Below are 129,827 nucleotides of genomic sequence, written 5' to 3' on the forward strand. Positions count from 1 at the left end.
ATAAGTGGAATTGCTATATCATTATGGTAGTTCTGTTTAATTTATTAAGGAAGTTCCAAGTTGTTTTCCACAATGGCTACATCATTTTATGTTCCCACAAACATAATGTATGAGGGCTCCCTATTTCTCCACATCCTTACCAACATTTGTTGATTACTGATTATAGCCATCCTAATTCTGTGAAATGGTACTTGCGCTTTTGAGTTGCATTTCCCTAATTATGATGCTGATGATTCTTTCATGTGCATATTTGCCATTGTGCATATTTGCAACATTGTTGTGCAGCTATCACCATCATCCATTTCCCGAATTCCTTCCATCTTGCACAATCAAAATTCAATACCCATTAAACCATAACTCCTCATTTCCTACTCTCCTACTCCTTGGCAATCACTATTCTTCCTATCTCTATAGATTTGTTTACTCTAGATACCTCATATAAATGGAATCATGTAATTTTTGTACTTCTTATGACTAGTTATCTCACTTAGCATAATATCCTCAAGGTTCCTCCATGTTGTAGCCTGTGTCAGAATTTCCTTCCTTTTTAAGGCAGAACAATATTGCATGTGTGTGCATGTGTGTACTACATTGTGTTTGTCCATTCATCTGCTGATGGAAACTTGAATTGCTTTCATCTTTTGGCTATTGTAAATATTGATGCTATGAACATGGGTGTACAAATATATACTTTACTGTCTGGTTTCAATTCTTTTGCTTGCTCATATGGTAATTTGATTATTTTTTTAAAAACACCATACTGTTTTACATAGCAGCTGTACCATTTTACATTCCCAACAAGAGTGTCCAAGAATTCCAATTTCTCCACATCCTTGTCTGCACTTGCTATTTTGTTTTTGGGTTTTTTAAAAAAATAATAGCCATCCTACTGGGTGATCTCTCACCCAGTGAGATTATTATTAGGCAAATGATTTTGACGTTCATTTGCCTAATAATTAATGATATTGAGCATTTTTCATATGCTAATTGGCCATTTATATATATATCTTCTTTGGAGAAATGTCTTCTCAAGAACTTTACTCATTTTTTATTCAGTTTGTTTGGTTTTCTTTATGTAGTTATAGAAGTTCTGTATATATTCTGATTTGTAACCCCTTACCGGTTGTATGATTGGAAATAGTTTCTCCCTTTCTGTGGGTTACACTTTCACTTGATTGTGTTTTCTGATGCACAAAATTTTAAATTTTGATATAGTCCAATTTATCTATTTTTTTCTTTTGTTGACTGTAGTTGTTGTAAGTCTGGTCTATTTTGAGTTAATATTTTATTATGGCATAAGACAGGGTTTCAAATTCATTCTTTTTCATGTGCCTAGCTAATTGTCTGTTTCATTTGTTGAAAAGATTGTTCTTTTCCCATTGAAATGTCTTGGTGTTTTTGTAGAAAACCAATTAACCATAAAAGGAAGGGTTTATTTCTGAACTCTAAATTCTAGTCCATTGATTTGTGTATAAATCTTTATGTCAATACCACACTGTCTCGATTATAATGGTCTTTAATAAGTTTTGAAATGTGTAAGTGTGAGTTCTCAACTTGGTTCTCTGCCAAGATTTTTTTTCCTATTTCAGGTTCTTTGTATTTCCATAGTAATTTTACAAAATCTTGTCAGTTTCTGAAAAAAATGGTAGCTGAGATTTTGATGAAAATTTCATTGAATCTGTACATTGCCTTGAGGATTATGACCATCTTAACAATTTTAAGTCTTCTAATATATGAACATGATATGTTCCCATTTATTCAGATTTGCTTTAATTTCTTTCAGTGATGTTCTGTGTTTTTCAATGAATGAGTTGTAAATTTATTTTGTTAAATTTATTCTTAAATATTTTATTATCTTTTGAATGGATAAATGGAATCATTTACTTAATTTTATTTTAAGTTTGCTCACTGCTACAGCAGAGCTAAGAGCGGAGTCAGACATGGGGCTCAATGTCATGACTCTGAGATCATGATGACCCCAGCTGAAACAAGAGTCAGTTGCTCAACCAACTGCGCCACCCAGGCACCCCTCTAAGAAGTTTTTAGATTGCTAATTCAATCTCTTTATTTGTTACAGATCTATTCAGATTTTCTTCTTTAGTCAGTCAGTAGTTTTTGTCTTTTTAGTAATTCATCAATTTCATCTAGGTTATATAATTTGTTGACCAACAGTTGCTCATAGTATTCCTTTATAATCCTTTTTATTTCTATAAGGTCAGTAGTAATGCCTCCTCTTTCATTCCTGATTTTTTAGGAGCCTACGTTTTCTATCATAACTTTAGTTAAACTTACAAAAACTTTGTTAGTCTTTTCAAAGAAACAAACTTTTCACGTTCCTGGCTGGTTCAGTCAAAGGGGCATGCAACTTGACCTCAGGGTCACAGGTTTAAGCCCCATGTTGGGTGTAGAAATTGCTTAAAAATTAAAAAATATATATATCTAAAGAAAAAGGAAAAAGATAAACAACTCTTGGTTTCAAATATAGCCATATATGGCTAAAGTTGCCCCTAAGCACTGCTTTAGCTTCATCTCTTGGGAGCTGGTGTGTTGTGTTTTCCTTTGTTTATCTAGAAATTCTTCCTAATTTTCTTTTTTATTTCATCTTTGACCCACTGATTATTTACAAGTATGTTGCTTAAGTTCCCCATATTTGTGAATTTTCCAGATTCCTTTCTGTTACTCTTTTCTAATTTTGTTCCATTGTGATCATAGAACATAGTTGAATGATTTTAGTACTTTTAAATTTATCAAGGCTGTTTTATGGAATAACGTATATTGTCTCTTAGAGAATGTTCCATATGCACTTGAGAATGGGAATTCTGGTATTTGGAGTGGGATGTTTTATAGATGTGTATTAAGTCTAGTGGTTTATGTGGTAATGAAGTCCTCTAATTCCTTGTTGATCATCTGCCTAGTTGTCCTATCACTGAAAATGGAGTACTGAAGTATCCTACAATTACTGAATTGTCTGTATTTCTTTTTAGTTCTGTCCATTTTGGCATTATGTGTTTTGGGACTCAATTCTCAGGTGCTGTGCTAATAATTATTGTATCTTCTTGATAAGTAAAAGGTCCTTTTTTATTATTGATAACAGGATACATAAAATATGTAAATTTACACACAGACATGTCACTATTTGTAATTTTGACAAAAACCTTTTAAATTTTTATTAGAATAAAAATTCTAATAAGTTCATTTTATGAGATTCCCATCAAAAAGGAAAAAAATATGTGGTGAGTTTGCAATACTTTGTACCACATTACCAAGCACGTTCTCCAGGGGAATAACTTCCTTTTTGATTAGGTATTAATGAAAATGGAAAATTTGACTTATAATTTTACATGTCAGATAAGAAGAAAAGTTCTCTAAAAACTAGCTTCTACCTCAAAATAGTTAAGACCCCATTTCTCCTCTACTGCACATTCTTTGGGTATTGGGGTTATAGGACACTATCAGAGAATTTTCTCTGCCAACAGGCCATTTGTTTGATATTTCCTCTGTTCCTGGCCTCTTGTGTCATAATACTAGGTGAGTTGTCACAGCAGGCAGAAGGAGTATTCCTAGGACTTAGCTACACTCAAAAATGACTGAAAATTTCATAACTGTATTTCACTAGACCACAGCTCATTGAATTTTCAATTCAACTTTCTATTAACCAGATTCCAAAAAAGGATCATGTCTATGAAATAATGCCACCCCAAAAACGAAGGTCAGAATGACCAAGAGAAAGTCAGAGTGGAAAAGGATAGTAGTCTTATCTAGTGTTGTTAAATTATCTTTCTTTTGATGATTTTACAAAAAGAGATGAGACATATACACATTGCTAGGGTCTTCCGGGATCTTGGAAGGAGACCTGCACAAAAGTGAGGGACCTGAAATTTACATTTAGGTAGCTTGTTATACATCCACCTCTGGTCCCAACTCAAGAAGCTTTGTTTTTTTGTTTTTTGTTTTTTTAAGATTTGATTTATTTATTTGACAGACAGAGATCACAGGTATGCAGAGAGGCAGCCAGAGAGAGAAGAAGGGAAGCAGGCTCCCTGCAGACCAGAAAGCCTCACGTGGGCCTCGATCCCAGGACCCTGAGATCATGACCTGAGCCGAAGGCAGAGGCTTTAACCCACTGAGCCACCCAGGTGCCCCCAAGAAGCTTTGTAATAATAGCTGTCATTAGGCATAAGAGTCATTCCATTGCTGAATGTTAGTGCTCTTCAAACCATCACCAGAAACACTCTTTTCTTACACACTCATTTGGTTAACTACACTCACCAAGCACCCACTATATGCTATTGTTCTGTACTCAGCCCTGGACATGCAATGATGTGCAAGATATACATGCTGTTTCCATTCAAAGAGCTGAGAGTCAAAGGCAATACTTGTCCCTCCCCAGTTAGAACACTTCAGTTTGCCATTAGCCATCTGCCTTCTTAGTCCTTGTCCCGCCGTGACGAATTCTTTAGGCTACTTTCAGGCTAAGCCTGGCCTGGATCACCATACCTCAGCTCAGCTCACAGGACCCACACGGCTTCCCATCACACTGGACTGTAGGGTCAGATTCCTTATCCTCAGTTACAAGGCTCCTATTGCACTCCCCTGAAAGACTCAGTGAGCTCATTTCACTGTGTTCCCTATCCCATTACCCCCGTTCAGCTCATGAGAACTACCTTCTGCCATTTGCCCTTTCCATCCAGATACTCTTCTTTTGGATCTTCATTACCTCACTTACAGAATTACCTCACTCTGTGCAGAATGCTCCTCACACTGGGGAACTACTTTACTCAAAGCCGCCCATAGCATGCCCAAAGCCTCCCTGGATCAAGTGCGATAGTCTATCTGCATCCCTTGCCATACACTTTGGGGAAAAATTATAGCCTCGCTTTCCACATAAAATCAAATTACTAATTATCATTTAATCCTCACCAGGAGTATGATACATTGTATTTAGTAATCATTTTTTTAATACGTGGTTTTAGGTAATAACTTTCTATGCTTATTTTCAGCTAAGAAATCATTCTTTTCTAAGTGGAATTTAGGAGGAAAAAGACTTACAAACGATGAAATCTGGTCATGTTCATACACAACAGTAATCTTTATTGTATGATTCAGGGCTAGAGTTCATTGAGGTGGTGGTTGGCTGGCTTAGTTAGGTTGTCTCCCCAAATTAGCTTTGCTTTCCAATCCAGATGTAGAAGTGTGAAATGGTCACCAGCCAAATGCAGAAGGACACACAAGCTGGCTGCAAAACATGGTGACCTAGCTAGCGGAAAGATGAAACTCGACACAGACCTGGGGATGTGCTCACACTCCACGCCGGGTGTTTAAGAATCTGGTAAGAAGGACCTTTAAGCCTTGAGGGGAAATGGCGAACTTGAAAATGTCTTAGTTGAAAGGTGCAAAAGGCTCAGGCCAGACTTCTTTGGGAAGGCGGTCTCCGTCCTTGAGGATTACATAGAGTAAATCTATTATCATTACCACAGCCTGCTAATGATAATCGGGGCGCGTGTAGACTGAGCCAAAATTAATTATACGCAAATCAAATATTCCAAGTGCATAAACAGTCTCTGTGAATCGATGAGACATGTGTGGCCCGAGGATGAGGGGATAACAGGTGTATGGCCGTTGTTTTCTCAGGGCTGGTCACATGAAAGGAGAAAGCAATGATGCGTGCAGCTGTATTTATATCCTGTATTCAATCATGGAAAATGCAGCATTCAATTTCATTGTCCACCCATTGAAAGTAAGTCTGGAATAATTCTTTTAGGAACCTCACAAGTTACCGGGACAGAATTTAGCCCTTAATTATTCAGCTCTGTTGGCTTTTAAAATGTAATCCTGGTTAGTAAATAAAGTGCTTAGAAGAAATCTGTGAAGTGGAGGTAGGTAAGACATATATATTTTGTGAGAGTCTCTTAGAAATAGTGGCACCATCCCATCTGAGCAGGCACAATGCCTCTCTTAACAGATGGCTGGGAGAGAAGGCAGCCAAAAGACCATGTATGAACAACAAATGTGCTTGCTAAGGGCGGGAGTCCAAGTGGCGAATGTCGAAATTGTTTTCCATCCTAAGCTTGCCGGCCTGTGGCAAAGGGAGTGGGGAGTCAGTTGACTTTCGTACATTAAAGTAAAATGATCAAACAGCTCCCATGACTGTAGGGAAGGAGACCAGCAGACTTGGGAGTGGCAGTGTTTTGAACATGGCATTACAAATGCTTATCGTCCTTGTATCCTAACGTGGAAATTCCTCTTTGTATCTGTTAGCACCATATTTTATCTGGTTTTCATTTATATAAGCTAAACCATGGGTGTCACATATACACAGGCAATTTGGCATCTCTAGAGATGAAAAGTATTTCCACTAAAGGGATTGAGTACAAAATTACTTTGCTCAAAAAGAGATTATTTATAGGAGGTGAGCTGTTTTTGAGGGTTTCTCCCTTTCTTATTGTGCTCTAAGCAACTTTCCACCAAGTAAATTTGGGTATAACTAGTTTAGTATCTTCTGTCTTGTGCAAGTGCTATAAAGACGTAGTGAAAAATCTTAAGTTTTGTTTGCATAAGTCAAGACCTCTGGAGTATAAAAGTGCAATTTATGTGAATTTTAAGGCTATGTTGTTGAATGATAATTTTTACATGAATGGGAATTTTTCAGTATAGTCTATGGATGGAAGCAAAATTGTAATACAAACACCATTTTTTGAAGTCCAGCATCAATGGGTGAAGGGTGTGTAGTTTGCATTTGTGTATGTATGAGGATGGGTGCTATATGCAAATGGCTATCTATGTACCTTTATTTATTTTCAGTATTCACCCAAAATGGTACCAAAACGTGACAAAAGATGGAGCAAACAGATAGAAGTACAGTCTCGATTATATTATCGTTGGGTTCCACTCATGTTACATACAGTGCGGAGAAAAAGACATTTAAAAAATATCAAGCACTTTCATGTTTTTTAAATAAATGAGACTCTTTACATAAAACAGGACTTAGTTACTGGCTCAAGAATTCTCCCATCTGCTGAATCTAAATAACGCAGCAGACACTTGTTGGTTATCCTAAGATAGTGAAACAGTTTTGTGAAATACTTTCACAGGAAGTCTTTCTTGCTCTTATTGCCACATTTTGTCCTTTGAGATTTTACGACTGAAATCACTCATACTGACAACTTGTGTTACTTAAAAATATTTGATATAATTTACCCAATCCAGGGATATTTTCTCAAACTGTTATCAAAACCTAAATGTTATTTATTATGGTAACATTTTTGAGTTGCTCATCTCTGGCTTAAGATAATGTTGCTTTAAAACTATACAGTTTAAAACGACCTCTTGGTCATTGCTGAAATTGCTAACTTCTGTTCAGAATCTAGATTAAGTTTAAATTTTTAGTTACCTTAAATTTTATAGAGCTATAAAATAGAGTTAAAGCTTACATAGTTCTGGAATAAGAATAGTATTTTTTATAAAAGTAGAATATATAATTTAAAATATTGAAAAAATCTGTTTAATACAATGAGACATCAATGACCATAGTTTGAATTAATTATTGAGCTAGTGCTGCCCCCTACTGACACTATTAGGAAACTTGATTTACTTGTTCATTACGGTCATTACCTAGCAAAAGCCAGTTAATATAGGCTCAACTTCTCAACCTTGCTTGCAAATTAGAATCACTTGGGAAGCTTTTTAAATAATCCCCATTCCCACCCCCCAAAAAATACTCTTATTTATTCCATATGGCCTGACATCAGTCACTTCTGTAAGTTCCCCTGAAATTAGAATAGGTATCATATTAAGAAATGCTACTTAAGGCACGGAGATCAAGTAGTCACAGTTGTACCCCTGCCCCGGCAGCATTTAACACAGCCATGAACACCAGTCTCTGTCACCTGTTCTCCACTGTCAGTTTCAGAGACGTACTTTCCGGTCCCCAAATTTCCTGATTAACGATCGGCCAGGTCAGCGCACATGCACAGCAGTATATACAAACATACAGGCAGAGACACATGCACATTCACAATGGCAGAAGCTGGCTTATCCTTCTGCTTCCTCTGCACCTCGTTTCTTACTGTGAACTTCCAACCAAAACTCAGCTTTACCAGTAAAACTCACAAGGCTCTAAAACGGATACCTATCGGTCCTACTCGGAAGAAGAGGGAACCAATATAAGAGGATGGTATTGAAATTAAAAGCAGGACGGCCTGTTTTTATCTTGAGGTAAAAAGTGTGTGTCCACTTCCGTGTGTGCATTTTTGTGTCTGTGTGTGTCTGTGTTTCCTGTTTTCTTCATTGGAATGTGATTCCAAGAAAAAAAGGGGTTTCTGTTTTAGGAAAATACTTGGCACACAGTTGTCATTTAAGAAGCATTGTTTTAGGGGCGCCTGGGTAGCTCAGTGGGTTTTGCTGTTGCCTTCGGCTGGGGTCATGATCTCAGGGTCCTGGGATCGAGTCCCGCATTGGGCTCTCTGCTCAGCAGGGAGCCTGCTTCCCTCTCTCTCTCTCTCTCTGCCTGCCTCTCTGTCTACTTGTGATTTCTCTCTGTCAAATAAATAAATAAAATCTTTTTTTAAAAAGGAAGTATTGTTTTACAGACAAAAAAAATGAATGCATGACTGAATAGGCTTACAAATGAGACTGGGTGAGAGAGAGTTGGATTATAAATAAATGTTCAAGGTTGTACAAGAAGGAAGAGGGAAACCCAAGTTGAAGGAAAGAAAACACCAACTAAAAGATTGAAAATACATATTGCAGTTTGAAGAAAATGACAGAATGAAAAGGACAAATTTTTAATTAATTTGTGGAAATCTGTGAATTCTGTCAAAACCCAACTATTCTAAGACTAGCCTTAGAGGTTATTTAAGAATGCATGGCTAGGCACAAAACTAATGGGTCACCCCTGGAGGATTCCAGAGGACCACTCATTATTTTGATAACTGGCATAAGAGAGAAATATTCAGTCATTTGTCTTGCCTTTCTTATCCAAACTTTATCACGAGGTAATAAAATACTAATATACTTCTGTAGAACTATTCCAATTAATAAATGCGTAAGAAGTCATTGAATTAAAATATCATTATTTTTCTACCCACAATGAATGAATGGTTTAGGCAGAGTGTTGAAAGTCGGCAACAGGACAAAAGGAGTGATAATCAGATATTAGATGCCTCTAGACAGAAGAACACACCATACCTATGAAGCAGTCTTGCTAAAAAGAATTGAGCCTAAATCTGCTGAATTCTAGGTCAAAATAGCAATTTTGTTTCCCAAAAATGGAGTATTTTTTTTACCACAGTTACAACAATATACAGAAATATAGAGAAACAGAAGCACCCCCAAACTTACTAAACTATACCACAGAGATGCAATCAACAAAATCCTATCCTAATGGAAGGATATTCTATAGGACAAAAACCTGGTTTCATAAAAAAATAAATTGTAAAAAAAAAAAGTAGAGTCCATAGAGGAATCTATACATTAAAATCTCTTAAAAACCATATCAACCAAGCACAGTGAGCATAGTATTTGAAACCTAATTGCAATAAACTGTAAAAAAAATTAAAGACATTTATAGGCAATTGGGATTTGAACACTTACTGGATACTTGTTTTTAAGGAGGTATTACTTTTTAAGTGTAATAATGATATAGTTAAATTTTAAAAAGTCTTCATCTTTTGAAATAAATACTGGAATATTTGTGGCTGAAATAATATATATGAAAGTTACTTGAAAATAGTACAACTGAAGAAAGCTAATGGGGGTGTAGACAGTTTGGATTGGCCCTGACTGTTGAAGTTGGATTGTGAGTATCTGGAAGGGAGTACTATCTTTTAATTTTAATTTAATTATCCATTATAATATTTAAAAAAATTATCTCCTGAAAACAGTGCTGCCTCATGAGAACAGGAGAGATTGGGGAAGGATTTTCACCCCAAACTATTTTAGAAATGGAGAACAAAGAAAGTAGAAAGAGGGAAATATTTTTAATAGATTATATTGTGTCCACAGTGAACTATTTATTCTCACTGTTTTTCTCTGGTTTAAATAATGTAATATTGTCATTTCAGCTTGCATGCCAAGAGCATTTTCATTTGCACAGAGGGAGAAAGAAGCACTCTCCGTGCTGGGGGTTCATGGGAAAGAAAAAGGAGAGAAGGAGTTGCATAAGTGTGGCGTCACTAGCACGTGGGGAACATTGATTCTTTCTTCCCTGGAATATTTTTATATTGTTGCTCTTTAGAAGGTGTTTTTATTGGGGGCCTTTAATTTTTTCTTTCCGGTGGAAAATAACTCAGGCAGTTGCGCTTTTTCGTTCTAACCCATAACATGAACTGTCAGCAAGAGGTCAGGAGGTCCAGCTCTCCCCACCGGCTCAAAATGCCATTTTGTACCTCGGAGCAGGAGCTTGGTTCCTAGAGGACCTGATACAATGACCGAGCTGGAATTTAGACATCTGGTCACCTACTTGGGTGTTTCCAGCAGGGGGAGCAGTGAGCACGGATTTGCAGACCCAGGAAAAGGATGAGGTTCTTTGGGTAGGAGAGAGGGCACTTAGACACCCTGTTCTTTTAAGGGCGGTTTCCTGCTTCACCTCAATTTTGCAGACCATGGAGCTCCTGGTTGGTAAATGAGTAGCCACAAGCACATTCTATTCAGTCTTTACTGCACAGCCATATAAGATTCTTGTGCTAATGGGGAGGCAGGGGTCATAAATCCAAGATTCTCTCTTTGTGTGTGATTTTAATTCTTCCTCGGAGCTAGAAGAAACTTCAGTTCTCCCCCTTTATTTATTAAGTCTCCCATACTCTTTCCATTTCCTCAAAGCCCCGCCAACAGTGAGGCAGGAGCTTATTTTTGTACTGCTCACTTTAGGTTAAGGACAGAGGCTCAGATGGGAAATATGCCCTGTTGTGTCCAACCAGGTGTCCCTTTATAGGCCCCGGTGATAAAGACTGAGGATACAAACCTTGCCCAGAGAAGCCCGAGGACAAGTGGGACAGCTGCTTCTTCATTCACAGTGAGTCAGCAAAGGTGAAGCCATAACGAGTGCTTTCTGTGCAGAGCTGTGGGACAATTAGCTCCGGTGGACAGGCGGAGACACTTGGCACCTTTTCCACTCTCTGCCTTTGAAAATGAACCAAGCCACAGAAAGAAAGGCTTAAAGGGAACGTGAGAGCAGCTGGTCCACTTTGGCCTCACCGTAACACTCTAAGAACACACCAGCCCAGCTCTGTCAAATCCTCATTCTATAAAAAGCAAGAGAGACCGGCACCAGCTTAGCTGCTTCCGTGACAATGCATGTGGTTTAACTCCTGGGCATCAGCGGCCTCCTTCGTTGGCGGTTCTTCCCACAGAGCCCAGGGAGAAGAGAGCTCGAGACACTGGGTCCCATTAACATCATTTTGCTGTTGTTGTTTAGGGCCATGAGAATTAGTCTTCATAATGTCTCTTGCAGAAAGAACTTTTCCTCTTGCATCAGAAAATCTGTATTCTAGATTAGTGCTGGTCAGACTTTGGTGCACCTAGGAATCACTTGGAGATCTTGCTGGATTGTGGTTCTGGAGGAGGGTCCAACCTGCCCTCTCAGTGTGTAGTCCACAGGCCAGCCCCATGGCACCCTCTCAGGGCTTGTTAGAAATGCGAAAGTGAAGATGCGCAACCATTTTTTTCCTTCTGTATGTTCAAAGATCTCTGATGCTGACATGCTGCTGCTGATAATGATAACAATAATGATAATAATAATAATTTAAAAGTAGCTCTCATTGGGTGCTTATTGCATGCTAGCACTATATACATATTCACTCTAAAGCAAATAACCCTGTCTTTATTTCACATATGAAAAACCAGAGAAACTAGACCTGGGATGCCTGAATGGCTCAATCTATTGAAACTTTCTATCTTGGTTTCCACTCAGGTGGTGATCTCAGGGTCAAGGGATCCAGCCCTGAGTTGGGCACCAAGCTCAACACAGAGTCTGCTTGAGATTCTCTCTCCCCCTGCCCTTCCGCACCCCCTTGCACCCACGTGCGAATTTCTCACAAATAAATAAACAAATCTTAAAAACAAAAATAACTAGAGCTCAAGGAGGATAACTAATTTCTTCAAAGTCACGTGGCTGGTAAGTGCCCCCATCCAAGTTTATCAGTGTCAAAGCTAGAGCTGTCTTACTGCTCCATGTCGCCGTCACTGAGATCCTTTACACGCACGCCTCCCCACTGACCCCGTTGAGATTCCCTGACTGCTTGCTTCCCCAGCCTCACCCATTGCTTGATCGTCCCACCATTTTTTCCCCTCACACTTTGTTTGTCTACAGCATCTTCCCATGACCTTGTGCAACACAGCTGGTTAAAGTGGGACAATTTAAGTTTTGGGTGGAGTATGGTACAGTAACAAGAGTAGATTGGGAGTTTGTGCAGCAGACCTCTTTCTCTTTTCTTCTCTTCCTTTCCTCTTTTTCTCCTCCTTTCTTCATTTCTCCTTCTTTCTATTCATCTCATTCTTCTGCCCTTCCCTTACCCTGCCTCTCTTCTCATTAAATATGTGCCCAGCATTGTGGGTACAGTAGGAATCAGGTATAAGAGATCCGTGTCTTCACAAAGCTCTGAGCCCAGTGGGGAAGGCAGGCATTGTCCTGGGCTGGATGAAGAAGCATAAGACACTATGGGCTCAGTTCATAAGCTGACCTGACTGAGTTTGGGTCTCACATGTAGAAAAGGTAGGTCCTGATTAAGCTACCAGGAAGTTGTGACAAGTCATTCAATTTCTCTAAGGCCTTGTTTTTTTGTTTTTAATTGTAAACATTGTGCATGTGTTTGTGATGGAGTTGAATTTAACAGTCCTTTTAACCCTTGAAGTTCTAATATTCTATACAAAAGCTTTACCGCAAAACAGATGCATTGTTCATTATACATAAAAACTGTGTTTTTCATTCATATATAAGAATTCAATTAATATACAGCATTATAAGGAGAAATACGCATGCTTGTAGTTTAGAACTCTTGAGCTCTCATGAGAGAAGTTACTATGACCCAAGATAATCTCCCCTTTAAGTTCAGAAATTTTATTATTTTTATTTTAGAGAGAGAGGGAGAGTGTGTAAGTAGAAGGGCAGAGGAGGAGGAGAGAGAGAGAGTATCTCAAACGGACTCCCTGCTGAGCACAGAGCCCAACTCCGGGGCTTGATCTAACAACGTTGAGATCATGAACTGAGCTGAAACCAAGAGTCAGAGGCTCAACAGACTGGGCCACCCAGGAACCCCTAGAAATGTTTTGACACCACAGTTCTCTAAGTAGTGCCATTTTCCCTTCCTTCCCAATTATATGACTAGAATGTAATCACCTGTCTCGTGAGGATAGCAGTCAAATACAATAGTAGAGTTACATCTCTGAAACTTGAATTATAAATAAAAGTTATTCTTAAGGACTCCCTCCTCAGTGTTAACTTAAATCATTTTTTTACATAATAACATCAGTTATGCATGTCAAGCCACAATACTAGATATAAAAGTTAATAAATAAAATGAAATTTCAAATCATATATAAAGAAAATTACAAAACCAACGTGATTCATGGTAACATTTAATTTAATGCAACAGATGGTTTTGTTTTGCTGAAACCTAGTGTCTAGTTGAAACATGAAACGATGCTGCTGCTGGGCTGTGGGTTCTTGTCCTCAGCCACTGCTCAGTGCAGTGTGAAGACTCGGTTTCCCCATGCTTTTTGGACTTTGATCTACTGTGATACGGTCATTTATAAAGCACTCACATCTTTTGGCCCTCACTTGGCATGAACGAGTCATTTAGGTCTTTTATTCTTCTCTCTTTAAGACATAAATCATGGTATCATATACATAAAATCAGCCGTAGGTACCAAAATCCAAAGGCAATTAGACGGTCTTCTTTAGAAAGTGAGCATCCAGATGACTCAGAAAAATTTCCTATTCTATTTGAAAGATATTTATAAAATCATATAATTTTATTATATATAATATATATTTAAAATTTCATTTATGTGTAGTTTCATATATGTATACATCATACATATAATTATATGTATGATGTATAATTTATATAATTATGTTTATAGATGGATAATTTTTATATTTAATACATGTATGGTTTTATATACAAGAACATAAATATTGTGTATTATAAAGATATAACTTACATATGTATAACTTATGATATATGTATATTATTATGTCTATATGTATATATTGAATGTATTTATAATATGTTATGATTTTATGTATGTAAATATGAATATGAAAATATATATACATTTCCTATTTACACATTCATATAAAATAGAGAGCTTGCTAATATTGGAAGCCATGTCTGAAATTGCCAGTGTGAAAATAAGCAGCCATAGAAAGCACTGAAAGATGTTAGTCAGTGAGTGATTCATAAAAGCCAATATGAAGAGTGAGATCAAATTTACCAATTTTATCTTTGGAGAAATTAGACAAACAAGGACCATGAAGATAGATTTCTGTTGAAATGATTTGCTATATTTTCTGGGTAGGGAAGGCCTTTTTTTTTTTTTTCTGAAATCATTTGCTTCCTAACTTTTTTGGCAATGACACATCCCTTCATTGTAAGATGGGAACGCAGTGTAGTTTCTTTGAAGAAGCATCATCACTGCTTTAAAGAGTTTGAAGCCTACTCTGAGTTGTTCCAGTTAAGCCTGATGGTTCAGTCGCATCCTGGTGAAGCTTTTTTGTTTTTTTTTTTTAAAGATTTCATTTATTTATTTGACACACAGAGAGAGATCACAAGTAGGCAGAGAGGCAGGCAGAGAGAGGGGGGAGCAGGCTCTCTGCTGAGCAGAGAGCCCAATGCAGGGCTCGATCCCAGGACCCTGAGATCATGACCTGAGCCGAAGGCAGAGGCTTTAATCCACTGAGCCACCCAGGCACCCCCCACCCCCGGTGAAGCTTTAAAACCTGGATAACCCATAGGATTTGCACCAAACCTAGCACTGATTCCTAGTGCACCACTGCCAAGCCTAAATTACATCCTTTCGCTGGGTCCTGGGATCCTGACTGGCAAAGCAGAACCCCTTTAGCAACCTCACAGGATTGCGGTAGGATTCAGTGAGAGGATATATGGTATTAATGTCTCTACATGGAGCAGCAACTCAAAAGAGTTTAGGCAGCCCTCCTCTCCACCATTGGTCAGCCTCTTCAGGAGAAATGTCACTGAGACAAAGTTCAATCCAGAATCCTTTTACTTCAAACTTGAGATGAGATCAACCAACTGGTACCTGCAGAAACCAAAAGATATATTCACATTCTTCAATTATTCCCTCACAAAATCTCCAAGTGTTTACACCTCTGTTTTCTCAAGAGAGGGGGGCAGGTTTCACAGCAACCCTGTGAGCTGTGATTCCTCCAGGACCCATGGCGGGGAGTGAGAGCGCAATGAGAACCCCATGGTCCCCACACCTGGAACATAGCCCAGGTGGAGAAGTACTATGGTCAGGATTTCCATTACACATTCTCTCTGCTCTTGGATTCAATGAAGCACAAGCCAGCAGGAAGAACTTGAGCTCACCTCTTTCAGAGGTGCACATAGCCCTGCTCTTTCCTCCCAGTGACTTTTTGATCCCCTGTCCAAACTCAGTTTCCTTTGCTGTGTCCCAGCCAAGCCTGTGACCTTCCATGTGATTACTTTCTCCTCTTGGGGACCATAATGGTTTTTTATTGCTACCCCTTAGAAGTTTAAAGTACTGTCCTGACAATGCTGTTATAATTTCCTTACCATGTGGAGATATTATTCCTATCCAAACTCAGCCTCAGCCCAACTTCTGAGATTTCTAAGAGGAGGTATGCCCTCTGACTTCTTCTGAGACACTCTTCTACCCTACGTCTGGCTTTTTAGTTATTTTGTCAGTGTCCTCTCAGGTTTATACTTCAAGAACAATCCTGAGTTCCTGCTCACAGCTCAGTCCAGTTTGTGGCTTCTAATGAGGTGCACTGGGTTAGGACCAGGTTTTCCTGTTGACACCATGGCTCCAACTCAGTTGTACAGGTAAGTGCAAGGCAGTGGACAGAACACCCCATGGAAAGCCCTGTGTCTACGGTTGTAGTCCCAGTTCTGTTGTTGATACTGACAAGGGGACCTTCTTAGGCCCCATTTCTCATCTGTCAATGAGGAGAGCTTGAGCAGGCCGAGGTCAAGGGTTCTCCTCCCTCAGCACATGCAAAAACCATCCCAGCAGTTGGTAAAAATTGTAAATTTACCAGATCCAGATCGTCATGTTTTTAAGTAAGCACTAAAAAGTCAGGTTAAAAATTAGCCATTGACATCAACAGATGAATGGATAAAGAAGATGTGGTATATATACACAATGGAATACTATACAGCCATCAAAAGAAACGAAATCTTGCCATTTGTGACAACATGGATGGAACTAGAGCGTATCATGCTTACCGAAATAAGTCAAGCAGAGAAAGACAACTATCATATGATCTCCCTGATATGAGGAAGTGGTGATGCAACATGGGGGCTTAAGTGGGTAGGAGAAGAATCAATGAAACAAGATGAGATTGGGAGGGAGACAAACCATAAGTGACTCTTAATCTCACGAAACAAACTGAGGGTTGCTGGAGAGAGGGGGGTTGGGAGAAGGGGGGTAGGGTTATGGACATTGGGGAGGGTATGTGCTTTGGTGAGTGCTGTGAAGTGTGTAAACCTGGCGATTCTCAGACCTGTACCCCTGGGGATAAAAATATATGTTTATAAACAATAAAAAATTTTAAAAAATTAGCCATTGAACTTCATCTTGATAAATACTGGATCTGTAAGATTATATCTGTGGCTGTATTGGAGCTCTCACCTTCTGGTCCAAGTTCAAGTAGTCTCAGGTTTCCCATCTGAACACCTCAATGTTTCTGCCCCTCCCTCACCCCACCCACCACCACGTTCCTTCCACCTAGGGAAAATCTTTCCAGAGGCTTTCTGAAATGTGATTACCCTTTCAGTTCTGGTGATTTTCTTAGCTGACCTAAGTCAAGAATTATATTAAGAAGGTCAGCTTAATAATTATATTAAGAATTATATTAAGAAGGTAAATTATATTAATTTACAGGTGGGAATGGCTACTCCACAGTACTTAGTGCTTGACGGAGTAGATTTCCACATATTTTTTGTTAAATGAATTGCCAATTTAATGAATTGAACCATGATGAGAGGGAGAGCTGGTTTAAAAAAAAGAAAAAGAAGGAAAAATTTTAATCAATGTTGATGTCTATCTAGGGATATTTTGGAAATTAAAATTAAATAAAGATCTTCAGATATAGGGTAGGAGACAATTTGAAGTTGAGGATTCTCTCATGGTCCCCACCAAGAAGTAAGAAATCAGAGGACCTGAGTCTACCCTGGGTATCTGGGACATTTTTGGCAGGTTTCTGCATGGCCACTTCCTCTTCTTCACTTGTTGGATCACAGAAGTGTTCACACATGGTTTTCTGTACAAGTTCCTCTGTTTTTGCAATAAGCATAGCCCTTGTCCTGTTTGTTATTCTCCACAAGTCCCTTCATGAGCTCCAGGCTCAGAATCCCTTGATAGCTCTTGATTGTTCTTGTGATGAATTCTGAGCTCCTCCGTGTGGTACACAAGACCCTTCAACATCTAGTTTTCTGTCCATCTCTCTAGACTATGTCTTGTTCCGCACCCTTCCCACACATAATGATGTCCCAGTATTCCAGCTATCTGGAATGAATGGCAAGAATTGTAATTCTCTAACTGGTTTTCTTTTCTCCCATTGCCATCAATGTCCTTCACACTTTGTCTAATAAACTCCCAATTAATTTGAAAGACAAGGTTAGGCACCTCCACCGCAATAGGCCCAGGAAGTGCCTAACCTGTTCCCTCAAAGATGTCCATGCCCTAAATCCTGGTACCTGTGAATATGTAACTTTACAGATATAATTTACATTACAGACTGTAAAATAGGGGTATTAACCAGCATTATCCAGGAAGGGGCACACTGTAATCACAAGGACTCTTAAAAGCAGATAACTTCCTCTGACTGGAGGCAGAAGAGAGACACAGCAGAGGGGGAGTTGTGGGGACTCCAAGTAGAGAGACTTGAGCCCCCAATATTGTGGGCAGGCTACAGGAAAACCTGAGAAGAAATGGGAGTATTGTCTGGAAACAAAGACCAGATCCTGGTTGCCAGCCAGCAAAAAAGGGCTGGCTTCAGTCTGATAACCACAAGAAACTGAATCTGGCAAACAATCAGATTGAATTTAAAAGTGATTTATCTCCAAAGCTTCCAGAAAAAAACGCTGCCCTGCTGACACCTTGATTTTGGCCTGTGAGACTCCCAGATGAGAACCAGCTGAGCCCAGGGGGACTTTCGAGCTACAGAACTGGGAGATAATAAATGGATATTGTTTTAAGACATTAAATTTGAGGTAGTCTGTGATGGTAGCAACAAAAACATAATAAATTCTCTTCTAGAAAGTCTTTCCCCAAATCTTCTATTACCACCCCAAGTCTATGTTACATGTCTCACCTAGTTTTCTGTGGTTTCCATGTATTCCTCATCAAGAACTTAACCCACTCTGCTACATTTTTTTGTTTACTTGGTTGTCTCTTCCATTACATTTTTGAGTGGCCTGAAAATAGGGGCCATATTTTTCAGATTTTTATCATTAGCACATATACAATGACTGCTCAGTGAGTGTTTGCCAAGTGGATAAATAAAGTAGGTGTTCAATTCATTCAATAGATATTTATTGAACACCTATTATGGGCCATGGATTATTCTAAATGCCAGAGTTAACAAGAACAAACAAGAAAAAAAAAATCAAAGAAGGGTTAGAAGAGGCAAACAATAAATGTGAAAATGAAGAAATGAATAATTCCTGATAGTCATCATTTCTAAGAAGAATATAAAATAAAATAATGGGATAGAGTTATACGGTGGGAAACGGGCTACCTTAGCTAGAATGATCAGGGAAGTTCTCTCTTAGGGGACGTTGTTCTGAGGCATGAGTGACAAAGAAGCAGCATGTGATGATATGATACTTTGACACCAGTATGAAGACTGTGAGGAAAGGGTGGGAGCTAGAAGATCACTCCATCCAAGCAAGAGCTGGAGGAGGCCTGGGCTAGCATTGTAGCCATGACGATGGAGAGAAGAGGTCAGACAGGAAGTATGTTTTGTAGGTAGAAGTAACTGGTCTTCCTGATGGATTAAATGAAGATATGAAGATTGAAAGGTTCAAAAGATGACCTCTGTATTTTTGGCTTAATCAACCAGGGGCAGGGAGTAGGGACTGAGAGACTAACCAGATTTGGGAAGGAATGTAAGAGAATCAAGAATTTTCCACTGGACATGTTTGAGAATGACAATTGGTCAACCTAGTGGAAATCTCAAAGACAAATGGATATATTAGTCCAGAATTCATTGGTGAGAATTAGCTTTGAGCTGAAGATATAAACATGGGATTAATGGCATATCTAGGGTGTTTAATGCCATCAAATAGGATGATATCATCTAGGCAATGTTCGTAGAGAGGGCAGGAGTTAAGGACCAAGGTCTGGGATGTTCTAGCATTTAGAATAGAAAAGGGGGAGAAATATAGAAATAAGATGGAGAAATAGTAAAATGGAAGGAAAGCGAGAATGTGATGCCAAAAACCTAGAGGAAAAAAGTGTTTCACAAAGGAAAGTGATCTGTTGTATCATATACTGTACCATCAATAATTCTTAAACATGAAAAATTAAAAAGAATCAGCCACAGAATTTGGCAAGAGATCAAAAATTATATTTTTATTTTAATGTAATAATGTTCTGATCCAGGTCTCTTCACTAGCCCCATTAAATCAATTCAATTCAATTCAATTCAATTCAACGAACTTTAGTTTTTTAAAATACTGTGGTAGGTGGTGGGGGGGATATAAAGGTGATCAAAACAGAACTTTTTTCCTCAAAGAACTTACAGATTAATTGAAGATATGGACTTATCAGAAGTTAACAGTGTGATATAAATCATGGTAGTTAAGCAATTAATCCTGAAAACGAGGAACAGAGAATTGGAAAGTCTTTAGGAAGAAAAAACATTTTGGTTGGGTCTTAATTAGTAGTAGTATTTCAGCCAGCTGAAAGAAAGGAGAGGGTTTTGTTGTAATTTTATTTTATTTTTGGTTTTTGCTTGTTTGTTTGTGTTTTCTAATTGACAAAATAGAGATAATGCAGATAAGGCATAAATGCTTCTAAGCTAGAGTGGTGACATTGGGAATAGGAAGGAGGAAGAACAGGAGAGATGATGCCATCACGGGCTGTTATTTATATCCACATTTCAATGGGGCATCATCTTCCCCATTTTACAGAGAAGGAAACTGAAGCACAAATTATCCAAGAAAAACAGTCTGAAAATGAACACAGTAACTAGGTTGAATTGTCAAAGAATGTCAAAGACTTCAACATTACCACAACACACACCATCAGTGCACATTAAGAATGGAAAGCAGATGCCTCTGATAATGATTACAACTGGGAAACTCTTCCAACTACCTCAAACTGAGGTCCAAGACACATATTTGAGTCATATTATTGAGACTGATGTTCAACCATAGCATTCTACAGTAGCTAATGGATAATATTGAGGACCTACATAAGGAACAGGTAGAAGACTTTTTTTTTTTTTGAGTTGCAAAGAACAACTTCAAGTTACATTACATATTTGTGGTATGTGGAATTACAGAAGTAGTTGCACAAAACACTTGAACATGAGTGAGGATGGCCCAGAGTGGTCTCTTTTAAAACTCAAGTACCTCATTGACCATCCATTCTGTAAACATGACTAGACTGAGGCCTTGAATTTCAAATGGCCATGCTGGGAGCAGAAGCACTTAATGGAGGAGCTAAAAAATGAAAGTCTGGTCTCTTATGTCCCTGGAGTCACCTCTGCAAAGGTAAATCTCTTTGGTAGAGAACAACATGGTAATATGGAAGGCGTTGAGATACCAGAATAGGAAGCTTGGTTCAGCCTCACAGGGAGCTTGTAGACCTTATTTTATAGAAGATTAGAGATGAGTGGTCATGAATCAGGCAAGTCAATGTTCCTTTCAGTAGAGAACTTTTTATGCTATTATTTGGATTCCATAAATCTGATGAGACTTCAGAACAAGCCCTTGTTCACATGCTTTACCAAATAAGAATAATCAGTTTAGGCTTAACATTCAGGGAAGATGGAGGCCTTTCCTGTTTTATTTAACTCTCTGTCTGTGATAAATCCAACACTGCACTTGGAGATAACCCATAGAAGTGATAAAGGAAGAAGCTGAAATTCTCCTACCTGACTAATGTGATTATACAGCGCTATCTCCTTCACCTCCATGTGCTGTTTTAAAGACTTCCTCTTGTACAGACAGTAACACAGCCAGCTTGAGATGCTAAGTGATATTTAACCCTTGGCATTTTCTTCTTGCCATTTGATTTTTGTGATAAGTAGGTCTTTTTTCTCTCAATGAGAACTGATTGACACTTATGTTCCCCCTAATGCAGTAGTAAAAGATTTAATAGAAGTGGAACATGGTTGCTACAGTATATTTTCAGGCACTAAAGTTCGAGCAAAATGGAATAAGGGCCAGGTGGCGGTATCTACAAACTGTGCTAATAGCTCCATCAACAGATGTTTAATGTACTTAGAGTTATTCTCCACATCCTACTGTTGCTAATACATTTCCTCCCATACCTCCTCTCAACACAAAAATTTTGAGAGGAAAGGAAACATTAATAACTCCAAAGTGTTTAATTTTAAAGGATATTTAAATCTAAATACTGGTCATAAGGTGACCTATTTGACCACTGGATGACTTATTGCAGGCTCCAATAATTTTGTTGCCATCATTAGTACAAGTTGTTAGCTTAAAAATGTAGAGGTCTTCTCCTTTATTTACCCTTGGATTGAACACTGCTTTGAAGTTATTTTTTGATGGATCAGAAATCTAGAGGCGCTACACCATGATGTTTTAGCCTTGGGTGCAGGCGAGGCCAGCCAGCTGCCTCACTATGTACAAGGAGGGTGCTGGCCTTCTAGGGAGAACCCCTGCTTTCTGTCCAGCGTTTTCAGTTCTATGGTCAGTCCATCAAGTCAGGAAACCAAGATGGAGGAGACAATTTAGAGAGTCACAAGTCAATTATTGGGGCATGCATTTATTTTTTTACTACAGTGGGAAAGAAAAAATGAAGAGTGACTACCACCTGGTGCAGTACCATCTGTGCATACCTGGGGAGGTTTTCTTATGTGACTTTCTGGGCTCCAGGTTGCGAGTTACAGATAATAGGGCCTGGGAGTGGGGGGAGGTGATGAGTTAAAGGACAGAAGAGTTCTGTGAAAGGAAGATAAGCAGGCATGATAGTTTGGGAGCACATGGTGGTGGCCTTCTAAGAGCTTCTTAGAGCAATTTGAAGAGAATGTGGCAAGGGAGGGAGGAGACAAAAGTGGGCCAGTCCATAGGGGAGTCCTCTATCCAGGCAGCCGCGTGGACAGATCCTCGTCATCATGTACCCCCTCCTTGTTTCTCTGTTCTATCTCCTTTACTTCTTTTCCTCACCTGATCAGATCGTCAAGCTTTTCCATTTTTGGTATTTTGATATGGAGGAAGAGGCTTACACATAATGTTGCTTCAGGCTCATGAAAGTCATGGTGCAGCCATGGTTGACCATTCCCATTTGACAAATTTTAATCTGTTCTATAATTTAAAGTACTCTCAAAGTGGGTTAGATATAATGTGTTTCATTGGTAAATTAGCATAAGAAGGGAAAAGGCATCTTAAAACAAAATTGCAGCGTGTAGGTTTTCTATACTGTTCTTTTTAAGTTAGCTGTCAACAACAATGGGAAGAATAACTTCTTCTCTAAAATTAGACTGAAATGAAAGCACCAGAGGGTGGTTGAAAGAGCTTTGGAAAGGAAGCCAAGATGCAGTCTCTGGTTTGTTCCTGATGAGCTCTAAACAGTTATGAAAGTTTGGGAAGGTCTCCCAACCTGTGTGGTCATCAGTGCAATTCAATGACCGCCACTGTCCTTTCTAAACTGGGAAATGTCTCCTGATCCTAATCATCAGGTTTTGTTTCTGCTTGAGGGAATGCCCACTAACAGCTCTGCTTATAACCAAGAACAAAAGGCAGGTTAAAGTAGAAGCAAAATTGAGTAACATGAATCCTTGTTCTAACGCAGATTAAAATTGTAGAAGGGTTCATTTTATGTGAGATTCTATTTCTACTTAGTAACATTAGCAATTATAATTAAAAGTATTTTCAGTGTAGTGTAGACATGATGATTTGCCTAATTAAGGCATGAACTTGAGAAGAGAAAAGGCATCTTAAAATGAAGCAACAGGATGTGGTCTTTCCATAATAATTGAGTTCCACAATATGAAAAATATCAACAGTTAGGCAGAAGAACCTGCTCCCTTGAGAAGTAAGGGATGTGGTGACTCCGAGTAATGAATTTTTCTAATGAAGAAAGGCACAGAGTAGAAGTTGAAGACCCAACAGAGAGGAAAACGTAGATATTAAAACAAAATAATGTTTAAAGAGATTACAGTATGACTTAGTCAAACCATAAATGATAATTATAAAAACAATGATGTGAAATATAATGGGAAAGCATGATTGAGATATAAAAAAAGAATCTTTTCTAACACTTTTAATTCATGTCAATGAGACAGAATTCATAGGTTACATATTCTGTTTTTCTACTTACCTTTTTCTGATTGTAATGTTCTTGAAAAACACAGAAAATATAAAGAAAAAAAGCACCATAAATCCTATATCATAGTAATACTGTTTACATCTGGTGTATTTCTTTTCAGATATACAAGTTTAAAAATAAAATTTGGATCATACTTTATAAATGGTTTTCTATATTTCTTTTCCTAGTATTGATTTTCATGAATATTTCCCCACAAGATCAAATAGTATTTAAGAACCTGGTTTTAAGTGGGCCTATAGCATTTGTTGTCTGGATGAAATCATTCCCCTATTGTTACAAAAATGTCACTTTTGGGGGCACCTGGGTGGCTAGGTCAAGGTCTCAGTCTCGGAGTTGTGAGATCAAGCCCTGCATTAGGCACCATACTCAGCATGGAGTCTATTTGAGATTCTCTCCCTCTCTGCCCCTCCTCCCCTCAGCTTGTGTGCTCCCCCTTTCTAAAATAAATCTTTAAAAAAATAGAAGTCACTATTCATCATCACATGGTAATGAGCAGTTAGGAGCAATAGACTCAATGTTCACATAGTAGCATGCACAGATCTTAATCCTAAGTGGGAAAAAAAGTAGGAAACACAATAAGATACATAACATAAAAATCATTCATTTAAGTAAAAACATGTGCATTCAATACAATAGTTCACAGTGTACAAGATCAGAGCTTAGCACACATACTCATTCTGTAACACAGCCTCAGCAGCATTGACTAACAGTGAACATATCGTACCCGCTGTGACTTACAGTTCCATTCCTGGGCAAAGACCTGACAGAACTATGGATATATGTTCACCAAAAGATGAACCAGAAGGTTCTCAGCAACACTATCAGCAAGAGCAAAACCAGAACATACACAAATCTCAACAACAGAAGGGAAATGAACAGCGAATAGTTACAACCTGGAATGTTATACAGCAGTAAAAATAAACAACCTTCACTTGCACACAAAAACATGAATGAATCTTAAAAACACAACGCTGAGCTGGAGAAGCCAGATATACAGGAGAGCAAATGGTATGGTCCTGTTTCTAGAATGTACAAAGCAAGCAAAAGTAATCTCTCCTGCTCAGTCAGGAGAGTGGCTCCCCTTGGCCGACAGTGACTAGAAGGTGCCCAAGATAGGCCTGTGGGGTGCCAGCCACATCTGCTCCTTGATCCTGGGGCTGATGGCACAGGTGTGTTCAGTCAAGCTGCACACTTAGGATAGACGGAACTATTTTTTATGATATTGCAGTACAGAACGTTTTTTTTTTAAGTTATACATTAAACACATTAGAGTGTTTGTCTATCAAGGAGGAAATTAAAAAATGAATGAATCAAAATTTTTTGAATCAACTTTAAATGTATGGCTTTCAAGAACTTATTGCTGAGGAATAACAAAGAATTTCTTTAATTATGGGTTTTAGAAGAGTAAGTTGTTCACTTTTTGCTTCAGGGCTTTTTAGAAAATGTATGGCAAAGGATGAAATGACATAAGCCACTAGATATAAGTCTTACTACTAAGAATTGGGGTAATTAAATCTTCATACTTCTCCAAAAGTGAAATGAAGTATGGTAATTACGATTCAGAAAGCAATTTCCTTTGCCTTAATGTAATGTTTTTAAAATGGTACCTTTTTAGTAATTTTCATTTTTAGAACATGGTATTTATTTCATTTTGCTTTTGTTTTCTTCACATTGTAACCTCAACACCAACCTTTCCAAATGTTGTTTAACATCATCACGGGCACTTCCTGCTGGAACGGGCGATTTTTCCTTCCAGAACAACCTAAACAGATTAGAAATCACAAAATGCTTCTGATTTTAATTCCCAGCAAAGAATTGCTAGAAGAGTTGTTTTAGGTTATCCTGGTGACATTTATTAAGATCAGAAGGTGCAGAGATAAGACCATCAGAAATGTTTATCTTATTTAACTATTTAGATCCTCCCACACCTGCTTAGTTCAGTGACCCTAACTATCCTATAATTGCCTATACTAAATGCTTAGTGGGTGTGAGGCAAGAACATACCAGCTGAAGCAAAATGCATGTGGTTTTCTTTTACATCTGTTTTTGTGGATGGTTCTAATTCCATTTCATGGATAAGATGAAAAAAATTTCACTAATTGAGTCACTTATGATATGAGCTTATTGTTAGGCATGTAGGAAAGCTTTCACCAGGCACTCTAATTTTATTTTTCAGTAGTATAAATGTAATTGAAATAAAAATTTAATCTACAAGTAATTTTTTGTCTCCTCCAATTCTTTTTGTTTTGGAAAAAAGAGGATAATTTTTATAAAGAAGTTCAGCTTAAGTTTTGCCCTCTGGTATGACTTTTTTAAAAAGCAATTTTATAAAACATCTAGCAATTGAATCATTTCTTAGTATGTCATTGCTTTTTCTTTGACAGTTTAATGTTGGACATGAGATTTACGAACATATAATTTCAGAATGACGTCCTCTTTCTTTTTTTCTAATGACGTCCTTTTTTAATGAACTGCCAACTCATCTCTGCGGCAAACTCCTCTGCATCCTTATTTTTTCTAATTGCTCATTTTTGCTAAAATTGCACACTGTGTCATAATATTGGGTTCCAGTAGACCTCCCCACAACTCGTGTATGTACATCTATCACATAGGGAAATAGGTGCGAATGTATAGAACTCTTCGTTCTTGAGGACATGCAAGGAGTAGGAACACAGAATCATGTGCTCTGTAGTTTACTGAAGCCCCATGGAAAACCCTACTGCAGTAGCTATGCAAAGTTCTGGTTAAACATTGTCCTAGCGTTTGCTCTGCTCCGTCTGTTGTTTTTACGCTAGACTCAGTTCAGGTTGGAGGCAGTATTGACTTTGTAATTAAACCATTTTACCTTCAGAATTTTGTAATCACTGCATTTAAAGCCATCTGTTGTGGTAAGAGGGTAAACTCTTTTTCCTTTCTACCTTGAAAGAAAAAAAATCTACAGTTGGCTTTTTTTTTTTTTTTTTTTAACTTTCAGAGTCCTGATTTTAGGGCCTTAATCTGGTAACATATCCATGGCGGGGGGAGAGGAGGAGGAAATTCTCTCTGAGTGATAGAAAAGGAAGCCTGTCATAGAACTCACAGGAAATACAGAGAAAATCCCTGCTGTTCTTTTCCAAGGATCTATTGTTTCCTCTTGCACAGGCAGAGCTATTATTAATTTATTAGAGAAGGCATGGGGTGATATTAAAGACAGGTTTTGACACATTACAAAGTGTTGGACATTTTCCTTGCCAACTTGCCATGATATGATCAGGATTCTAAAAGTGTGTCTTTTTTTTTTAAAGATTTTATTTATTTTATTTATTCATTTGATACACAGAGAGAGAGCATGAGCAAGGGGAGAGGCAGAGGAAGAGGGAGAAGCAGATTCCCCGTTGAGCATGGAGCCTAAAGTGGGGCTCGATCCCAGAACCCAGAGATCATGACCTGAGCAGAAGGCAGACACTTAACCATCTGAGCCACCCAGGTGCCCCTAAGAGTGTGCTTTTGATGTGGGTAGACTGGTTCTTATCGCAGTGAGTAAGGAGGGCTCATGACTCAAACAGAATGTTCAGAGAAGGGGAAAATACTTTTTACATAAGTGGCTTAGGAAATGTATTGTCTTTGTGGTGATAAAGAAGCTCTACGCCTTGCCTTCTCTTCCCTGAAAGAAGAGTGGCCCCTTCTTGCACCTCTGTTAAACCTTTTTTAAAGAGCCTGAAATAAATTCCATCCCTCATGCCCAAATGGTCCATACTGTCTGAACTACCAGTAAATTGCACATTTTGCATTGAGGAAATGTAGCAAAAAGGGTTTGAAAGTACGAACTTTAGAGTCAGAACAGGACCCAAGTCATGGCCCTATCACTTTTTCACTTGTGGTTGTGGGGAAGTCATTTAACTTCCCTAACCTGAGGTCCTGTCATCTATAAAACAGTGAAAATAGAGGTATTTCTGACACAGGGTTTCTGTGGGGTCTTTATAAGATAATGTGGCCAAATGCCTTGCACAGTGCCAGGCATGTGGGAAGCACAGAGGAAATCTGTTTGTCTCGATCCATTACATTGCTCAGTTGCATGTTGCTCATCCATCAAAATACCTGGAGATAGGGTTTAATAGTGGACTGTTAAGGCAACTTTGTAGTTCTCTTTGGCTGACATCTTATTATGTACGTCCATCTGGGGAGAGAAACAAAAAAGTAGGGAAGTAACTGCCAAGTATCATAAAACTCATTATTAGTTTAATCATTCTCCCCCCCCCCCCACCAATAACTTGGAGACTGAGCAAAAAGTCCAATTCAGAGATTCCTCATAAATGGCCTGTGGCAAGCCAGCAATAGCTGACTATCCCTTGGGACTGGGGTGCGATCGGGGCGGGGGTGGGGGGGGGCGAGGAACAGGGCGCAGTATCAATCCTAGGCAGAACAGTATTGTCTCAGAATGGAACCTTTAACTTCATGATGCTTGGATTTAACTCAATCCTGCTGCTTCCTAGATATGTGACTTTGGGGAGCCCACCTAATGTCTCCTGTGTCTAGTTTCCTTATCTGTAAAATGGAGAGAACAGAAGTACCTACCTCATAGGGCTGATGTGCAGAGTTACTAAGGTAATAGCTATAACCTGTTTAGCACCATGCCTGGCCCACAGCAGACACTCGGTAGATTTATTTTTTATTTACTTTTATTATAAGAGAGCCATAATGAATATGTGATGACTGCCTATTGAACAACTGTTACTACCAATGTCATGAAGGTTCACAAATAGTTAAGAGTATCCAATTTCTCTTACACATTTACTCACTCTCTGCCAAACTCAGAACTTTATTCTTTTATAGCATTATTGTGACCATATTAATAGAAGCTATTATTAAAACCATGCTTATGTCAGACAACCAATAGGTCAATGGTCCTTTTTACCCTGAAATGGAAGATGAGTAATTTACCTTTAGCAACACACAAAAATTACTAGGCACATAAAAATTACTTAGAGTGTTCATTCAGTTGAGTGTATCAATAACATAGTTGACCCTTGAAACCACGGACGTGAGAAAATGTTTATAGGATGGTTCTGATTACAAATGATATAAAATACAAGCAAAAACTTCATGAAAATGTATCCTACTGTGTTTAGAAAAATAAGAGATGCATAATTTTGTCATCTGTTATGATGAGCTCGTAACTATTCATAATATTCCAAAACAATTCTGATACTTATAAAAAGCATTGTAAACTCATAATCCAGCAGCACATTACAATATGTAACTGTTCTAAATGGAAGAAAACTTTAGAAAATCTGTGAAAAAAATATATAAGCTTCAAAAGAAACTAAAGCTAAGATAAGGAAAAGAATTTCTAAGAAATAGAAATTATTTCAGCAACTCCTGGGATTTTTAACTGTTTGAACATTCCATGGATTTAAAAAAAAAAAAAAAAACCTATCTCACATGCCACAATCAGTCATAAAGCAATACCTTCTAGAACCCTGAACATCAAAGAATTTCTATCTTCCTTAAAAGTCAATCTGGTTTACAATCTCCATGGAGTAGGGAATTTCTCCTGGTTGAGAGATAGGTGCTTTCATGAACCAGCTATAGCTTAGCAACAGATCAATGGTGCCCCCTTGGGCTGTGGACCAACTCCTTCCCTCTGAGCATGGAGGATAGGGAGAGGTGGGATGGGAAACCTTCAAGTTTCTCTGGAGGGAAAACTGTCCAGCAGAAATCACAGCTGAACGACTAATCTGGCTCTGCTTGGTCAGTTACAAGTATTCCTTCAGGCATTTATGTGAATATTATTAATAACATGCTATCATTAACCTTTGTCCAGTTCAAATACTTTTCTTATTCTTATCAGCACAGATAAAATGAGGTAAACCAGATGTGAAAGAAAGCTCGGGAACCCATCAGCTGTGCATCAGCCACCCGATTGTTCTTCCGTGGTTGTTCTCCTCTTGCCAGTCAACCCGTCACAAAGTCCACTGCTTTGATCTCAATCTGACTCTATTTGACAAAGCCCGTTGCAGATGCTCTTCATGGAGACAGCAGATTACAGACAATGCCGTGCGAAAGAAAAGCTATCTTCTAGCCGTGGATACACTGACAGCTATCTCTTTAATCTGGGATATGCTTGTTTCGAGGAGTCGGAGTAACGAGGAGGCCGTGGAATGGAAGGCATCTATTTAAGCCAATGACAAAGTCTCTCTGAGAAAGACCAAATTCCGCAGCAGCAACCAAGTAAAAATTGTTTATTCTATAAAATCATGGAGATTCATTTTCAAAAAGTGGCTAGAAACACTGGTGATTCCCCACAGGCAGCCACTTATGCCCCACTTGGGCCCAGAACCCATCCATTCTCAGCTGTTGCACGTAAGCAACAGTAATAGAAGCAGATGATGGGGACTTAACATGGGATACAACTAGTAAAAATACATTTTGCCCTTTGCTATCCCCATGATTTTGGAAAGAGATCTTGATTTCACTTTGGTCAACAACTATGGAAGAAAGAATGTCATTTTAACAATTTAGTTCAAAGTAATCTTTACTGCAGGATATAAGGTTTCAAGTTGTCAGAAAGTGCAAAGCCCTTTTCTCTGTAATTTGAAATTTATCAGAATTGAGCAAATGACTTTGTGGATGTCAAAAGAATGACCTTTAAGTTTGAGCCTCCTGTTGAGGTGAGCATGTTGCACACTGCTCAATTCCCTCCCCGCCTCATCAGCCCTAGAATGTCAGATAAAATGGCATTGTGTTCATGCTAGACTTCAAAATCTTAGTCATTTTTTAAAAGATTTTATTTATTTATTTGACAGAGAGACAGAGAGAGAGCGTAAGCAGGGGGGAGTGGCAGGCAGACAAAGAAGGAGAAGCAGACTCCCCACTGAGCAGGGATGGAAATATGGTGCTCTACCCAAGGACCCTGGGATCATGACCTGAGCCAAAGGCAGATGTTTAACCCACTGAGCCACCAAGGTGTCCCTCAAAATATTAGTCTTTAATCTTTTAAAGTTAATGAGTAAAACCAAAGCACTTTCTCAGTTTCACTTCCCTTTAAAAATTGAAAGATACACTTATCTTCAAGTCAAGCAATCTCATGCTCAGAGTGACATCATTCTAGAGCTGACTTGATGCTTCTCCCCCACTCTTATCATTCCAGCCAATCCTCTTGTCATTCACATTTGAGAGCTTCTCACATTCTAAGCTTCCTATTTATTTACCTCCACTAAACACATTCTCCAAAAACTTTTACTTGTCTAAATGAAGCAGTTATTGTTTTAGTTCTGGTTTCAGCTGGAAGGCTACAAATAGTCTGCTATATTTCAGTTTTCATCTCGCTTGCCTTGGGCAATTACAACCATATCTCTAAAATTTATTTTGTGCAAATTTGTCATCAACCAATCATTCCCCTTGACTTTGGGCCAATACAATGAGATAATGCAAAGAATTTCCTTGAAAACATGGCAAGTATTCAAGGTTGTTCTATTTACATATTTGGTTCATCAGGTTCAAACAGGACTGCTCAGAGGCAGAATTCTCAAGAAAACACACTTTAGCCTCAGGTCACTAATAAAATATTCAACGTTGTTTGGGATAGCCACTGTAACTACCCTTTAATTACCAACTCCTAAATCTTGATAGCATATACATTACAATACAAAATGTTTTATATCTCTTCTGATTACAAAGTAATCAACAAAATTTAGTAATTGTAAGAAATTGTGAAACAGAAGGTCTCCTATAATTTCCTCTACCCTGGAAATTCATTAGCAACAAAATGAGGCCAAATTCCCTCCCCAACATTTTCTTGTTATGGTTATACCTTCCTGCAAAATGTATGTTTTCAAGAAAAGTGCGATATTATGTAAACTAGTTTATTATCGACTTTCCCACCCCCTATCACATGGAAGTGTTTTCATGTTTCCATGTGTTTCAGAAGAGCACCAGGTTTTAAAACTCGTTTGGGGGTGGGGGGGGGACATCTCATTTTGTAAAGTGTTTGCTTTCAGAAATAGCTAATGTTGCTCCAAATATCAGCTGAATGTGTTAAGCTCAAATGGACAGCAAGAAGATATTGCTCAATGAACCTATTATCCTCCTTAAATGCTAGCTCTTCCAAAGTCTCAAAGAATATGGAGGATTCTAAGCATGACTTCTCTCATTCTTACTGCCAGCGGGCAGACCGCTGCAGTAGCTCCATGGATCCCAGGAAATCCATACCCTACTAGGGATCCCTGTGACGTCAGGAGCAGTAACTGTTCTCTGGCTCTTTCCCTATTCTTGTTTCTCACCCCTCACCCTTTTCTTCTCTTTTTTCTATGCATATATTAGATGACATTTCTAATTTGAATATGTTGCAGGAGATTATCATTTCCATGACAGCAAGAGTAAAGGATTTATTGGGAGCCACTTTCAACCCATTTTCATGTTCTTTTTAAAAGTGAAGAATTTGAACACATGAGAGAACCTAGGGCTCAGAGACACTATGCAAATTCATATAAGAGTATCTCTCTTGTCTTGAGTCTTCTTTCTGTTTCTCTTTTTTTCTTCCTTTTCTTTCTCTCACTGTGGTAACCAGGGCATAAGGGCAGCTGGAACATGTGGCTTCTTATTTGATCAAGGGTAATAATCAACCAAGCCCAGAGGAAGGTAGGCCAGCTTTCCTAGCTCACCTGTAAAATAGAATCTCTTTACGTGGTCTCCAATTGTGAGTCCATATGTGCCACCATTAAGGAGGAAAAAATGGACAGAAATAAAGGCCTTTCCCCAGCACAACAAGAATGAATATTTAAAGTTCACTTGAATATGCATATGGAAGGACTGCCACTGAACGAATGGAAAGGTGACCTTTCCTCCTTTCTGTGAATCTAAAGAGCCACAGATGGGTTGCTTTTGTTGTTTGCTTGTTTATTTTCATTTTCTTCTCCTGCATCATCATTTTTGTTTTTGCATTCCTCTTTTCCTCTTTTTCAGATTTTAGGCAGAGGGCACAATTCTCAGGATTATACCAAGAAACATGAAAACAAGAAATTCTGTATTTGCTAATCATGGTTTCCAGAACAAATGGTCTCTGTTTGTGAAGAAAGACGAAGTAAGGGAATTCATTCCTGGGCTTTCACAATATTTGCTACCCTAATATGTTTCTTCCAGAACTTGAGGAAAATTTATACGGTATCTTGGAGTTCCTGAGTCCTGACTATTTTTCAAATACAATTCATTCCAAATGATGTTAATAGGTGAGATTTCCCAAGTTTCTGATGGAACAGCTCATTAAACACCACTGGGCTCCCGGGCCATTCTGATGCTACAAGCTCCTTTCTTGTCCATGTCTGGTTCTAGATGCTATTTCTGGGGTGTAAGACAGATTTTAATTACTAGTGCTGCTCTCCATGCAGACAAGCACCAGAAAATAAAATGAAGTATCCTTGGTTATGGCCATTGGCTCTGGAGAACTCATGTTACACCTCAGCGCCATAGTGCTTGGTGCTCAAAAAGACTTGTTGAGGTAAGGGTGGGGCAGCAGGGTGATGGACACTGGGGAGGGTATGGGCTATGGAGAGTGCTGTGAAATGTGTAAGCCTGATGATTCACAGACCTGTACCCCTGGCGCAAATAATACATTATATGTTAATAAAAATAATTTTAAAATGTTAAAAAATAAAGGGAAAAGAGAAAAAAAAAGATTTGTTGATTGACATACCAATTACTTCAGAAAAGGCTTCTAGAACTGCTAGTGGAAGGACTTGATAGTTGGCTGTGGGATGAGGGCAGTGAACAAAGAATTGTCTTCACAGCTATGAGCTTCAGAAGGGAAAGATAGGGAAACACAAACAGGAGAGGGTCATTATTGGAAAGTGAGATGATTAGGAATGAGGAGAAGATACTACAAAGACACCAAGAAAAGTCACATGTTATCCTAAAAGATTGTTTTGATGTTACTATTTTCACATTATGACTATTCTGAATTTTATATGCATTCATGAAATCAAAAAGACAAAGCATTAAATTTCCAGGTTAAAAGAACAGCCATATTACAAGCACAGCAGGACACTTTCACTGCATTTCTAACCCCTACTCTGTCCTCCAGGCCCCACATGGAGATGGAAGAGTGAGTCTGAGGACTGAGCTGGGGGTCAGGAATGGCATAAGGATATCTACTGTGTGCTTTATAAAAAGCTGGAAGTTTAATATCCACCTCTAGATTAGCCTAAATATGTCTGTGGCATTTTATTCCTATATCAGAACTTCCTACTTCACTTAGGGACAAGGAGAATAATATATCTTTGTGTGTTCTCCATACATGTGTGTCTAATGCATTGGCTTAAAACCTACACTAACTCAATTCAAGAAGTCAGAGAATCCTGTGAGATGTGCCCATTAATTTGGATTTTGCAGAAATCCGCACCTCATCATTAAGCTTTGTGGGTGTATAGCTTTGATAATTGATCTTGTTTTTTGGATGAGGAAAACCAGATCATGTGGTCATTTTATTACTGATGTAGAAATTAAGAAAGAAGAACAGAATCGAGTAGAGAAGTCTTTCTGGCTAGATTCTGCTTTCACTCACCAGTCACCAGGTCCATCCCATTTTTCTTCTGCCAGGATTTTGCAAGAGAGCTTGGAAAAATAAGACTTACAAACAGATGGGTCCTGTTGCAGGTACTGCCAATGTGTGTGAAGAGATAAGGAACAGTATGTGAATAGGGAATGTTACGGCAGGGTAGTGAGAAGACATATAACAATCAATGCATCCAAGTGACGCAGCTAAGCCTGGATGACAACATCTCTTCCACTATGTCACTCCTTAAAACCTCCACCTCTCCTATAACTTCAATGACTTCTACTATGCCAGTTACTTCCCTGTAATCCATATGCTTGCTTAAACTTTTCCCACTCAGAAAGAAGAAAAACAAACAGCCCTCTTCTAACTCTATAGGAAATTTTAAAGAATGTTCCATACTCACTATCTTCCTTTTCTCACTTCCCACTTACAACTCAGTCCAAACCCATACAAGTTGACTTTTGCTCAGAATCCTCCACTAGAACTGTCCTCAAACAGCCCACTGATTTCCACCTTCCCAAACCCAATAGATATTTTCCAAACCTTTTCTTATGGAGCACCTATACTACATTTGTCCCTGCTGACCATCACATATTCTTGAAATTCTCCCACTTTCTTGACCTCAGGTCACAGCCTTCCCCTTCCTCTGCTCCCAGCTCGGACCATCCGTCTCCTTCATGAACATTCTCAGTATCTTCTTTTTAAACACAAGACTTTTCTCAGGGATCTTCTCTTGGCCCACTGTTCTGCCTACCTATGATTCTCCCTGGGCAGTAAGTTTGTCACTTACAATTTTAATTAACACCTTACCTTAATGACCAATAAGCACAAATTTCCAACTTTTGCTGTTCCCCCCAAGTTTTAGAACAGAAACAGGCCCATCCAGGCATACCTCAAAAATATCTCAAAAAATAGAATTAATTTGCATAAAATGATTACATTTCTTGTGACCCTTCACCTATATATCTTTCACGGAAACACACATGCTCCTACTTCCTAATCCCTTATTGGCATCACCACAGACCAAGTCTCAGACCGGCTCTTCTCTTTCCCATCACACTGTCCACCAGGTCCATCCCCCATGGCCAATTAATCAAGTCTGTCTTCTCTTGTTTTGAAACCTGTTGAATTCATCACTAGAGTTGAGGCCTAAACCACCTTTTACCTGGAATATTGTATCTTCCTCACTAATTATACAGATTGTAGAAACCCATAGAATTCCAAGCACAGCTTTTATATAGCACACAGTGAGTTATTTGTACTCCAATAGAAGAACAAGCACGTAGACCTGCCTCAGAAAAACCAGACCCAGTTGGTCTCCTCAACATAACTTAGAAAAGTCCTTGATTGTTGGATGCTACTGTTTGGACTGACCTTGGGTGGAAAACTGGATTTTATTCCTTCATGGGGATGTGGGGAAGATTTGTCCGAATCATTCCTTTTATCTAAGGGAATGTGTGATACATCTAGCCTTGAAAGCAGAAGGCAGATGAGTTGCTAGGCTATTGAGAGGTGTGTTTGCATGGATAAATACTTTCCAGGGAGGGAGCCATGTGTTTATAATCTCATCAATATTAACTGAACTTGAAAGAATGAATTGTGACATTGACATTGATAGGGAATCAAATGACCTCCACAGTGCCTGAATTTCACTCAGCATGGTTGCTTGATTAACCCTACTTCACTCTACTTGTGTTCTCCATTGGGCAATTCGTTCATCATCTCTCACCTAGACCACTGGCATATCCTCAGGGACACGCGAACATGGATATTCATGTGTCAGAAGGTCTTTTTTGACAATGAGACCAACAAGACTATTTTGTGATTGTCTATTCTAGAGGAATCAAAAGAGTTTCTCTTTACCTTCAGGATAAATGTTAATGAAATTTGCTTAAAAAGTGATTAGAGAAGAAAACTTCAGTAGTACCAACAAGTTTTATTTAACACTTCATGAAATGATAGTTTCCATTCAGAGAACTGCAAAATGGGATGGAAAGCAGGAAGCTTTTATAGGATAAAGGAAAAAAGAACAAGGAAGGAAGCAATAAAGGCCAGAGCCAGCCTGGTATTTAGGGATTGGCTGACAGGTTATACCACGTTATTTGTCAAGGGCGGCATTTACAGAAACACTTAGTGATCTAAGTTTCTGTTTGCTGACATGGCACCCTGGACAAGAGCAGCTCCATCTGTGCCTAGAAATTTATTTCAACAAATATATTACATAAGGTTTTTGTGAGGTTGAATGTTCATATCCAGTATCAATATGGAAATAATTCCCACTTAAGAATATTTAAATAATGTGGTCATTCCCTAAGAATTTTATTTTAAACACTTTCAGTGTGACGTCCCTTTTCCCCATTCCCAAAGTAGGCAGGTAAAAAAATCATTGTGGGGATATATTCATAGTCTAAGCATGCCAACTCCCAGACATGCTAAAAACTGACTGAGATGTCACAGAGGTTTTGTATCCTGGACATCAGACATGCCAAAAGCACCTGGAAAATTTAGTTCATGGATGACTTCGTACATTTAAAACAAAAATCAAGTGTATGCATTTTCATGTTGGGACTCAGTGAAAACAACGCTAGATTAGAAAATATTCTAGACCATAGTATTTCCAATGAATCAGAAAATTACTTTTTCTTTTCTTAAGTCTAGATTTTTTTTGTCTAAATTTTCATCTGTAGAAAATTGGTTAAGCAAATTATAATATATCCATCTGAGGAAATTCTAACAGCTACTAAGAATCTCTGGCAAAGGAAACTAAAGGACAGAAAAAAGGTTCATCATCTACTACTAAGTGTAAACCAAGTACGCACAGAGAGATGCTCTTGGGTTGTATATGCATAGAGTCATGTGTATGTGTATGAAAATAGCATTTATAGATTCTATTTGTAAGAGTGAGTTTATATGTGGATTTTTCCTGTTATTTTGCATTTCTGAACATCTTTTGCTTTAGGAATTAGGAAAAATATTTAAATCTCTGCAAGGGAAAAACCTGCTCCCCATCTTATCTAACAAAACCATTTGTTACTACCTAACTGCCTCCCCAGAGTTAGGAACACTGGCCAATGAGACTTAAACTGCCAAAAATATACAGTTTATATCACTCACTGCTGCATTGCTGAACATCTATGGGTAAAATTCTAATTTTTTTATCTTTTTAAATAAAGATTTTATTTATTTACTTATTAGAGAGAGAGCACACGCATGGGGGGTTGGGTCAGAAGGAGAAGCAGACTCCCTGCTGAGGAGGGAGCCCGATGTGGGACTCTATCCCAGGACCCGGGATCATGAACTGAATCAAAGGCTGACGCTTAACCAACTGAGCTTCCCAAGCACCCTAAAATTGTAATTTTTTAAGCTGAATGGGTTCTCCCAATTTAGGGTTCACTTTTCTCCATTGTAATTTAAGAAATAATTATGAGATTTTTAAATCTATTAAAAATCATATCCAAAAATGGGCAGAAGATATGGACAGACACTTCTCCAATAAAGACATACAAATGGCTATCAGACACATGAAAAAATGTTCATCATCACTAGCCATCAAGGAGATTCAAATTAAAACTACATTGAGATATCAGCTTACACCAGTTAGAATGGCCAAAATTAGCAAGACAGGAAACAACATGTGTTGGAGAGGATGTGGAGAAAGGGGAACCCTCTTACACTGTTGGTGGGAATGCAAGTTGGTGCAGCCTCTTTGGAGAACAGTGTGGAGATTCCTCAAGAAATTAAAAATAGAACTTCCCTATGACCCTGCCATTGCACTCCTGCATATTTACTCCAAAGATACAGATGTCGTGAAAAGAAGGGCCATCTGTTCCCCAATGTTTATAGCAGCAATGGCCATGGTCGCCAAACTGTGGAAAGAACCAAGATGCCCTTCAACGGATGAATGGATAAGGAAGATGTGGTCCATATACACTATGGAGTATTATGCCTCCAACAGAAAGGACAAATACCCAACTTTTGTAGCAACATGGACGAGACTGGAAGAGATTAGGCTGAGTGAAATAAGTCAAGCAGAGAGAGTCAACTATCATATGGTTTCACTTATTTGTGGAGCATAACAAAAAGCATGGAGGACATGGGGAGTTAGAGAGAAGGGGGTTGGGGTAAATTGGAAGGGGAGGTGAATCATGAGAGACTATGGACTCTGAAAAACAATCTGAGGGGTTTGAAGTGGCGGGGGGGTGGGAGGTCGGGGGTACCAGGTGGTGGGTATTATAGAGGGCACGGCTTGCATGGAGCACTGGGTGTGGTGAAAAAATAATGATACTGTTATGCTGAAAATAAATAAATGAAAAAAAAAAAGTACAGCAAACCCTTGAACAACACGGGGATTAGGGTAACACCACCTACCTCCATATGGTCAAAAATCCACATGTAAAAAAAGAAAGTAAACCACAAGTAACTTTTGACTTCCTCCAAACTTAACCAGCCTACTATTTAGGAGCATACTGTTGCCCTTACTGAGAACATAAGCAGTCATTTTAATACTATTTTGTATATGTATTAGATAGCATATTCTTACAATAAAGTGAACTGGAGAGTAGGAAATATTAAGAAAATCATAAGGAAGAGAAAATACATATATAATACCATGCTGTATTTATAGAAAAAAGTCTGCACATAAGTGACCTAGGTAGTTCAAACCTGTGTTGTTCAAGGATTAACCATACACACCTCCCAACAACATATTTATATTTCTACCACATATGTATTTCCATAAACAGGAAATACTTTATGTTTTCTTAATTTATATAAATCTTGAATCTTACCTATTTTCTCAAACTTGCTTTTTCCACTCAACATGATTATGTAATGACTTATTCTTGTTAATATGCGTAGATTTAATTCATTAATTTTGCCTAAGTATAGTATTACGTTGCATGAATTTTTTTTTCTTATCCATCTATTGATGGTCATCTAAGTTCATTCAAATTTTTTTCTGTGTTGCAAATAATGTTGTTAACACCCTACCTTCTGTCTTGTTAAGCAGAAGTGCAAGCATTTATTTAGAATGTGTATATGGAACCCATGACTTACAAAGGCATTTTCCAGGCAACCAATTAACCAGTCAGTGAGTTAATCAATATTTACTGAGGGCCTAGACTACTAAAAGAAGTAACTGGATCTTAGTTTTAGAATAGAATGTATTTCAGCATTACGATTCAAAATAAAATCAAGTCTAAACACAAAAATAATAGCACGACTCTCCTTTCCAAGGAATGTTTCAGATTGGTGACTATACCAGGGCAAGCCCAGTCTTGGTCAGTGTTTCTACTTTGTGCAGGTCTAGGCCCTTGTGAGATGACAGTGATTGTTGATTCACCCTGGCTCTGGCTTCATTGTGTTGTTCGGTACACAGCATCTAGAGCAATGGACCTAAAGGTGATTATTCATTCTATATTCAAAAGTGTTCCTTAACATGCAATTTTAATCAAACATGTGTTTATTGGAGAAATACATCAGTAAACCTAACAATCACCTCAGCGACCCCAGAATTTATAGTCAAGTTCAAAAGTCAGAAAAATAGTATGTTATGTGTCATGCTGAAAAAATAGGTCTAGTATCTAAAGGGAGTTTATAGGAGGGACACTAACCTGGACTTTGGGGTTTCCAGGGAACCTTCTCAAACAATGCAACATCTACACCAGGAGGTTGAGTAGGAATCATCCCAACACAGGAGAAGCAGATGAAGAGGAAGAGAGTTTATTTTATTTATTGAATTCTTGTGTATTAACTTGTTTTAAATCTCAACCTTGGCCTCAATTAAGCCTCTATCTGCCTATACGTCATTGAGGTCTATCAAGGTCTATTTCCTCAGCCTTTCAATATCATTTTGTCACACATTAGAAAGACGGAGGATGGAGCCAAAATTTTCCATTAAATGAGGTTGCCTTCGGTGTTGTTTGTGTCAAATGCTAATGTCCTGAAATATTTTAAAGCTATTAAAGCTATTGATTTTTTAAGCATTTTATCTCTATTGACCATTTATCATTCACATTCCTACACTTTCTACTCTGACTATAAAACATAAAGGAAATCCCAGTACCTACAGAGTGATTACTTTAGACATCTAAAAATCCTATGAACCTTCCATCTGCAGACAAAGTTCCAAAGAGCATATGCATTATATTGATTAATATTAGGTCCAAGCAGGAAGAATGAAAAAGCCCTAGGCCCGTGCTAATGAGTTTGGGCCTTGTTCTGAGATCAAAGAAAAGCTGGAGAATGGTCTTGAGCAGTGCAGTATGGTCTGTTTAAGAAAGATCCGTCTGGAAGTGATGGAGAAATGGACTGAGTTGGGCTAATGCCAGCACCCCAATAAGAGGTGAGAGTTTGCTTTGGGACATTGTCCATGAGTACAAGGAGGATGAGAACTCAGAAAGATAATCAGAAGGAACAAAGTGACCAGAAAAGGGGGCAAGGAGGAAAAGGTGAAGATAACTTCCTGATTTCTGGCTTCCAGAGCACTATAATGACAAGAGGGAAAACAGGGTGAGAACACAATCCGAGAATGAAGCTAATGGCTCCCACTCTACGCATGCTGAGCCTTGGGTTCCTGCAGAGCATCTTGGAGGAGACGCCCAGTAATCGACTGTTCAGCTTAGTGGCTTGGGAGAGTGCTTTTGGTTAAGCTAAAGGCATTCCTGATAGCAATAATAAAGAGAACAGAAAACACCTTGTCCCCAGCCTCGCAGTTATGAAGACATTAGAAATGTCCAACACTTAACATTTTTTTATTATAAATGTAACCATGTATATTTTTTGAAATACTAATTTAATTGACTTTTAAGGGGGAATAAAAATTAATCAATGAAAAGTATTTTCTTCCTAATATAAATTCTCACAGAAAAAATCTCATATATTTTAAAAGATTTTATTTATTTGAGAGAGAGAGAACACGAGTGGGAGGAGGGGCAGAGGGACAAGTGGACTCCCTGCTGTACAGCAGAGCTTGAGCATGGAGCCCATCAGGGGGCTCGGGTAGGGGCTTGTCCCCAGGACTCTGAGATCATGACCTGAGCCAGTCAGATGCTCAACTGACTGAGCCACCAGGTGCCCCAAAATATATTTTATAGCTGTTTATTACAGTTCTGTGGAAATAAATCAGACTGAAATAAACATTGACAGCTCACTCCCAGAATTACTGATTAATCAAAGAAAAATTTACATCGTTTGAAACTGGTAAAATATGTATAGACACAAATTATTTTTAAATATTGCTTGTAATAATGTTTTCATATCTAAACAATCAGACCATATTGTATCCTGTGAGAGTCACTTCTATATAACCATATTGGGATAGTTAATGATTTACTACATTTTGCTTTTTTCCTTTACTTTTACATAATAGATTCTTATTTAATTACACCAGCTTAGGTTATCTTGATACACGAATTTAGCAATATAGCAGTCTACATTACACATAAGGGCACACAAGAACAGTTGGCATTGCATTCAGTAACATTACTGATTCCACTGGGATTTGAAGAGTAATGATAACTAAGAGCAGTTACTGTTTGTTTAGCCTGTGCCATATGACAGAAACTATCTTGCCAAGTATTTTATAAGCAGTAGCTCAGTTAGCCCTCACAAAAACATTTTGTGGTAGATAATACTATTAAACCCATTTTACAGATGAGGAAAATGAGGCTCAGGAAAGATATTTGTCACATAACTAGTGTGGTTTCAAGCACAGATTTGTCTGCTCCATAGAAAGCATTTTCTATGCTTCTCCACAATTTTGTCTCTATTTTAAAATCATAGCTTATGTTAATCCTGTCTTCATGTTTTAATAAAAATTTGAAAAACCAGTTCAGCTCTGCTGTGTAAGGCAAATAGGTGGTTCTTGGGGCAATGTCTTTCCTAGAACTCAAGACTAGGATACTTCTTAGTCCTTACTGCACCCCTATCTCAATCTTTAATGGTCTTATCTTTTTAAATACAGGGAACCCCAGGAAAAGCCATACAAGCCACTTAGCATTGAAGTCTGTGATAAAGTCAAGCTATTCTCCCTGGTTTCCCCAATTCACTTGTCCATTCTTCCCTTATATTCCCTGGGGAGAATTATTTGAGAGAACTGCTAATATGCCAAGGGGCTATCTTTCATCAAAGGATTAATGAACTCTCAGAGGGGTTTCTTTTCCTTTTTTTTTTTTTTTCAAATTTATTTGACAGAGATCACAAGCAGGCAGAGAGGTAGGCAGAGAGTGAGAGGGGGAAGCAGGCTCCCTGCTGAGCAGGGAGCCTGATGTGGGGCTTGATCCCAGGACCCTGGGATCTGACCTGAGCTGAAGGCAGAGGCCTCAACCCACTGAGCCATCCAGGTGCCCCCTTTTCCTTTTTTTAAAGTTTTATATTTTATTTTATTAAGTTATTTTTTTTTATTTTATTAAGTTATTTGTTAAGAAAGAGAGATAGCATGCAAGACAGCCGCAGGTAGAGGGAGAAGCAGGCTCCCTCAGCGGGGAGCCCAATGTGGGGCTCCATCCCAGGACCCTGGTATCATGACCTGAGCTGAAAGCAGAGGCTTTACCAACAGTGCCACTCAGGCGTCCCACTTTCAGAGGGTTTACTTTGTCAGTTTGTCCTCCAAATGCCCCAACCCCTCCCTCAGGCAACTAAAACCTCAGCTTCCTGTGAAAATATATCTGGTACCATCTTCAGGCACACTTTCTAACTGAAGTTTCTTTGGGTAGCAGAGTGTTGAAGTGAATATCATAAATTGTAGAAGTATCTGGACAATGAGTAATAAGTGAAAAACAATAATGTATGGGGAGAGGGGATAGCAAATAGTACAAATATATAACTCCAAAAATTCAAAGATGAGAAATCTTGTCATTTTGCAATATAAAATATGGAAACAATTTTATTTTCCACAGGGATCATGCATAAAGCATTAATAAGCTAAAGCACACAAAGCTAAATGGCAAATCTTGATTAACAAACTGCCCACGAAGCTCATATTTGCCTCCGTGTGTTTAAAGATGCTTGAAGGCTGTAAACCATGACCCTCATTCTATTGATTGGTAAGAACACCACCCTTGTTTTTAACTAATAAAAACAATGGTTTCTCTTTACTTTAGAGCAGGTATCATATTGAGTAGTTAATTTTTCACTTTTGTAAACGTGTTCCTCACCCAATTCTCGCTTAAAGACTCTATGACATCTATTTTAAGAGGTAAAGTCACCACATCACACTAAGAAATTTTGGTTTTGACCTGCTTTTCACCTTTAGTTCCCTTAAACTTTAGGGTCAAAATTAATCACGTGGGCAATATAGAAAAATGCCATTTAAAAGCAAGAAAATATTTTTTTTTTCATACTGGTATTTAAATACATTTTTCAAGGGAGGAAGTCTGGGGTTGAATTTGTGGAAAACAAATAGAGAATTCTATTAAACCTAGTTTTATTGGCTGAAATACTCATTTTTGAAAAGAGAACCAAATTAAGACCTTCATGAAAGAAGCAACACCTAACACTAATATCATGTTACATGTCAATTATATCTCAATAAAAAAAGAAAATGATGATATTGATTTCCTTAATTATGCGTTGTCACAGAACACATAAAATGAGCTTAAAGGCTATTTTTAGTAGAAGGTTCTAGGAAAACAGTGGTGTTCACTGAAAATATTTTAGCATTTCAGAATTCATAAAAATCTCATCTTGACATTCTTACCAGCCTTGTCTAATATACTTTTATATATATTCACAGTCGTATTTCTTACGCTTCATCAATAAGTCATTATGATCATTAAAATCTGAAAGCCTAGGGAGTATCCCTCTAGATTTATTCAGGATGCTCTTCCAAACTCTCTGGGGTCTGCTACATCTCTCTCTCTCTTTTAAGGCTTGTGATAGGAAGAGAGTGAGCAAGAGAGCAAGAACAGGGGAAGAGAGGGAGAGGGAGAAGTAGGCACCCCGCTGAGCAAGAAGCCCCACAGAGAACTCAATCCCAGGACCACAGGGTCCTGACCTGAGCTGAAGGCAGGCACTTAACAGACTGAGCCACCCAGGTGTCCTCTGCCACATCTTTTCATCTTTTACTTCCCCTCATAGGTTCCTTATAGGTTGCGTTCCTGTCCTGAACACTCATCCTGCCTGCTCAACACTTCCCCCTCCACTACCTCCTCCCCAGCATCACCAGCTTCCCACTTACCCTTCCAGTCTCAAAATGTCACTTCTTGCAAAAAATTTCTCTGACCAGCTATCCCCACCCCATTCCTGCCCTGAAAATATCTTCATGAGCTCAGCTCTCATTATTTCTCTGAGCAGCCTTTATTTCTTTTCACAATGTCAATAAATTGTTTCTTGGTTGTAAGCAGTTGTCTAAATGCATAGCTTAATGTCTGCCTTACCTCATAAAGTGTAAGGGAGGGACCTTGTCCTTGTTATCAGTGTGAGCATACTTGTTGTTTGTTAAAATGTGGTATAAAACTGAGTATCTCTTGGAACCTTCAACATATTAACTCCTTGACAAAACTTGGCCGAGCCCAAGAAGTGACGGAGACATTTCATTAAAATATTGAAGCTATAAATAAATTTTAAGTCTTGACATTAAATGAAATATTTATAAATAATGAGACAAAGTTCTTACTAGGAATAGGAATCTAGAAGTATTCTATATTTTTATGTATGTCCGAAGCTTCCTGTGCTATTGAGTGGACAGAGAGAACTAGAACCTTCTAGTTATGACAGAATTTCTAGATATGACAAATAAAATGGTCAAACGGATGGGTGTTCACTTTTATCCCCATAAACACCTGCATGAATATGACTTAAATTATAGACATTAGAAGAGAATTTGAGGAAAAAAAACAGAGGTCTCTCCAACTGGATTAAATTCTACAAAAAAAGGAAAAAAAAACCAAAAATATTAATTTGTTCATTCTGGAAATAGACTATTTTTATGAGAAACATTTCTACCATAATATTATATACCCAAGATCAATAAAAATTAGCACTATTTATCAGATTTTGATATTGGAAAATTGAAAGCCCTTTTACCAGTCAGAACAGAAATAGGACCTTATTTTGTAATGAAATATCTCAAAATTAATGAATAAATTACTCATTGCAGCTACCAATCTTTCCCAGCCATTGCTAACACCTATAATCAAGAGTAACTGAAATTTATTTTCTTTTCATTTAATCGGTGTGCTTTTGGAACAGACAAGCTGTATTCTCTGCCATTTACAAACCCGAGCATTTAATTTAGAATTCAATAATTGAATGAGATAGTACAATAACCTTTTATATAAACTCATCATTTCTTATCTTTCTCAAAGTACAAAATGTGCCGTATGCCATAATCACTATTGTTTACTCTTCTGGAAGGTTTATGTTTAAATTTCTATAACTCACCTGCGATTATAAATCTGTCCTCAAAATATAGTATGACCAGTTTCCTACTCCAGGCCTCAGAAGAGTTCAGAGCTGTTAATGGGAGACTTGTATAACAATTAATTTTTCTCCTTGTTATACAGAAATATGAGTGCCTATAATATCCCTTTTTAGGGAGTTCCAATACCACATTCATTTGTCTCCTGCTTTTTTTGAAAAGTTGAAACTTTGGTTTGGATTTCAGAATTCATTTATTTCAAAGGGTTTTCCCTTATTTCTTTATTTTCTTCTTCTTTTCTTTCTTTTTTATTGCGGGGGGAGTGTGGATGTGTGAGTGGGGGAGAATGCACCATTTGAGCTCACTTTCAAGAATTGGCAGTATTTTTTGTCTTGTTTTTGTGGACTGCATTTGTATAAGCATAAATTCAGTGGTTGAAAAATATCACCAGTGAGCCACTAATTTACTATTTATCAAGTTTTTCTGAAGAAGAGGAAACCCATAGTGCTGTGGACTGGTGGCGTAGGCAGAGCAGGTGTACCCTGAATGGTTAAATGGAGATCCTGTCACTAAGGGCTCCAAGGATAAATCTGGAAGGACAGAGGACAGACAAATGGGCATTGTGTCTCACTGCTCAGGATGGCACAGTTGTCAGCTCTGGTGTTCTAGAGATCTAGCTCTGGGTACTTGTCGTATCAGTGTCCTGTTAGAGAGACCTACCCATTGCTGCCTGCTGGACCCCTCTCACAACCTGGCTTCTCTCTAGCTCTCCTTCTCTTTCTTCCTGCTTCTAGTCATATTCTACTGCTTGTTTGCTTCTCTAGGCTGTGTGCATGAGGTTCGTAGTCACAGTTCCTGGAGAAATCTTGTGATTGGGTTAGGTAGACACCATTTAATATAGCACACCACTGCAGGGCAAAGTTTGGAGAACCTTTTCTCACAGCCTACTGGTCTACCTACAAGGCTATTGGTTTTTTGAAGTGGGACAGTTCTTCATTGTGCAAATCGGTTCCACACATTACAGGATACTCACATCCCGGGTCCTGACACTAAATGCCAGTGCACCTGCTCTCTTTAGACATCACAGCAATAAAAATATTCCCCTTCCCATTTCCAAAATGGACACTTGATCTGGGCAACCTGGAGGGTCTCATGGAATTTTCTCTTTCAAAGCAGAAACAAAGAGAAAGGTTTTAGGTCACAACTGTAACTGGAATTTAGCTTAATTTCTTAAAAACTCATTTCTAAGCTGAAACCATACTTGGGAACATATAACTGAGGAGAGCTCTAACTTTTACGAGTATAGTACTACCTAGAGAGAGGAACATAAACCAGATTGCTGCTGACCTTTCATTCTATAGTAACAATATACCTGGGTTTTCATTTTTCTTCAAGCTATTATAAAATAGGCTCTTGGTGCCTAAATTGTATTAAGAATCCACTGAATTATTTGAAACATTCATTTTTCATTATGCAATTTCTATTATGACTGCTATAACACAATATTTGAAAGGTAGTACCCCGAGAATTGAATTTATAAACCTCTAACTTTTTTATTTCCAACCTTAATTTTAGACTTCCCATAAGCATGAGCTTGCACAGGTCACTTCTTTATAATTGATACTCCACAGCTTCTAAAAATTAATTGAAGAATCATTTATTTACTTTTAAAAATAGAAACAATGGGAAGCCTGGGTGGCTCAGTGGGTTGAGGCCTCTGCCTTCAGCTCAGGTCACGATCCCAGGATCCTGGGATTGAGTCCCACGTCAGGGTCTCTGCTCAGCGAGGAGCCCGCTTCCCTTCCTCTCTCTGTCTGCCTCTCTGCCTACTTGTGATCTCTGTCTGCCAAATAAATAAAAATCTTTAAAAAAAAAAAACAGAAACACTAAAAAGCTAGGCAAGATTCTTTAACTACATTAAAGTTGACCTAAAGAGTAGCAGACAATGCCTTGAGCATCCAAGCTTTAGATTCATGAAAGAAACAATTCTCAAATTCTTCTAATTCATGCATGACTGGTACTGCTTCTCCAGCGGCATTTGGAAATATGGAAGATGTTGTTAGTGGTCACAAGGCTGGGTGAGGAGACTGCTTTGGTATTTAGTGTTTGAGGGATAGAGATACTCAATCTTGTCCAGTATGCAGAATAGTCCTGTAAAATAGAGAACTGTTCTGCCCTAAAGCCAATAGTGCCCACTCTGAGAAAATTATTATTCATCTAATAGAGATAAACTCAAGTACCACCTCATGGGGAAAATAGCAAGTCAGTCTTCTTGATGTCAAAATTTAGTACCTTATCATCAGCCAGGAGCACATGAAGCCCAGAGACAATGTTCACTTGTCTTCTGCACTCTCTCTGCTCCAGATCATTTTTCATCATCTATAAAGGGGCTATCAATCTACAGTCAGCTATTTACACTGTAATGCTTTGGAAATAGGGTTAAGGAAAACTTTAGAGCCACTACTAACTTACTACTTTTTAATCCCTTCTATCTAGTCAGTCGCCAGTCCTTTGATTGTACTAAATGATGTTCATGCCTCTTCGGAATGATGCTTGGCCTTCTTTCTCCCGCTCCTTTCACTAGCTTCCATGTAGTCTCGGCGCTTCTCAGTGGGACATCTGGATGAGAGAAACAGCCTCCAAATTAGCAATTGGGCTAGTTACTCTTCTGTCTGGTCTACTTCCCTTTCCAGCTGCGGCTGGCAGTTTCTTAAATATCGCTTCCCTGATACTGCTTTTTACTCAAAAATCTTCTGTGAGTTTCCATTTCCTATCATCTCAGCCCTTCATCATTACATCAGAATTTAGTAAAGGTATTGGCAGCGGTTATTTGTTTTGTTTTGTTTTGTTTTACTGTCTTTGTATTTTAATTTTCATCGTTTTCAACTTGCATTTTCCAGTGTGTCTCCACAAAACAGATGCTGAATACATATTTAATTACTATACAATGGAAATTTTGTTCTTAATTTTCAAGACTTCTGTCCAAACATTTCTTTAAAGCTGTTTTGTTCTTTCCTTCAGTCCAAGCCCTTATTCATTTCACTCCCTTTTGTACTCTAACGATTTTACTACAGCAAATAATAGAACATTTATGGCTATTTCTCATGATTTGTTACTGTTGCAAAATTTTTCTGCTCAATTAATTAGCTCATAGACTACACGCTACTAAGCACGCTACTGAGCAAAGGGCAGCAACACTCCGGCAAGTCCACAATTCATTGTTTATTGCTTGCTGAAAACAATTCCACAGTTTGTCTTCACCAAATTACATCATGATGTATAATGGGTATTTGGAACTTACAAATCCTTTAAAAATGTATCCAGAGATCACAGTATAACCCAGTCCCTGACACAAATATTCTAAGGCCTGTCGTGAGAGTATAGGAAAAGGCTGTGAAGTTAACGGAGGTTTGCTGTTACTCTTACAACAGACTTCTCAGCTAAGACATATAGTAAAGAAAAAGCAATAGAGCTGGATAGATGGTGTATCAAATTCTATTAACTCATATGGAATGAATTCCTCACTTCTAAATTTCCCTTTGTATTCAAATGATCCCTGAACACTCCTTCACTCTCAGTTTCTAAGCCAAGTATTTGATGAAAGACTGCTTCCAAATCTGTAGAAGTTCAAATAGTCTATCTGCCACAATTTCCTTATATTTATATGCATGGATATGATTTGTAAATATTCTTGAATTCTGATGTTTTGACCAACCAGCTGTAGTCTTAAATTTAATAGCCAAAGGAGCTTTGCCAGCAAATCCCAAGCATTCTTCAGAAACAGGAACAGCTCTGAGAGAGATCAAGCCTTTAAAAATATTTTCATACTTTATTTCTTTCATTTCTTCTTATCTCTCTGAAGTAAAGAGGGAGAGCATTTATAATCTCCATTCAGTTACATAGAATTGACATATCGCTATGTAACAGAAATCATCACTCTAATGCCCAGGATTGAAAGTCAAGCAACTTTGGTCTAGAATGAACTTAATTAAGTCTTGACCCTGTAAACATTTCCATAGGAGGTAGAACATACACATTTGACTTTTGGTCAAATAAGGGATAGTAAACAATGATTCTGAGACCCTAATAAATTAAATTTATTTTAAGGCATTAAATATTTTCCCTTTATAGACCAAAGATGAAGGAGCACATAGATTTTCAATAAATTAGGAAGCAAAATATTAAATCTTCATAGCTGAAATGTTTGCATCTTCAAAGCCCCACTGGTTCCAATGATAATGTTTGAAACTATAATTAATAATGAGATCACATTTTAAACCATTTGTGTGCAAGGCAAAGTCTGCAAATATCTCCACTCATTAAGGAGTTCTCCATAGTTTTGTATCAGTGACTTGAAAAACAATGTCCTATCACTGTATATTCCATTTTCTTTACTATGATGGCAATCTGAGTGAGTAATATTTGAGCAGTAGAGATTTTTGGTTTCATTCCCCACCCAACATTATTGATTTAAGTGCCTCCTGCTGCTGTTCCCATGAACACAGTATTGATGGGTGGTAAAGAGGACACCATTTCTCTACCATTCGTTCCATGGGAATCCAGGGTCTCTTGAGCTGGATACTGATTGGAAGTTCCATACATACACTGAGATGAGGAGGAAGGAATTGGTGTTTGCAAGCTGGATGCTGTAAAGGAAAATATAATCAGCAATTGAATATTTGAATATTGACTCCAAAAATTTTTGATATTTTTTCTTTGCAAGTGCCACTCACTCTAAGCCTCTTTATTTATTTTTGTATTTATCACAATATCTATGCTATTTTGTATTTATCACAATATCTATGCTATTTTCCCAGAAATTGTTTTTTCTTCTGCACAGTTCACAAAGGAAACTCAATTTCAAACTTAAGTTAACTTAAGAGACAACCTTATCACCCAAATAGATCCCAAATTTACCTTCTCTTTCCATCCACACTTTATTGTTCAAACCACCATCTTCACCGCTATCTCACACCATACACAAAAATAAACTCAAAATTGATGAAAGACCTAATGTGAAAAAGGAATCCATCAAAATCCCAGAGAACAGTGGCAGCAACCTTTGTGACCTTGGAAGCAGTAACTTATTGCTAAACATATCTCCAAAGACAAGGGAAACAAAGGCAAAAACGAACTATTGGGACTTTATCAAGATGAAAAACTTTTCAACAGCAAAGGAAACAGTCCACAAAACTAAAAGACAATCTATAGAATGGGAGAAGATATTTGTAAATTTCTTATCAGATGAAGGGCTAATATCCAAAATCTATAAATAATTTATCAAACTCAACACCCAGATAATCCAGTCAAGAAAGGGGCACCTGGGTGGCTCAGGCCTCTGCCTTCATATTAGGCCATGGTTTCAGGGTCCTGGGATTGAGCCCCAAATCAGGCTCTCTGCTCAGCAGGGAGCCTGCTTCCTCCTTCTCTCTCTGCCTACTTGTGATCTCTTTCTCTCTGTCAAATAAATAAATAAAATATTTTTTAAAAAAAAGAAATGGGCAGAAGACATGAACAGACATTCCTCAAAAAAAGACATGCAAATGGCCAACAGACACATGAAACAATGCTTAACATCGCTTGGCATCAGGGAAATACAAATCAAAACCACAATGAGATACCACTTCACACCAGTCAGAATTAACTGCTAAAATTAACAACCTGGGAAAAAACAGATGTTGACAAGGATGTGGAGAAAGAGGATCTTTCTTACACTGTTGGTGGGAATGCAAGCTTATACAGCCACTTTGGAAAACAGAAAGGAAGTTCCTCAAAAAGTTAAAAATAGGGCTACCCTATGAGCCAGCAATTGCACTATTAGCTATTTATCCAAAGGATAAAAACATAGTGATTTGAAGTGGCACCTGCATCCCAATGTTAATAGCAGCATTGTGCACAATAACCAAAATATGGAAAGAGCCCAGATGTCCATTGACAGATGAACGGATAAATAATATGTGGTCTACCAATGACCCAGCAATTGCACTACTGGGTATTTACCCTAAAGATACAAACATAGTGATCTAAAGGGGCACATGCTCCCGAATGTTTATAGAAGCAATGTCCACAATAGCCAAACTATGGAAAGAATCTAGATATCCATCAACAGATGAATGGATAAAGAAGATGTGGCATATACACAATGGAATACTATGCAGCCATCAAAAGAAATGAAATCTTGCCATTTGCAATGACGTGGATGGAACTAGAGGGTATTACGCTTAGCAAAATAAGGCAATCGGAGAAAGACAACTATCATATGATCTCCCTGATATGAGAAAGTGGAGAAGCAACGTGAGGGGTTTGGGGAGTAGAAAAAGAATAAATGAATGAAAAGATGGGATTGGGAGGGAGACAAACCGTAAGAGACTCTCAATCTCACAAAACAAACTGGGGGTTGCTAGGGTGAGGGGACTAGGGGAAGGTGGTGGGGTTATGGACATTGGGGATGGTATGTGCTACCGGGAGTGCTATAAAGTGTGTAAACCTGGTGATTCACAGACCTGTACCCCTGGGGATAAAATATATATGTTTATAAAAAATAAAAAATTTTAAAAAAATAAATAAAAATTATATAAAAAAAGAATATGTGGTATATACATATATAAACACCAGAATTTTACTCAACCATCAAAAATAATGAAATCTTGCCATTGGCAACAATGTGGTTGGAACTAGAGGGTATTAGGCTAAGCAAAATAAGTCAGTCAGAGAAAGACAAATATCATATGATTTCACTCCTTTTTGGAATTTAAGAAACAAAATAGCTGAACATAAGGGAAAGGAAGGAAAAATAAAACAAGACTAAATCAGAAAGGGAGCTAAACCATTAAGAGACTCAACAATAGGAAACAAACTGGGTTTTGTTGGAGGGGAGGTAGGGGTGATGGGGTAACTTGGTGGTGGGCATTACGTGATGTAATGAGCATTGGGTGTTACATGTAACTGATGAATCACTAAAGCCTCCCTCTGAAACTAATAATACACAATATGTTAATCAATTTATTTTAAATTAAAAAATTTTTAAAACAAAAACAAAAAAACCACCGTCTTCTACCTGAACCAACATATCAGCCTCTTCACTGGTCTCATGACCCTCACCTTTGCCACACCCTCTCATTGTGCAAGGAGCAGCCGGGATGATGTTACTGAAGTGTACAGTAGACTGTGACTCTTCTCAAATGCTACAATGATGACTTCCCATTACTCTTAAAACAGAATCCAAGCTCCCTGCCCTGGTTCACAATACTTTCTATGAACTCGTCTCTGTCCGCTGATTTATTTTACTCTACTGTTTTTATTCACTATGCTCAAAACACACTGGCCTTCTTTCTGCCCACTGAATTTTCCTTGTTCTCCTTTCGGAGACTATGCACTTATTATTTCTTATGCCTAGAACTCCACCATCAGGTCTTCATGTCAATGCTTCCTCATTACTCAGCTTTCAACTCCAATGTCGCTGCTTCAGGATTCTTTTCCCAACTATGTAACCAAAAGCAGTTTCTCCATAACTATTTGCCATTTTACCCTACTTAACTCACTTCAGAGTATCCATCATTAACTTTTTAATGCATTTGTCTATGTATCTACTGTCTTATCTCTCCTTACTAGAATGTAAACTTCTTATAGATAGAACTCCATCCCAATCACTGTTATAAACTCATGTCTATAACGAAGTTTGGTACATAGTAGTAGATTCTCAAGAATTTGACCAACTTGCTCCCCAACACTACATTTCCTTCATGTATGGTTGCTGGCTTCTCGTTGCTGTTTATCTTGTTTTTCTAACTACCTGTTTTGTCCCTGAAAACCAGTCTTTATAACTAAGGAAACAGTGGGTCCTAACTTCCCTTGCACTCCTTACCTCTTACTCTAGTCTCTCTTTTCACTCAGAAGCCCTCTTTGCTATTTACCTATAAGCCATCTCTGACAACTAAAGCTTAGAGTCCATCCTACACCCAAGCTATGTTCCAGCAAAGCTTCCACTATCTTTACGAGTAAACAGAACTAATAGTAACAATAGCAACACGTACATTTTAGTCTGATGGTGAGGAAACTTCCTGAAGTGGAATTTTCTGCTTCATTAGAGTAACCTAGAAGCAATGACCATCTGTAGATAGCATGAGATGAGCTGCTAAACTCTGCTCAGGGAGCAACTGTGATGGTCACGGAAAAGGAAGAAGTGCTTCCTATTGAGTTATTGGAAAAGCACACTGAGAGGGGAGAGATGGAATTTATCTCATCTTCCCTTATGCTTCAGTTGGGTGTCAATGCTCTTGACTTATGCTAGCTTGAAATCTATTCCACTGGAATATTTCAACCATTGCATATAAGCATTAACACTCTGCCTTGATACTTACATGCAACTATACTTGTGCTGTGGGAAAGTAAATCTATCCATATATAAATATATATATTTATATTATAACTAAATATATCCATATATATATCCACATATATTTTTACCCCTTTTTTCCAATGCACTGATGTATGGAGTTCCTACGCTGTGGCAGACACTTGGCGGGTGCTGCTGACGCATCTAGTATGTCACAGAGATTTTACAGGGAGAGCAACCTGGTTGCAAGAAGATGCTAGGGGACTTCATGGCAAACACACAGTTTTGCTCATTTTTACTTAAACTATATGTAGCAGAACAATAAAAATAACATTTTCTACAGAGCTGTCTAATTCCATTTTACATATAATTGAGAAAATGACAGTAATGTTTATCACAAATCACCACTGTTTTCAACCTCGAGTGGCTTTGGGGGTACTGCTGGGGATTATGGGGTCCAAAGACACCTCTTGGCACTGCCCTTGGGTCCAACAGTGAACAAGAGAGAGTGAGAAAAAGACATCATTCCTGCCCTTGTAAAACTTAAAGTCTTTCCAACTGCATCTGATGGATTTGATTTGTTTTTTGCAAACATAAGAGGTGTCAGCTTTTGAAAGAATAACAGATTTAGCACTAGGTTGTGCAGTGACATATATACTGGGAACTGGGAAGACTGTTACTAATACAAAAATAATACTTCAGATCCAAAGTGATAGGTCACCCATAGGAACAGGAGGGCCCGGTTCACCTCAACAGTCACCCTCCAAAGTAAAACTACATACCTGAGGTTCACAGCTTTTTAAAAATGTTTTCAGGAACTACTAAAATAATTTACCTACTACTGGAGTTCGACAGGCAACTGAAGGTGATGTGTCTGCATAAAACGAGCTGGTCTGCTTTCTACTACTGTCATCTAAAATGTTAAGTGGATCGTGGATGTCACTGTAGGGAGGCAGTGAGCGAACACTGCTGATGACGGACACGTGCTGATTCACCATCGATCCAAGTCTATGAGGCTCTGGGTAGTTTACGTTGCTTCCATAGTATCCTATAACAGAAAATGTCAAGAATGTACTCTTCGCTTACTACAGAGAATATTCCAGGAAGGAAAAAAAGGGACAAGGTAATAGAGTAGAACCCTAAAGATCCATGGTATTACATTCACATCTCCATTTACTATAGAGTTGGATCCATGCTTGTATATGGATATGGTTCACTATGCTGGTTTTTTCTTTTTAAAAATACAAAGGAGTTATCCTATTGTTAATTTTCAGATATAAGACTACACCTCTTACATATATTTTCCTCTTTTAAATTAACAGGATCTTCCTATAAACAAAGAAATCACGACTAACCTCTCACAAAGACTACACTACTTGTCAAATACCAATTTTATCCACAGATTTAGGTTTCTGGAAGAAGGACTGGCCTACACTTAAGAGAGAGGACACTGAGCCTTCTTTGGGGGCTGAGGAAGTCTACAGATCTTTCCAACTCCCTAAACTTTAAGTGTTTTATCAGATTAACAGGGGCATTTTTTGGGTCCTTAAGTTGTAAGATCTGCTGCTAATTCTCCAGAAGAAACATTATTCACTAGAAATATTTTCAAGGGACAAAACATTCTTCTCTTGGACTTACTAAGGGAGATCTCAAACAGTTTGACATAGTTATTTTTCATCATTTGTGGCATTTAGAACAGCAACTTTAAGAAACCACAGGAATTAGGGACATGTTTATATGTGGAAGAAATGAGCTCCATATATCTAAGATTCCATGAGCTTTAGAAACTTCACATGGGATGACATGCTGCTCAGCAGACATGGAGCTCACTGTCTGATTTTTGCTTTCTTGCCATCTCAAAATCCAGAAAGATTCTTTAAAAATTTCAATACCGTTAGGTGAACTAGGAGGCAATGTTGTTCCTTGACAGCTGGCAGCTCCTGTGTTGCTCAGGAAATTGAAGCTTCCAGTGTTTAAAAACTGCATACTGTGTGTATCTTGGCTGTGTGAGGATGGTCCATAGCTGGAAGGTGGCCGAGAATTATATGGAGACCCAGCACAGCTGCCACTGAAGAAGTCTCTAGAAAGCTGCTGTTCACTCCAGGCCATGCATCGACCATGCTCAGGACGATGAGGGTACAGTCCTGATGGGGGGTGAGGCTGTGCCCTAAACACAGTCTGATAGTTAGAGTTGGTCCCATAAAAGTCATGGTTGGCTTGAGGGTGGGTAGAATAAATGGACTCTGGGAATGTTGAGCAGTGTGATGGGGCTGACAGGACGGGGCCCACACTTGGAGGTCTCCCAGCCATTGGCCCCTGGTTAATGACGCTTCCTCGACTTGCCATGGCTGGAGAAATGGGTGGTGTCATCAAATGACCAGTACTCTGGGAAAGCTCCATTTGACCTGGAAACAAATTCACAGAGCATTCACCAGTGGCATATTAAAATAAATGGGCACATATCTTTAAAAATTATCCAAAAGATGTATTAATATATATTTTTCTAATTTGGTTCATTCCCACTCTCTAAAAATAACAGAACTGGGGAACACTAAAAGCCTGGGTTTAAAAGATACCATCATAAACAATGAATTTTGGAACACTGAAAAAAAAAATAAAATGAAAGATACCATCACAATAAATAAATAAATAAAACCATTGCAATATATGTATATTTCACAACATGAAGACATTTAGTATTAGTGACTGTGGAAAAAAGTCCAGGATGGCTTCGTGCTTCCATGGGTACGAAGATAGTTACAGCTCAAGCTTGGGAAGAAAGGTCAAGGGATCTTCACATTTCTTCATAATTAAAAACCAAGCTGAATGCTAAATGACTGAATTTTAGGGTAAAAGGAAAAGGCAGTAATGTCAAAACCACCACAGCTTCCATGTTGCATTTCTCCGCTTGACTTATTTCGCTAAGCATGATATGCTCTAGTTCCATCCATGTTGTCGCAAATGGCAAGATTTCGTTTCTTTTGATGGCTGCAACATGGGGGCTTAAGTGGGTAGGAGAAGAATCCATGAAACAAGATGGGATAGGGAGGGAGACAAACCATAAGTGACTCTTAATCTCACGAAACAAACTGTGGGTTGCTGGGGGGAGGGGGGTTGAAAGAAGGGGGTAGGGTTATGGACATTGGGGAGGGTATGTGGTTTTGGGTAAATTGGAAGGGGAGATGAACCATGAGAGACTATGGACTCTGAAAAACAATCTGAGGGGTTTGAAGTGGCAGGGGGGTGGGAGGTTGGGGTACCAGGTGGTGGGTATAATAGAGGGCACAGCTTGCATGGAGCACTGGGTGTGGTGAAAAAATAATGAATACTGTTTTTCTGAAAATAAATAAATTGGAAAAAAAAAAACCACCACAGCTTCAAAGCAGCGGATTCAAAACATTATGCAAACACTACTGATGAACAATGAGTTATGAATGCCACCTACTCCCTGAGAGTCTGATTTTCCACTGGTGGGATTGTGCCCCTGAACTAAAAGGCCCTTCCAGGTTTAAAATTCTGTGTGTCCAATGAAGTTATACCTATGAATTTCAGAAAAGACGTAAGGGACTTAAAATAGTATCTAGTAATGAGTTCAAGCCAAGCCACTAAGCATTCAGATGTACACAAAGGGAGCTCTAGACCAAAGAGGAAAATTATTGTAATGGTTATCCTAAAATGACCATGTCTACTTTTTCGTGGAGGAGACATAAACTCAAAAATAAATAGGAAGACCATTTTTTTGACTTTCAAAGCATCTTCAAGATTTATATAACAAATCTAATTTTTCTTCTACTAAATGAAAATAACTTATTATTTGTGTTTCCAGCATAGCTAAGTGAGCACATCACAGTATGGTATCTATGTTCATAATGGTATTGATAAAAGTCTGAATGACAAATGCTGAAAAAGTCACAAAAATATAAAGCTTTAAGAAAAGTTAAGACAAGCCTTTTTTAATTCTTGGAATGGCTGGATGTTACCAAGTTTGAAGAAAACAGAGGAACAGCCTCATGAGAGATGGCATGCAGCTTGAGTGTCCCATAATGTACCTGGGAGTGGCATGGTGTCAGTAGTCCCAGAAGGGAATGGAGGAAGAGCAGAGGGTAAGCCTCCAGGATGGCTGGATGACAGAGGAAGATAGGCTGTTTCCACATGACTTTCATTCTTCACGGTGTCACTGGAAACAGTGCTCCCTTTATTCCGGTTGGCCAGAAAGCATGAACTTGGAGAAGCAGTGAAGGCAGCTTTACTTGCATCTGGAAAGATTTTTTTTTTTTAATGGAAAATCTAACATCATTCCCTCACCACCTTCAATTAAATTCTCACAAGAACATCCATTTTCTATCCTCCAGAACTTCCAGTAAAATCCCTTGACTTCTCTATGTGTAAATAGTGGAGAGAAAAAAATAGTGTTTCAATTAGTGTTACCATTCTGTGTTAGTTGTGACATGCTTGGGAAAAGAAACCTCTGAGATGTTTACACATGTACTTACAAACTCTTGAATTTAGGTTTAAAGAAAGAAACATGCAAAGCAAGATATACTTTTAAATTACCTGAATTCTTCATATACTTGTCCAGTAAATTCTGTAACTCCTGCTCTTTGTCATTATTGAACTGGGTCTCCATGGCAAGGAGAATGTATTCATCCAGAAGCATTCGGATCAAATGGAAAGAACCTTGTTTGTGGATGGGAGTGGGGAGAGGGCAATGTCAGATGAAAGGAGGGAGAGAAGGAGAAGGAGAGAGAGAGAGAGAGAGGTCGAGTTATCTTTGTGACCATCTCACAACACTTTACAAGGAGCAACTGAAATCAACAAATACTTGTTGGACTTTAAATGACCTGCTAAGACCAACATGCTTAACCTGAGTCTCTAATCTTTCTGTGTACTGCCTGCCCAGCTTACTGTGTGTACTGTCCTGCCAGCTCTTTGGCCACTAATTACATCAAAGGAAAATACGGATGAAAGTGAGACATGCTTTATGCTTTAAGAGGGCACACACTGGAGTGATAAGCTTTAGCCTGGGGAGAATGAGCTCTACTCTGCTCTATTTCTGTTTACTTTGTACTAAATATTTTGACAATGACTACTAGGATCTGAAAAAAAGTATCAAGTAAGATGTCTTTCTAGCCTGAAACAAAGTTCTCCTTGGTTGGGACAAAAGCAAAAGAGTCATTTTCATTTGGAAGTTGTCCTGGAAAACCTTAAACTTCTTTGAACTATTCCACAGGCTTCCCAGCAAAAGGCTGGTTTCATCATAAAGTCAGGCTTCAATGTATATTTTAAGAAACCTTACATATAAGCAAGAGATTTCAAATAAAAGACTCAAGACATTTTGTTCATCCCTCAGTGCAAGTTCACTGATTTTATCTAATTCCACTGAGAATTAAATAAAAACAACCTAGTTAACTATAACCTATTTATAATATGAAGATTTCTTGAAAAGCAACTACTAAATGCAGAAGTACTGTCCACGAGCTAGCATTATGGCTGCAAAACTCAGAGTCCCAGAAATTTTAGGAAAACAAAGGTTTTCAATTTTTGAAAAAGCTAACTTGACTCAATTTGTTTCATAAGTCAAGTTGATCAGGAAAGATGTTTCAGAGACATATGAGAGCATGTCTTCTCAGCTGCTCTTTGATTCTTGGAGTGCACCTATGGGCTTCCTGGAAAAGATGAAAAATTTGCCATACTGCAATGAGTAGTGTCTTTGGAAAATAATGTACTAATGATTGTTTACTTGCTTGTTTAACAACAAAAAGGTACTGATGGAATGTAATAATAATAGCTGCTATTCATTAAGTGTTCAACAGGTACTAGACTCTGCTTTTTTCATGAATATCATCTCACTAAAATGTCCATACAGCCCAATAAGCCCAATATTCATCCTCCCTTTTTTTAAGGGCTTCAAGTTCTTATCTAAAATCTAGTTAGTTAGGATACAGTGTAATATTGGTTTTCAGAGTAGAATTCAGTGACTCATCACTTACATATAACACCTAATATTCAACACAACTAGTGCCCTCCATAGTACCCATCCCCCGTACAGCCCATCCTCACCCACCCCACTCCCCCTAGCAACCCTCAGTTGCTTTATAGTTAAGAACACTCTATAGTTAAGAGCCTCTTATGGTTTTCTTCCCTTTCTCTCTTTGTTTTTCTTCTTTCCCCATGTTCACCTGTTTTAGTTCTTAAATTCCACATATGAGTGAAATCATGATATTTTTCTTTCACTGACTGACATTTCCCTTAGCATAATACACTCTAAGTCCATCCACATTGTAGCAAATGGCAAAATTTCATTCTCTTTTATGGCTGAGCAATATTCCATTGTATACAGACCACGCCTTCTCCCTCCATGCATCAGTCAATAGACATTCAGCCTCTTTCCATAGTTTGGCTCTTGTTGGTAATGCTGCTATAAATATTCATCCCCTTTACAGTGAGCAGAGGCAGCTTGAGTTAAAACCAAGCCAGAGAGAAGCAGTGTTAGGATTTAACTGCCTGTGGTCTGACTCCACAAGCCAGGGTCGTTACTACCATTATCTATTGGCTCGATAATCAGATCTGAGAAGTGACAGTGCCCCATGTTTAAAAACCAACAGGAACTGTGACTGGAGAGTGAACGATGTGTTCAGGGAGGAAGAGCCTTATAAAGTACATGAGATACCAAAACTGGATGCATTGTTCAAGGTGAGGTTATGCATTACTCGAGCACCAAAAAAGCTCCACTTAAGCAGGAAGTCTTGAGCCCTCTTCTTTAAAGATCTTCCATTTTGTTTGCTGGTCTACAAGTAAAGGAACAAAACGAAACTGTAAAATCTGCCATCTCGTTACTATATGCATCCTACGTAAAATCAAGAGGTTGAGAAGCTGTCTGACAAATGGACAGATGGCATGATGTGCAATTTATTTTATCAGATATAGTGACCTGTCCAGGGATTTTAATGTCTGTCTGTCTTTGTTGTCACTTTTAAGGCTAATCGATCTTTATTCTGTATGGTTTTGTTACCTAACAGAACTGAACAACAAAATAAAATAATTCCCAAATTATTTTTGTGAATAAAAAATATTTTTGTCTCATTTTTCTTTGACAGAACTTCAAAAAAGAACAGAAGGTGAAGTGTCAAAGAAGGGTTATATATTTCTGTGAATGATTAACTCTAACTTCTCTGCTCCTGAATGATAATCTGTTTTCTTCCAGGAGAGGAAAAAAAAAAAAGTCCCTACTCTACAACAAGTTTCCTTGATAGGGCATGGCTAACACCAACTAGTGATGGATCTATTTGCTCTTACTGCCTTGCTTCATGATGGATGACTTGCACCTTCTCAGAAAGAGTTGAAAAAACATAGAAAACACGAAATACTGTGCTCCCAGAATTTAAAAATAGAAACACTTAAAACTACTCTTTCTGTCAGCATTTATGAAAATTTACTTTTACAAAAGGGCCAAGTCTTCCCAATTTTTGTCTTTCACTATTGATGTTACTCCACTGTTAATTTTATGGACTGACAGGGAAGGCATAGTGCCTTGTAGTCCTTTGTCAAGAAATGGTAAATAGAACTGAATCTGCCTGACACTCTCAAATCTGGCCTGTTCTTAATTTTGATATTTGAGCCACCTTATTTACAAATCTTCAAATGCTATTCAAAGCATTTTTACACACAATCACCCGTCCCCCATCATGCAAGAAATTATAGCCAGTTTAGCATTTACTATTAAAAATTCTATTTTGTGAATATGTCATTGAAATATACCTTAATAACTCTCTGCTCGACCACAGTATCCAACCATTCAATAAAAGCCTCCACAGTGGCATTCTTCTTAAGAAGATCTTTCAGTTCTTGGAACACTGTGATAGAGTCATCTACCATATTAAAAAAAAAAAAACACAATATTATTCTATTTTGAACCCAAGAGATAACCTGAAGCTAGAAATCATTAAGAATTCTATAGCATAAAAGGAAAAGACAGATGAAATTAAATATGTTAAAAGAATTATTTCATATCTTGAGAGTAAGTAACAAAAACATCCTTAGTTATTTACTCTTCAAAATTTGAATAATAATTTTAGGTCTCTTGGTACAAATTGGAATAAAAGCTTGTGTATTATATAAGTATGTATATACTAAGGAAGAGTAAATTGTCATTTATAGCTGATTATTGATTCTGAATCCGAAAATTTCATTAAATGGAACAGATTCATTGAAAACTGATGAATGAGCTAAGCCAAACTAGTTGATCTCCTGCTTTCTGACCTATCCTTTACCTTTAGCAAATATTAAATTTTTCACTGCAAAACTGAGCTGCTTACATGAAGAATCTTTTATCTTGTAAAAGTTAAAGGGGCCATTTAGGACTATCATTTATTAAAGAGTTTGAAGCTTACTGAATCTCCAAGGATAATATAATTTTTGCTAGGAAACAGAAAACAAAGCTGAAGTTGGACCACCCCAGAGAGCAGCCAATCATTTGTGCAACAGCCTATCGGAGGCTGCACATGTCTTTTCAGAGAAAGAGAGCGGGAAGGAGTGGTTTGCTATCCCTGGGAGACAGAGCCTAGTTGTCTAGTCACACATATTGCCTTTGTAAATTTTGTTGGATCATCCAAAACTGGGCAGGGAATTTCTGCTTTGAAAAACAGTATTATGTTGAAATATCATTTTGATATGCATCATATACCATATGAGGCTAAGAGTGTAAAACACAGGGAAGTGTATATGCATGTAATGTAAAACTGAAAGAAAACCGGGATGCCTGGGTGGCTCAGTGGGCTAAGCGTCTGCCTTTGGCTCAAGTCATGATCCCAGAGTTCTGGGATCAAGTCCCGCATCAGTCTCCCTGCTCAGTGTGGAGTCTGCTTCTCCCTCTGCCTGCTGCTCTCCCTGCTTGTGCTTATTCTCTGTCTCTGAAAAATAAATAAATAAAATCTTAAAAAAAATGTAAACAAACAAACAAAAAAACTGGAAGAAAACTCACAACACTCAAAAACATTTCCACTATTTCCAGGTTATTTCTAGGCAATAAGATTATGAGTGGCTTTTATTTTCCTCTAAATATTTTCTACATTTTCCAGTTTTTCCACAATCTGTACCTACAATTGTTTTCAAGTAGAGGACAATTTCTTTTAATTAAAAAAGTTTCTAAAAACCAAGGTTTCTCAAACAGTTATTTTTTGGTCTAAGGGGACTCCCACTCCCACCTCCATCAAAGAGTTATCCAGCCCAATATGTCAATGGAAGCAAGGCTGGGAGACCCAGATCTAAACAGAGGGAAAACTTACGTTCCGTGTAGATATCAGATTCAGTGTCTGTGCTGCCAGAAATGGTGAGAAGGGCCTGTGATCCAATACTATTCAAATCAACCTTTTCAATATCAGATACCATGGAATTCACGACATGCTGGTCAAAGAGAGCTGGTCTGGCAATCTGCGTGAAGAAAGTATAAAGACACTAAATCATATTATCGATGATTTATCTAAAGGAAAGTTTTGGCTACCGGAGAAATAGTTCCTTGAGAGAAGAGTATCATGAATGTTTTCTTATTTTAAAACCAAAAAACAATAGCTGAGACTTGTGATCATCTCTGTTAAAGCTTTGAAAACTATTTTTGAAACTAGAAAATTATTTTTTTAGAAGATTTTATTTATTTGTTTGACAGAGATCACAAGTAGGCAGAGAGGCAGGCAGAGAGAGAGGAGGAAGCAGGCTCCCTGCTGAGCAGAAAGCCCAACGCAGGGCTCCATCCCAGGACCCTGAGATCATGACCTGAGCCAAAGGCAGAGGCTTTAATGCACTGAACTACCCAGGTGCCCCTAGAAAATGAATGTTTTAATCCATGGTCACATAATAAGTATTTTACAGGGTTACATTTCTTACCTGGAACTATCACAACCAGGTCTTTTAAAATCTAGGGGACTAGAAACTTTCACAAAGCAAACAATTATCTGGGGGGAGGGGAAATACATTTTAACAATATACAAACAGTAATTTAAGGATTACTTTCTTCTCCCTATTTAAGAGACCCAAATCAGTTGGTAGCTTAACATGTGTTATTTGTGGATTTCACAATATCAAATATCACATGGGTGCAGTCACCACAACCTTAATTTTTATTAGCTGGATTCATGTAGCAAATAACAGTTTTTCATTTTATACTGCATTCAGAAGTTTTGTGTCTTTTTTACTTTTTATTCTGAAATAATATTAAATTTATAAAAAAGCTGCAAAGATAGTGCAGAATATTTCCATATACTCCCTATTCAGCTTCTTCTAATACTATCCTCTTTCCTAAGCATTGTTTATTGCCCAAATCAGGAAATTAACATTGCTACAACACTGGTAGGAATTCAAATTTCCATCCATTTTTCCACTAATGTCCTTTTTCTGTTCTAGCATATACTCTGGCATCTCATATTGCATTTAACTGTTGCCTACTTGATCTCCAATCTCTGAAAATTTCTTACTCTGCTATCAGATAATTCATTTTTTTAAATTTGGTGACTCAAATACCAGCATACCTGAGCAAGGTGTAAGAAAGATGTTTGTCGTTTCAGGGAGGATACAAATCTTCGCACAATAGGTATCTTCTTATCAGTTAGAGCTTCTGGCAAGTTTTCCAAGGATGAAACAACCCACTGTTCCCAATTTTTAGCAAAATTTCTTATATCTGCTAATAAGCTACACACACACACACACACACAGAAAGAGAGAGACCAAAAAAAAGCCTATGTATTAAATGCTAAATTGTTCAAAATGCATTACATAAATGTAGTTTAACGGAGGTATACTGTTATTCTATGATTTCAAGAACATGACTTCGAACTCGGATAGATTAAGCCTAGGTCTGCTATTATCTCCTTGGTCAAAATAGTCAGTCTCCTCAAGCTCTGGTTTCATCTATTAAATAGGAATAAGATTAGTATTTTTGTCACAGTATTGTTATGAGGATTTTTATAAAATAATTCATGGAAATTTCTCTGGTCTAACCTTGTATGCAGAGGGTAATCAATAAATAATACCTTATTAACATTAGCTCACGGTTCAGTCATTTTCTATAAAATATTTCTGGGGAAATATAAGTATGCATCTTGATTTCAACAGCTTCCTGAGAGACATCACAGAGGGAGCATAGTGCCATTTCAGATATTTACTATTAGTTTCTAGTAACCTATTCTGATAGTCCAAATATAACTGTGAGATACATAATTGAAAATCTACTACAGGACCCTATTTAGAAAATTGCAAATGTTAGTTGTGCATATACACAACATTTGTATATAAACACAAAAATTTAAAAAAACAGTAACCATCTACACACTACATCCCAATAAAAGAGATCTAAATTTACATTTGGGATGGCACTTATACTGGTAAGCAGTAACATCATACAGGAAAAAGAACAGAAGTGGAGTTCGAGAGCTCTCAGTTAAAATCGTTGCTCTCCTTCTTACAAATTCATTGATTCTGGGCAAATAAATTAATTCCTTCTGCTGCCAGTTTCCTCATTTGTGAATATGGTATCATAATAGCTTCCAGGGAATAGTCTGACAAGTTGTGTTTTTAAAAAATCCAATTGTTCAATGATAAGGAATAGGTTAAATAAAGTATAATATTTTTCAGGTGCTAGAAATCTATGCAACCATTTAAAAAGATAATGCTGATCTGTATTTGATATGAAAGATTTTCACAGCATACCACACTAGTATGTATACCATGGTTCCTTTTATTTAAAATATGTCTATTTTTCAGATACTCTTAGAAAAAAGTCAACGAAATAACAACCTAATACATTAAGAATGTGGAGAGCTTTTTAAATGTATTTGTGCATGTTTTTCATTTTCTACAAAGAAACAGTTGCCTACTTAATAGATAAATAAATAAATAGTCATTTTCAGGTGGTTGGAGGAGTTAAGTGAAATAGTTTATGTAGTCTCAAACCCATGACGTGTTTAATAAACGCCAGCTATTATTTATTAGATCAGTTGCATGGCTGGATGTCTGCCATTAAGTTCAACCATTCTGCTGTGACATAGAAGTGTTTTTTTTAATATTTTATTTATTTATTCGAGAGAGAGAGAGACTGAACATGAGCAGGGCAGAGTCAGAGCAGGGAATCCAATGTGGGACTCAATCCCAGGACCCTGAGATCATGACCTGAACAGAAGGCAGACGCTTAACTGGCTGAGCCACCCAGGTGCCCCTGTGACATAGAGGGGTTAGGAGTACTTAATTCAGAGCTCAGACTAGATGTTTTAAGGCTACACATTATTAATTAAAAGAAACGATTGATTAGAATGATACCAGCTACTATATAAATAAATAAAACAATCTAGAGGAAAAGTAAATAAAAAAATTTGTTTTATCAATCATCATGCATTTATTGAGAATCAACTATGTTCATCTGACATGTATTTGTGCTCCAAAATACTAAAACAAATTTCACTTTTTCATTGCACATTGTTTACAAATCAAAATTTGGCTTTTTGTTTTCAAGTTTTTATTATTCACACATCAGAAAGATTTTATGAAAAATCTTCAGGTGTCATTTCAATTTGAGATGTTTTTATTGAAGTATAATTGACAACATTATATTAGTTTCATGTGTACAACATAGTGATTTGACATTTGTATACATGTGAACTTGTCACCACAATAGTCTAGTTACCATCTGTCATCAGGTGCCAGAGAGGATGGGGGTCTCCAGGGGTGGGGGCAAAATGGGTGAAAGGGATCAAAAGGCGCATGAAGACACATCTTCATTAAAAGAGGGTAGTAGTTTTGTTATGCTACCTTATGATTTTGCAATTAAGACCAAAGTTAATAATAAAGACAAAATAGTTCTTTAATTTTTATCATTGTGGTTATTTTCCATCAGTTATCCCCACTTACATCCCTTTAGCCAGTTTCCATTGAAAAACTTTCTAACTATTTCAAGGTCAATGACACCTAAATATTAATTTTTCACTTGGGTATCACTCTATTAAAAGGATTTCAGGATGGTTCCATCAATTTTGTTCATTGAGGTTTCAATATAAGGATTGAAGCACATCTCCTAGCTAGGCAAGTAATCTTGATAAAAAATGAATTTCTACTTAATGTTTTCCTTTAATATGATGGATAGGGTTAAACCCTACACTAAGAAATTACCAGTTCTATTGACTGAACCTACCTTTCAGGCATTTCTTGCATTGTTGCAGGAATGAGAACATCTGTAAGAACCTTAATCACAGCAAAAGAGAGTTAACATAAATCCTTACTTAATATTTTCATAGAAAGACACTTATTTGTCAATTACTTTGTATTCCTAGCTTTCTAGAAAATGATATATTAACTCATTTCTGGAAGTTATATTTTTATCTCTGAAATGAATGTGTGTGTGTGTGTGTGTGTGAGGTGTGCGTGTGTGTGTGTGTGTGTGTGAGAGAGAGAGAGAGAGAGAGAGAGAGATAGAAAGGCAGGGTGGGGATCTAGAAACATTACAATACTAGGTTAAGCAAGTAACACTGCTATACTGGGTCCAGAGAGTTAATTATCAGAACAGAAAGAATATTGAAAGGAAGGGCTAGACGAAGCCCTAAACATGGACAAGATGAATAGGACTTGAATGAGAACTCATAGAAAGAAGAAATTAGATAGAGATGACTGATCCCAGCTCAGGAAAAATTAGACTAAGGAAGTGGGGACCAAATAGGATATGGGCAAAGCAGATCCACAGAGCCCGCTGATAAACTGAGTGGTCTGGCTTGACAAAGATGACCAAGAGGTCTAGAGGAAAACGTATTTTAAAATTTGGGTAGACGCTAATCTACAAAAGCCTGTGTGTCCTAGCAGCAAAATGCACATGTATTCCATGTATGAGACAGTAATGTATATGCCCAGTAAGTTAGTTACCAATGAATTGACCTTGGTAATCATGTGCTGTTTTATAGACTGAAAGCTGACCCCTCCTTAGAGATGGAATGAAGGTGCTGCAGAAACTCGTTCTACTGTGCCTCCCTAGGTACCCCATGAGGAGTGCATTTAAAGGTCCTTAAACTTAGGACTTTAGTGTTGGATGGGGAAAAAAAAGGACCATTTGGAAAGGAAAATAAAAAAGAATATGCTTTAAGGATATTTCTTGGAGGTACTGAATGACAGTCCAAACAACTTTACCCAGGTTGAAATGCAGTTTTCTCCCTCAGCTTGGACCTTAGTGTTGCTCTAACTAAGGGACACACTACCAAGAAATTAGTGTCTCCATCTTCCCAGATAAATGTTTGGCTAGAAGGCCAGCCAGCTCATCTTGGTTCATGATGTCTTCGTGACCCTTCTGCAGACTTTTATTTGGTCTGAGAACAGAAATCAACGCTAATTCATTAAAGCTAGAGATTTCCAGTATTTTTAGGGTGTTAATCCCACAAGGGTGCTTCAATCTGCTTTTTCCCCAGAACACCAATAGTGAAAAAGCCATTATGCTATTTATTCATTCTGAGAACACCTTAAACAGTTACTAAAAATTAATAAGTTTTCATGTATTATTAGCAACTATAGGACAGTTAGAATCATTCTTAAATGTAGACAGAAATTTTGTTTTCATGTAAATGTACATTAAAATACATACTTATTAAATATTGCTTTCTCATCAGAAAAAATATTGTTTCTCCATCCAGAAATAACAAATTTATTGTAAATAAAATGGAAAAATGTAGACACAATGCTCATTAAAATACAGTTTGTGTTTAAGACACCCTAAAGAGCTTACCTTATAAAGAATTGAGTCACAAACACAGAAAATGTCAATGATAACAGGGTTTTCAAGCAGGGGAAGAAGATGATCAGGCATTCCTTGCCAAAAGTGTAATAAGAAATGCTGGATCTAGTTATAAAGCAAAAAGTATATACATTAAAATTCTTTCTTAATGTGAACTCATAAAGAACAAGACAATAATGATCTGCGAAGCATTCTTTGTCACCCTTACCTCTTCAAAGTTTCCATTAATTGCATTGTCCAGGATGCACTGGCAGTGAGTTTTATACATCATTATGAGGGTATCAACCTATTTCAAGGGAGACAATGCTTAACCAAAGAGTCCTTTCAACCCCGCCTCATTTGTTTATGCATTCATTGGTTTATTCATTTATTCAGCATGCATTTTTTAAACTCCTGTTATGTACCAGGCATTGGGCTCAATGTCGAGGAATCAAAACCAAAGGCACAGTTCGTATTTCCAGGAGCCTACAGCCTTGTGAAGGGAGAAAGGCAAGCAAACCAACACTTACAGCATAGCATCATGTGAACAATGAAAAAAGGTGATTGTTCAGGGAGCTGTGAGCCAAAGAAGCCTTGTGTTTTTCTACCTAGTAAGAAGATTATCTTTGGTTGCAGGAATAAACATAAAATGGTGAAATATATCACCTCTTCATACAGTTGTAATAAGTGGGTTCTTGGGCAGTGTTGCCTAGTGGGTTCCAGTGTGGGTGGTGGGGTCAGCTAAAATCAAGTGCCCAGTTCCCCTGCCCTACTGTGCACAGGATGCTTGGTCTCCGAACCCTAAGCTTTTTGTCTTTAAGTAGGACGAATAATATATTACCCAGATTCAAAAAGATATGGTGCACGTAGAGCAGTGTCTGGTACACAGTAAGATCTTACTAAATATTATCTGAAATTAGTAAGAGTAAATGACTCAAAAATGTACCCAAGAAAGATCTGAATGGTGAGTGTCTAGTAGGAAGAGTCTCTGTTTCCATGCTACCACAGACATTTGGATAGCATAGCTAAAAGTTGTAAATATATTCTAAAATCCACAATGGTTTATTACTAAATAATACTTAAACAAAGCTAAGCTTAGAAATGTGCCCTCGGACTGCCTAGGTTTGAATACCAGCTCTGATCTCTCACTCACAAGCTATAGGATGTCAAGCAAGCCACGTAACATTTGCGTGTTCTAAATTCCTCATCTGGAAAATGGAGATGGTGATAACAGTAAATTTCTAACAGGGCTGTTATGAGGACTAAACAAATTAACACAAACAAGGTGGTTGGAATAATCCATAACACATGTTGAGAGACTGACTGCTGGAGCTATTTTTATCCCAGCATGGTGACGGTGACAGTGACGGCAGTGTCTTACTCTAACCTGCTCTCCCGCCTTTCTATCCCTACAGCCTAGTGAGAGCACACACCTCTGTGGTGTAGCTCAAGGCTCTATCACAGTGATGTGCAAACTTGTTAATCTCCCTGCAAGATTAACTGTATGCTGACTATAGGACGCCTCTAGCAGAATATGTCACCACTGATGCAACTGAGACAAAGCTCTATACTTTAGGCAATGATATTACATTTTTTAAATTTATTTTTTATTTATTTTCAGCATAACAATATTCATTATTTTTTGAACCACATCCAGTGCTCCATGCGATCCATGCCCTCTTTAATACCCACCACCTGGTACCCCGATCTCCCACCCCCTGCCCCTTCAAAACCCTCAGATTGTTGTTCAGAGTCCATAGTCTCTCATGGTTCACCTCCCTTTCCAATTTCCCCCAACTCCCTTCTCCTCTCCATCTCCCCATGTCCTCCATGCTATTTGTTATGCTCCACAAATAAGTGAAACCATATGATAATTGACTCTCTCTGCTTGACTTATTTCACTCAGCATAATCTCTTCCAGTCCCATCCATGTTGCTACAAAAGTTGGGTATTCGTCCTTTCTGATGGAGGCATAATACATTTTTATATAGGTTGCCAAGACTCATGTTTAAAAGTAAGGATAAAAGACAGTATGAAAGATAGAGGCTTGTCTCGAGAGAAGTTAGTGAGTATGTGGTTGGGGGGGTGGGTGGCAACTGCCTCGAGTGACACCATGATGAGGCAGAAAGTGGCCCCTCGGCTTAAGCCAACCCCCCACCTCACTGGCATCAACTTCTCCCTGGAAAGTCCCATCCTTTCTGCTTCAAGAAAGCAGGGGCATAAAGTACTTCGCTTCAGCCCACCCCTCTCTTGCTAGAAACTGTTATCTGGGGAACTTGGCTACTGGCTAAGAGGGTAAAAAGCAGGGTCCAGCTGTCTTCAAGGGACAAAGAGAAGTGTTAGTCCCTGGTGCTCATGATAAGGACCACTGGGAATGTCCTTAGAAACCAGGGGTTATTTAAGCATCCTGATACTTGAGTGAGAAATGATTTACCAGTTTTTTAAGTTGACAGGAAGGAATTCCTTGGAGACTAGCAGAGAAACTGAAAGAAACTACTGGAAGATGTCCTCACTTCTCTTTTTCCTTTGCTCCTCTCCCCATCCCATCTGTCTCACCAGGAATATTTACACAGCAAACATCTTCATGATATGTTTGCATGTAAGCAATTCTCTCCACATGGGGGATCCAACAATACCCTCCCCAAAGAACCATGTTCCCCGGAACATCACTGATTTCCACAGGTTTCCCCACAGACTGTCATATGTTAGCATTTACTGAAGTCATAATATCACATAGCATCTATAAGTTTAAAAAAAATGATGTGATAACCTTGAGAAACATGATGGGAGAGAATGATACAAAGTGGACACACTTCAGGAGACTTTCTTGGAATCAGCATGTGAGAATTATCTTCAATATTTTGCCTGTTCTTAACAGGAAGAGGAGGTCATCAGAATGAACCCCGTAAGTTACTGTGCATCTCTACTTATCTGTCAATAGATCTTTTTGTCAATGTGTTTTTATATTGCCAGTTTCCACAGAAAGCCCACTACTAATGTAATCCAGTTGGACATTAGTTATTCATACTCCTCTTGAGGTGCTATCTTTGTACCTCAAGAATATGAACTGACTTAACATATATATATATATATATATATATATATATATATATATATATAATGTTTTCCTTAAGGGGCACCTGAGTGGCACAGTCGGTTAAATGTCTGACTCTTGGATTCTTCTCAGGTCATGATCTCAGGATTGTAAGATCAGTCCCAGGACTGGCCCCACCCCTGGATCCCCATTCAGTGCAGAATCTGCTTAAGATTGTTTCTCCCTCTCCCTTTGTCCCTCCCGCCCTGCTTGTGCACTTTCTCTATATATAAAATAAGTAAATAAATGTTTTTTTAAAAAGGTATTTTTCTTGGGCGCCTGGGTGGCTCAGTGGGTTAAGCCGCTGCCTTCGGCTCGGGTCATGATCTCAGGGTCCTGGGATCGAGTCCCATATCGGGCTCTCTGCTCAGCGGGGAGCCTGCTTCCCTTCCTCTCTCTCTCTGCCTGCCTCGCTGCCTACTTGTGATATCTTTCTCTCTCTCTCTCTCTGTCAAATAAATAAATATTTTTAAAAAAAAAGGTATTTTTCTTAAGTACTAATGACAAATTAACTTGGGTTGAAAGAAGAATGCAGAAATAATTTGCCCTGGTTTAATACTAATAGCAGGAACTGTTAGTCATTCAGTAGATACTTAGAAAATGACTTTAGAAGTCCAAAAATAGAGGAGGATTTATCCTTAAATTTTACTATATAAGCACTGAAAAGTCACAGTGAGGATTATTTATGAACTGAATCCCATGAAACTGTTTCTTCCTTAACTTTCAAAAAAATTGGAAATATATAAGGGAGCACAGAATTTTCTAATGGAAAGGAATCTTTGCCCACTTCTAGTATAGTGCTTGCATTCATCCAGGTATCTACCCCTCAATGCTTGGAATAAATTCTGTCCCAGAGAAGTGTCTGATGACTATTTACTGAAATGATATGAGGCTAATTAAAACATAAAGCTTATAATTAAAGAAATTGCATGTGATAATTTCTTCCTTAATACTGAGTTTTAAATAAAAAATACTCTTTAGTCTTTTGAGGTTTATTTTACCAACTTCTGATTACATACTATCATGGAGATGGTAAATAATTAATTGGAAAGTGTTTAATCAATGTTAGTAAACATTTGTCCCTCCTATAAATCAGTCAATTATGTTTGATTATGCAGATTTCTGACTGCTTCCTGCAAGTGCCATGAGATTCCCAGCAAATTGAGATATGGAACCAACATATCAGAAAATCAATAGAGAAGTATCTTTAATTGATACCTTGTCTTTAGAAATGCATCCTTGGTACACAAGGTGTTGAGCACTAGGGAATTCTGGAAGAAGTGTTCCAGTTTTTGAACTTAGTGAATATTTGCGAGTGAAGCCACCCTATAATAGGAAAAATGGAAAGAAATAGATCATTATCAACTATTTGGATCCAAAATACAATTCTAATAAAATAGAAACTCATACAATTTCATTCTTCTTCATCCTGCAAACCACGACGACAGTTAAGGAGATTTTGATAAACTGTTTAGATCATTCAGCTGAATAAACAAGACATGTTGGCAGAGTTATTGTTTCTAAATTGTAAGTAATTTCATAGTCAGGATATTTTTCTTACTTTGGGCTTTACTTTTGAGTATTGTCAGTTTGCACAACTTTTAGAAATTTAATTTTAATTCACACTTGTTAATGGCATAAGTTTTGAAAGATCCACTTTTAGAACTATTGCAATTATGTTAACTATAAGGGATCAAGAATTGCCAAATCCATTATGGATTACCAAATCATTTGTGGACTAAGTAAACAAGACGATAAGAAGTTAATTTATGTAGTCTCAGAAATAATTAGTGGTAGAATTGTGAATGGATTCTAAGTCTTCTGATTCCCAAATTAGTACTCTGAACTTTCTCACCTCAACCTTCCCCTACCCATATTTAGATATGTGTTCTCCTTCCATATCCCTTGAGGGGAAAGTACACCTCTGGTAGTTTTCAGAAAATTAGAAAAAGTGGCAAACAACAAATAATATACAATGCTGCAGGGTTGACATAGTTACAAAAAATCCACACAGAAAGGGAGAATGCATATTTGTGACAGAACCAGAGCCTCAGTAAATCAGTCTCCCCAGGTCATAACTGATTGATCTTGCCCCTCAAATAACGATTTAACAAACAGGTTTGTAATAAAAAAAATTTGGGCAAAGAATGAAATTGTGATTATGGTAAAGGAAGCAAGGTATTCCTGGTAAGGACAAAATTTCATTCTTTCTCATAGTTTTCCTATATTTTCTTCTAGAGTTTTTGTGTTTCTTCATTTGTCTTTGCCATATTGAAGAATTAATGCTTACATAAGTTGGGTTCTTACCCTGTCTTATCATTCACAAACTTTGTAGACTTACAGACTTATGCGCTAAATCAAGAAGAAGTTAGGAGGACTTTTCAGTCTTTAATGCAGATATTTTAGATATTTTGATTTCTTTTTTTTTCTTATTGACTGATTTGATATAAACTTTCCAAAAATTTTATATTAAAAGTGCAGCACTTTCAGGTTAGGTTTTAGTTTTCATCCTTGTACCCTCTATTTTTAAGTATGGATAGAGAAGAATTATTCTGATTAAATAGTTTTTAGGAAATTAATAAAGGGGGGCACCTGGGTGACTCAGTTGTTAAGCGATTTGTCTTCGGCTCGGGTCATGATCCCAGGGTCCTGGAATCAAGCCCCACATTGTGCTCCCTGCTCAGTGGAAAGCCTGCTTCTGCTTCTCCCTCTCCCTCTTCCCTGGCTTGTGTTATGTCTCTCATTGTCTCTCTCTCTCTCTCTGTCAAATAAATAAATAACTCTTTAAAAAAATTTTTAAGTAAAAAATAAATTTAATAAAGAACTACTATATACATGATTAACTATGATGAACTGATATATTAGCACAGTTAATCCCAATCTACTCTATTTAATCAGTCTTAATAATTCAAGATATGTACTCAAATTCTAATTTCAGGAAAGTTAACACTTTTTTCTTATATCTTTTCTCATGGGTGGAAAATTATGTTTGTTTGTCCCAAGAAGTAATTTAGTGAAATTAGAAGAGAGAGAGAAACAGAAACTGAAAAAAATGTCAATACATAGTGTTATGTAAAGTCTAAGTTAGGAATTAGAGAATAGTCTCATTTCCATTAGCAAATATAATTAATAATAAAAAAATTTTCCCCAAAGAGGGGGGAAAAACCGGTTCAGAAGATATTTAATAGGTGAGTTTTATCAAGCATTCAGGAATCAGATATTTTCAAACTTAGATTTTTTTAGACAGTGGAAAAGAAGAATCTTGTTCCAGTTCATTTGAAAACTTCTTTGCCAAAGGCAGACAAGGACAGAAAAAGAAAGAAAAAGGACAGGCCAGTCTTGGTTATTATCATACTTGAAAGAGTACCGAACAAAATATTAGCTAACCAAACCCAAAAGTCTATAAGAATGGTTATAACCAAGCTAGGCTTAAATTCACCACATTGACAGAAGAAAAGAATACCATTTATAATCATCTCAATTGATACAGAAAAAGCATTTGTTAAAAATCCAGCTACCATTCACTTCTCTCTCTCTCTCTCTGCCTATCTATGCTAGAAACTTAAGAAATTTTCCTTAATCATTCAATATTCAAAATATTAAAAAAATCAAAATAATTACCAAAAATCCATAGCAAATATCATACTTAAAAGTAAAATACTATAAATGTTCTTTTAAAAATCACAAATAAGATAAAGTTGCCTACTCTAGCGTCTTTTGTTCAACTCTGTACTAAAGTTAATGACCAGAGCAGTAAGGCCAAAAAAAGTAATGAAAGAGTACATATTGAAAGGGAAGAAACAAAACTAGCATTATTTACAACTGATGTTAACTGATTATATTAAAAACTAAAACAAACTGCACAAAAATTGTTACAATTAACAACAGATTTTTTAGCAACACTGCTGGATACAAGATAAATAAAAAAGTCAGCTGAATTTCTAAAACCAAGGAACAAACATTAAGAACCTGCAATAAAAACAACACTGTATAAAATAATAACAAATATTAGAAGATGCCTAGGAATAAGTCTAACAAAAGAAGTGCAAAATGTCTTTAAGAAAATGATCAAACTGGGGCACCTGGGTGGCTCAGTCAGGTGAGTGTCTAACTCTTGATTTCATCTTGGGTCATGATCTCAAGGTTGTGAGATCAAGCCCCAGGTTGGGCTCTATGCTGGGCAGAGAGTCTACTTGAGATTCTCTCTCTCTCTCTTCCTCTGTCCCTCCCCCCACACACCCTCACTCCCTCCCCAAGAAGAGAAGAAAAGAAAAGAAGCTTTATCAAAGGATATTAAATTATGAATAAGAAGGTTCAGTGTTGTGGAAATATCACAGATTGATATACTTCTTCAATGCAATTCCAATCAAATCCCATCAGGGTTTTCTATGAAAATTAATAAGCTGATTCTAAAATGTGTGTAGAAATGTAGAAATGCAAAAAACCAAGAATAGACACAACACTCATGATAAAGATGAACCAGCAAAAAGAAAACAGAAAAATTCACAAATTTGTGGAAATTAAATATACTCTTTTTTTTATTTTAAAGATTTTTATTTATTTATTTGACAGAGAGAGATCACAAGTAGGCAGAGAGGCAGGCAGAGAGAGAAAGGGAAGCAGGCTCCCTGCTGAGCAGAGAGCCCAATGTGGGACTTGATCCCAGGACCCTGAGATCATGACCTGAGCCGAAGGCAGCGGCTTAACCCACTGAGCCACCCAGGCATCCAAAATTAAATATACTCTTAAACAACCAACAGATCAAAGGAGAAATCACAAGGGAAAATAGAAAATACTTAGAGATGAATGAAAGTAGAAATATGACACATCAAAACTAGAGGATGCAGTAAAACTGGTGCTAGAGGGGAAATTTTTAGCTATAAATGCTTACGTTAAAAAACAAGAAAGAAGAAGAAAAACAAGAAATAGGGGCGCCTGGATGGCTCAATAGGCTAAGCCTCTGTCTTTGGCGCAGGTCATGGTCTCAGGGTCCTGAAATCGAGCCCCACATCAGGCTTTCTGCTCAGCGGGGAGCCTGCTTCCCCCTCTCTCCCTGCTTGCCTCTGCCTACTTGTGATCTCTGTCTGTCAAATAAATGAATAAAATCTTAAAAAAAAAAACAAGAAAGATCTCAAGTCAATAATCTAAATGAACAACTTAAGGAATTAGGAAAAGAACAACCTAAACCGAAAGTGAGCAGAAGAAAGGAAATAATAAAGATCAGAACAGAGATAAATGAAATAAAGAATATACAAACAATAAAAAAAAAGTCAATGAAACTTAAGGTTAGTTCTTTAAGGTCAAAATTGACAAACTCATGGGAAGAGTGACTTCAAAAAAGAATAGAGAAGACTCAAATAACTAAAATAAAAAATAAAAATAAAAAACTGGGGCACCTGGGTGGCTCAGTGGGTTAAGCCTCTGTCTTCAGCTCAGGTCATGATCCCAGGCTCCTGGGATCAAGCCCCGCATCGGGCTCTCTGCTCAGCAGGGAGCATGCTTCTCCCTCTCTCTGCTTGTCTCTCTGTCTACTTGTGATTTCTCTCTCTCTCTTTCAAATAAATAAATAAAATCTTAAAAAAATAAAAATAAATAAAAAACTGATTCCACTAAGCAAGAACTGTAAGAATGTACATGAAAACTGTACATCAACGAGTTGGATAACCTAGATGAAATGGATTAATTCCTAGAAGCACAAATACTACCAAGGTGGAACAACAAAGAAAGAGAATATCTGGATCAGTCTATAACAAGTAAGGAGATTGAATCAGTCATCAAAAATCTGACAAAGAAACGTTCTGATCCTAATGACTTAACTAGCAAATTATACCAAACATATAAAGAAGAAATAGCATCAGTCTCTCTTGAAGTTTTCCCAAAAACTGAGGAAGAGGGAACACTTTCTAACTCATTCTATGAGGCCAAAATTATCTTGATACCAAAGTCAAAGACACCCTAAGAAAACAAAACCAAACAATACAATAAATCTCATGAACATTCATGCATTAATCCTCAACAAAATACTAAGTGAACTCAGCAACATATTTAAAAGATTATACACTATGACCAAGTGAGATTTATTCATTGAATGCAAGGATGGTTTGACACATAAAAATCAATCTGTGTCATATACCACCTTCACAGATTAAAGGGGAAAAAACACAGGATTATTTCAAATGATGAATTTGACAAGGTTTGACACACTTCTATAATAATAATTATCAAAAAACTTGGAATACAAATAAAGTCCCTCAAGGTAAAAAAAAAAGGCATATGAAAAACCCACAACAAACATCATATTCAATGGTGAAAGACTGAAAATATTTCCTTTAAGATCAGAAAAAAGACAGGAATGCTCATTTTCAACACTTCTACTCAACGTAGGCCTGGAAGTCCTAGCCAGAACAGTTAGGTAAGAAAAAGAAATAAAATGCATCCAAATTAGAAAGAAGTAAGTAAAATTATTTGTTTGTAGATGAAATGACCTTATATTAGAAAACCATAAGGATTCCACCAAAAAACCCTATTAGAAATAATAAGTGAATTTAGCAAAGTAACAGGATACAGTCAACATGAAAAAATCTGAAAAGAACTAAGAAAACAATTTTATTTATAATAGCATCAAAAAGAATGAAATGCATGGTAATTCACATAACAAAGAAGGTGAAAGACTTGTTAGTGGAAATTAAAAAACAATGCTCAAAGAAATTAAAACGTAAGTGGAAAGACATCTTATGCTCATAAATTGGAAAATTTATTGTTAAGATGTCAATAGTACCCAAAGCAACCCAAGGATTCAATGTAAAATCCCAATGATGGTTTTTTGTCGAAATAGAAAAACAGATCCTAAAATTCACATGGAATCCAGGAGATCCCAAATTGTAAAAATAATCCCCCCCAAAAAAGAACTAAGTTGGAGAATTAACACTTTCTGATTTCAAAATTTACTACAAAGCTACAATAATCAAAAGAAACTAGAGGTGACACAAAACCTGATATAGATCAGTGAAACAAAATAGAACACCCAGAAATAAACCCTCACAAAAACTGCCAAATGATTTTTGACAAGGGTGCCAACAATATTCAATAAGGAAAGGACAGTCTTTTCAACAAATGGTGCTAGAAAAACTGGATATTTGCATGTAAAAGAATGGAGATAGGCCTTTACTTAATACCATGTAAAAAAATAATTCAAAATGAACCAAATACCTAAAATATCAGACCTAAACTATACAACTCTTAGAAGAAAAGACAGGGCAGGATGCCTGGGTGACTCAGTTGGTTAAGCATCTGCCTTACGCTCAGGTCGTAATCTCAGGGTCCTGGAATTGAGTCCCACATTGGGCTCCTTGCTTGGCAGGGAGTCGGTTTCTCCCTCTTCCTCTGTCCCTTCCTCTGCTTGTACTCTCTCTCTAATAAATAAATAAAATATTTTTAAAAAGAAGGAAAGACAGGACAAAATCTTCATAACCTTAGATTTGGCAATGATTTCTTAGATATGACAACAAAAACAAAAATAGACAAATTGGACTTCATAAAAATGAAAAACTTCTGGGCATCAAAGAACACTGCAAATGGAGTAAAAAAATAATCAATGCAATAGAAGAAGGTATTCTCCAATCATATATCTGATATGGGATTAATATGCAGGACATATAAAGAACTTATAAAACAACAATAAAACAAACAACCCACTTCAAAAATGGACAAAAGACCTGAACTGACATTTCTTTAAAGAAGATATGTATTAATCAACAAGCTCATTTCATAATGATATTCAACATTATTAATCATTAGAGAAACTTAAATCAAAACCACAAGGATATACCACTTCACCTTCATTAGGATGACCAGTATTAACAAAACAACAACAACAAAAAAAACAGAAAACAACAAATATTGATGAGGACATGTATGATTATGTACTGTTGATAGGAATATAAAATGGTATAGTTGTGTAAAACAGTATGGTGATTCCTCAGAAAATTAAATAAGAAATTACTATATAATGTAGTCATTCTTCTTTTGGGTATATATCCAAAGTATTTGAAAGCAGGGTTTCAAAGAGACATTTGCACACCTATGTTCACAGCAGCATTACTCAATCCAAGCGTCCACTGACAGGTGAAAAAATAAGCAAAATGTTGTATATACATGCAATGGAATATTACTCAGCCTTTAAAAAGAAGGAGATTCTGATATATGCTATATCATGAATGAACCTTGAAGACATGATGCTAAGTTAAATAAGTCAGTCACAAAAAGACAAACTATATGATTCCACATATATGAGCTACCTAGAGTAATTACAATCATAGAGACAGAATATAGAATGGCAGTTTTCAGGGGCTGGGGGGAGGGGAAGGAGGAGTTATTGTTTAATGAGTTTAGTGTTTCAGTTTTGTAAGACTAAAAGAATTCTGGAGATAGAGGTGGTGATGATTGCACAACAATATGAATGTATTAATACCACTGAACTGTGTACTTAAAAATGATTAAGAAAGTCAATTTTTCTATGTGTAGTTTACCACCACCACAACAACAACAACAAAAAAATTGCAGATGAAATAAGAACTTAAGTGCTAAGAGCAACTTTCTACTTTTCGAAGAATATATAGGAAAATATTTTAGGATCTACAAATTTTTAAGAACAAGATACAAAAAAACCACGAACCATAAAATTAAAAAATATCTTCTTGAAAGACACTATAGGATGTTGAGCCATGCCACCAACAGAGTGAAGTTATTTACAACACATAACCTACAGGATATTACTAACTAGAATATACAAAAACTCCTAAGAATCAAATTTTTAAAATAGAAAAATTATGTGATCTGAGCAAATATTTCATAGAAGAAAATTGGCCAATAAAAATCCCCAAAAATGTAAGCTTGTATTTTTGATATAGTTACTAAAAATAATTTTCAAATGAAAATCACAGGTACCATTTTACACCCATCAGACTAGAAAGAACTAAAATATCATTCAAGGCCAAGTATCAGTGAGAATGTGAAACAAAAGGAATGTTCAGACACAGTTGGACAGACATAAATTAATATAACCATTTGGAAAACAACTTAATTGTGACCAGTAAATACACATTAAGCATATCCTAGAACATAGAATTCCATTTCTGTACCTGTTCATAGAATGTTCATAGCAATATTGTTTTTCAGCCAAAAAAAAAAAAAATCCACCAACAATGGAATAAATAAATGCATTGTGTTATTTTCCTATAGTGGAATATTATACAGCAGTACAAATAAAGGTATTAAAACTATATGTAGGGACGTCTGGGTGGCTCAGTGGGTTAAAGCCTCTGCCTTCAGCTCAGGTCATGATGCCAGGGTCCTGGGATCGAGCCCCACATTGGGCTCTCTGGCTCAGCAGGGAGCCTGCTTCCCCCTCTCTCTGTCTCTGCCTGCCTCTCTGCCTACCTGTGATCTCTGTCAAATAAATAAATAAAATCTTTTAAAAAAATGATATGTACATCAATATCAATGAATCACAAAATTTAATGAATGAATTTAATGAATGAAACCAGAAAGTCACCGAAAAATGAATCTATTCTATGTGGGACAAATAAATACACGCAATAATAAAATGAGCAATGATAAATAATACATAGAACTATCCACCATTTTAAAGTGTACAGTTCAGTGTATTAAGTACATTCATATTGTTGTATAACCATAACCACATTGTTTAGATATATATTCATAACTGATCAAATTTGAGGAAAAATAAAGGAATGATTAGCACCAAATTGTGGAGAACAGTAACTTTTTGTAGGTAGGGAGGGGAAAGTGATTGGAGTAGGAGCACACAGAGGACTTCTTTCTGTTAGTCTATGGGGTGGGTCTTGAGTTTTTATCTTATGGTTATTTTTAAAATGTGTGTGTGTGTTTGTGTGTGTGTGTGTGTTTGTGTGTGTGATGAACAAAAAAATTCTCAATAAAAAAATGTTTGCATGCTAAGGAAACACATATTAAAGAATGAAGTATATTATATGTCTTCTATATAAATATCTATTTAAAACTCTCATCTAAATAAGTAGTAGTTTTGTGTCCTATGTGGAACATCAACAGGAGGCAAAAGTGCCCAAGAAAAATTTAAAAAATTAAATATGTTGGGTTAGCAATGGTGTGCAAAGTTGGCATAAATCAAATAATAATATACTGTCTAGAACAAAAAGAAAGGAACGATTGACAAGCAGGGAAAAAAGTAAAACATGATCATTTTAATCACACTAATATGTTTGCTATTTTAATTGCACTACAATTGGTCCCAGGTCATAGGCCGGGGTGTGTGTTGGGTGGGGGAGAGTTCCCCTCATCTGATGACTCCAGTACTCTTGGGTAAACTATTAAAAATCTTATGTCCCAAAGAAAACAAGAAGAAACCTACAGAAAAGAAACAATATGATTAGAAGGCAAGAGGGTCTGATTTATGAGGAAAGATTAAAGGCTTTAAGCAGCACAGTTTGGCTAAGTGATGACTAAAAGAGAGCATGATAACACTCCGCAAATATTTGCAAAGCATATACCAAGGAGGGAGGATTTGTTATTTATCTCGGTGCAAAGTTGTTAAACTGGCCATGAATGGTCGATGTTAAGGAGAAGGAAATTCAGGCTATCAGGGAAACTTCCTGGTTGAAAGGTACGAAGTCAAGAGGCTGACTCCCTAAGAAATAATGGCAACTTCACTACTGGAGCTTAGTTAAAACAAAATTTGGCTCATGCTAGAGATTCACAGGAAAAAAAAGCTTTCTTTGATCAGGACAAAGTATTGAGACTAGGTTTTCTTAGTGTTATTCCTGAGGATTAAACGATTCTGAAACATTCTCTAAGACATTTCTGAAATTTGAACCACTGCATTTATGAGTAAAAATTTAAAATAATCGAAATTCATATCACTAACTGATAATTACTCTTACCATCCTCTTCTTGTCTTTTTGTTTTACTTTTCTTGTTTTTCCATTTGTTCCATTTTTATATCATGAGCTATTTAAAACTTTAAAAAGGTACAGATAAAATGTAATAAATAGCCATGTATTAACCAACCTGATTGAGACATTACACATATGAAACATAAAAGCGTCCTCTGTAGCCTTCCCTAATCTTATTCCCTTCCTTCCCCACAAAAAATAATGTTCTTTATTTAGTTCACACTGCTCCCATTTAAACCTCTAAAACTTAATCTCATATGTAAATACGTTAAAGTAATATATGCTATTGCTTTAAAACTGGTACCATACAGTATGTATCCTATATTCAATGAGTTTTCTCACTCAACTGTACGTTTATTTATTTGACAGAGAGAGATTACAAGTAGGCAGAGAGGCAGGCAGAGAGAGAGGAGGAAGCAGGCTCCCCGCTGAGCAGAGAGCCTGATGCGGGACTCGATCCCAGGACCCTGAGATCATGACCTGAGCCGAAGGCAGCGGCTTAACCCACTGAGCCACCCAGGCGCCCCTCAACTGTACGTTTCTGAGATGAATCTAATTTGATTCTTATAGATTTAATGCATTCATTTCCAAAGCACTGTAGTATCACCTTGTATAGATATATTAAAATTTATTCTCTCACTATATTATAATGGACATTGATTTTCCAGCATTCTGGGATCACCAACCACACTCCAATGTGCCTGCGTGTACACAGTGTGAAGCATTCTCCAGGAATGCAGTCATAAGTTGTGTGCACCTTTGTCTTTACTAGTGACTGTCCCCCGTATGGTTCCTTGGAGTTCTTTTGCTCCATACTTGTAACAATGCTTATGTTCAGACTTTTTAACTGCTGTTATTCCAATAATAGTGGAATGATTATTCATCATAGTTTTAATTTGCATTTTCCTGATTAAAATTTCCCCTACTGAGCTGAGCCCTTTTCATATGTTTATGGAGAAGAATGGTATTCAATATATTTGTTGGCCATATGTTAGGAAACCTGGTCAGTTAGAAGGGGCACCATGAACACCAATACTATTTCTAATTATTTTTTTTTCATCTTGTGTGAATTGCACGTTCATATGGAATGCTATATTTCTATTGGGTTGTCTTTTTATCATGGAGTTGAATATTTTAGATATTCTAAAGCAGCGTTATCTGACAGAACTTTCTGTGATAATGAAATTGATCTATGTCTGCACTCTCCAATACCATATGTGGTTATTATGGACTTTAAATGTAGCTAATATGACAGAGAAACTGAATATTTTATATAATTAAAGTTACATGGGGCTAGTAGCTACTATATTGCACAGCATAGTTATGAATATTAATCCTGTCACTCATCTATGACATATGGATATCCAATTTTATTTACATATATGAAGCCATACATGCATATATTTGCTTTTGTGCCCTTTTTTCTTCCTATTTAACATTTTCCATGTCATTAAAGGAGACTCTAAATAAGTGAAATAATATTCAGTCCCATAAACGTCCTATAAATGATGTAGCCATTTCTTTATTAGTAGTTATTTAGGGGCACACAGTTTTTTACAGTAGTCAATCACAATTTTTGCATGATATTTTATAAGCGTTTTCTGTTACTTCTTTATGTGAGATTCATGCAAAAGTGAAGCTGTGGGAGAAAGAGTATGAACACTTTAAAGACCTGATACAGACCTTGCAACAGTTTGCCAGGGTGTTTGTTCAGTGTTCACCAGAAGGACATGAAAGAGCTTATCTCACCAGACTCTCTCCACCATCATAGTAATTCCTTAATATTTGACAATTATATAATTTAAAAAAAATTTTTTTGCTTATTGGCAGTACATCTTTTCATGCATTTATTGGCCTTTTCTTCTTTATGTGTATTTTCTATTCACGTCTTTTACTCTTTTGTGTTGTCCTCATATTTTTCCATAAATTGATAGGATTTCCTTATTAGTAGAAGTATTATCCCATTGTCATATTTGCTAAAAATATTTTCTCCAGTCTTTCTTTTGACTACAAATTTTATATATGATGCTTTTGATACAGAGTAGTTTTTAATTTCTCCCTTCTATATTTTTCCTTTGAAATTTTTAAAATTGTTTTCATCTTAGAAAATGGAATCATTCAGAATTGAGGTAGATATAAATGTTCCCTTCTAAGTATTTTTTATATTCAATAGTTTATATGAAATTCATACAAGGCAGGAGATATACATTTTTTTCCAAAATAGTTCATTTTTCTAACTTTATATGATCAAGGATTTTATTTGTTTATTTGATATTACATCTTCCTCCCAAAATGACGTAAGACAATTCACTGAAGAAAAGGTTTTTTCTCCTTCATTGGTTGTAATGTCTCTTTGATTGTACAGTAAATTCTTATGTATACTAGGGTCTTTTTGCAGGTATCTAATCTTTGTTGTAAATTTGTTCCACCTACAGTTGAGTCTGTATCATAGTGTCATAATATTTTGATATCTCGCAGACAGGTCCCCTTTGACTATTCTTGTTTACCTTTCTCTTAACTATTACTTTCTGCATATTGTTCTAGGTCAAGTGTACAGTCATTTTAATCACTTCCAAAAATTAGCTACCCACTCAAAATTGTATTGGGGTATTATATGCCTAAATTAATTTAGGAAAAATTGGTACATTTATAATATCTAGCATAACTGTCCAGGAATGGGATATGTGTTTTCACTTAAAATTTCCATTTAAAGTAAAAAGTTTCTGCACAGTGAAGAAAACAATCAACCAAACTAAAAGTTAATCTACTGAATAGGGGAAGATATTTGCAAATAACATATCTGATAAAGGGTTAGTATCCAAAATATATAAAGAACTGATACAACTCAATATCCAGAAACAAATAATCCAATTTAAAAATGGGCAGAAAACATGAAAAGTCATTTCTCCAAAGAAGACATACAGATGGCCAACAGACACATGCAAAGATGCTTGACATCAGGGAAATGCAAAGCAAAACTACAATGAGATATCACCTCACACCTGTCAGAATGGCTAAAATCAACAAAACAAGAAACAACAAGTATTGGTGAGGATCTGGAGAAAAAAAAAAAAAAAGCCCTTTGACCTGTTGGTACCAATGCAAACTGGTGCTCCCACTAGAAAACTATATGAAGGTTCCTAAAAAAATTGAAAATGGAATTATCTTATTATCCAGGAATTGCACTACTGAGCATTTACCCCCAAAATACAAAAACACATGCACCTTTATTTATAAAAGCCAAACTATAAAAACAGCCCGTGTCCATCAACAGATGAATGGATAAAAAAGATGTGATGTGTGTGTGCAAATATATATACATATATATATATATACACACATATATATACATATATATACACATATATGTGTATATATATGTATACACATACATAATTGTCTGACCTATTTCGCTCAGCATTATGGTCTTTAGCTCTATTCATGCTGTTGTAAATGGCAAGACTTGATTCTTTTTAATAGCTGAATAATCTATTTTATATATAATGTATATACATATATATGTGTATGTGTATATATGTGTGTGTGATATGTGTGTACACATATCACACACATCTTATAAAAAAGATGTGATGTGTGTGCATATATATATACATATATACACATATATACATATATACACATATGTGTATATATGTATATATGTATGTATATATATGCATATATGTGTGTATATATACACACACACATATATATATACATACATATATATGTGCATATGTGCATAGGGAATTTTCATTCCTTTTGGCAAGCACATGCTGAGAGAAGCTCTGAAAGAGATTTTCAATAGAAAAGAAGAATGTCAGTGTGTGGTTCAATTCATGCAAAGGAGAGGCCTTTACCAGCAGAGGGTCTCCACCAGAAGAGCTTCTCTCCCGAAGGGTGCTAGACTCTCTAGGAGCCTATAGCAGCTTCCAGACTTAACTGATTCAGACCTGGCCTGCCTGCTCCTGGAGGATGCTTGATCATGTCAGCTTCCTGGCTTTAGCAGGCCATGCTCGAGTCTATTCTTATACCCTCTCTTGTGGAATTTCTTCCCATCCAAACTGAGCAGTTGGAGAAGGAAGTCAAGCAGTCTCTGCTGGAAAACCCTGAAGCATCCCAATCTCTCCCAGACTCAGGGACCCCTCCTGCTAACAGAAAGACGGATGCCAAAGCCTGGCCTGGGATCTTTTCCTGAAATACAACCCTGCTTTCTACTCCTGCATCTCTGCTCGATTCTGCACAGAGAACAAAGGGATTTTTATGGAGGCAGACACACCCCACATTCCTAGTTTACAGAATTTATTTTTAACCAGAACTGCATTTAGAACTATGTGAGCAACCATACTAGTAATAATAGATGGAAGAGGAGAAAAAGATTTTTATTTATTTATTTGATAGAGAGAGATCACAAGTAGGCAGAGAGGCAGGCAGAGAGAGAGGAAGGGAAGCAGACTCCCCGCTGAGCAGAGAGCCCGATGTCGGGCTCGATCCCAGGACCCTGGGATCATGACCCGAGCTGAAGGCAGCGGCTTTAACCCACTGAGCCACCCAGGCGCCCCCCCCCTTTTTTTTAAATACATACAAAGTTTATTAAAAATAGATTGCAGATGAAGCACAGTAGAAATGGGGAGGTACAGCAGCTGTGACGGCCACAGTGACGCACAGTCCAGAAAAGCACATGTTCACATCTGACCCATCACTCGAGGGTGGCCTGGCCCACCTGCCCACAGGCCTGACGACACACGCACACACACCCCGTATGCCAGGATTTACATGTACCTGCAGGTACTTAGGTGTGTGTATTAACAGAAAAGTCACTCATCTGCGTCTTTTCATCAAAGAAAGTGTGGATTTTGTCCCTGTAAGGTGGCCAGTGTTCGCGAGCGCCCCAGGCAGGGCCTGCTTTTCCTGAAGCCTCCAGAGCAGACACCCACATCCTTCATCAACACTTAGCACCACCACGTGACTCCCTTAGACAAGGGGAACGGTGAGAGCACACTTCCAGATAAGAACCCTGATCGACATAAGAATATTTACACTCACATTTCAGTGATTTATTGTGCAGCTCTCATTAAAGTGATTTCTACGGCTAGAACGTATATGTATATGTATATGCATATACATATATATGTGTGTATATATGCACATATATGCACACACACCACATCTTTTTTATAAGATACATAAAAGATACACACACATATATACACATACACATATATATGTATATACATTATATATAACATAGATTATTCAGCTATTAAAAAGAATCAAGTCTTGCCATTACAACAGCATGAATAGAGCTAAAGACCATAATGCTGAGCGAAATAGGTCAGTCAGAGATAGACAAATACCATATGATTTCTTTCTTCTGTGGAATTTAAGAAATAAAACAAATGAGCAAAGGATCAAAAAGGAGAGAGAGAGACAAACCAAGAAACAGAATCTTAACCATAGAGAACAAACTGATGGTTACCAACTGGGAGGATGAAGGAGCTAGGGGATAGGGATTAAAGAGTATACTTACCATTATATTAAAAAAAATAGATTTAAAAAATAAATAAAAATTTCTTTTATGCCTGTATTTTTTTCAAATAGGTAATATGCTTCTCTTATTATGGTTGCTCCTAAATATTTTGCATTTCTTCTGGTTCCTGCAATTTAATTTTATAATGCCCTACATTTCTTGTTTTTCATAGAGATTGTTTCCACCTCTCTTAGTAGGGTATCTGTGAGGAAATTAAGTCCTATAGAAAAAGATTTGAATAACCACTTTCAGAATTTTCCAAAGGTTGGTATATGGCCAGTGCCATTCTATATGCCTAACTTGTTCCTTACATACCTACAGTCCTTACGTACAGTGAGTCCCGAGGGTTACAACTCCATGGTATCCTGATTGAGAAGAACTGGGACTTTCTTTAAGCTCTTCAAACTCTTCTTACCCCATGACTTTTACTCACTACAGATGACCTAACTGACTAATAATACCTCAGAGAGAAATATAAAACCACCAAACTACCTCAATTTCCTGCCACAAAATCTACTAATCTATTTGCAACTGAACTTAAATTTTTCCTCTTCCTGTTCTAATGAGGAAAGTGTTCCTTCCCTCTAGAGCCGCTTCCTCCACTCTGAAGCTCTTCCCTGGGCTCTCAGCTTTCCCCTCTCTTTTGTATCTCCAGTCTCTCCTCTTTATTGGATCTGTCTTATCAACATTAGAATGATAGTCTAATCATCTTTCAAAACTAAATTTCAAGTCCTCCTCCAACTATCACCCTCAACTTGGCTAAATCTTCTACATTCACTGACACTTCCCACTTATTTCACAAACCAATCAAACCCCAGCTCTCCACTGAAAAGTTTTTTCCCAAAGTCATTGATTCTCTCCGGTTAACTAATACCATAGACCTTTTTCAGCCGTTGTCTTGATGAGCTTTTAGCGCCATTTTGTGGCGGTAACCATTCCCTTCTGTTGAAAGCATTCTTTTGCCTCTGTGCCACTAAATCGTCCTCTTCCTTTTCTTACCTCTCTGGGTTCTCCTCAGTTATCTTACCAACCCTTTTCTTTTTTTCCCTGCTTTTCACAACTCTTTTCTCATGGCCTCTTCCGTTATCATTTGGGTTTTTCCCTAGACACTTTTATCCATTACCATGGCTTCAAACCCCATCAAAGTAAATGTCTAGCTAAGTACTCTGTTCCAGTCACATACTCAGCTGCTCACTGCAAGTCTATACAGGATATTTCATAAGCACTTCAAATACGATAAGTCTCAAACTGAACCCATATCTTTCTATTCTTTCTGCCTGCTTCTTTTCCAGTTTCCTAGCTAAAATCACCCACTTTTCTCCATCCCTAGAGCTATTATCCTAGTCCAGATCTTCTCATCCAGATTTATGCATATATCTATGACACGATGTTTCTCTTGTCTGCCTTCCCATATAGCACTCGTTGACATTTGGTAAAATCTGAGGCGTTTTTGGTTGCCACAAGGGGGAGGGTGTGGAATTTGGTGAATAGAAACCAGAGACATTGTGATGTGGCTAAACATCCTTCAAAGCACAGGACATCCCCCACAGCACAGAATTATGTCAGCCAAAATGTCAGTAATACTATGTCTGAGAAACATTAACCTATGCTGTTCCCTCTATTCCATCCACCGTTCCTCTCCTCCCCAAATCCACTCCTCCAAACTCTCACTTATTCTCAGTTCTTTCCTTAAATGTCACTTCTTATGGGGAATGTCCTTAACCACTTCAACTAGGTTAACACCTATGATACCCTTTGTAATTATGTATAATTACTTTTTTAAAAGATTTTATTTATTTATTTGACAGACAGAGATCACAAGTAGGCAGAGAGGCAGGCAGAGAGAGGGGAGGAAGCAGGCTCCCTGCTGAGCAGAGAGCTCGATGTGGGTCTTGATCCAAGGACCCTGAGACCATGACCTGAGCTGAAGGCAGAGGCTTAACCCACTGAGCCACCCAGGTGCCCCACATATAATTACTTTTTAGACATGTTTTCCTGCTACACTGGAAAAGAGCAAATCTGTCCATTCACTATTTGTCCCCTAGTACCTGTAACTCCATATACCTAGACATTAATATCTTGCCCATAAGTTTTAAAAAATAGAACTTTATTCAGAATATTTTAAAAAGCAAATACAACTGTTGTAAATTAGCAATGCTAACACCTATTTTCCCTACCTCACAGTTATCAGTGTTCAAATGAGCTGAAGTACATGTAGGTTTATACTGAAAGTCTCACGTCCTGAGCAAACTATGATGGCTGATCACCTCAGGTACAAAATAATTTTTTAAAATTTTGACTTTGTTAAAAATATATTCTATTATCATTTTTTAAAGTATTTGGAGCAGTTCTGAGTCTTTAGGATGCCCTCGTGTTCATTTCTATAATCATGACAATAACGATACTCTATTATTGTTTCAGGTGTCTTTGGAAATATAGGCTGTGTAGCCTAACAAAAGCATTATATTTTAAATTTATTAACGAAATTTGTATCTGAATTTGTAGTGGACTCCTCTGAGGAGGAAACAGTATATCCGAGAAGCACTTTTTCCTTTATTCTATAAAGTGAGCCTTGCCACACACATGTTGTAACAGCTGATGGCTCACTGGCACCAGCAGCCTCATCAAAGCGGTAGAAAGAACACCTGAGAAAAATTACTTAAATTCCCTATTGACATAAACTTCAGTCAACTGAAGTGTATTTCTAAGTCAATATTTTTGCACTTTCACAATTGTTTATCTAATAAAGAGCTATTATTTCATTGATAAAAAGAGCAATCTAGAGGATTTTATTATGTAATTAGCCATTAACTGTATTAAAAGCATTGGTGGGAAGAAATTGGTCATTTCAAAGGGTTGGGGGTTTTATATTATTTCTTAACGTAATAGCTTGCATCATTTCACCAAACTAATGGGTTTACAATTTACCTTAGGTTCAGATTTACCACACAACACATTGTCATGTGCCCTTAGTTCTGTGGCACCTCTTTTTAATGATTAGATAACTTAAGGATAATGAAGGCCTTATCGTGTGCCTAATTAGCCATGCAGTCCCTAATGGTAGTCTAACTCATTTAGATAAAAGCAGTTTGCTGATCTGTTCCTTGGCTGGGGGTAGGGAGAGGGAGGGGAGTCTAGGAAGAAAGTGCCTGAGTGTGTGCGTGCTAGAGACACGTATCCTTTCTCCCTGGCTCCCACCCCATCTCCACATTGTAGAAGAGATCAACAAACACACACACACGAGGTTCAAACAAACCACAGCATAAAATTTGGGCTTCTTGATAACTATTAAAGGTTTTTTCTAAATGGGTATATTCCAAATACCAATTTCTTCCATATCCCCAGCTTTAGGCTTTCTGTTTATATTTACGTGGAAATTTCTTAGATCAGGAATGGTCTTTTTTTGCAATCTCTTAAGTTTCTGATATTAGGCAAGAATAACTGAAAAATTTCCCTTCCTAGGCTAACTGGAAATTATTCAGTAGGTCCATGTAAATAAACATCAATTGCCCCAAATCGAACTTAGCTCTGTCTGAAGTTCTCAATCATTCAACAGTCTCCTCGGAAATTAACATTTTTTGGTATATTTGCCAGCAAGGATGGTTAGCACTTATTGTTCAGTTTGCAGTACATGTTATGGCAGACACAAATAGAAATTAAAATAATTCTTACCTCATTCTTCAGCTTGCTTCCAGAAAACCTTAAAAATCAGTACATTTTCCATTAGTTAAAATAGAAACATAAAATTACAGCAATCAAAGAAATGCAGAAGGCCCACTAAAGTGGTGACTTCGATCATGATTAGTGAAATAAACCTGGAGAAATCAGTTTGATTTTCAAAGAGACCCACACATTCTTCTCAACTTACTTAAAAAATTAACTATTAAGGGAAAGTAAAATGAAGAATATTTAAGGAAATCAGACAGGATCTGAGGCAAGCAAAGCACACTTGACATGAAATATTTATTTTTGTCCAGGCTATACGTTCATTTTCCAGTAAATATAGCCAGTAAGCCACCATTATGTTCTTTACCACATCTGAGTTCATCTTGGTATGACTTAGGTGACCCAAATGATTTTTTTATACAAGTTACTTTACTTTTCAAATTAATTTATTCCTTTGCAAGCTAAGAGCAGATTACCATAAGTTAATATCAGATGCAGATTTAATTATTCAGAGATCCAGTATTTAAAAAATAATAATTGTATAGTATCACTGGTTTTGTTGGATGTCACCCCACTTATTCATGACCTCCTTTTGATAGCTAAGGATAGATTAGAGAAGTGTGTTCTTTTATATTCATTTGTGTTTTTTCTTTCATACAGATTCAGCAGGTCATTAGCTTGAACTCACTTAAGGTAAGCTGGTATTCAAAGAATGTATTATTAGGGATGACTTATAATAAACTTTTCATCTCTGTAAGGTGTTGATCGAGCACATAGATTTTTATTTTATTTTATTTTGAATAGGCTCCACCCCCAGTGTGGGGCTTGAATTCAGGATCCTGAGAGTGAGTCAAATGCTCTATCGAGTGAACCAGCCAGACAACCCAACCTCACAGATTTTTAAGACAGTTTATCCCTTGGGGGAAAAAATACATTTTTCTGCCTATATTTTATCGAAACCAGCCTGAAAACAGACCTAGTCTTATGAGTAAATACTAATTTAAAAGCAATTCTGCTTCCTTGATTTCTCCTTTTCATCTCTCTGGGAGATCTTGTTCACTATTAATTTCTCATTAGTGATAGCAATTATATAAATTCCCCAGTAATCTAGACCACATCATTGTAAATGTCCATACAAAGTTGAGATTAAGGTCTGATGCTTTAAAAAAAAACATTCCAATGAACAAAATGAGAGTCTTATTCAATTGCTATTATGCATCGATAAAGAAATGCGGAGAACTTGTCTTGAAAAAAGTAGAACTCTACCTTGTCAGGCCCTTTCCAGAATAAACGGAGTGGTAATATGCACTGCTCTCTTTGATGCCAATCCCATAATAATGATACCTAGAGCAAGGACAGGAACCAGCTCTGTGTTAATGAAAGCATTTTTTGAAGGGGAAAAGGAAACTAAAGTATAGTTGAAGGAAAGCACAAGTAAGAACGGCAACCCCTTTATCACTTCCTTTCCTGATATTTTTTCAAATAGCACCTTAATGTGCTAAATCCCTTTGATGGTCATTAGCCCTACTTATGGTCATATTTCTGGCTCTGGGATTAAAAAAGGATCCCCTTTTTTAATCTCCTACAAACCCCTAAAATAAATTGGGTTTCAAAAACCAAAACATTTGTCAATGTAGACATTTAAATGTAGTCACCTAACTTTGTAAATGTCAGCACAGGCTCCAAGTATACCAAGTATCTATCTGCAAACTGCTGTTCAATTTGAACATAGTCAGTTGAACAAGAAAATGATAGGTTTACTTTACAGGGTATTTAATGGATGGAGAAAATAGTATGACATTGCATGGAGGATGGCACCAATGTCATGTACAGGGATATGTATGGAACATGTGATCTTCCAAGTTATTTTCCTCATGAGGAATGAGAAGTCCAATTCCTTGTCATTTTCACTTCAAACTTTTGAGCAACAATGAGGGGAAAACTATGTCATGAGTCAATGGAAACATGCAACATGGAAAGCAACAGTGTTACAAATAATTTGTTATAGATGTGTCTATTGATCCTGAGCTACAGACAAGAATAGCATGTCATCAATTCTCAAGTTGCAGCTCATTCTTCTCAACTGCAGAATTCTGACTGATGATAAACCCAAGCACAAACACTGCAACTATTATACAAAAGCTCATCAAATAGTGGGGATTGAGGAAGTGTGGCCAACGCCAGCTAACTTCCACCTCCCCTCTCCTTCCCCTCCTCTAACCCATGCAGCAGCAGCACTTGCTTCCTTATCTATTGTTTCCATTTGCATTCATCTAAAACCAGGTAAGGAATGAAATAAACAGGAGTAAGGGGCTTTCCATAGGACTTCAGTGTGACCATATTTAAAAAATTTTATTGCTTAGCATCATCACCTGGGTTTGAAGTGGACAACTAAGTGAAGGATCTGTTTCAGGGCCCCTTTTCTGATCTAACAATAAAATAAATAAATAAAAATAAAAGACTTGGCAGAGCAAATTCGCCCCTAAACATTTTCAATGCCCAGGAAAAGAGTACAAATGAAAGCCCAATACCATATATTTAAGTATTTTTTTTAAGTATTTAAATATAAGTCAAGCTAACAAACCACTCAATAAAATACCCCTGTTCTTCTATCTTGACAATATACCTCCATGATGATCAGGTAGGTGGGTTTGAATTTAGAACTCTTCATGTGTGAACATGGTGGTGGGAGAAGAGCCATCCTCAACCCTTCTCTTCCCAGGCCCTGCTCTTCTGTTCACTATGAGGAACCTCTTTGAACACAGAGCCTCCATGTCCAAGATCAATCCCATCCTTCAACTACCACCACCAAAGAGCTCTTACCTGTGGTCACCTTTCAGATCTATGTAAACTGGTGGAGCACAGCACCCTTTTCAGGATGGGCCGGGGAAGAGTCCCACATAGGAGGGAGAAGGCAGGCCTGGGGCTGTTTGGACAGAGAATTCTGGGGCCCCAGGGACCTGCAATGTGGGCTAGAAAGAGAATGTGGTCTTGCAGTGGACATATTTACTCAAGCTATGGACTCCTAGTCTCCTGAGAAAAAGAGCAGTGGGAGAAGGGCCAGCAGAGAGCCTTTCAGACTGTGAGGCCCAGAGAAGGCTTCTCTCCCAATAAGTTCTAAGGGCAAAGAAGTCATTTTTAATGACCCTGCACTACTTGAGATGGAGAAGAAAGAATTTTTAAATATGAAAACAAAAATTACATTTATTATAATAAACATATTTGAGAAATGGTAGGAGGGATGATCAAGGTAAATGGAGATATTATCTGAATTCTGTGAACTGGGAACAAGTTTTCAATACAAGGACAATAAGGAGTCTGTTAACCTGAGCAGAGGAGGTTTATAATTGGTCCTGTTTTACAGTATCGAAAATAAGAAAATCTTAAAGTAGATGAGGAAAAAAAGAACCCCTAAGGTATATTGGAACAAAGTATATTGGAGATGAAGGAAGGATGAGAGCGATGGAAACTCCAAAATATGGACCTGACTTAATTCTCCAATGAGAAATTAAAAGAAGGAAGCTTATTTAAGTCGCAAAGACCTTACCTCAAACAGCTATAGATAAGGAGAAATACCTAAGGCCACAAAAAATGAGCAGATTTAGATGTTATTGGGCCAAGTATATTAGAATTAGTTAATGAACCTAAGAGTCTGAAATAAGTATTAATATTTTCTTGATTAAATTTTGGAACAAAGATAGCAGAGGGAATGTCTTTGTATTAAAAGAGATAAAGCAAGGGATGTTTGAGAAAAGGGGATCAATTATAATGGAAATATATTGTAATTTCATGTTCTCTGGCACAGTTCTCTATTTATTCTATAGATACTAGAGTTTAAATAACTATATTTTAGCCACTTGCTAAAGTAATATATGGTAAACATTGTTTTAAAAGTTGATCATTTTCTTTTATTAGAACTTTGATCTTCTTGTTTCTCATCTATGATCCTTTTTTCAACATGCACATACTATCATACTATGGTAAGGTGGTTCTTCACGCAGATTGGAGAAGAAATTACATTGCCCGGAGGTAAACAAAAGCGTAGGACAAGTGGAAAGGATAAGCAGGAGTTGAACAAGTATTAGAAGACATACTGTATCCTGACGACTATGCTAGATGTCAATACAATGACAAAACAGACATGGAAAATCAGGTCAGGAATGTGCTTCTCTACACCCTTGTTCATGGCATCCTGAGCCATACCATTTGCCAGTCATGGAACACTGACCACACTGACCAACACTGGGCACATTTTACTTCCATTTTTTAAAATCACCTTATGGTCACTTTAAAAAAAAAAAGCTGCAACATCCTTTAAGATTCAATAATACTGACTAATATGAATTTGTAATGTTTTTGTACTTATGACTTTTAAGAAAAGGGTAGTCTCATGACACAATTCATTGGTTCCTTATTTTTCTAATAGAACTGTATTATTATGCCCCCTCTTTTCCAGTCATTAGGGAAAAACATCTTTAAAAATGGAAGTATGGGGGTGCCTGGGTGGCTCAGTGGGCTAAGCCTCTGCCTTTGGCTCAGGTCATGATCCCAGCATCCTGGGACTGAGCCCCGTATAGGGCTTCCTGCTCAGCAGGAAGCCTGCTTCTCCCTCTCCCACTCCCCCTGCTTGTATTTCCTCTCTTGCTGTCTCTTTCTGTCAAATAAATAAATAAAATCTTAAAAAAACAAACAAACAAACAAAAACGGAAGTATGTAATGCTTCCAACTACATTCAGAGTCTAGATTTTATACCTTACCATACCCCTGCTCCAACCCCAGCAAAAGAAAATCCTTTTAAAATACTGTATTTTAAAGATTTCATTTATTTGTTTTTGCTAGAGAAAGAGAGACAGAACAGGAGTAGAGGGGAGGGGCAGAGGGAGAAGCAGACTCTCCAGTGAGCAGGGAGCCCAACCTGGGACTTGATCCCAGGACCCTGGGATCATGACCTGAGCTGAAGGCAGACGTTTAACTGACTGACTGACTGACTGAGCCACCCAGGAGCCCTAAAATGCTGTATTTTATTCACGGGCCAAAAGTAAATGACACTATCAACCCAGATACAACTGAGCACTCTGTTTCAACTGGCTATGTTGCCTTCATACTTGGGAAGCAAAAGATAAACACACACACACACACATACATATAAGCAAAAGATATATAGATATATATATACATATATATATATATAATTTTGTATTTCAATTTTGTTTGTAATTAGAAATCTTTAAGTGAAGATGTTTTGAATATGTTTGCACTCAGCGTAAACACTCCTAGCTCAGCACGAATCTTATTAAGCAAGCATTGATATCTAACAGGAATCACCAAGACTTATACCACTGATCTGGATTTTTCATATTTGATAATCCATATATAAACAAAGACCCTTTCTATAATGTAAGCTCCCTATAATAGAAATCAATAAACATTTGCTGAATAAATAAATGACACGAAAAAAGTTAGAAGTAACAATGCATTATAAGGAAAACTTTACAAACAGGAATTTTTCAATGAAGGCCATGCATCTTGTATCAGATACTTAAATATATTAGCACAATTTTAAATTTGGTAGAGATTAAAGAATTTCTTGTCTAACATGGTGTAAGAAATATACGAAGTCCTTTAACCTTTTTATAGGTTAAATATAAGAAATATACTAACTCCTTTAACCCTACCATGAGCACTGTTTAAACTAATCTATTATTGTCACAATTACTTGCTCTCCACAAATAATGTGTTTTCTCGCCTCGGCACCCTTACTTGATTGAATTCTTCATTGGGAATGCCCTTCTTCCTTTCTGTCATGGTTTCTTAACTTACACCCCAAGGCATAGCTTTAATGTATGAAGCTTGCCTGGTTTCTCAGACAAATCTAATCTCTCTGTCCTTTAAGCTCCTATCCTCTCTTGGTCATTTATCCTATGTAGCTTTATACCTCATTCCACTGGTGTGTTTCTACATGGCTTAGCTGTTTCACTAAACTATAAGGTTTGGAGGAAAGGAACTGGATCTTTTCCTTCATTGACACTCTCCTTAGAAATTACCGTATAGAAAAATCCTCGCTTATTGAAGGATGAATCAATGTCTCCTGCTAGAAATTTAGACACTTATAAAACACAGATTCCCTTATAGCCAACAGTTTCAATAATGGCCTCGTCGTACCATGCATTCCTACGTCACCAGTAAAATACTGGGGTCAAACAAGGGTGGTATAGTTAAACAATATGTACAAAGGACATGAAATCAGTGTATTTAAGCAGAAAGACTATGGCCAGAAATATAAATCTTAATATTTCGCAATGACCACTGTAATGCTTTAGCACTTTCATATCTAGTTTCTTCTGGAACCTATAAAATAAATAATCTTTCTCCCTTAACCTTCCTTTTAGTCTACTAGAAACATGTTATCACTTGAGTGATGATTTAATGTCTTTGAGAACAGAGAAGAGATAATAAATGAGCAGCTCTGTCTTCCTAACAGCTAAAGGTAAACCTCATAAAACCAGGGAGAGTAATTTCATGCAAAGCATACATGGATTTTTCATCTCAAGCCCAACATTTTACAACATAATTTTACTGTTAATATATTCCCCTAAAATAAATCTTGCTAGGAAATATTTGCCAGAAATATTCCAGTACAACAAAGACATATGGTTGGTGCATGTCAAATAAAAGGTAAGGGTTGCACAAGTGTGTGCTAGCTGGTTATTTTCATTTATATACCACTACCCAATGCTGATTCTGTGGGTTACTCTGAATAAAAATTTCCAAACATTTCAGTTTTTTCTCTATATATGATTCGTATCCATTTTTATTTAAAAGGATATGTGATAAATGTTTAAAAATCCTGGGTATGAGTAGCTAATTTTTCTCAGAAAATTTGCATAATACAAGAATCTTTGTGGGGCGCCTGGATGGCTCAGTCAGTTAAGGGGCAGCCTTTGGCTCAAGTCATGATCCTGGGATCCTGAGCCCCTTGCTCAGGGGGAGCCTGCTTCTCCCCTGCAGGCCATTCCCCCTGCTTGTGCTTGCTCTCTGTCTTTCTCTCTCATTCAAACTCTCTATGTCAAATAAATAAAATCTTTTTAAAAAATGCAAAGATCTTTGTGATTATCTAATAAATTGTGTTCATTCATTTGTGTCAATTGCCCTTAGCCTTATTTCAAATGACAGATATCATTTACATTTGAGCAATAAAGATTTATTAATTAGTTTTGAATGTCTGCATTTTGAGGTGAACGTGTTATAAAATATAAAAAAATTTTTAATAGGACAAATGAAATTATTGCCGCTCTTACTACTAAAGTATTTACATTGTGTCTAACACTTTTCTTAATTTGCTGATAAATTTCTACTTGCCCCTATAGTTTTTCTTTTCTAGTTCAGTCATTATATAGAATTCCTGAAACATATGTTTCCACTGAGCTAGTAGCCCCGATGTTAGTTTACACTACACAAATGATCACTGATAAGGAAATGATGGGATTAAGCTGTTCAGGGACTTGCAATAACTTACTATGATAAGAGCAGCTGCCGTATCAGTTTTATTAACCCACTAAATCACTACTAATAAATAAGATAATAGCTTTTGTCCATCATGTCTGAAAACCAAGATTCAACTGATCAAAGTCTACAAGAAATTAAAATGTAACTTCAAATCAAACAGTCTACTGTGTACATGAAATCTACATGGTGGTCTCCACTGTGTTCTCCCTTATTCTTCTGAGCTTTTCTGAGCAAGGGTGAGCAACAGGTCTTCTTTCTTCATCACTATGTCCCTGGGGCCTAGTCAGCACCGATACTGAACAAAATGCTCATTAAATAAATGAATATTAATAGTGAAAAATTTTTGATCCCACTGTTTGCATCTTAAAAACTTTAGCACCATGCTTTATACACTGATAAAAATATGAATGGATTGATTATTGATATAATCCATTCATGACATGATAGGCAAAAATTACTTTTCATTAGCTCCTCTTTAGTGCCTATCTGATTTTGTTTCAGTTACTTTTTCAAAACCCAGATTTCGAAAATACTGCACAGAAAAAAAAAATCAAATGTATATTTTGGCATTGTTAGTAAATCAAAGAGAAAACAACAAAAACTCAAAAGCAAAGGGAGTTCTTATCTTGGTATTGAGAATGTATGGAGTCTGCACTGGGGCTTCTTGGCAGGGAGGGGATGGTGACTGTGAAGGAAGGGACAGAGAGCAGAGCTTTGTCTCTGTAAACTCACTGACCTTGTCCCCAAGGTTCACTCAGGTGTTAATTTTTAAAGACCTTCTCTGCCCAACCCTCTCCCCCCCATAACCAAAGGCAGCAATGGCTTCTTATGTAGAACATGAGACAGGTCCCTGGAAACAATTATTCAATTTTTAATTGTTTCTAATTTTGACATTGCGTGATACCTGGTGATCTGTGGTATCTACCTAGTGATTCTGTCCATTTGGATTTTTTGTTTGTTTTTATTTTATTTCATTTCTTTTTTTTTTTCGTTTTTATTTATTTATGATAGAGGGCAATATCAAGAGAAGGAACACCAGCAAAGAAGAGCTGGAGAGGGAGAGCAGGGAGCCAGATATGTGGCTCCATCCCAAAATGCTGGGATCGTGACCTGAGCCCAAGGCAGACACCTAATGACTGAGCCATCCAGGTTCCCCAGGGTTTTTTGTTTGTTTTTAATGTATGTTTTATATATTTTATCTCTCCCTTTGGTTCAGTAAATTTTTGCTTCATTTTATTTAGTTAGACTTTTTCATCTTTCACTTTCATGAGGGGAAGTAGCAGCGTTGGTGGTATAGTGGTGAGCATAGCTGCCTTCCATGAGGGGAAGTAGCAGCATGTGCAGAAAGGTGGGGAGTGAGGACCAATCATTTTAATACCCAGTTATGTCAGAACTTAGAGAAACAGAACCTGAAAACAGATACAAAATTCACTCCTATTTTATAGATCCTACTAATCAATCTCTTCCTCACAAAGAACACTGTTTCCCCAACTACCAGATTTTATGCAGGGAATAAAATTTGAAGAAGTTTGATGAACCCTAAAGGTATCCAAGGACAGTTTTAGAAACAGTGGTGCTATCTTTTGCCCAGAATACAGAAGAATCTTTTGAGTTAATCATGATCTAAAATAAATTCTGTTTGAAGGACTCAAATGAAATGACTGGACATACTCTAGTTATTCTATGACATTTGGGCAAAAATTGAGAGCTTATGTTTTTAAATAACAATCATTAGGCAGCTCTATATTATTATATTTTAATATATGATCCACAGAAGTAAAAATAAATCAATACTAAATTTATTTATTTTTAAAAATAATTCAATAACTATCTAGTGATAGTATAAACACCACTGCAATAAAATAAGTTTTGCAAAATAATTGTAAAATTTGGAGAAATTATAAACTCCTCTTTCTCCAAAATACTCTTACTTCTTCATTCAGTTTCACCAACTCATATTTCTATAGACATAAAATATTTTTTATATTTTTTATATTTTTATATATTTTTATATTTCTATAGACACAAAAATATTAAACTTTTGAGATATTAACTAGTCATTAGAAATGATGATTATAAAGATAATATACCAACATAGAGAAATGTTCAGAACAAAAATTAAAAGCAAAAAGTAAATGTGTGGGGGCGCCTGGGTGGCTCAGTGGGTTAAAGCCTCTGCCTTCGGCTCAGGTCGTGATCCCAGAGTCCTGGGGTCGAGCCCCGCATCGGGCTCTCTGCTCAGCAGAGAGCCTGCTTCCCTTACTCTCTCTCTGCCTGCCTCTCTGCCTACTTGTGATCTCTCTCTCTGTGTCAAATAAATAAATAAAATCTTAAAAAAAAAAAAAAAAGTAAATGTGTGGTTGTGCCACACATTTGTTTTTATATAAAACATAAATATCTCTAAATAAATATAAAATAATTTAAAGTGCCTTATGATTAAGGCTTCAGAAAATATTAGCTGTTTAGGAGAGCTTGGGTGGCTCAGTCCGTTGAGCGAATGCCTTCTGCTCAGGTCAGGGTCCAGGTTCCCAGTGTTCTGGGGTCGGCCCTGTATAGGACTTCCTGCTCATGGGGGAACTGGCTTCCGCCTCTTCTCCTGCCCTATATTTGTACTCTTTTTCTCTCTTTCCTTCAAATAAAAAAATAAAATCTTTAAAAAAGAATCAGAAGAATCTGATACATTAGTAAGTTTTTAAAACAGATTAGGCAAAAAATGAAATTTATACCTCAAAAAATCAAAAATTCAATTAAATAATTATTTTCTTGATATGGCTGATATGAGGGAGGAAGTAGGATTTACTAGTTGACAAAGCACAAACTTTAGAGTCAGATAAACTTTGATTTAAATGCCAACATTGTTATTTTACAGCATGTGTGTGACTTTGGGCAAGTCAATCATCTTTGAACTAGTCTTCTCATTTGTAAAATACAGTAATTCCATCTTGTATTGTCACTGTAAGGATTTGAGAGTGTGTGGTTGTGAGTGTGCTTGTGTGTATGTGTGTGCAGTGCTCGATAAATAGTAACTTTTAATTGCATTGCTGATTTTGGGATAGTTTCATATTATTAAGGACAGTCAGGTTGAAAGCATATTCATTTCTCCACCCATTCCTATACTTTACTCATTTAATTCTCACAACAAACCTGTGAGACGGACACTGTATACCATCTTTACTGATGAAAAACTGAACAATTCATCTGGTGTCACACAGGGACTACATATGGGAGTAATAGAATAAAAGTTCAGAATTGCCCAACTCTAAACTTCATGCTCCTAACTCTAGGCAACTCTTAGAAATAAATAAAGATGGGAAAACTATCTGGCTAAGAATAATTACATCAAAACATTGTCAATTGCAACATACACAAACTCTCCATCTCACTGTATCATTCAACATCCTCAGTTTCCCTATGGAAAATGCCTTTTCCCCAGGATATCAAAATACCATGAATATAATAAGCAAGTTACAAAAAGGAAATGGCATATCAGGAAGGTAGGAAAAAATTCAAATTATTAATGCTTCGCTCTTGGGCACATCTGCTCTTAGATGTCAGATAAATTGCCTGAAGTTACCACATACTGTTACATAAACTTAAACGCTGGAGCCTCACAGTGTCACAATGGACAGGGTTAATGATTCATCCCTAATCCTGAAGGCTCCTTCTAGGATTAATTGGCTTTCTCTGCAGCCTGCCTACCTGTCCTCCTGCAGACCCATGAAGAGGATTTCTCTGCATTGCTTTGGCTCTTTTCCTACTACTTACCTAGGTCAAACACTATCTGATCTTTCCTCCACCTACAGAAGTCAGTAGGAATCAAATTCATTAGAAATCAGCTTCATCAAAATCAAAAGCTTCTGCACAGCAAAGGAAACAGTCAAAAAAACAAAGAGGCAACCCACAGAATGAGAGAAGATACTTGCAAATGACAGTACAGACAAAAGGTTGATATCCAGGATCTATAATGAACTCCTCAAACTCAACACACACGAAACAGATAAACACATCAAAAAATGGGCAGAAGATATGAACAGACACTTCTCCCATCAAGACATACAAATGGCTATCAGACACATGAAAAAATGCTCATCATCATTAGCCCTCAGGGAGATTCAAATTAAAACCACATTGAGATATCACCTTACACCAGTTAGAATGGCCAAAATTAACAAAACAGGAAACAACATGTGTTGGAGAGGATGTGGAGAAAGGGGAACCCTCTTACACTGTTGGTGGGAATGCAAGTTGGTGCAGCCTCTTTGGAGAACAGTGTGGAGATTCCTCAAGAAATTAAAAATAGAGCTTCCCTATGACCCTGCCATTGCACTCCTGGGTATTTACCCCAAAGACACAGATGTCGTGAAAAGAAGGGCCATCTGTACCCCAATGTTTATAGCAGCAATGGCCACCGTCGCCAAACTATGGAAAGAACCAAGATGCCCTTCAACGGATGAATGGATAAGGAAGATGTGGTCCATATACACTATGGAGTATTATGCCTCCATCAGAAAGGATGAATACCCAACTTTTGTAGCAACATGGATGGGACTGGAAGAGATTATGCTGAATGAAATAAGTCAAGCAGAGAGAGTCAATTATCATATGGTTTCACTTATTTGTGGAGCATAACAAATAGCATGGAGGACAAGGGGCGTTAGAGAGGAGTAGGTAATTTGGGTAAACTGGAAGGGGAGGTGAACCATGAGAGACTATGGACTCTGAAAAACAATCTGAGGGGGTTGAAGTGGCGGGGGGGTGGGAGGTTGGGGTACCAGGTGGTGGGTATTATAGAGGGCACGGCTTGCATGGAGCACTGGGTGTGGTGAAAAAATAATGAATAATGTTTTTCTGAAAATAAATAAATTGAAAAAAAAAGAATTCCTAAAATAATAAATAAATAAATAAATAAAAATAAAATACTAAAAAAAAGAAATCAACCAGTTAAACTGATTGAACTTTGAAAGACAAGTCCTGACTTGGTTAGAAGGGAAGAACTTATTTAGTGGTTTTCAATCTGGCATTTTATCACTTCTTCTCAGACCACAGATTGCTAACATTAATAGGAATCAGTTAAATAAATATTCATCGATCATCTGTTATGTAGCCGACCACACAAAGGTTATGAAAGTGAATGAAACAAAGTCTCTATCCACAAAATAGTATCTTTTGAGGGGGAAGACATAAGTTAATTTCACATTAAGATAGGTACCAATGAACTGCTCTGAGGGCACAGAGAGGGAGCCTACAGTTGAGGGAAATTGGAAGGGGAGATGAACCAGGAGAAACTATGGACTCTGAAAAACAATCTGAGGGTTTTGAAGGGGCGGGGGTGTGGGAGGTTGGGGGAGCCAGGTGGTAGGTATTATGGAGGGCACGTATGGCATGGAGCACTGGGTATAGTGCATAAACAATGAATTCTGTTAATTCATTTAATTTCTGAAAAGAAATTTTAAAAATAAATTAATTTTAAAAAAAGATATCAAGAGATAAGTAAAAATTCAAAAGAAGAGGGAGTTCATGAGGCATTCTATTCAATGGGTAAGCTTTCAACATACCTGCAAGGGAAAGGGAATTTTCCATGGAGGAAGACAGCGTAAACAAACGAATGACATCTGAGGAAGAAGCAGAGGGTACTGGCCCTAATTTGATGGGAACACAGGTTCCATGCTGAGAAGTGAGAAGCAGGTGGTAAGGTAGGCAAATGGCTTGTGACTAAACCATAAGGGACCTTGAATGTCAAGGTGAGAAAAATCTGCCATGAGCTGCTAAAAGTTTTGGAGTATGACATGATGGAATGGAACCTTCAGAAGGTTGATTTGAAGAATTGTATTGAGTGGACTGGAAAAACAGAGTGAAGACCAGATTATGAAAGTGAGAATGGAGAGAGACCCGTTCAAGAGAATTCATAAAGTGAGATTTATTCTTTCTGGCAAGTGACTAAGGCTGAGCTACCCCACAGGGCGGCTCCTCGACACACGTGAGTACTGACCCCCTGAAACGGGACTAATCTGAATGGAGATGTGCGCTCGGTATAAAATACAGCCTGGAGTTCAAACACTTAGCAGAGAAAAAAAAGAGCATAAAATATCTCAAATGTTTTTCATTTTGATTACTTGGGGAAATGATGGCATTTCAGATATACTGGATTACATGAAACATTAAAATCAAATAAGATCTGTTCCTTTGTACTTTTTCCAATGTGGCTACTAGGAACGTTTGAAATAAATACGTGGCTGTGTTGTATTCCACCCAGCAATGCTGAACTAGATGTTAGGACAGGAGAAGATGCTGCGTGAGCTAGAAAATGAATAGCAGAAGATGGAAGAGGAGTTATCAGTGTTGTGACAGGGAAACCCTGGAAGACACTTCATACAATGATTTATCTTGAGAAGGCTCTGTCAGCAGGTTCACACGCTAGATGGGCGCCAAGGAAGATGACTAATGGTAAAAATGAGCCATGGAGTTTCTGTTCCGGTAAAGACAGGCACTAGGACACAGGCATGGGAACACTGGTAAGGGAAGTGAGCAGAGTTGCTCTTTCAAGGAACAGCAACGAGAAGCAAAATAACAGAGCAAGTGTGAAGAGAATAGCAGGTTTGAAGGATCTTCACTGCCCTCCACCTGCCCACTCTGCCTTCTTGGTGGCATCTGGAACATTTTTGTACAATTCTAAGTCTCTACAGAACACATTCGGAAAACTCTTGACATAGATGGATCCCTAACATACTTTAAGAAGAGCTGTAAAAAAGAATATTGCATGGACTGGTGGCTCATAAGCTGCTGCCTTTGGCTCAGGTCATGATCCCAGGGTCCTGGGATCCCAGGGCTCAGCGGAGAGCCTGCTTTCCTCTCTCTCTCTCTCTCTGCCTGCCTCTCTGCCTGCTTGTGATCTCTGTCTGTCAAATAAATAAATAAAAAATCTTAAAAAAAAAAAAAAAAGAGAATAGCAGGTTTGAGATGATTTTATTTTTATTAACTGGAAGAGACGCGAATATGCTTGTAGGCAGAAGAAGAGGCAACACTGAAAACACAGAGGGCAGAGGCAATCATGGACGAATGAGAACATAAACTGGGAGTCCTACCGAGATGGCCACAAGAGAAAAGAAAAGCTGAAGCTATCGAGAGAGAGATCTTACTTTATGTTTCTATCTACATGAAGAGATGACCAAAGAAGTCATTTGTCCAGATCATTTGTCTTGAAGGGAAGAGAAGAGGATGTTAAGAAGTCATTACCTGGAAAAGAAACCTAGAGAAATTTTGGCTTAGGCAAGTAAGTTCTATGTAATTAGCTGTGATTCCTCTTAATAAAGTCCAGTGATCTGCAGAAAAAAAAAAAAAAAAAAGAAACCTAGAGAAAGAACCTGAATCATGCTTCAACCCCTGGCTTTGGCCTTGCCTTTGGGAGTGCTGTGGGTTCCACCCGGCCACTTCCTTAGCTATGGGCACTCTCCTTTCATGACACCGACGCCTTCAGTCGTGGCCTTAAGATTATGACAGTGGTTCATTTACATTATTGCATCAGAAGCAAGGATATATTACAATTTCCAGTATAAATTTTGCTTTTTAAACGTCATTCTAAAATCCACTTTTTTCTCTTCTTAGTTCTTACAATTGGCGAAAATCTGCTTCATCAAGAAGAGAATACCTGCTTCCACTCACTGATAAAGACAATCCCTAATTTTACATGTGTCAGTCCTCACATACAGGTATCATATATCACTGATACATGCTCATCAGCGGGTCTTACTTTGAATGGCCTCTGGTTCCAAGTCGTCGAGTTGTCAAGAGGGGAAATTTCTGGCGAATTGTCTGAAAGGAAAGTCAATCACTTTAGTTTTTAGGAAGTATGTGGTTCTCCTGCAAGCAACTTGTAACCAATTCATTAGAGAAAGTAAATGTTAAACTTTGAGTATATTTAGTCTGGAAGAAGTAACATCGTACATATACCATATTGATAAGCAATAATATATTATCCGAGGCAGGAAGATACTTTTCTGATGAGATTATTTCACTGCTCTTGTCTCAATTTCCAGGGTGAATAATGCCACTATCTGATTTTGCTTAATGTGACTACCAAAGCAACTGTTACTTTATTTATGTACTTAAAAGAAAAATTTGAGTGTCTTTATAATAATTTTATCCAGAGGTTTGCCACAATTATATCTCCATCTCCAACCCTGCCAGAACACAGGAAATGTTCTTTACCTTACCAGATCTCCACAGCAGTGTTTTAAATGTTTTCTTCTCTATGTTCTTTTCTCTAAAATTTGCTAAAAATTGGCATTAGCAATTAAAAAATGAAATCTTTTCTATCGGAAACAGGAAATTGTGGGATATCTTATGGGCTCCATGGCAAAGTTCTTATAAATGTTCACTTCTTGAGGACTGGTTCTGTGGTTCTAATCAGATTCTCAAGGTGCTCCATGACTCCCCAAACAGTTAAGAGGACCGCCATAAGTTGGACTCATTAAACAGCTGTGCTAACGTGGACAGTAGAAATTGCCTTACACAACTTCCTCATTTTAGGCAGTGAGTGAACTGAGTTTCGAAAAGGTGAAGTGCTTTCAGAAGGTCTGACAACAAATTAGTCACTGTCTGGGCCAGAACCTAAATCATGAGATTACCATGCAGCATATCACACTGACTCCCATAAGCGGATAGGTTTTCATATTAAATTTATAAATTATTTTATATCTTATTCTTATTATTTATTATTTATTTATTAATTATTTTATTATTTTATATTATTTTGTTTTCAAAAACTGAGGAGCCAGACTATAGCATTCAATATTTCCTGGACAATGAGTCCCTCTACAGGTTAAAATTTGGATTTCAGTTTACATGAGATGCATCTTTGAAGCTTAAGCTTCCTACAGTTTTTCTGCACTATCCTCGGTTTCTTAAGACAGCCGAGCATAAGAAGAATCTCATAGAACAAGACTTTCCTAAGAGATTGATATTGTTTCCCGGTTCTCGAAATAAGGCCAACATATATAAATAGAGTAATGCCAACTCTATAGATTCCCATCCTAACCATATAGGTTGGGCAGAAAGGAATATGTTTAACTGCGCAATATTTAATCAATCCTCTCACAACGTCTTGGAGTTTGGGGTGTATTCATACTCAGAGTGAAGTGGAGAATCAAGGGAACTCTTAACAAAAGAAAGTAAAAATCTATTAAAAACCCATATACTTGGGGGCACCTGGGTGGCTCAGCGGGTTAAAGCCTCTGCCTTTGGCTCAGGTCATGATCCCAGGGTCCTGGGATTGAGCCCCGCATCAGGCTCTCTGCTCAGCGGGGAGCCTGCTTCCCCCTCTCTCTCTCTGCCTGCCTCTCTGCCTACTTGGGATCTCTCTCTCTCTGTGTCAAATAAATAAATAACATCTTAAAAAAAACAAACATATACTTCGACCAGCGAAACAAAAACCACAAACACCAATTGCATCCACAAGATACTTGTCACCTCTACTTAATTTCGCTTCTCAGTACAGGCCATTACCATACTTCTTAATACATTCCTCTTTGAAGGGAAATGTCACTCCTCAAAAGGAGACGCCTTTAATGTCACATGAAGTCTTCCGATAGCCAGGGTTCTAATATTCAAAGCATAAAGTAGTTCAAGGTAAAATCTATAGTAGGTAAAATCAAGATAAATCACATAGTAGTTTCAAATACACCCGTAAGAAATTTCATTTATGCTCATGAGAGAAATTTCTGAACATTCTACATGAAAACTTGCTCAGATGAACGTGTTTCTACACTGTCTACCAGACATGACTTTAGATGTTAAGTAGTGTAGCCAATACGTGTCATTTACCTTTCCAAAGGTGGCTGCACAGGCAGGCTCCAATTTCTCTTTCCTGCAGAAATCTAAATAGTGTGCATAAAGGATACACCGTGGAAGGCAGACTCCCTCACATACGATGTAATTCTCTTCAAGCCTAAAAAAAAAGAAAAGGCAAAAAATTGGGTCCAACCTTTCCTTTATTTCTCCTTTCCTTTCCCCTTTTACATTAGTCTAATGACTGCTTTGAATACAAACTCAATATAAATGAGTTCATGAGTGGACCAAGGTAGATTTGTTTTATTCTGGATATTATTAAAAGTCAGATCACAAGAATTAATGTTAGAAGAGCAACAGCCCCAGTGAACACCTGTTAGTGCAGTTAAAATACCATGGTGAACATAATACCACTCCTCCCTGGTCTATATCCCAAAGAACAAGTCCTACTTCTATGGAAATCCTCCCTATTCATTATGGTTTGCCCTGTGAGGTAAAAACAGGAATGGTGAAATTGAAGATGACATTTTTTTAAGAGGATGTTCTAAGCCCTAAAGGGCCGCCCGGTTTTAGGCCAGCAAATACCTACAATCTCTGACTTTCACTCACAAAGTCGTTCTGAACCCTAAATGGTTAGGGAAGCATGATGATACATTTATTTGCAAAATACTTCAGAATAAACTCACATCACTTAAGTCTGAAATGGTACTGATCTATTTCTCCTCCTCTGCCTTTTGCTGTGATCAGTACTGTAACAACCTAAACCGTAGCATACACTTAAAACAACATGTATGTCTCTAAAGACATTTCCAAACTGACATATATAAATTCAACTCTGTTATAAACATTATTATGCAAATTTTGAAAATTTAGACATAATTCCATTTAATTTGAATGTCTACAATTGCAATTAAAAGTGATAATATAATAAATACAATATAACAAATATGATAATACATATTTGCTACAAATATCTGCATAGCATTCAAGAACTCAGAACTTGTAGATTGTATTCCCAGTTTTGCTAATAATTTAGTAGGTGATTTGGACCAAAATTTGTGTATACCCATTTTATGTATAGCAAAATTATAATTATTCCTATATAGGAACAACGCAATAAAGAGTACACTTTCAGATTAAAATTGAGTTCAACTATCCAAGATCTCTGATTTAACAGATTCCCAAGACACAGAAGGTAAAAGCTAAAAGAGATGTTCATCAGATGTAAAGCATCAGATGTCCATTTTTCCATGGAGAAAGGAAAAAAGAACCAAACCCCAGTAAAATTTGCATGCATGAAACCAAACACCTGGCTGACGGTTGAAAACTGGAGTTACTCAGCCAAATTTTTCACTTAATTTTTCAGTTGTAATTTTTAACCTCCCTAATAATCTACACAATCTTAAGGAGAAATTCTCAAAATACAATTAATTCATTTCATTTTTTTAAAAATGCACATTAGATTGCTTTACAGGAAAGGGTATGAAAAATTCAAACAAAAATTACAGAATTTTATAGTTTCAAAAAATATGAAAATCACTAAGAAAACATTCAACTATTTAAAGATTGTATTTTAATGGCAGGTATGAAATGTCAACTTTTCTGCCATTTTGATATTTTTGTAGGCATTGTCATTATCTTCAAAATAATCCTAGCCATGAGTACAATGTTAATTTGGGGTATGATATTTCTTCCCTTAATTATAACCCAATTATATTTATAAAATTTTTTTTAAAAAGTTTGTTTCCACTCAGTTGATTTGAACTGAAAAACTGGGAGTGATCACTCAACAGCTTTCCAAAATGTATCTTTAACCAACACTTCTGCTCCAATTATCCTAATAAAAGAGTTGTATCCCAAATATTCCAGATAATTAACTCAAGCATTTACTGCTCCAGTGTATTTTTAACCAGTAAGTCTGACATCAACTTCAACAGTTAAGTCATAACCTTAGAAGAATATTCAGTTCATATTTCAAATATTTGAAAAGGTTTAAGTATATAGTACAAAAATTTAGTACATGTGAATTGTAACCCAAATAACTGAAAATAAAATTTAATAATTTTTGTGGTAGTTTCTTAGATACTATTTTTTCTACTGTATTTTTCTAAGGTTTAGATCATACTTTACATATAAACATTGTATACAACCTATCAGTAAATAGACCTTTTTCAATTATTTGCTTGTGATTTGTAATTCAGGAGGAAATTTTTATCTTATTTCTTCATAGTATGTGGGAAAGCTTAGAGTTTTTACTTTAGATCTCTCTTCCTTTTAGATAATATTACAAAATGCTCTCTGTACGTAGGAAACCAACTGGCATACTCTTGGTTCTGAAAGATTTTCCACAAAATCCAATTCACAGGTGTTATAAAAATAGTTGAACATTTATTTACGTTACTAGTAACATTTTAACTGATTTTCTATGTCTTCTAATTCAAACATACTTCACCAAATGACCAATACACAATTGTTAATTTGCCCTCATATGGATAAAGAATATTAAGATCCTTCCTCCTCATAAGTCATTGTAAAGAATCATGTTTTATAAACACAAAACTACCACATAACAGATATTTAAAAGTCAAATTGATTGTATGTTATGCAAAAAGAAATAAAAACATTCATTATCGCTGACATTTGACAAAATTATAGTTTGGGTCAATAATGAACAAAGTGATGGGGTTTTGTACTGCATATCATTTTTCATTAATACCAGAATACATCTCCACTCCAAATATTCAGTGGGGGTAAAAAAGGATAAATTTCCTATTGGCATTTTAAACTTTCCCTGAAAAGTCTGAGGGAAAAGCAAATTGAAAAAAGCGGATTCTGAAGATTTTTTTTTTTTTTTAAGATACTGACTTTTAAGACTCAACAGGTGCTGAAAGGTACCCCCTTGGGAGTCTTACCACTGCAGGGTGAGCTGAGTCTGCTTCTTTTTATCCTTCATCATTTGCGTGATGGTTTTTTTCTGAGAGAGGTGTAGATCGGCTGCTTTGGTTTTGCTGTCGTGACTCTCTCCATCCTCTTCTTCAGAGGAAAAGTTACCATTGCTCAAATGCATTTCTGATTGCAAGTTGAAAGGATGATAAAGAAAATCAGAATTGAAAATCAATTAAGTAGTCTCTAAATGTACCCTGGCGTCAAACGGGGTGATCTAAGGGGGGGGGGGGGGGGGGGAGTGGGAAGAGAACTACTCAAAATCCCTTAGAGTTAATTTTTAGTTGACAAACATTTTCCTGGGGAAAGCACAAAAATCTGTACTTGAACGTTGTACATGCCTTTATGTTTGTGGTGTGTTTACTTTTATTATTGGATGCCCTTCTGAGAATTCACCCGCTTCCCAGCCACACGCCGCGCGGGGCCGGAGCACTCACCTGATTTAACTCCCGCCGGCAGCTCCGGGTCTTCCCCTGTCTCCGCGCTGCCCAGGGCGCCCCCGGGCTGCGCTTCAGCCGCCAGGTACGCCCTTTCCCCGGGGTAAATGAGCGAGCCCTTGCCCAGGAGCTGCACGCAGCACTCCTCCGGGGCCTCAGGGGAAACTTGGGGCGTAGACTGCGCCTGCAGGAAGGCGTCTTCCAGCACCGGGACCTTGGCCATCCTCCTGGCCGCGGAAGACCTGGGCACCCGCCGCTCGGCCGGCGCCCGGCGGAGCCCAGAGCCCAGGGCTGGGCGGGGCTGGGCGGGGCTGGGGACCTGCGGCCTCAGGAGCGGGGGAGGAGGCCGCAAACTCCCCGGCACCCCCGGCGTCGCGGAGAAGGAAGCCAGTGCCCAGGTACAGCTCAGACCTGGGACCCGGGTGGGCCGAGGTGCCTTTCTCCACCTGTCTGAGGTCCCGGGAGATGCTCAACTCGGAGCTCACTTCCCCAGCTGCGCCAGTCTCACCGGGAGGCCCCGTCCCCACCTCCCACCCCTTCTTTCATCCCTTTCTCACAACGTGTGCTGGGCCGGAGAACACTTTTCACACTCAAAGCTCCCAGAAAGGTCCGAGAAATCCCCACTCTTTTGTCCGAGGGAAGCGTGGCTGCAGCTGTCCCCATCCCTAGTCTCTTCAGACCCAAACGACGCCCTGGCTGAGCAGCCTTGATTCTGCGATCCAGGTAGAGGAGGACCGGAGAGCAGGGCTCAGTCTTTGCAGCCCTGAGCCTGGTTTGCTTTTTCTCGGATTAATCTTAGGGATTGGTGAAGGCTTTTCTAAGAGACCTGGAGACAGACGCCATCGCGTCCCGCTCTTGTCCACACTACCGTGCTCCTGGGTGTACAAGGGCTCAGAGTCCCAGACCTCACCTCTTTTGAGCATTCATTCGCTCCCTGCAGTATTTTGGGACTTAAAGCATCCCTGACAAGTCCTTATCTATTATACCTAAGGATAGTGCAGTGGACATTTGTTGAGATGAAGGATGAAATCGCCCTACTTCATTTCCAAGCCAAAATGACAAGAGAGTCATGTGGAGTGCAAAAAAAAAAAAAAAAAAAAAAAAGACTTGTGCTCTTTTTAAGAAGGAGAGATCTGTAGAGAGTTCGGGTGTGTGTTGCCTGACTGCCACAGAATCTTTCATTCCTTCCATCTTCTGCTCTTTTGACGTGTGTCCTTTGCCTACTGTATGCCTCGTGCTCCCCAGAAAGGCAAGGAATGTGCTTTGGTTCACGTTGCCTCACCACAGCCAAAAACCTGCCATCTTCTTGTGGAACATTAGAGAGAGAAATCACCCCTGGACTTGAATTTAATATTAAACTACATCAAAATTTTACTTAGGAAAAACCAAAATGGGACTCATGATGGTAGATGGGTGAAGGGTGAATTACAGAGAGGAGTAATATAATCTAAGAGCATTACCCGGCATATGCAGATGAGATTACCTATATTTGAACATTATCCTATTTTTAGCATCACTTGAGAAAGACATCCTTTTGCTGTCAAAAGTTTTCAAAACTGGTGGCATCACGATACCTGATTTCAAGCTTTACTACAAAGATGTGATCACCAAGACAGCATGGTACTGGCATAAAAACAGACACATAGACCAGTGGAACAGATATGGACCCTCAACTCTATGGTCAAATAATCTTTGACAAAGCAGGAAAAATATACAATGGAAAAAAGACAGTCTCTTCAATAAATGGTGCTGGGAAAACTGGGCAGCTATATGTAGAAGAATGAAACTCAACCATTCTCTTACACTGTACACAGAGATAAACTCAAAATGGATAAAAAACCTCAATGTGAGAGAGGAATCCATCAGAATCCTAGAGGAGAACATAAGCAGTAACCTCTTCGATATCAACCCAGCAACTTCTTTCAAGATATGTTTCCAAAGGCAAAGGAAACAAAAGCGAAAATGAACTTTTGGGACTTCATCAAGATCAAAAGCTTCTGCACAGCAAAGGAAACAGTCAAGAAAACAAAGAGGCAACCCACGGAATGGGAGAAGATATTTGCAAATGACAGTACAGACAAAGGTTGATATCCAGGATCTATAAAGAACCTCTCAAACTCAACACACACAAAACAGATAATCATGTCAAAAAAATGGGCAGAAGACATGAACAGACACTTCTCTAATGAAGACATACAAATGGCTATCACATGAAACATGAAAAAATGTTCATCATCACTAGCCATCAGGAAGATTCAAATTTAAAACCACATACCAGTTAGAATGGCCAAAATTAGCAAGACAGGAAACAATGTGTATTGGAGAGGATGTGGAGAAAGGGGAACCCTCTTACACTGTTGGTGGGAATGTAAGTTGGTGCAGCCACTTTGGAGAACAGGGTGGAGATTCCTTAAGAAATTAAAAATAGAGCTTCCCTATGACCCTGCAATTGCACTACTGGGTATTTACCCCAAAGATACAGATGTAGTGAAAAGAAGGGCTATCTGTACCCCAGTGTTTATAGCAGCAATGGCCACAGTCGCCAAACTATGGAAAGAACCAAGCTGCCCTTCAACAGATGAATGGGTAAGGAAAATGTGGTCCATATACACTATGGAGTATTATGCCTCCATCAGAAAGGATGAATACCCAACTTTTGTAGCAACATGGATGGGACTGGAAGAGATTATGCTGAGTGAAATAAGTCAAGAAGAGAGAGTCAATTATCCTATGGTTTCACTTATTTGTGGAGCACAACAAATAACACGGAGGACATGGGGAGATGGAGAGGAGAAGGGAGTTGAGGGAAATTGAAAGTGGAGATGAACCATGAGAGACTATGGACTCTGAAAAACAACCTGAGGGTTTTGAAGGGGCGGGGGGCGGGGTGGGAGGTTGGGGGAGCCAGGTGGTGGGTATTATGGAGGGCAGTATTGCTTGGACACTGGGTGTGGTTCATAAACAATGAATTCTGTTACGCTGAAAAGAAAAAAAAAAAGTTTTCTCCCTACCTGGTACCTCCAGCAGCTGGGTTCAGGCTGGGGCTACCCACCCATCCATGCACCCACAGGTCAAAGATCAGAGGCTATTACCTGCCCCGCCCCCCAGGGAAAATTTGTCTATCAGTCTCCTCTACTCAGTCGCCCAAAGCCCCAGAACTTTCTCAGTCCATGGAGCTTAGCTCTACAAGTTTATAATGTTTCCCCTTATTGAGACACCCTCAGACTCATTGTGTAAAAGTTCTAGGGATTATCTATGTGTATATAAAAAGACTCTGCTGCTTATACCACATAATCAGAAAAAAAATTCAGGGAAATTATTGGGAATTCTTTTTTAATTTTTAAAAATACTGACCTCTTGTTATCCAGGCTAATTGTGTGTGTTTGGGTGTGGGTGTGTGTAAGTCATACAGACACTAAGTGAATATCTGGCAATTATCCAGTTGAATTGGACAATGGAAATACAAATCAAACTCATTTAATGCCCTTAGTGAACTTTTTGCCTAATTTTAAGTAAACCATCTGCCAAACAATATAACATTTAAGTTCTGTGCTCCTAGTCAGAAATGTAAATTAAATAGACCTATAACAAGTGAAGAAATGGAATCAATAATCAAAAATGTCCACAGAGGGGCGCCTGGATAAGGCAGTCTGTTAAGCATCTGCCTTCTGCTCAGGTTGTGATCCCAAGGTCCTAGGATCTAGCCCCTTAAGTCTGAGCCCCATGAGCCCCATGTTGGTTTCCCTGCTCAGTGGAGAGTCTGCTTCTCCCTCTGGACACCCACCCTCACACTTGTGCCCTCTCTTTCTCTCTCTCTCAAACAAATAACCAAAATCTTTAAAAACAAACAAACAAACAAACAAAAAACACTTCCACATAGGAAAAAAAAACTTCCACATAGAAAACCCTAGGACAAAAGCCTTCACTGGTGAGTTACAGTAAATCCTAAAAAAGAATTAATGCCAATTCTTCTCAAACTTATAAGAACAAGGGAAAATAGTGCTCAAGGCAGGGTGGGGAGGAGTGTCATTACCCTAATTTTAAATTTTTAATTAGTTTAATTAACTTGAGTTCATGAGACCAATGTTTTAAAGATGTAATGATAAAAGTCATAAGATCTTAGGCAGGAAAATAGGTAAATATGGAGAATGATCTCTTAAATAGTGATTCTTTTTTTTTTAAGATTTTATTTATTTATTTGACAGAGACACAGCGAGAGAGGGAACACAAGCAGGGGGAGTTGGAGAGGGAGAAACAGGCTTCCACTGAGCAGGGAGCCCAACAGGGAGCTCATCCCAGGAAATCATGGGATCATGACCTGAGCTGAAGGCAGATGCTTACTGAATGAACCACCCAGGCGCCTCTTAAGTAGTGATACTTAACCCTTAGCTTTTTAAATTCCCTTTAAGAAATTTATGTAAACCATCAACTCTCTCCCCAGAGGAGGGGAGAAGGCTCATGAATAAACTCACATATTATATACGCAGAATTCTGTTTGCAATTTGACAGATCCTGAGTTAAAAAAAAAAAAAAAACTAAAAAATTTTATTCAGTTTTTCAAAAAGGGCATAATGATATCTGAAACAGGAGATTCTTGGAAGTTCCAAAGACAGTGTCTTTGTGACTGGAAGCAACACATTAAAGGGGAAAGAAAAGGAATTTGGAGTCACACACATTTGCACTCATTCTCTTTGTGACTTTGGGTACTTAACCTTTGTTAACTTCTCTCTAAATTTTCTGAGCACTCTTTCTCCAGCTTCCAACTCCATTTGTTTTCAGTCACCAGCTCCACCGCCACCACCTGAGAACAGGGACTGCCCTTGGTTACCAGACCACCATTGCCCACAGTCAGAGAGAGCCCAAGAGCCTCAGTGTCTGCACACTCCATGGGTATCCCTTAGCCAATAACTGGTGCTTAGGGAGAGTAAAAACCTAGTTCTCTGACCTAACAGTAGATAAGTCAGAGTTGCAAGTTACAACTCAGAGCTCCTTTGTAGGATTACACTGAAGCATCTTCGGCTGGACTATTCCTGAAATCCCATCCTTGTTTGGTTTCCTCCCGTTCACTGTCTTGCTACCTCTAATCCTTTACCTGGCTCTCCTAGAAATATTTCTTTAAGAATCACTTGTAGATGACTACTTCACTCAAGTTCTGCTGACAGAAACATCACATTATAGGGCTTATGTAAGAATTAAATGAAATATTATAAAGTCTAACCTAATACAGTACCTGAAGCAGTATGCCCTTATAAAAGGTATCTAATATTTCATTCCGCAACTTAGATCTCTTTTAGTTCTCATAGGCAAGGGAAGAAATTTTTTCTCTTTCATTGTGAAATGATTCTGAAAAGCATCTTTCTCCTTTCCTAGACTATTCCTGGGCGTAGTATAATCCAGAGGTGTCATTACTATAAAACATGTGAAATCACATATCTCCTCTAATTTTTCTTCTTTTCACCAAGACTGCTTTTTAAATATAGAAAAGACTTCTTATTTTGCCTTCAGGTAACAAATTTCATGTAGTTGTTACTTTCAAATGAAAGTAAGGACAGTTATGAACTAACAACAGAGCCCCAAAATACATGAAGCAGATACTGATTTTGACAAAGACACCAAGACCCTTCAATGGAGAAAGAATAAACTTCAACAAATGCTGCTCAAAAAATCAGATATCCACATGCAAGAGAAACGCTTTTCCACATGAACTGGAAACTCTCCCTCATGCTGCATACAAAAATGACAACAAAACAGATCAAAGACTTAAATATAAGAGCTAAAATTGTGCAACTATTAGAAGAAAATCTAAGTATAAATCTTCATTGCCCTGGATTAAACAAATATTTCTTAAATATGACACCCAAAACACAGGCAATAAATGAAAAAATAGACAAAATGAACTCCATTAAAATGTGTGCATCAAAGGACACTATCAAGAGAATGAAAAGACAACAAACAGATTGGCAGAATAGTTAAAAATCATCTACCTACTAAGAGTGTAGCACCTAGAACTAAAAAGAATTCTTACAACTTGATAATCAAAAGATAATAGGCCAATTTAGAAATGAGTAAAAGATTTGAATAGACATTTCTCCAAAGAAGATATACAACAACCAATAAGCACAGGAAAAGATGCTCAATATCGTCAGCCTTAGATAAATGCAAATCAAACTCACAGTAAGGAAACCACTCACTCCCACTAGGATTAGAAAGCTATGACTTTTTTAAGAAAGAAAATTAATGTTAGTGAGCATGTGGAGAGAAAAGAACCCTTGTGCACTGCTGGTGGGAATGTAAACTGGTGCAGCCACTGTGGAAAAGAGTTTGGCAGTTCCTTAAAAAAGTTAAACAGGGTGCCCAGATGACCCAGGAATTCCACTCCTAGGTTTATGCTCAAGAGAACTGAAAACATGTTCACACAAAAGCTTGTATGCAAATGTTTGTAGAAGAGTTAAGCATCAGAGTCAAGGCAGATGCAAGCCAAGTGCCCATCAGTTGTTGAACAGATCAATAAAGTTTGACATACCCATAAGAAGGAATATTATTCAGCCATAAAAAATAATGAGGCACTGAGACATACCATAATATGGTTGAAGTTTGAAAACATGCTACATAAATAAATTCAAATATAAAAGGCCACATATTGTTTGATTCTATTTATGAGAAATGTCCAGAATAAGCAAATCTGTAGAGACAGAAAGTGGATCAGGGATTTCCAGGGGCCGGAGGGAGAGGGTGATGGGGAATGACTGCTCAGTGATTATGGACTTTCTTCTTTGGGTAATGAAAATGTTCTGGAATGAGAGGTGACAGTTGCCTAACATTGTGAAGATGCTAAAAACCACTGAAGCGTACACTTCAATGATCAAAATGGTGCATTTTTTCTCAATAAAAAAAAATTTTAATAAGCAAAGTCAAGTTTATAAAAAAACTACTTAAGAATCTGCTACATTCTTACCAGATAAAAGTCACTAGTTTGGACCAACTTCACAGGCTTATTCTTAAAATATGAGTCATTACTTTTGTAATTGTCCTGTAAATTTCAACAAATTATATGTCAATTCCTTCTTCAAGTCTCATTTCTTTGTCCTTCAAACTTGGTTGTGCCATGTTAATTTAACTTTATCTTTCTCTCTTTTGTGTTTACTGCATGTAGGATGAGAAGGAAATAATAGGAAATAGGGAATGAAGAGGAGAAGGGAGAGGGAGGGTTAAGAAATGATTGAAAAGACTGAATGAGTCAGTAAAATTAAAAAAAAGGAAAGACGAAATTCATCCAGTTAGAAGTTAAGAGACAGAGCTGATGGCTTTAGTCTCTGTATGGGCAGAACCATTTTTTCCAAAACTGCAGATCAACGCTATAGCCAGATTACATCTGGGCAGTGATCCGGACCAGGAAAGGGAGTGTCTGGCTGGAAATGCAGTGAGTGGTCGGCACTAAGGTGATTTAAAGGAAGAATCAGCATTTCCTGGTGACTAGTGGGCAGGTCTTGCATGGAACAGAAAAGTTATTTCCCAGATTGCTGTCTTCAGAGATATCAAAGAAAATAAGAGGACTTTCCATGTAAAATAATTGCTCAGCTAATGGCTCTGACTCTGTCCCAGAACACACTACGGTCATTGCCAAACACAATGTTATCAGACAGGCAACTCATGAATAACAGCTACCCCTTTCACTAGCATCATTCCAAAAACAGACACGTGTCTCAAACTCAGAACAGGGACGTCAGCCTGCACTGGGGCACAGAGCTAATAACTCAGCCCTGAATCACAAGTGCCTTGATTGAGAACTGCTGAAACCCAGTCCAGTGTCCAGACATTTCATCAGATTTTCCTCAAGGCTGTGAGAAAGTGTTCTTCTTGGTTTGTAACTTTCCATACTGTAAATTCTACTGAGTGACTGATGCAAGTCACTTATTTGTTGTTCTATGTGTTGTTTAGGAAAATAGGAATGGAAGAAGAGAGTACATGGGTGCTTTTTACATTACACTCATAACTTTTCTCTAGATTAAAATTGTTTCAAAATAAAATTTTAAAAAAGTGGAATAAGCTTTTTTATCTTTAGTAAAAGTTGACCTATACTTGTTTATAAAAAATATATTTACATAATTTTAGGGATGCATACACATACATAAGATATGTTAAGGCCAAGGAAAGATGTGTTTTTATTATAATGCTACTGTTAAAAATGGAAAGAATAGATTTAAAATATTTCAATATTCACTTCTCTAAATAAATTAAGTCACCCTATTTTTATGGAAAGTTACTTTGTTCAGACTTTGGGTTCACTGTCTCCAGTAACTTTTATCCTTCACATATAAATAACCACTTAGCTCTCTCTTCATTTCCAATTAAAATATAGTCTAATGATCTTTTTTAGATTAATATAAAATGAATTATATGCTTGCAATAGTGAAGAAAGAAAATGGGTTGTTAGTCTTATACAAAACCAAGTAATATGCTGCTTTATGTGTATTTGAGAACTTCTTACATTTGAGAATATATACTGTATATACAATAAGCATAATAAATAGCAAAAATATGACCTGCTGATCAAATTAAATAGGTGAAAAAATAATGAATACTGTTTTTCTGAAAATAAATAAATTGGAACCAAAAAAAAATTAGATGTGTATGTTAAATAACAACTGACACATAGTAGATGTCTACCAAATATTTGTTATAAAAATGAATGGAAAATAATGGCAACCATCCATCTTCTCCTTAATTCTACCAAAAATGATTTATTATGACCTAGAGGTTCAAAAATAAGTAAGACATGATTTTGCTCCTTTCAGTACTCTCAGTCTAGTGGAAAAGGCAGATATGTTTTAATCCGACATGATAAATATTATAATGGTGGTAAGCACAAAGTGCTTAAAGAGCACAGAGGCAAGAATGACCAGCCCAGACCAAGGGCAGCCTTGGTCCAAGAAGGTAGAAATTTTCATAGAGAGTATAACATGTGAACTAGTCTTAAAGGTCTGGTATGCAATCACAGGTGGAAGACAGAAGAAACGGAATGCACACAGGCACGGAGGCAAGAAAGACATGGCTGGGTGGAGGAATGGTGGCTGGGTGCAGCTGGAGGATAAGGAGATCACGGAACATGAATGATCATGAGCTGCGATCAGATCTTGAGGACCTTGTTCAAGCTAACAGATGATACACATTGCAACTAATAATAACACATCACTGAGGGGTTTTCGGAAGAAAGTGTAAAGAATGAGTGGATTGTGGGGGAGGAGAGTTAGGAAAACCATGTGATAAAACAAAATAAGGGGGGGTGCCTGGGTGGCTCAGTGGGTTGAAGCCTCTGCCTTCGGCTCAGGTCATGATCCCAGGGTCCTGGGATTGAGCCCTGCATCGGGCTCTCTGCTCTGCAGGGAGCCTGCTTCCTCCTCTCTCTCTCTCTGCCTACTTGTGATCTCTGTCTGTCAAATAAATAAATAAAATCTTAAAAAACAAATAAAAAATAAGGCTTGGCCTAGGACAATGGCGGTGAAGGCAGAAAAAAAAGAGGCAATTCAAGAACGTAATGAGCCCTGATACATGGTGATTGTGACAAATTTTTACAGTACTGGCCCCTCCAGTGATTCATGGATCCTTCATTTATGCCATTGTGTAATCCCCTCTTATGTTGACTCTAAACTTGGCCATTAGCAGACATCAAGCAGAGGCTTGAAAAGCATTTATGCATTCTCTCACTGATGCCGAAAACTTTGAGACCATTACCAGGTGGCCAAGCCCAGATTAGCTTGCCAGAAACATGTTATACCCATTATTCTAGTTGCCAGCTAGAATTAGCCAATAACTAGAACAAACTACAAGACAGTGATGTAAATAAAGCCATTCTAAAATAACCAGCCTTTGGTTAACTTGCCAGCTAAGTGCACTGTCATGAGTGAAGCTCAGAATTAAGCTCAGCACAAATTGCTGACCCATAGAACTGTACACGAGAAAATAACTGTGGTTTCAAGCCACTAAAATTGGGAGGTGGTTTGTTACACAGCAAAAACTAACTGATACAGTAATGGGTTAGCTAATAGTTGATCCCCTGCCTGCCACAAAAAGTTGGCCGTACTTCAGAGACTTAGGAGTAGCAGTAGCTAGTGGGAAAAACAGTCTGAAAACTGAGTGTGCAGTGATTTTGTTTGGTTTTCATGGTTTTTGTTTGTTTGTTTGCTTACATTTGTTTTTTTGGATAAGGAAGAATAGAACTCAAAGGTGAGGGAAGTTTTGAATAATCAAAGTTACTTCAAAGGGTTTATATAAAGATCCAATGCATAATAATACACCAAAACAGCAAATGAAAAATAATTGTTACCTTATAGGTCTGTATGTACGGATTATATGTACTTATTTTCTATTTGACTTTAGGAATTCACACAAGTGGCTATTCACGTACAGAGAGAGAGAGATAGGCATTCACACATCCCATTTTGGGGAGAAACAACTTGGGGTCCCCCAGTACACTTTCAAACAGCTCCCTAAAGTTTCATACTATAGGAGGAATATAATTTTCATGGGCAAACTTCTTCTTCCAAACACAAAGAATTGGGCAGTTGCTTCTTCAAAAAGAAGTGTTCACACAGAGACACACAGTATGGGTATGTGAGCCCTAAATCCTCTCAATAAATGAATCATGTTTCAGGCTCAACAAACTCAACTTTATTTTTGAATTTTTTAGTTACAGTAGTTACCACATATTTTCCTAGTGCATTGGGATTGGAGTGCCTACTATTCCAAATAATAAATTATATAATAAGATTCGCTAGTTTACAGAGCATTTAATTTCAAAATATAATGTGTAGTCTACAAGAGGAAGACAATAAACTGTTCCAGGTCATAGCAGTGTTCATTTGGGAGAAATCACTGGGCAAGACCAGAATGCTTTTCAGCCTTACTATTCTTATCATAACAGGGCAAATTTAATTGAAATTAAAATACTTATATTGTAAGCATAAAATTTTAGTCGTGTTTTACCTACTATCATGGATAATATAGAAGAAATATAGAAGAAACTATATAGAAGTAACTAGGTGATCTAAAATTTAAGGCAGTATACATGATTTCTCATACATTTGTTTTGAATGGTTTGTAATCAAACTGGTTCCAAACTTCTTTATCTTCTCAGTGGACTTCTGCAAATCACTCCTTAGTTGTGAAATACACTCTAAATGGTTCCTTTACTTAGAATCCCTGTTCCAAGATTATTAAAGATTGTGGCTTTCATTTTTTCCTCAGCCTTCCAATTCTTCAAATTTTATATAAAAGTCATGTGAAGATGCTAATTGTAATCATTTTTCTGTAAATAATAATTAAAATTAGAGTAATTTTGATGAATGCATTACTTTTTAAGTACAATATTGAAATCAATAATTCTTGAGAACTCATGTAGTTTCCTTAAGTTACAGAAGATTAGTTTTGCTTAAGTCATGAATTCTGTAACCTGTCATTGAGCAGAATGGATAACTTTACCTACTAACTCCAGGCTGTGGTTCTAAGATTGTGTGTGCAATGCATCTATTCCTCATCCCTCACTCTGTCTCAAGCTTCTGAGCTCAATACACCATCTTTACTGAACAATTTATCAACTCGAGTTGCTGAGTAACTGCTACTCTTTCCATAACTTACTGTTTTGGGGTGCCAGTAAAGGATAAATCATGAGAGAATGACATAGTAAATTAGGTCAAGAGAAAAGGTAGTTGGTATATTAACACAAGGATTGAGATGATCCTTCTTGAAATTGGACTATCGGCATCAGCATTACCCAAAGTAAATGTGAAATATGCAGATACACATTCAGAAGCAGGGTATTACTGCATAAATGGATTTCATCCATACAGTATCACATATTATGAATTTCTCACAGTAAGACAAGGAAAATTGGGCTTCAGAAGACACAAGGAAGGATATTGTGTCCCAGCCGAAGTCATAGTCTAAGATCTTAGAGAGGTAGTAGAGGATGCTTTCAGGCAGATTATGGCTCATTTGGAAAGGCAGTGTGGAGGAGAGAGTGAAAAGAAGGAGGAGGGGAGAGTGAACTGGGCAGGTTGAGGAATGAGAAGGTGATCACAATCTCCTAGTGGCCTCAGTGGTGCTTTCCCGGATTTTCATACCATGGCTCATGTAGAAAATGGCCAAGTTCTATACAGCACATTGGGGTAAACACATGAGTCTGCTCCTAGCAAGAGGGAAGCAGACCAGAGATTCTGAACACTGCAAGAGATAGGGGATCAATGCTATCCCCGTGGAGACATCCTGTTGGGAAAATGCTCTGGGAACATCCATCACTCTGTTAGTGTTCATCACTGCGTGCCCTCAGCAAAGCCTGGCACTGGCTTTATCTTTTCTACTTTGAAGAATAGGAAGGCTAATGCCAGGATGCCGCTGGGCCATTTTCCAGCTCATTGTAAAGAAGAAAATGGGAGAGTTTCCCCATTTCCACAGTCAGTTATGGAATACTATTAAGTGGACATAGCATTACATGTAGAACATTTTTCTTGATAACTCTGCTATTTACATTTGAATGAAATAATTTAATTGTTGTATTAGAAAGCATGTACAACTTACATATCTTGCTTTTTCAGTTAGCCATTTTGATGACATGAAGTGAAATTTCAAGAGAATTTTTATTACTTTACATTAAATATGAGGCTATAATATAAATACAAAATATAAAACAAGAAAGTACAAAATATATAGAAAGGCAATAGAACTTGTTTCCATGTCAGCATCTTTAAAAACAATCATGTATTCCAGGTTAAAAAAAATGAATAAAGATGAGGAGAAGAAATCAATAAGAGATAAAGAAGTCAAAAAATAACTTTGATATTAACTTTTATAAAACCAAAAATAGCTAAAACATCAAACAATTAATATTTCAAATAAAAATGCTTATTGATTATTTTCCTAAATTATGTAATACTAAAAATTAGAGTTACCAACCTAAACATGTCAAACTCGGTTGAATTTTAGTTCAACATTATATCTTTCTACAGTAATTAGGCATATCAAAATAAATCAGAATATGTAACTTTGAAAATAATGCATCAACTTAAGAATTAAATGGCACGTAGTATAAAAGTATACTATAGCAACAATTACGTTAACATGGAAAGCAAATAACGATCACATATTGTGGGTTGATCTACTTGTAATTTCTGTTTACTCATATCTCCAGAAACTTAACCCACTGACAAGTAGGGCAACTTAAAATCAGATGTAAATTCAAGTCGCATATAAGCTTACTCACCAACTGACAGTATGGTGAACTAAGCTTCAGTTTTATGAACTGAATAAATAGCCACTTCATCCTTACAGCATAGCCATTATAACCACTAATTTGTAACCTAAATCACATCAAAAAGGTGGCTGATGATCTGTTTCAAACTGTGAGTTAGTTTTGAAGGGAGACATGAGAGACATAAAAGTTAATTGATCCCTCCAGAAATAGTAGGGCATTTATCAAGGTCATTATATGACTTGCTAGTGGACCACATAAGGAAAATTAGACTAATGGAAAATTCTCCCACAATGTTTCCATTAAATAATCTATGGATTCCCAGCTGCCTTCAGAATTCACTTAGAGTAAGAAATAAGAAAATTGAAGATGACTATAAAGAAAAAAAGGAAATTGCAATGGTTGAGACAGGAAGTGATTAAGGTAAAAAAGAAGAATTTTAGTTGAGTCAGGGTCATGGTAAGGATGATTTCTGTTTCGACCCTATCCAAGTGTATTGGTAGTTACAAGCCTCTGGAGAGAAAAAGTAATTCCACAGTGCCAACATATGGCATCTCTTAGACTTTCATTTGTTTCATCATCCACTTTAATGTGAATGAATCCAAATATTAAGCTAGAAGAATTGGTACTCATGAAAATTTGTGAAATATGAATGCATGTTGTAAATAATGAAATTCTAGTCTTAACTATTTTTTTAATTTTTTAAAAGATTTTATTTATTTATTTGAGAAAGAGCACAGAGGGAGAGTCAGAGGGAGAAGCAGAGTCCCCACTGAGCAGGGAGCCCAAGGTGGGACTTGATTTCAGGACAGTGAGATCATGACCTGAGACGAAGGAAATGCTTAACCAACTGAACCACTCAGGCACCCCTGGGTTTAACTTTAAAGTTAAGATTATAAAGACAGTGTATATATCAAAAGGTTGAAATCTTACAGGGCTTGTTTCAAATAGAATTAAATTAGAAATTAGCAACAGAAAGATACCTCGAAAATCCTCACATATTTGGAAATAATATATTCCTAAGTAACACATCAGTCAAAAGGAAAAAAAAATCACAAGAGAAAAAAAAATCCTTTAACTAAATGATAACAAAAATATAAGCTATCCAAATTTGATTTTGAACAAAAATTGGTAAGATTCAGCTATTACAGTACTTACAGGAAACTGTGTAACTTTAAATGAGTACACTAGTAAAGAAAAAAGGGCTTAAAATTAGTGATCTAAGTTTCCATCTCAAGAAATTAGCAAAAGAGAAGCAAATTAAAACCAAGTAAGTAGAAGGAAAGGCATAATAAAAATCATTTCAATAAAAAACAAACATTAAAGAATACTCAAAAAGTTGAATATTTGAAAAGATTAGCAAAATTTATAAACCCCTACCAGGAATAATTTTTTAAAGAGTGAGATAAAACACAAATGACCACTCTCAAGTATAAAGGAGGTATTACTATAGGTCCTGGATATAGCAAAAGTCAATATTTCTGAGCAAGGTTTGACTAATAAATTTTAAAATCTAGACAAAATGGACATTTTTTTTCCAAACACAACTCATTAACAGTGATTCAACAAGCAATGGAAAATCAGAATAGCTTTATTATATTTCTAAAAATTGAAATCACAATCCAAATCTTTTCCATAAATAAAACTACAGGTCTGAATGGTTTCATTAGAGTTTCCTATCAAATATTTAAGGAAAAAGTAATGTCACTCACACAAATTTTCACAAAAACAGAGGAGGGAATGCTTTCTAATTCACTTGATAAGTTCAGCAAAACCCTGCTACCAAAAGCTGACAAAGACATTACACAAAAATTATCAGCGAAATTGAATCCAACAAGATATCATAAGAATGATCCATTTTGAAAAAGAGCTTTTATCCTGGGAATGCAAGTGTACTTTGACATTCTAAAATCAATCAATATAGTTCACTACCTTAACGGAATAAGGAAAAACAAACATCTTAACTACCTTAACAAAATAAAGAAAAACAAACAGAAAAGGCATTTGACATAATTCAGCACCCGTTTGGGTCAAAACACTCAGCAAACAAGGAGGGATGGGATTTAACTGGGCTCACAAGGGGGAAACCATTAGAGAAAAAATTAAAAAAATAAAGATTTGAGGCTCTGCTTTGCCTATTGTCTCACAAAAGGAATCACATTGGTAAAATTGTTTTGCATTTTGGGTTTGCAAGCAGTCACAAAGCTGATGAAGATGGTGATGACAATGATAGTGATTCTTTTCTAACTGGAAAACTAACTGTTGTCAGGATTAAAGCCTTGAGTACTGTCTTTGGCTCAAAAAAATACAGTACAGAAGATGTCTGCATGTACAGAAAATTCGGGTGAGCTAAGGTTTAACATCCTTTTCTTTCTAAAACTAAACTAAACTTACTTCTCGATGTCCTATATCTGCTTGACAATAGATAATGTAACCTTATTAATTCAAGATAAACTCATCTACTCCAATAATTAACAAACATTTACTGAGTATTTATATGTGCCAGGCACTTGGGATTCATCAGTGGGAAAAAAACAAAAACAAAAACAAACAAAAACAAAACAGAAAAAGATCTTGTCTTTAAGGAATTTCTATTCCAGCCAAGAAGATAGACAATTTAATAAAACCATGAATAAACAAGTTGTGTAATAGGTTAAAAGCATGTAAATATGGGAAAAAGTCAAAATATTACCAGATAAGTGGGACCAAGAGTGTGGGGGGTGGTGGGAATATGGGGGCAGGGCAAGGATAGTTAATAACATTAAATAAGGCGAGCAGGATAGGCTTCATTGAGATGGTGACATTTGAGCAAATACTTCAGGGAGAAGAGGGAGTTAGCCAAGTGGCCATGTGTAGGGACAGTATTCTGGGCAGAGGAAATTGCTAAAGACATTAGCAGTAATGTGTGGAGTTGTTTTTCAGGAGAGCAGAAGGCCAGTGTGGCAGGAGATGGGTGAGCAAGGAGGACAGAAGCAGGGAGAGAAGTTAGATAGGTAATAGGGACTGGATCATGTAATGCCTTGAAGATCACTGCAAGAACTTTGGGTTTTACCCATTGCTGAGTTCTGGACAGAGAAGGGACAGATCTGACTTATATGTCAGTGTTCCCTCTGGCTTCTGAGTTGAGGATGGGCTGCAGGGAATTGTTCTGGTTTATCTATTGCTGGCTAGTAATTTACCCCAAAAAGAGTCTTACAAAACAACCACCATTTCATTACACCTCTTGGTTTTATGAGTCAAAAATTCAGTCAAGTCTCATCTGGGTAGTTCTTCTGTTCCATGTGGCATCAACTGAGGTCATTCAGTGGTATTTTGCTGATGGAAGGGCTATTCTGGAGAGTTCAAGATGGCTTCTTCATGGGTCTAGCATTTTGGACAGTTGGGCTCAGATTGTCAACCTACACATAGTGCCACCACCATGGAGGACTGGGACTACTGGATTTTTGCATAGAGCTGTGGCGTTCCCTGACTGTTCCAAGAATCAGGAAGTGGAAGCAGTTTATTTCTTCAGAGCTGGGCCTGAAAACTGGCATAGGGTCACTTCTGTGATATTGCATGGATCATGGAAGTTACAGAATCAGCCAAAATTCAAGGAGAGGGGACACAAATTACATATCACATGTCTCTAAGAAAGAAGTGTCAAAGGATTTATGACAATCTCTACAGTCTATTCTCTGACCACAAATAACTTACAATCCTCCACTTATTTAAAAAAAAAAAAAAAAAAACACTCCTTCCTTCCCTAAATATGTAATGCCAGCTTCAGGCTCAGGTTTAGGATCTCATTGTCTAGATCACAAACTTGCCCCATCTTTGGCTTCCCTCAACCTACGAGAACTTTATCTAATCAGGGTAGGGAATCTGCTTTGACATCATCACACATTTTGTCAAATCAAATTTACAAGTCAAATACTTCCTGCCCTGTTGTCTCTGGGCTTCATCATTGCATCCTTTTCTCTCACAGGTCCAATCCCATCCATTGAAAGACTT

The 129,827-nt window shown here is 37.4% G+C and overlaps 1 protein-coding gene across 1 annotated transcript; it reads right to left on the reverse strand.

Annotated features, from left to right (window-relative positions):
• Positions 1-50,024: 50,024 nt before the first annotated feature.
• RFX6 (regulatory factor X6) lies at positions 50,025-112,817 on the reverse strand. Its single transcript, XM_044236950.1, has 19 exons — positions 112,595-112,817; positions 112,127-112,283; positions 109,251-109,374; positions 107,179-107,240; positions 93,192-93,269; positions 91,932-91,959; positions 72,999-73,106; positions 68,916-68,993; positions 68,699-68,812; positions 67,127-67,176; positions 64,476-64,635; positions 63,240-63,384; positions 61,714-61,823; positions 60,626-60,743; positions 58,510-58,632; positions 58,005-58,211; positions 55,848-56,360; positions 54,791-55,003; positions 50,025-50,266 (listed from the first exon to the last, which is right to left on the reverse strand). Exons 1-19 carry the CDS (start codon positions 112,815-112,817, stop codon positions 50,091-50,093), a joined length of 2,787 nt encoding a protein of 928 aa, XP_044092885.1. The 3' UTR covers positions 50,025-50,090.
• Between the last annotated feature and the right edge of the window lie 17,010 nt (positions 112,818-129,827).

This window comes from Neovison vison, chromosome 1, assembly GCF_020171115.1.
Source record: "Neovison vison isolate M4711 chromosome 1, ASM_NN_V1, whole genome shotgun sequence".
NCBI classification, from domain to species: domain Eukaryota; kingdom Metazoa; phylum Chordata; class Mammalia; order Carnivora; family Mustelidae; genus Neogale; species Neogale vison.

Coding starts and splice junctions, on each gene's coding strand:
- RFX6 (XM_044236950.1), bottom strand. CDS start 112,817: ATGGCCAAGGTCCCGGTGCTGGAAGACGCCTTCCTGCAGGCGCAGTCT. Junction 68,813..68,915: donor TTAATGGAAACTTTGAAGAG/GTAAGGGTGACA, acceptor CTTTATAACTAG/ATCCAGCATTTCTTATTACA. Junction 50,267..54,790: donor CTGTCGAACTCCAGTAGTAG/GTAAATTATTTT, acceptor TTTCCTTTACAG/CATCCAGCTTGCAAACACCA.